This window comes from Hippichthys cyanospilos, chromosome 6, assembly GCF_059441005.1.
Source record: "Hippichthys cyanospilos isolate Australia breed blue-spotted pipefish chromosome 6, RoL_Hcya_1.0, whole genome shotgun sequence".
Lineage (NCBI taxonomy): Eukaryota > Metazoa > Chordata > Actinopteri > Syngnathiformes > Syngnathidae > Hippichthys > Hippichthys cyanospilos.
This window is the reverse complement of record NC_142374.1, coordinates 12,467,412-12,611,590: the sequence shown is the minus strand read 5'-3', so window position 1 is coordinate 12,611,590 and position 144,179 is coordinate 12,467,412. Positions and strand designations below refer to the sequence as shown.

General features: G+C 39.1%; 2 protein-coding genes and 1 long non-coding RNA gene across 15 annotated transcripts; 1 reads left to right on the top strand and 2 right to left on the bottom strand.

Annotated features, from left to right (window-relative positions):
- Positions 1 to 48,371: 48,371 nt before the first annotated feature.
- Positions 48,372 to 67,308, bottom strand: LOC148422230 (zinc finger protein aebp2-like). Of its 2 annotated transcripts, XR_015865928.1 has the most exons (10): positions 66,750 to 67,308; positions 64,831 to 65,041; positions 64,076 to 64,183; positions 63,769 to 63,955; positions 63,414 to 63,538; positions 58,404 to 58,471; positions 53,624 to 53,737; positions 52,199 to 52,228; positions 51,113 to 51,291; positions 48,372 to 50,821 (listed from the first exon to the last, which is right to left on the bottom strand). XR_015865928.1 is itself a non-coding variant. In XM_088417568.1 (9 exons), the coding sequence occupies exons 1-9, from the start codon at positions 67,280 to 67,282 to the stop codon at positions 51,285 to 51,287; spliced, it is 1,383 nt and encodes a 460-aa protein (XP_088273694.1). In that variant the 5' UTR covers positions 67,283 to 67,308; the 3' UTR covers positions 48,372 to 51,284. The 2 variants fall into 2 exon arrangements, 1 of the variants encoding a protein (XP_088273694.1); XM_088417568.1 differs by having other exon boundaries at positions 48,372 to 51,291.
- LOC148422231 (uncharacterized) lies at positions 57,938 to 60,190 on the top strand. Of its 2 annotated transcripts, XR_015865930.1 has the most exons (4): positions 57,938 to 58,294; positions 58,385 to 58,509; positions 58,703 to 58,808; positions 60,053 to 60,190. It is a non-coding gene; the product is annotated as an uncharacterized LOC148422231 (long non-coding RNA). The 2 variants fall into 2 exon arrangements; XR_015865929.1 differs by lacking the exon at positions 57,938 to 58,294 and having other exon boundaries at positions 58,313 to 58,509.
- A 1,297-nt stretch (positions 67,309 to 68,605) lies between the features above and the next one.
- LOC148422229 (pleckstrin homology domain-containing family A member 5-like) lies at positions 68,606 to 143,139 on the bottom strand. Of its 11 annotated transcripts, none has more exons than XM_088417094.1 (29): positions 142,817 to 143,139; positions 142,648 to 142,724; positions 140,685 to 140,742; positions 102,896 to 102,979; positions 98,719 to 98,757; positions 94,949 to 95,072; positions 94,727 to 94,831; positions 92,402 to 92,474; positions 90,779 to 90,879; positions 89,213 to 89,328; positions 86,249 to 86,734; positions 84,806 to 85,286; positions 83,648 to 83,731; positions 82,940 to 83,059; positions 82,217 to 82,270; positions 81,064 to 81,144; positions 79,401 to 79,457; positions 79,240 to 79,320; positions 77,909 to 78,058; positions 77,725 to 77,826; positions 77,241 to 77,384; positions 76,196 to 76,342; positions 75,611 to 75,725; positions 74,259 to 74,374; positions 72,209 to 72,421; positions 71,967 to 72,128; positions 71,731 to 71,864; positions 71,161 to 71,300; positions 68,606 to 69,819 (listed from the first exon to the last, which is right to left on the bottom strand). In XM_088417094.1, exons 1-29 carry the CDS (start codon positions 142,906 to 142,908, stop codon positions 69,728 to 69,730), a joined length of 3,828 nt encoding a protein of 1,275 aa, XP_088273220.1. In that variant the 5' UTR covers positions 142,909 to 143,139; the 3' UTR covers positions 68,606 to 69,727. The 11 variants fall into 11 exon arrangements, with proteins under 11 accessions (XP_088273220.1, XP_088273210.1, XP_088273209.1 ...); XM_088417084.1 differs by lacking the exon at positions 98,719 to 98,757 and having other exon boundaries at positions 68,606 to 69,561; positions 69,720 to 69,819; positions 142,817 to 143,138; XM_088417083.1 differs by lacking the exon at positions 98,719 to 98,757 and having other exon boundaries at positions 142,817 to 143,138.
- Between the last annotated feature and the right edge of the window lie 1,040 nt (positions 143,140 to 144,179).

Sequence of the window (144,179 nt, the reverse complement as noted above, 5' to 3'; positions counted from 1 at the left end):
TTTCAAACTTGCAGGTCTCAAGAACAGCATGCTCACACAGTGCAATGCACACATACGCATTGGAGAACACCCTCCCATAATGCATTGGTGGCATCTTGTCCACATACATTCATGGGTCACTCATGTTTTGATTAAAAAAAAGGTGTAGATACTATGGGTGCATCTTGTTTACTGCAAATTGAAAGCAGTATTGAAAGTACATTGTCAAGGATTTTTACCAGAACCCCCATGTTGTAGCAGTGTTGTTGACTTTTTTTTTCATGTCACTACTGAGGCAGATGTTCGGCAAAAGGGGAGTTTGGTTTATTCCATGTCAGTTGTGATTAGTCAGAAGCAGGGTAGAGGAAGAGATGCTAACAGGAGGTCTTGATCCTGTCCATCAACTCAATGTCACACAAACTTCTCAATGCAGTAGACAGCTGCTTGCTCCACATGCGAGCCTGTCTTCAGAACGGCGGAATCCCCCACCTATTGCTTTTTTTCCCCCCTAAAGAATAAGAGGGAGTCACAAACAATTCTTCCTACTGGTGTATTTCACAATGACTGAAACAGAAACAAAGATAAGCTTTGAAAAAAGACTTAAGTGTATGTTAATGTTTACATGGTGATGCTTGGACTCTTGCAGAGGGTGATTCATCATGAGAACCCTGACAGGTTTTTCCGTGTGTGTGTGTGTGTGTGTGTGTGGTAGTAAAGCACAAGTCAATCTACTGAGAGCAGATCTCAATTTCTTCTTATTTCAGACTTTACAATGATTGAACCCCCGCCAAGATGACAAAAGGTTTGGTTAGATATAGATTTTCTGCCTGTCTGATGGGCTTGATCTTGATCGACCGACGTTTTGAGTTTTATGCAAGATGAATGATTAATGATGTCATTGATCATTTCCGTAAATTAAATGCTGCATAAAGGTTTTGACGGTCAACATTATGCCTGTCATTTGCAGTAGTGAAACTGTTTGTTTCTAGGGTTCAAGTAATATTTGTTGAAGCATCAGTTCCTTATTTGCACTATTTACACTGTGCTGTGAAGTAATTTAACTACAGTAAGTTGTTGCATCCATTAGGTCTGTTTCATGGTGATTTTGTTTAACCTGTGTCAACTTTGACTTTGCGTCCATGGCCAGTTCTTGAATGCCTTCTAAAGGTCATTGATGTTTTCCCCTGTGTGATCGGTTAGTTTTAAATTCTCTGATTGGCTCAAAAAAATCCTGATCTTGTAAACTTGTTTAACGTCCTGTGAAATACATATAGAACTTACTTTTATGTAACGGCTCGCGCGAAAATATGTGGTACCTCTAGAGAAGTATTTGCCTACATTTATTGAGACAATAAACACATTTTATCTTGGGAAAACATCTCAGCAGACCCCAATTTAGAATATGAATGACAAGTGACTACATAATCTAAACTACATAATCTTGATCCCCCAAATACCTGTTTCAATATGTAGCCCGGTACCCCTTGGGCACCATGGCAAGAAAATTATGATATGCCACTGGTCCAACAGTATATGGGTCAAGGTGTCCAAACCCGTACTCATAAGAGTGTAAGATAAGCATTCACAATCACACATTGTACTGTTTGTAGAACTGTAAAAAGAATAATATTTTATGGCATATTGTTTGAACACTTGACCGGGGGGTATTTGCCTGATTGGAGTGCTTCCAGACCTGCGTGGCAAAGGCCCTGAGGTTTATGACGAGTACAGCATAGTTGGACTTTAATTATGACTTCAATATCAACCATGAGAGTACACAACAAATGATACAGAACAGTCCGCAGTCCAGCGGGCGACTTTGAAGATTGTGACTTGGGATGTTGTCAGGTCGTGGATGTTCACATTTAATTGTGTTCATCCACAATTCGCATAGAGCCGAAAAGGGAACTCACAGCCACCTAAATGCCCAACTGCTGCTACAATCAAAACTTGTTCAAATTGTGTTTGACACTCTTGTGCAGAGAGTGAGATGTATCCAGCATGTGTACCAGACAGAACTGGGCAGTGGGCTTGAGGCCAAGTTTCCATGCACTGAGGTGATGCGAACATCCATCCACACACAGACACACGCAAAAGCACACACATAAACACACACACGCACACAATCCATCAGCACAAAATGAACACAAATTCATTGGCAGTAGAAGCCACATGACAATTTGCTCACATGCATCTCTTCTCTTCAAGCCTGCCACAAAGAACAGGACGGACAAGCGTGACGGAATTCAACGATCACAGACAAATTAGTTAGCAGCTCAATCTGCATGTGCAGAAATTACCCCTTGCGTACGTATCAATTCTCTGCCATGGAACAACTGGAATTATTTTTGTTCTTACGGAGATAAAAACATTTTGAGGTACCATTTATGATTTCATTGAACCACAAACACCATGGCGTGATTGTCAAGAAATAAACGAAAGCCACGGCTGCTGTCGTCGTATTAAAATAAGGGGGATATTTGTGGATAATTGTGAAAACTAATTTTTTTGGCTCCAATGGCACAGGGCACCACTTTAAAAACAGCATATATTGTATACAGTGTTTATTATATATATATATATATATATATATATATATATATATATATATATATATATATATATATATATATATATATATATATATAGTCTTTCTGGGGTATTGAAACAAACACATTTATAAGAAATTACATTTTACATTTTATACATACAATAAAGTCACAAAAATGAAAAATCTACTCATGGCATCTGCAAAAATCAAGATTTCGAAGTGTCAGATTTTTTTATACAAGCTCACATTTCCACCAGCTCATAAATCTTGGGGGTTGGGGGTAAGGATATTAAATCAAAATGTGCTTGTATGCGGAGCCTCAAAACTTGATATAGGGTGTAGGTTTTTTGTTTTGTTTTTGCCTAATTGCAAATGTGAAGCACAAGCTCTAATGCTTTTTGGGGATGATCCACTTTAGCTTGTATCTGCTACTCCTTCTCCTACAACGAAATTCCCCAAATTAACGAGAAAAAAAGCACAAAAAAAAAAAAACCATGGGATTCAGATTTAATCCTCCTATGCTTGAACTGAGCTCTAGTGAGGAATGCTGACATCATGTTAATGGTTAGACCTTTTGAGCTAGTAAATACATTACAGCAAACCAAAGCAATCCACAGATAAAATGATAAAATGCCCCCTAGTGGTACTTTTCCATACTTTGTTATGGCGTTCTAAAGCAGTGGTTCTTTAAAGGGGGTACTTGAAGGAACTATGGGGGGTACTCTAGATTTTAAGTAAAACAAACAAATACACATGAACAATTCTTTTGAAATAATGATTGAGTTACTTAAATCTTTCAGATTCAAGACATTTTATTCAGTAAGTTATTCCATTTCCTTATTCTTAAAACACAAATTCTCCACCATACTATTTTTTTTTTTAAACAAGACGCTTCATTTTTAATATTTTCCTGTGGTTAAATATTTATTTATATACAGTATTGATTATTTTTTGTAGACCAATTCAAACGAAAGGGTTCTAAAGTTCAATAAATAAAACAGATGGCATTTTTCAAAGATTTTTTTTATTTTAACCCCAAAACGCTTTGCACTGGTTAAGGGTACTTGGCTGAAAACCTATTTCACAGGGGCTAAATCCCTGGAAAAGGTTGAGAACCACATCTCTAAATATATTACAGCTCAGCACATCACTCCAACAATAGCACATGAACATATTAACCTAATATATTCCTCTTTCCAACCCATTATGTCTAAGCATATGAAGGTAAAACAAAAAAGAATTTTGCGTTTTCAGAATGCAAATACGGAGAGAACATGAGCGCTGCTCCGTTCTCGTAGACTGATGGGGCAGAATATTGAAATGGAATTAGAACTTCATTCACTGGTGTGGGTGGCAGCGCTGCGGGCACACAAAGAGAGAATGTTGAAACACTCCGTCAGATGAATAATGTAATGCCGTGGTTTGTGGGAGGGAGAAAGGAGCTACTCATTTATTGCTTATATATCCAGGAGTCAAGAAAGTTGTAGAGGACTTTTAAATATTTCACATAAAAGTTTTCAAAAGAGAACACTCAGATCACCCATGAGTCAGTTGATGGAGCTCGACAACAAATATCTGCACGAGATGAACGCTAATCGTCAGGCGCGCGCATTCTACGGAGAGCGGACATACTTGCCGCCTCGCCCTGAATAATGTAAAACCAATTTGCGGCTCAGTGTTTGACACAGCAGGCAGCGCGTTCTAATGGGTCAGTGTTTGGATAAGCTCACGTGCCAGGAAAAACACCAGCGTCCGCCACGTACCCCGCTTGGCCCGCTCACAAAAGTTAGCTTTCATACGGGGCATCTGGGCCAGACGTGAATGGTCAAGAGAACCGGCGACCCACTTCTAGCTGTTTTCGACATCAGTTTACATGTTTTCGTAAACACGAGGGATGCCATTGGGAGGGGAGGCCCAGAAACATATTCTTAGGCTCCATTCACTTTCACTCAGGGAAACACAGGCTCATAGGCAAAGTGCTTCACAGCAATTTTCCAGCAAGTAAGAAAAACACACACACACACAAGGGTGTGAAGATTTTCTGTTTATTTACAAACACTTAATATGTTGTTAGTGACCACAGTGTTCCCCCACTTGAGTAGATTGCGGTGATGGTTGTGGATTTGAACGGCATTCATTTATATTTAATAGGTTTTAACACGAGACTGCTGAAGTGATGACCTGCCAAACTTGGATTCAAAATATTACTGGCAAACTCATTAGGATATTTTTTCAACTAGGGGTGCCAGATTAACAGATTCATTGTGATCAGTTAATTACAGTATTGGTTTACGTGTTATTTTCTTAAATGGCATTAATTAATGTTCTTCTTTTTATTGTCTGCTGATTAGATTGTGCTGTACTTGTTGGAGGTTGCAAAACAGAAGTCACCCACACCCAGAAGTGAACACTGATTGGCTGTCGTTGTGTGTTGGCATAGCCTGATAGGCTCGTGTTGTAGGTGGGAGGGCAATTCCAGCAGAAGGAAGACATGAAAATGGAAGAGGATGTGAATGTTGTTGGTTGGTTGTTGTTAAAACTTGGCATGCATGCATTCATCGTAAGAAATAGCTTGCTTACTTCAGCAGATTGAGTTTAGCCTACCACATAAATACAAAGCACTCAACTGGGATTGCAGCCACCGCTAATGATACCTTCAAAGACACTAACGTAACGAACCATACTAAAGATCTTTTGTCAAACTCGAGAACAACTAGCGTGCGAGCAAGTCTGGATGGACAATGTTTGAATTTGATGTTAATTTCTAATTTTTTGACAATTGACAAAAGAAAACGAGACCGTTCCTCATAATGGTCAGAACTAACGTTTGCAGGCAGGACTTGAGACTAGTCTCAAATACAGCAGTTTGCTGCGTAAGATGTCCGCTCTGCCTTTTTTTCCCCATAAAGCCACAAGGGATGTGCCTGCGAAAGTCAATGCTGTGCGGCATATGGGAACGATACCTCATAGAAATGATGTGCTGCAGATATAATAATAAATCCATAATAATTACAAATAAACTTACTTGATTCTCAAACGTATCAGTATAATGATTTGTTTGGCGTGATACGCTGGCATTAGGCCTAACAGACTTTTAAGATGAACGCACTGTGTATAGTTTGTAATGTTTAGTTTTATCTTTTGTGTTGTGTGTTAGTTTTATTGTAAACTTCAAATGGAGGTTTTAAAAATAGCTCTAGCACAGACGGACACTAAAAACTGAGTTTTAATATGTTTGAAATGTGTTTTAAAGCACGTGAGAGGAGTAAAATGAAATTAAAAAGTAAAACAATTTGGATTCTCTATATTAGTATTGTTTACCCTATTGCACGTGGGTCTCCTCCATGGATTTGTCCATGGATAAACGGGGCTTGTCTTCACTTGTCAAGAATCATACAATATCTGATCTTTGAAAACAAAGTAATCCCACCATATTCGGACGACCTAATTATAATCAATTTCTGCCTAGATATCAATAAAGATCATGTAACTCTCCATTGCTTTAACAAGTGGTATATCAAGAACACAGATATACAAAGATTTAATGCAAGCATTAAAAGTAAAACGAAAATGTCCTCCTGTGTAAATAGGGATCGGCCTGATTTATTGGTTCGCAATGATAATATTGTAGGTCGTGTCAAATTGGATTGGGATACGTTTGCATCAACTGGGAAATGTGTAGTAATGTTGGTCTTGAAGCAATAAGCATAATGAATTTCACCCGGGCCAGAGGCATAATCAATCAAATTGGCCAGATTACTTTACTGCCTAAATGGGCTGCAGTAAAAATCAAAAGTGTACTTTCTTGATATATTCATTATTCTCAGAAAGCGGGGTGGATTTACATTATAATTGTTAATGTTGGCATGCGCGTTTTCATGTGAACAGCCTTGTTTTCCTCATTTCTTTTTCATGAAACATAGCCTTTTTTTTTCGATAAATTACTGGAATCGAATGTCTTCTTGGAATAAGGATGTTATCAGGGGAAAGCCAATATTGCATCACTGAAACCATACTAGCGTCACAACCGGCAGGACGTAGGCTACTAAAAAATGACCAAACAGATGGAAAAACAACACAAAGTTCTGTTAAAGGTACAAAGAAGTTAAGTCTCAGAATATGTCCGTGCTCACCACTGTGTCATCTATTTTTCACTCGGTTCATCCAAACGGAGTTACGGCAAGGGCTCAGGTGTATTCCGGTTGCTACTCAACCACAGGGCAATTGTGAAGAGCACATTCAAGGAATTCCATCCTGTACTATCTATAAAGGGTCAAACCATGTAGACCTCTATTCAGCCATCGGTTTTCATTCACAAGGAGTATGGCTTGGTAGTTTGGTTGCCTCCCAACAAGAGGTAGTGAGTTCCATCCCCGCCCATTGTGGCCATGCGGAAGACGACGAACCCCTGATGCTATGTCATCATTACATTACATCATTCATTTACAATTGTCTAAAGTTGTCTAGGAGTAGTCCGTGTAAAGCACAGTTGAAAAAGCGCTATACAAGTGAAAGACCATTTACAGTGGGCCCCCGGGTTACGAACTTAATCCGTTCAGCGGCTACGCTCGTATCTCGAATTGCTCGTATAGCGGGCAATCCAAACCCATGTTAATTCGTGAGTGCGTGCAACGCGCGCAGAAGCCTTAGGTAAAATCATCACGCTGTATACATAAATTAATATTAAGTGACATAATCTACTGTACAGTTGCATTAAATAACAAATACAAAGGATAAATGACTTTTACCTTTGGAAAGACGTGACTTGTGCTGAGATAAGCAGAGATGAGCAGAGATGAATGCTCTAAGTCAATACGGTAAATCAGATATGCTATTGGTCTTACAGTGTCAAAGTAACTTTTTCAGTCAGGGTTTTCTCTACTTCCTTCCATCCCAACCAGCTGTGCCATCAAGCTAGATAAAGGCGTTCGGCCAATAGCATATCGGCACTTCTGTGATTGACGTGTGACACCGGCCAATAGCATCTCCGTGAGTGAGACCGGGTGACCTTAATCGACCAATAGCATATTGGCGTCTCCTTGACTGACTGATAATTATTTGCACTTTTTTTTGAAACGGTTGGAATGTATTGACATCTTATTGATTAAAACACATTTAAATCTGTGACGATTTTTTGTCCTGCAATCGGCACACTTAATTTCATGTCAACTGTTTTTCCCGACGTGAATTGAGCACGGTGGAAGCGGAGAGGTGGTTGTGTGTGTTGCATTTACTAGGCAGCACACTTATGGTTTGTTCGAGCGTCAGTTCACCTTTGGTTACAACTCACAAAATTGCAACAATGACGCTGTCCCAATGCATATTGGGAGATCGCCGACTGACCTGACATGCAATCTTGTTACGCAACCATTATATGGCGCTGTAACATCACTCGTAATAGGGTGCAGAGATTGACCTCTTGAGTTAATACGGCAACGTATATAGGCTATTGGTCTTACAGTGTTACAGTAACTCTTTCAGTCATGGTGCAAATCACGGAGATACTAAAACATCATCCTCTTATTTCTTCCTTTACCGCTGCTAGTAATTTTAGAAGCTATGTCTAACAGATAAAGTTTGCAAAGTCTTCAAAACATTCCGTTTTTCACTCATTTTGTCTACTTCCTTCCATCCTGTCCCATCAAGCTAGATAAAGGCGTTCGGCCAATAGCATATCGGCATTTCTGTGATTGACGTGTGACGCCGGCCAATAGCATCTCCGTGAGTGAGACCGGGTGACCTTAATCGACCAATAGCATATTGGCGTCTCCTTGACTGACTGATAATTATTCGCACTTTTTTTTAAACGGTTGGAATGTATTGACAATTAATTAAAAAAAAAACACACATTTAAACCAATGACAATTCTTTGTCCTGCAATCGGCACATTTAATTTCATTTCAGCTGTTTTTCCCTTTAGCTGTACAAACACTACACTTAAATGGTAATATATTTAGACACCGTGAGTGAGACAGTCAGTGTGAGATTGTAAGACCAATAGCGTTCTCGTTACCGCCATAAGTATCTATTAATGATTGTAGATGACGCAACTGCTGAATATATTGACGCAGTAAGGCGAGAACATTTCTACATACTCAATGGCTGGTTTGTCGGAATGCTCGCAAGACGAGAGGTTTGCTCGTAAGCGGAGGACAAAATTCTCCCTGATCCACGCTCGTAAGGCGGAATGTTCGCAAATCGGGATGCTCGTAAGCAGGGGGCTGACTGTACCTAGGTTCCAACCGGAGGCTCCGGAGCCGCATTCGGCTCTTTCATCCTTATGTTGTGGCTCCGTGAGGCTTGCGAAAATAAATAATGCTTGGTTCAGACCGACTAGACGGCATGACAAGCAACGCAAGTAAATTGCAGTCAATGCAATGTTTTCTGTGGAAATGGGGTCAAATTGGCTCTTCAAGTGTTAAGGTTCCCTACCTCTGACTTAGGTGGTTTTTGGTGAGAGGTGGAATAAACTCTAAAGTAGTTAGTAAATTGCAAGTAAAACAGAATATCTACTTGACGTTATTTTTCAAAGACAACAGAACTAACGGTGCTTGAAACTTGCAGTACTGTATGTATTGTAGTGTAATTATTTATTGACACTGCCAGACTCTTTGTACTTCCTACTGCAGGGGTGTAAATATGCTATTGGAGAATGTGTTTGCTGTGTAGCGAGGACTTTATAGACCAGCCAGTCGGAGGTTCATATTTTTGTTTTTTTAACATGACAGATCCAAACAATCACCAAAAAAAAAAAAAAAAAAAAACTGAACAATGTGAGCTACTATGAAGAATGAGCCAATAGAAAATTAACTTTCCTGTTTTGAGGCCAAGTCTTCCAAAACCTCAGCAGACCTTCGGGTTGTCCATCTCACAAAAGGCCAGTATCCTACATCATTTGTTAAACATGCAATGAAAATGTGAAGATTAATTGCAGCTTGTTGTCACCTTCACATGAAAAAAAAAAAACCATAAGCAAGATCACCACGTCAGAGCCAAGAAACTTCTCGCACTGAAGAGAGAATTGCAGCAGACTCAGTCGTCCCTTGAGTCCAATCAGTTAGCATCTCATACAGCAGACATTCAACTTTTCTCCTCATCCGTTTCCTTGTAAATATCATGGGGGGGGCTGAAGCTTTTAAGCTGCAATGTGTCTCCTGATGTTTGGATCACTTATCCGCATCGCCATCGCAGAGCATGGCGCCGGCACATGTCATGGCTGCAGCCGGGATAAAAAAAAAAAAAAAAGAAAAAGAAAAAGTAAAGGGATCGGTGTGTGGCCCCTTAATAAAAAAGAGCCATCCACACACAAATGACTCCTCTATCAATAGAATTTGATGGGAAACACCTAGCTGCACTGTACCACAAACACAGACCCTTTAAGGCAAAGTCTTTTCTCTTAAATTGAATCTATTGAAGCAGGAGAGGGCAACAGACTTGAAAACCCCTATTTAGTCTTTGGCAGTGCTTCTTTGACGTCATTTAATGGTGGAAAGGTTCTCTTAAATAAACAGACAAAAATGAGAAACCTCTCACACAGCTTACAGTTGTCATTTGGTTAAGCCAGAACATTGTAAACAAGGAAAAAATGTGCGCGCTCCCTGTTGTTCACAAGGCATGGCACAATGCATAAAGTGCTTCAGCTGAAGCTCTGTGCACCAGGCTGGAAAAAAAACAAAAAACGAATCAAAAAAGTTAAACTCCAGGAAAAAGAATCATATGGTTCAGATTCTATACACAATAATCTTTTTCTACATTGAATTGCTGTCAAGTGGAAACCCCATAAGTCCAAATATGAAGTATTTTTACTCACAAATCTGTATTGTGGTCCATAGCCTGGTATTTTTGCACATAAACCATTTAAAGCATTGAAATTAGCTTGAGAACAAAATTATCAACCCACAAAAGCTTCAAATATTTGAGAAGTGATGTAAAACAGAAGGCATGCAGCATTATATTATTCTAAGAGTGAAAGTCTGGATGTTTTTACAAAATAACGTGTGAAAACGACGGCTGTTGGTGAATTCTGATGTTTTAATCAAAAACAGTTTAAGAAAGTAGCAATTTTTGGTGTAATAGCATGTGATAGTGATTTAGGGGGGTGTAAACGATAAAGTAAAAATATGTAATAGGTGTGATGTATATTTATGATTGGGGTTAGGACTGGAACAAAAAAGTAGAAAAAGTCTGGTCAGTCAACTTCACAAAAATGGGCAGTCCTCGAGTTATGAATGAGTTCTGTTCCCATGCTGACAACACAACCTGAGTTTGCGTGTAAGTCGAAATTAACTTTTTTACTAACCCTAAATGCCCTCTAAATGTCTAAATAAGTTATCAAAATACCAGAGGTGGGCAATGTCCAATTTTTTTGCTGCCCCAACAGTCATCATTCATCAGAGCCCCGCCCCATTTCTGTCATTGCCGGGCCATCATTTTTTTAAACCATACGAATTTGTAATCGTCTGTCCGTCGGTCTATTTTTCCCCAACCTTCTGCCACAACTAGAGGGCGAAATGTAACTTTTTCTGGTCCGTCATTCGTCAGGCACTGGTCTACCTCTGTCAGCACTCACGCTAATTCTTTTTTCTGTTTTATTATTTACACTTAAAATTAACCTGTCTGTGCATCTACAGTTACATTGCAATTGAAACAAGTAATATAAGTGTAACACGAAAACATGGCTAAGGGCTAAGGGGTTTAACCCAAGGCTATGATACAGCGGTATGAAAAGTTTTGGGCACCCCTGATCATTTTCAAGATTTTCGTTTATAAATCATTGGTGGTTTGGATCTCGTTACATTCGGATTTTGTTAAACTAGCCTATAAATATTACTTTATGGTATGGATTCTTCTCTGAATGTGAGTTATTTATTCAGAAATAAAGGGTTGAACCGCATACTACATTATGCATGATAAAAATGTAACATAATATATGGTGCATTTTTTCCTTCTCGTAAACTAATCGTTCACCCCACAACTTTTGTGTTTAGAGCTGAGATTTGTTTTCATTTACTGTGGCGTGAGGCAGACTGTTACAGTGAACATTAGCAGTTGTGTCAGTAGTGTTTATATGAGACTGGTACATGAACAGACACTCTGTACCAGCACATTTGTGTTAGCCTTTAAAGGCAAAGCAGTACGGTGACAAATGTTCATGTTGAAATAATGATTGAAAGCAAAGAATTGGCCATGTTTAGGGAAAATCAAACCTGACATACAGCACTAACGTTTCACCTAGAAAAAATAAATCCCCATGTTCAGTTGCTATAAAATACTGTACATTACGTCTCAACCAATGAGTTTTTTTTGTAGGACTCAGAAAGTCTAAGGTGAAAAGAGGGGCATCAGGACCACCTGGACGCTCTAATCTACACTGACATGATCTCTCATCAATGGGGTTCTCTCCACTCAGAGCCCAGTTGAATAAATCGGTGGGCTTTATGTTGACGTCATCTTCTGGATTAATTTGTTCTTGCGCTGTAACATTTTTTGCTCTCTCGACCCCTGCAACTAAAGTCCGGTTTTATTTGCGTTACCTTAAAACAGTGAACAGCTACGAGTCTAAATCTACTGTATGATGTTGACACGTTCATCCAGGGCTGCATTATGCCCAAATTATTCACGCCTCACTGGCAGTATTCAATAATTAAAGGGCTAAAATGGCAACTGGTTAAAAAATTAAACACCACCCTTTTTACTGGACCTTTACGCTCTTCATCTCAGAACAATACTCATGTGTCATTTACTGTCTTAAAGAGGGTGAAACAAAATAAACAACCACCCATATTCAATATCACTCATGCGCATCGGTGTAACTGGTATGAGGAAGCCTGGTATTTGAACATCCACGATAGAAGTGGCAAGTCCACCATTTTACTGTCTGTTTGAAATCCAAACATTGAATACAACTTAAAAATACGACAATTTTAGAACAGACAGGTGAGCAATCCATTGTGTATGACAACTCTCACTACGCAGACGTGTCTGTCACCCCAGAACAGGAAAAGCAGCGCATTATATAGAACTCCTTTAAGCCATTCTAAGAACAAAAGGGCAAACCCTCATGGACTGGAAAGAGTCCATCAAGTGTCCATAATGGCGATGGGAGCTGCTGAAGTGTACCCCTGTGCTATCTGATGGTGCGTCTAATGACTTCCAAAGGCTTAGGTCATTTCCTGTCTGCACACCATGGTGTTTCAGACGGGTGTACGTTGGAGTCCGACTTTTCCTGTAGCGCCGCGCTCGGCCACACGCTCCCTAAGGAGAGAAGGGTCGCCATGCAGATCAAGTGGTAAAAGCTAGAGACTCTCAGAAGGCTCTAACACAGACCCAAACATCAGACCCAGGCCCTGATTTAATCTGTGCTGGGTAAAGAAAAGTCCACAAGGGATTGTTATTACTAGGGTGTGCTAGGAAAGCGCTCCTTCCTCCAACACATGCACTCTAATTTTGTCCTCATCAGCCTTGATAAGCCTGCAGGCTGACTGACCGCTCAGGAATCCTGAGATAAAGTATGTGAGCGTATATAACCAAGGGTGAGTGTGCATGTCAAAACCAAGGTTGCTGTTACACTGTACTGTACATAACATATATGTATATATGTGTGTGTGTGTATATATATATATATATATATATATATATATATATATATATATATATAGTTTTATGCTCCTGATATTTCTATCAGAAAGTAAAACAGCTTTTTTGCAGGGACCGCACCTCTTATCGTGCAGCTGCCTCACCCCTTCGCGATGTATAGCTCAATGTCGGCCAGCCAAAACATGCATCCATCCATCATCTTCATCATCAGTTGTCTCTTTTCAGCAGAGGTAGGGAACTCCGGTTCCTCGAGAGCCATATCCAGCCTGCTTTGATGTGTCTCACATTCAACACACCTGACTGAAATGATCAGGATTGTTATGAGGCTTCCACAGGGCTTGCTGATGAGCTGATTATTTGAACCAGGTGTGAAAGGTGAGGGAGACATTGAAAATACGCAGGTTATTGCTCTTGAGGAAACTGTGTTCCCTATCCCTGCTCTACCGCTAAACTAAAAGTAAAGGCTAAACTTTACAATCTACATTTCAATCATACAAAATAGGTAGATGATCTTAAGTCAAAATAAGCTAATTGCTCACCATAATGCCCAGTGTGCTCCCATGGCACTAGACTGCAATCATGTCCACTAAGGCTCATAAACATCAAGCAGCATGTACAGTATGTTCAATATGTGCCTGGGGACTATACTGCAATTAGCAACCACATCAACTAAAGTGCATACACACACCAATGTGATTCAGGCACACGTATTTCACTGAAGTCTTAACATAAAATTCACGTATGCATATTATGTTTCACAAGTAAAAAGCAAGGTTTTACTATACTTAATTTACTAGGCATTGCCTTCAAAAAACTCTCACTACTTCTACTACTTTTAACATGGATGTCCTGCCTAAGAGCCATTTCAGAGTGAGATGCCCATTGGTTACTGGAATGATGTCACCTCTTTGCTTGCATCTCAGAATGCTTTTCTCAACTATGTACAAGTGATTTATTCATTCCAATCAGATCTAAAGTACACAAAAACCCAGAAATCTCTTAGTACTTTAGACTTCTAAACATTGCTTTTTACTTTTAGGCCTGTACAATGAATGTATAGAGCAAGATTGTGTGCATTTCAGAGCATGAAACCATATCTCTAAATTGCAGTGCAAACATTGATATAGGCTATATCCAATTTGGTTTTCTTCATTGAGGAGAAAGTATTTGTCCATTTGCTCTCTTAATAGTAATTACTCTACTGCATACTAATATTCTAGCACTCAGCCAGTTTTACCTCTGTGCATGTGTAATGAAGTGTCAAAGTATTGGTCATGTGCAATAATATTACATTTTGTTGTATGGTTTGCGGTCAGCTGGTTTAGCCTCATTGAGTAATCCAATGTGCGATCGATTGGTTACGTTTGCTGGGCATACTATTGGCAAGTGGCTTGAAATCGCCTCTCGGTGGCCATTACGGGTGAGCTGTGCGTCCGTGTTTTGTTCGTAAACAGTTGTAGTAAAGTAGCTAAAAAAAGACTGAACAGAATTCTTTTTCAAATATTAATTAGTGACGCTAAAGTGTCTTGCATAATCGGACGTTGAACATATTATATTATGTTTATTATTCCAGACGTTATTTTTTTAAACATGGAATGTGTTACCCGAAATAATATTATTTTGTTTTGCTGTTGGATTCTGTACGTTTGAGTTTATTTGGTACCAACTATGGATAATTCGTTGATTAAAAAGAGATTCGCGCTAGGGCTGCAGGAGAAGCATCTGTGTTGGAGTATTTACTCATTTTCCTCCTATCCAGGTTGTAACCCGTATGTATGCTTGCTATCTATTTTAACTGTGTATACACCTCTATTCTCCCAAATATACGGCAGATTAAACTCTTCTTAGAAATTTGGAAGATTTAACTGGGTGAGGAGACACACTGTTTCCAACAGTGACAGGTGAGACAGGTGGTGACTACACCGATGGATTACATTGACGAGTGAATTAAAAAATAAAATATAAAATCTGTATCCATCGGCAAAACATCGACAAATCGACAATCAGCCCGTCACTACAGACGAACTGCCAACCTCTGTATGTTTCTAAGACTATGAAGGAATAAAATACAAAATGTGACATAAGGTTTTGGGCTGACACAAGCAATATATTCCTTTCTGGGAACTAAATTAAGCAACTATGATGTTTTAAATAATTCAGAATTGGCCTACTTCACTTGGCATGTATTCTTCCTTTCCACAACGAGCTGTTACTGTTCAGTTGCCTTCCAGCAAGATCTATCTCGCCATCTTTTCAGTCGATGTATTTTCTTGTCTGACATTGTATGCAGTATCAATAATTGTTCATCATATATATACAGCAGTGCTTCTCAAATAGTGGGGCGGACCCCCTAGGGGTGCGAGGTGATGCCAGGGGGGCGCGGATGACCCCAGGGAAAAGGCTCTGTTTTTGTCATGAGAAGTGTAATAGCAATAAAATAAGATTTGTCATCAGTTTTTGTTTTTGTTTTTTTGTTTCAGGTACTTTGATGCACTTTGTTATTGTTTTTCTGTTTTAGACTAAGCTGTAACCCATATAAAGGCTGTAAAAAATAACAGTTAACAGTTGTTGCTTTTTTCTTTTGTTATTGTTAAAAAGGATACAGGTTTAGGTATACTTATACAATTTTTATAGATTATCTGATTTCTACTCAGCGTGTCAAGTTGGGGGGGGTTCTCTTTCATAGGGGGGGCTTGGTAAAATATAATTGAGAAGCATAGGCTTACAGACAGTTGGGCATGACTGAATTATCTGTCGGACAATTTACTGTATTTTTTCCCTCACATTAATACATTAGAACATTTAATGACAAAGACAAAGATTCAAACAAACATAGAAAAAAAAACTTATTAAAGATTATATATATATATATATATATATATATATATATATATATATATATATATATATATATATATATATATATATATATATGTTAATTTTCTCTAATAATGTTATACAAACTATACAACATTCAACTGTTCAGCCTGTTGTAAACCCTAAGGAACCAACAACATTTTTCTTTTATTCATTGGATATTTCTTTGTTTGTTTTGTTTTTATTTTTGTTCGAATCAGCAGATTTTGATCTTCAAATCAGCTATCAGAATCCGATTTGGCAACTATTGAAATTGGCATCAGCCTTGAATAATCCATAACGGTGGAGTACAATATACATAAAACCATAAACACTAATATGTACACCACTGGACATTTTTTTTTTTTTTTTTTTTTTTTTACCAAACATATTTTTGACATGTGAGAGGAAGCTGGAATACCCCTATAAAAGCCACACGAGTACGGGAAGCTTGCAAACTTGCCACGAGCAAATTACAAAGAGGAAGTCCAGAGGTGAGATTCGAACCCCGAACTTTAGTACTGTGAAACAGACACACTAACCACTAGGCGAGTGGGTGTGAAAAAGCACTATCATGTGGAATATACCTTGCATCTGTATCCTAATATCACTGTGCTGATTGAAGTAGATTTGTTTTTGTTATTCTTTGCATTTACATCCCTGATGTTGAACGTGACATGTAAGAAAAGTGCTCATTCCTTTCAGGTTAGATTGCATGAGTCATTGTGGTTTATTGGTTCCTCGAACACATCTTCACAAAACACCACATTCTACCCTATTTTCCATCCCACATTTAGGAAATAGGATTGGGTTTAGCAATCTACTCTGAGCCTTGTTAATGGAAATAATTACAAGACTCACCGCGGCAGTAAATGATGAGGTCGGTTGGTCTTTCCTGATGGGGAGATGTCATAACCGCAATGTTTATATGCAAAAACCCCTGTTAGAAAATGAACATCTTCTATCACAGTTTTGGACAACTGGTCCATATTTAACCGGTTCCAGTAAAGAGAAGCAATTTGAATGCAGATGTTTGGCTTTCTGCTGTGTTTTAAAGGCTGTAAATTCCTAGAAACAGAACCAAATCATTTCATTCATACTTAAGTGACATAACAGCAGGCGTGCAGGTGTGCCGATAACTATCACATTTTATAACTGCTTTACTATATGAATACAGACGAATTATGAGTTTCACCAGCGGTAAGTAAAATCTCACAGCTAATATACTTTTGAGCATACATCAGTCACTACACTACACTACCTTTAGTACACAAATCAGAGTCTGAATAATATGTCTTTAGCATTGGACACTCCTTGGGCCAGAGCACAAGTCACAAGACAAACATTTTGCACAGTACTTCATATATTTACTAGAGCTCAGTAGCTACAGTAGACAGTACAAAATACATGCACAACTGATAACAATAAGAATAGTGAGCATTGATGGTAAATTTTGGTTTACACTGAAGCTTCGTATCTCAAAATTCTTTCTGGAGACCCAGTGGCAAATTTTTTACCATTAGCATCGTAAAAATTAACAAGCAATTTTCAACACTTCAGTTGCTTAGTAACCTGAGTAACTGACCAATAGTATATATAAAAAAAAAAAAAAGATAAAAGGGATTTGAGTTCCTGCATCTCATGTAACAAACAAGCAACAAACGTCACAATTCTGCTCAAGGACACAACTAAAACAACAATAGCTTATGAGGCAAAGACAGGCTGAGAGCGAGTGAGCTTCTTGCTCAGAACAAGCAAGAGAGACGTTGCTGCCATGGCTTCCTCGCTTTAAATTCACTCACACTAATTTTAACAGATTGATAATACTGTATTCTGGCTCCGTTATGACAACATATTTCAACATCAACAGGTACTTCAGAAAAATGTAAAGCCACGGCCGCTGTCCATGATGTCACAATGTCCCCAATGCGCCACGGGACCCATGGCTAACCAATTAAAGTTTGAATTAAGCACTAAAATGCACAATAAATACGATATTGTAAGAACTCACACAAGATCAAGTCTTAAGCATGTCGCCATCTTAGTGACACCGACCAATAGCAGACCAGCATCTTAGCGATGTGTTGCAGCGCAGGTAGTTTGACACGAATAAGAGCAATTCCCTGAAAACACCTGAAGAGGGAGGCAAAACAACATATACACAACCACCCCCAGTGGTCATGACAGCTATAGATGCCATAAAGTGGGAAAAATGCCGTCAAGAGGGGGCGAAAAAACATAGTATTCCACTTTGTATCATGAAAAAAGGTAAGCAAGGGACGCCGTAACCCGGGGGTCCACTGTAATTAGTTTCCTTCTCGCTCCAAAGGGGTGTGACTCTTTGTTGTGCCCTGTTTGTTTATCCTACAAAGGAGACTTATTGTTTTCAAATTAGGCTTCTCAAATAGCAATGTACCGGTGCATACATTATAAGTACTTTGGTATCGAAAAGACCCAGATTTCTCCCTTGCAGTTAGAGCATGCGCAGAACACAAAGCTCTGTCCCATTTAAAGGCGGTAACCCAGATGTGTTTACACATGACCACATATTTGGGCTCGGGAAAAGCGTAACTCGGGGGTCATACGCAGATGTTTAAAAACTCCAATATGAGCTTATTCGGGTTATTGCACACCATTACATGGCCTTTAAAACCCAAAGATTGCCAGTATTTGGGTTTTAAAAGGGTTAATAACTGCACGTGAATGCAGTCAATGTTGCAATAAGAGCATATCCAAAGGATGAGCATGTTTACATGTATGTTGGTCAATTGACAATTGGCATTCACCTTAAAATCTAAAGGATGGCATGCATTTTGATTATTTAAAAGCCAATTCGTTTTTCAATCAAGAGGTCACAGCTAATGGAGTTCTTTAAGGATTACAGAGGCTTAATTAAGAATAATAGCTGTGCTTATCCATTTGTACTTGTGGCATAAATCACAGTGACAGCACAGTATTGAGTGGAGCTACATGTCGAGTGGCAAGCACTGTGGTGTGCTGACATCCACATACAAGGCCTGTGCATGCAGGTGGTTTCAGGCTACAGGGTCTTTGACAGGCTCCATTAGCCAACACTTGACTCTGACACTGAAGAGTGAACGCAGACTCTAACTCCCAGACCCCGTGGGTCCTGTTTACCTCACCAGACCACACCAGACGATAGCCTGTGAACAAGGAAGAATGTAGGAGATACACTCATGCCAATAAAGCCACATGCACAGTTAAACTATTTAACAGGAAAGAAACATTAGGGGGAAAGAATAGCACAGGCAAAAGATCAGTAGTCATTTGAATAATTCAATATCAGTCTGCACTACTTGCAGCATGTAATTATGCATGTTGTTTTGATATTTCCTTCTAATGTTCAGACCAAAAAGATGGTAGGCTACCATCAAGTAGTCGGGCCGTTCTCCCTTGAGGGCCATAAAGACAAGAAATACTTTCCAGCTGATTTGTGTGACTTTTCAGTAATCAAGACAGGAATCTGTTTGGTTAGCGATGTACAATGAGCTGGTCTTAGCCCGGCTTTATTGCTGGAGAGAAGCCTAATGTAATTGGAGAGGATTAAGTCAAAGGATGAAATGGACTTGCCAGTTTTCCAAAGGCCATCTTAACAAATACAACCTTCATTCCCAAACAAACGGGGACACTGTGTAAAAGGAAATGTAAATACAATTTGAACGAGGTGGCTTAAATCACTGTCAACTGGCAGGATAGTCAAACGCATAAAAAACACAAATACCAGAACGCCACTCGGTGGAGTCGAGACCCGAAAGGCTGAGGATTCTCATTTGGATAGCACCAATTGTGCACTGCCGCCTAGCGACTTGGCATGCTTGTACACGAATTTGAAACCGCACCATGCGGTTACCTATAGACGCGGCTTTTTTAAAAAAACAACGACGAGTTGCAGTCTATGCAGATTTAAATTAGCGGGTTACATGTAGACAAGGCCTAAGGGAAACATATTAAATCCCTGCAAGTTAGGATTACAAGAAACAAAACTGCAATAAAATGCTGTACCTCTGACTGAACTAAAAAGTAGGGGTGCTCAATTTGTTGATTGCAGTCGACCGGCCGGCCGACGTAATGCTGGTGGACGGCATGACATTGCAGTAAATGGGGGGGGGGGGGGGGGGGGGGGGGGGGGTTGTCCAAAAGAAGCACAGTGTTTACATCACGAGCTGCGCACTGTTTAGCGATATTTCAGCAAAAGAGGCGCTGAGCTGTGCTGGCTGCCTATCATAGGCCATTATAACTGGAGCAATATACAACTAACATATATCTTGGGACAAAAAATGTTTGGGCATCTCTGGCTTAAAGTATCAATAATTGTAAATTGACCTCTTGGTCAATTTACAATTATTGATACTTTAAACTACTCAATCATTGTTTCAATAACATATAACTCTTTTTACTTATTTTGATTTGACGAAGGTCCAAGAAACTGACACAGACGACGGATTCTGTTGGTCAAATTTTCTTTCAAGTGACCCTGTTTGTCTCTTCAGATGCCATCCTTTATCAATGGTGAACTCATACACGCCCTGCATAGCACCACTCCTTACAGAAAACCTTGGGGATGTTCCTGCCTGGGGTTGTGTTAGCTTCCAATCTGGACATAGCTCAGAGCAGATGGCTTTACATCAGATGTTAGGAACGTGCCAAAAGTGTTGTAGCCCAGCTACAATATACACATTTGATTAGTGTGCAAACACCTGAACAAGCCCTCTCTGCAGTTTGTTGTCAATTAGTTCTCCTTGTAAGACTACACTGGGCATGACACACTCTTATCTCGGCGCTAGCACTACGGGGGCGGGGGGGTGGGGTGGGGTGAAGGGTGGGGGGGTGGGGGGTGGGGGGCTCGGTCTCTTTCCAAATTGCGTCAGAAGAGCCCCTGACAGAGAGGTGCAGTCTCCATAGCCTAATTAAGCGCTCCACCAGCTTCTGTCAGTAGCACCATCGTAGCTTTCAAAGCAAGGGCTCAAGCTTGTGATCCGTCTAAATATTTCTTGCCTGAAGCCCCTCTTGTCGCAGGGCGGCGATCACAAAACGGGTCAGCGGGAATGAGGACGAGATGCTGGATGTGGTGAGAGGAGGCGAGCGAAAGCGTTTGAAGCTCTTGTGCATGCCGTGCGTAGAGCCAAGAGGACTTCTCTGATGCATAAAAAATGTCCTTTCATCACTTACACTCTGCCACATGCCACCGCTTAGATGCTCCGCACTGGCTAAGAGTTGTTGCCACAGCATCGTGGATTGTTAGATGCGTGGACGAGATATAGTATGTCGAAGAGGTACAAGAGTTGATCAACAAATCCATTTTCATAGCAATTCATTGTTATTTTTAATAATCGATTATTCATCCGAACATATATTCTTGATTAAAAAATGGTCAAGTATTGAATATTTCAGGTCTCAACAGAAAATATTCTGCTAATTATTTTGTGTTGGATCAAAATCATTTAATTTGATTTGGAACACATTGGTCTTTTTTTTTACATTTTTTAAAGCTCTTTCCAACATTAGGAACAAAACCAGTCACTGAGTCACAGTTTTTTGACATGCTACTTCTTTTCATTTTCTACTGTTGTTTACTAAAATATTCTAAATTCTAATTTCTAAATTCTTAACTCCCCATTAGTTACATCATTTGCCATTCATAACAAAGGCAAATTCAACATTTAAATCCTTCCAATTTGAAGCTAAACACATTCATCCAATTCATCTTGGCCATCATTTTAAACATTAAAATTCCTCATGTTCATATCGCGCAAGCCATTTTATTTATTATTCCCATTCAGATAAATTATATTAAGTCCAACATAAAATATACATTCACCTCCACTTTCTACATGTATGACCAATTCCGACCATTCCAAATTCACTATGTTCAGCTCCTTCAACTTCATCCCATGTCATTCAATATCATCCCATCTCATTGCAAACAATTTCACACATTCCAGTATTTTTCTTGATTCAGTCTTTCTGCTTTCACATACAATTTCACTAGAAACGACACTCTCTGGTTTGAAATCATGTCCATTTTGAAAAAAGGAATGGCTTTTTTTAAATGCCAAACCTCATGATTGAGATGCAAATGTGGGTGGTGATTTATGCATAACTGAGACTAATTAAAACCAATCTAATCCTACTATCTCTGGTATTTACATTTCCCATTTGCCTCATTTGCTGTTTGACAATACACTGCATGGCAAATCAGGCATACGCAAGAAGTAGGTAACTTATTTTGATTGCAATTAGAAGAGTTTGCTCAACTGACAATTCAGCTGTTTGTAAATGTACCTGGGGTAGGAAAAAACACTGTCGCTTAGGATAGTGATTGTTCTAAGAAGTCTGTTCAATAAAGCAATCAGTTTTCCAATGAATGACATCAACATTTTCAAAACGCAGTATGATTTTTGGTGAGATTGCAATAAAACTGTGCATCATATGCTGTACCCACACATCAGATGTAATTGTGCATGATTTATGGCTTGGACTTTATGAGTTGTAATAAGTCGGTCACGATACATATCAAATTCTATCGCCAGTACCAGCAACCATAAAGCTTTATGCAGCATATAAAGTTCAATTCATTAAAATACACTGTGGAAAAAATTGTATATACGACAAAGATGAACCTGCGGTTAGTACAAAAGCGATCCAGATTTGGCAAGGAAGAATTAGCCTGCACTGCTGGAATTGAGGCTGGAAAGATGGTCGAGAGCGACTTCTCCAGACATTCTTGGAGTGTTACTGTCACCGTGAGGGGCCGGCCGTGGGTCCGCAAACTTGACAGACCGTCATCTGCATGTGGACCCCCAGGCACGCTTGTGGTTGTGTGTGTGCGTCTCTCGAGAAAGACGTCTGCAGTTGGTTAAAAGTTACGTAAGATGCGAGGTGATGTGCTGCTTAAAAGAACTGTGGCAGCGGCGGTGACGGCACGCGGCGGTTGCGGTGAGGCTGAAGCATTTGGAACACATACCAGCTCAGTAGCCGCCTACTGCAAACAAAATCATGTATGTTACATTTGCGTCAAAAAATAAAGACAACCGAGATGGAAAGAAATTGCATAACGCTTGCGTTCAAAGACACGGAGCTCACTTTAAGTGTTCCTCGTGAGCTCATGTAACGAAATAAAATATGATGACATGTGCACAAGCAGTACACAAATGGATTGTTGCCCATGGAAAAAAAAAATGCTTTGAAATCTCTTGGTGATTCATGTATGGAGAGAACATGCACATTAAGCCTCTTTTATTGGCTTTTCCTTTCTCTTCACACTGAGTGCTGCTTTATGTAACTCACTGTGTGGCCATGTTGGCCAGGCCTCCATCCTGACCACCCTGAAAAAAAGGCATAGGACACTTGCCTCAAATAAAATCTCCATAACAATAAGACGTGTAATCACACAGAGATCCAAGTCTTGCAAAAAAATAAAAAAGTGACATGTTGAAATCAATCCTCCTTGTGATGCATTTGTACTCTGCAATAATAGTCATTGATCATTTACACATTGGCTGTACGGGCACAGGACAAAGGATGTAAATGACAAAGGAATACAGTACAGCAGTTTATAACATTTACACTCCATTTCTCAGTTAAAGTAACTTAGCGAGCTACAGTTCATTGAGATTTTAGTCGCAAAAACATCTGAAAAGCAGTCATGAACAAGAGTGTTACTACTGAGTACATCAACTAAGAAGAGGAGCAGGTACGGTTGAAAAGGGTATAGTGTAAATTCTTAATATATGTACGTACAGTAAATTATTCACAACAGCAACAAAGTTATTTGTGTTCATTTACACCATAGAGTGCTGACTTCTGCTTTTGAAAGCTGCATTGTAATTCTTCTAAAAAAAAAATACTATATTTTACATTATTGTTGCCAAGAAACATATCCATGATCATGTTTACCCCGAAGTTTATATTGCAGTACATAGGGATTCAATTCATATACAATATTGATATTAATTTTGGAGATCATGTTGCTCAGCCCTAAATGGCACCACATCGCGCAAGCTTACAATCAACAATAAGCCTAAGCGTAATACAGGTGAAAGGAAGTTAGAGAAATGAATAGGAGTGAAAATAGGAGAACAGCAGACCACGGTGCCATAAAACTCTCAAGCAAGTCTACAGCACACATTTTCCCAGACTCCATATCAACATGTTATCTGCAGCCCGACTGCACACTTCCTCTTAGACAACCATAAATAAAATGGACTTTCTTAAGTCTACTTTCACAGATTATCACTTTAACCATTGTATTTTCTTTAAAGGACACACCTCCGTTTGAAGACCATTCAAAAAGTTAAAAGTAAATTAAATGTTATGCTAACATATGCTAAGTTGTTATAGGCATATGAATGTTCAAGATTCTGAAATATACTTAACATTGTCTGTAAAAATCTTACCCTAGTGATTGTCAACTTGCTTTGCGGAACCATTTTGGGTGGGTCACTCAGTCAAAAAAAAAAAAAAAAAAAATCCATGCATTCTCAATTTAGTTTTCCTGCTACCGTACAGAGGTATGTCAAGTTCCACAATGGGCAGGAAGTGTAGATGTTTTGCTCTTAAGCCATTAATTTACACGGTAAACAAGTATTTTGCAGCTCAGTCTCTGGCTAGCCGACATTATAGCAAGTGATATGCTTTTGGCGGGACATCAACTCATTATAAACAGCTTTTGAAAGTACTGCACATGCAGTGGCTGTTTTCAAAAAAGTATCTTCTTAATGTCTACAAAAATAGATCACTATGTGGCAAAGTTAAAATGTGGATCCAGGGTAACGTGGTTTTATTTTCAAATTTGAGTGTGTGCGTGCATTTGTGCAGTGCCCACGATCTATAATCCGTTACAGCAATCATAAAAACGACAGTGGTCAGGTTAGTGAAAAACCATAGGCGGTACAATAAAGCAAAGCAAAGGGTCATTATGGTATATAGGGTGAGTGCCTTTAAGAACAGAGTGTCCAGAACTGCTACATGCTTCACCAGTGTGCGAAGATGGACAAAATGGAGCCATTCTCGCAGAGAGAAAGCACGTCAGGAAGCACCAGGGATCGAGCTGTCATACGGGTACAACACGCCGCCGTCTGTGTGGCATGTTAAAAGCCGCTCATAATTGTATTACAACTCTGAGAATGAAAGATATTTCCTGTTCGTAAACTTCATAAATCAAGTGAGAAGCCACTTTTTTATGGGACCTCACACTACAGTATATGGCCTTATCTTTACCGTTTAACGGCGCAGATCTTGACGGTAAAGAAGAAAAAGCATGATAAACCCTGTGGCGCAAATGATCTATGAGTGCAGTGACCTGTTGTAGTGGCCTCTCTGTCACGAGATCTACCTGAGAGCCCATGGATATCAGAATCATAGGTACACAAATAATCCACATTTGGATGTGAAAGACTGCAGGTGAAGCATGGCAAGCAACAAAACCTCCTTAAACGACCTAGATCATGATATTTTTCAACTTTCCACTGTTAAATACATGCACGTGAATTGCATTTGGAAAATGGACGATGTACTGTAACTGTAATATGAGTTTTATGGAGCTGACATTTCTAACCAGGAAGTAAAACCTGTCGTTGGCGGGCCGTGATTCTTATCCTCAAGGTTTGCGGGGTGAAGGAAAGAGACAAAAACAGGCGTTTTACTGACATTCACATTCAAAGCAGTGTCTATAGATCGAATTCACAGACAAACACTTTTCCTATCAAATCGGTCCCCATGAGAACCGAGTATTAATAAAAACAGTTCTACCCGCGGATGACTGACATTGAATGTCCAAACACATATTTTCGCCACTTTGGCATTTTCTACAGGAACACATTGTAACTAATAAAGGAAACATTGTGGTTTACACGGCCGACTCAGTGCAAAATCTCTCCTCCTCAACTCCAGCACCAAAAAAAAACTAAAAGATGTAGATCAAGTTGGCAGGCATTCACTTTTGCGTGAGCAGTATGGAGGTGATGTCGGGGAGATACACATTTCTTCTGTTTTCATAAGTTTTTCTCAAGTCATGTGCTCAGACAGGGCCAGTGTGAGAGCGCAGATATGCAAGATATGCTAGGAAATGCATCTATCACTAAAAAAACACTTTGGGGGTGTTTAGGGAGTTAAAACAACATTCTAACATGGTTAAACACTCCGAAAAGTTGAACGACCGTGATACAGCCCTTTTAAAAAGACCATTAAAACACTGAACAAGTCATTCGATCAGAGCCATAGTGTGCAGTTTTATTCCATTGTCAATTGTCATCAATCATCTACAGATCTGTACAAGACACCGCTTGTAAAATTCCAGTCCGTTCCCTAAGTCAATTGGCTGCCACGTAGGGATGTGCAAAAAAGTGTTTTTTTTTCAGCCGGTATTTTAGTTGTCGACCTAGCGTTTTCAAATTTTCTGTTTCTTCCAAACATTATTTACATTTATTAGAGTAAACCTTCGTTCCATTGGTGAGATTTCACATGACTGTAGCACGTTTACATTTTATGTAATGAAGTAACCATCTCTATAGTGATGACCTGTTTTGATTGAACTGGCTCAGGGAATAACTCTTCTGTCCAAAGTGAGGACACGATTATCTGTCTCCCGTTTCAACTTCCCCGCTAATCTCCATGTTACATTCTCAGACGGAACATTCTTTTGATGCCGAGAAAAGGAAGACATTGTTTCCATGCTCAGGCACTGTCTGCAACTCCGGCCACACCTCCGAGGTTAGCGGCTTGGAGCTGAGGAGAAATGAGACAAACTCATTTTCCCACTTGTCGGACATGGAGCAGCCAGGAAAAAAAAGGCCCAATGGAGGGCGCAGCCTTGCCTGTATGTCCTTGCCCTCATTTGACAATGAATGACACGGCTACATTCTGCACGTGTACGACCTTGCCACCCAAATCAAGAAAATGTCATTGGTGGTCATTTTTTCTACTATGCTCTGACAGTAGAGGTCTAAAAATGCAAACCTGGAATCCATTTCTCATTCATTCAATGTTTTATGTGATTCAATCAGTCAATGGTGTGACAGCATGTGTGAATGCCTGACAGTGATTTAAATGTACATCACGCTTCACAGCCACATCATTTTTCAATAAAAGCCTTCTACGTTGCACCTAATCCAATGTGACAGCCCAATTGGATGCCATAAAGTCTTAAAATTACCATTTAGCTCCTGGGATTAGACTGGGGCACTCTCATTTCCAATCATTATTACGATTGGCACCTAATTCTGTGGAACTTCTTTAACCCATCCAGATAGAACTGTACCACATGCGTTTAGAAAACCAATGTGAATTTTTAAAACAAAGAAAGAGCCCCCATTAGACTGTGGTCCGTGAATCTATTTCAAGTGTCACTTTTATGGTTTCTACTAACTTTTTAAATAGATTACCAGAAAACGTCTTCAAATGTAATGAAAAGTGTTTGACAGAGATCTTCTAACATCTTTTGTCTCTGTTCACCCTCTTTTTTGTGATGTAAAAAAAATACACCAAGATAAACAGTCCAACCCTTTTCCCATTGTTGTGACCTGTGGGAGTCAACACACACCTGCCTTCTATTTAAGTGTCTGTGATTAACTAAATCCATTTTAGATGTTCTAATGCAGGGGTAGGGAACTCCGGTTCCTCGAGAGCCGTATCTTGCCTGTTTTTGATGTGTCTCACATTCAACACGCCTGATTGAAATGATCAGGATTGCTATCAGGCTTCCACAGGGCTAGCTGATGAGCTGGTTATTTGAAAGAGGTGTGAAAGGCCAGGGAGACATCGAAAATAGGCAGGATATTGCTCTCGAGAAAGCGCAGTTCCCTACCCCTGTTCTAATGGGTGTTTCCTGAATCTTTTGCTTTTGCCATTGAAAGCATCCTCACCAGCTGCATCACCGTGTGGGGCGGGAGCTGCACCGACTACAACAGGAAGGCTCTACAACACATCGTGAGGACAGCTTAGAGGATTATTGGTACTCTGCTCCCCTGCCTGCAAGACCTGTACACCACCCACCTCGGCCGCAAAGCCGTCACTATTGTCACCGATACAAGCCACCCTGCACACAGTCTGTTCAGCCTCCTGCCCTCCGGAAAGAGGTACAGGAGCCTCCGCTCCCGCACCACTCGACTCAGGAACAGCTTCATCCACCAGGCCGTGAGACTGCTGAACTCCCCCCCCCCCCCCCCCCCTCCCCCCTCCCACCCGTGAAACTGCTGAACTCTCTGTCTCTCTCCACTCCTCTCTCTCACATTCAGCCCCAGCCAGAAGAAACACCTAGCTGGCCCCCCACCTAAACTCAAACTTTACTCATGCACTTGCAAAATTTGCACAGACTTGCTGCTGCCATGTTTATTTATAATTATACTTCTATTGCACTAGCGATTACACTTAGAACTATAACAACTACCTCAAATGCACACAACTGGAACAACCACAGCCAGAGTTGTCCTGCTTTGTCTCGTACTGTTGGATTGTCCTGTCATACGCTGCTACCTATGTCTTGTCTTGGGGTACTCTTGCCATACCTGGTTTTTCGTATTTCATTTTTAGTTTTAGTTTTAGTTGTTAGTTTAGCAACACTAGGCAAAGTAGATCAAACATACTGCACTTTACATTACTATAGATAAGTATCTAGCTTTTAGGTTTGTCTCGTCCTGCGCACCTGCACTTTGTTATTGTACATGTAAAACGCAGAGGATAGCGAGAAACTTAATTTCGATTCCTTTGTATGTTAAGCACATGTGAAGAAATTGACAATAAACTTGACTTCGACTTTGACTAACAGAAGCCTGAAGTTTTTATGCTACCGCTGAATGCGAAATTCAACTCTTCATAATAGCCTCCATCTGGTCTAAGAAAGCCAAGCCCTGTTTCTGATGTTGCCACCAGCTTCCTACAGCGCTGGTACGGTGTTGATTTGGTGATGAGCTTTCATTTATTTGTTTATTTTGAAATACTACTGTTTTTGTGCCCCAAAATCTTTTGGAAAGCTCAGCCTTAGTTTCATCGAACCCCAGACATTTAAAATATGTTCCCATATGCGTTTGGTAGACTTTGTTAATGTCAATCACCTCAAAGAAAAATGGCGAATGCCTTTAAAAGAGAAACTGGCTGCTTGTCAAGTATTTACAGTTCTATTTAATGATTTGATTGGCTCGACCATATTTGTGCATTTACATTCCACTTTTCCTTTTAGCTGTCTGGCTTTTTTCAAACACTTACTATAGTCTCTTGTGAGAAGCTTTTGTAAAACAAACCATCTGGCTGGGTATAGTGGGCCATTTCTGTATTTAGTGTGTGTGGTTTGACGAACACGTAAATGAAAAGCTAATATTTAACAATGTTACTCGATTTTATCGTTTTTAACAGTCTAAATGCCTGACACCAAAAGATTGTGTTGTGCTATGAAATATTACTCCTGATAAATGCACATAATCCTGATGCCACTGCCATTATGAAAAGTTAATTATAATGGTGAATGTGTTGAAAGAGAGCGATCTGAAGAGACCTTTGCAAACCACAAGCAATACAAGGAAAACATTTCACACTGAGAATAATAGACACTCAAGAACATGATTATTTAATCAACTTAATCTTAGTGTTAAAATTATGGCCTATATGAATATTTGCTTTCATGACCAGGTGAGAGAATCTGCATGCCAAATAATTAATGAAGCTGAAACCTCATGCATTTGCTTTACTTGGCAGAGGATGAGCCCAGCACAATATTCTTTACAATACCTTGTTATGTCAGTAAAGCATAACATAGCAATAAGAAAATAATATCACAGCATATAGTATACAGTACATGTAAAATGATTCTGTAATTCAGTAGCGGCTGCTGGTTATTCTTTTTTTTCCCCCCAACCTACTGTACATAATAGATGTGCTTGTTATACAGCCCTTCCAGTGCCAGCGTATGAAAATATTTTCATTAATCCGTACCCTCAGTTTATTACATCCGAACCCTCAGTTTTGTAAACTGTATCCTTAGTCTAGTAAACTCTACCCTTGTGTTAAATAAACGCATAAAAGAAGGACAGATAAAGACACATCAAGATGATCGGATGAATTTTGAGCTCAATGCAGTGTGCAGGCAGGCCATCCAAGAGAGGGTGGAACTACTGCTTCCAGATGCTGAGCAGCCAATAGCAGTAACTAAGGCACTGATTTCAAATGCGTCCAGGACAACACGGGAATTTTTTTAAGATACAATACCCTTAATACAGTGGACCCCAGTGTCACAGCGTCCCTGGCTTACATTTTTTTCATGTTGCGCAGTGGAATACTGAGTTTTTTCGTCACCTCTTTACGGTATTTTTCCGGCTTTGCGACAAAATCAACTGTCATGACCCCAGGGGCTTGGTTGTATTTGAGTTGTTTTGCCTCGATCTTCTAGCGTTTTTAGGTACTTGCACTTATTTACTATTGCTGTCAAATTGTTGCCATGCAACGTGTCCCTCCAGTGCTGGAATGCTATTGGTCGGCGACTCCTCACGGAGATGCTGGTCTTCTATTGATCGGCCTCACTCGTTTCAAAATGGCGGAACGGTAAAGCTTTGCTCGATTGTGAGTGGTTAGAAAACCATATTTATAGAGCATTTTACAGCTTGATTCGAAGTTGAATGGGTTAGCCATGGGTCACAAGATTGCTAGTGATGTTAAAGAGAGAAGTAAGAAAATGATTTAAATGGAAGCTGGAGATAATCAAGAAATACGAAGCTAGCATAGCCTAGGCTACCCTTAACAGAGAATATGGGCATAAAAAGCAGCACTCAAAGGGAAATAAATCCTTTCTATATTTTTTATTTATGATGTTTTCTGATTGTATACAAGTATGTTATGTATACGTAGCACTTACTATACTTTTTTGGTATCAATTTTTAATATGTAAGTTCAAGTTTGATGTTTTTACCTGGGGTTCTAAACACATTAGCTATTTAACATAGGTTTGGATGGCCCGCCATACGGTGAATTCGTAACATAGTTAGATTCAGCATGAAAATATGGTTGTAGTTTATTTGTGTCCTTCCTCACCAACCATTGAAGCAATACCTCATCTTTAACACAAACAGAAACTTGTGGAATCCATTTGAATGGTAACTTGCAATGTTTTTGACTTTCGTCCACACACACACACATTGTTTTGTCTCTGTTTTTAGAATAATCTCCAAATTAACTCAGTGTCCCTATCGAAAAAGAATATCGTGGGCCCAACACGCTTGCAAATGTCACATCATACCCTCACAAAGAGTTGATGCTCACATGTGTTCTGCTGCACCATTGTAATTTATGGAGGCCATGTTGCATCATGACTGGCTGATGCAAGCTGAGCAGCACAAAAAGGAAAAGGTTCCATCCATTTCAACTCAGTGCAGCACTGGCCTCTTGGCTAGTGTCATCACTTTGCTCGCTTGCTCTCTCTGTCCCTGGACACATTCAACTGGCTTAAATGTGATTGGACCATTCGGTTGTCGACAGAGATGGGAATTTCCGGTTCAGAAAGTGAAAACCCTGCCTGGCTTTAGCAACAGGTGCTTCCACTTTACTGGCAGGTTAATGAGTTCATTTGACTGCAGGTTGAATAGAAGTACGAGTGGCGACAGCCAAATTGTGGCAGGTTTTTTACTTTCTGGACCTGCTTTTTCCATGTCTGGTTATCAACATACCTCCCAAGGCACACAGAGTAATTGCAGAGGAATTAAAACAATGTTGACATTCAAACAAACGTTTTAAAGATATATCAATCCTGAGTAACTCCTTGAGTATATCCATAAATCAAAAGAAGAAGCGGCGGGATGAAACGTGGTGGGTGGTGATGTTCCTTAGCTTGGATAAGCTGTTGGATTGGGAAATCTGCCTCTGCTGCTGCCACTGTCAGCCACGCCAGATTCTGGGATACATCTAAGAGCTGGCGCCGTGTCTTGATCTGAATTCGGTGTAATGGAAAAATTGGGACATCTAATTCATGTGATTTTCAACCAACCTCACTTTAATTCATTGCCAGATTTCCCACATCCAAAAATTACCAACTCCATCTTTTTTTTTTTTTCTGGATTCGCATCATGTGTTAGTCACAATCAATTTGGTCTTAGAGGATGTTTGTTCTCTCACTCTCCCTCTAGCTTCCTGGGAGTACTCTGTAGAGTTGGTGTACTTTTGACAGCCCCTTAGAGAGAGAAGATATCACATAAACTACTAACATAAGCGCTGTCCGTAGTATTAAATGAGGCATGTTAAACAGGATTCAAAATGGACAGAACGTGAGGGATTGCATGTCAAACTTGAACTATTTATGCGTTAGTAATTTATGAAAGACAAATGATGAACATTCATGTGTTTGACAAACAGCTGCGCAAGGGTTTGTTTCTGACAGACTGTATATACTCGACTGTCTTCTTTTCTTTGAACATACGACTGATTTTCCAATATTGCTTTTAAATTGCCAGTTTTAAAGCATTAGTCTCAAATGCATTTTATGCAACGTTTTAACAAGTTGATATTTGCAAATGGTCGTGACCAAAATACGATACTATTGCTTTAATCTGGTGGCTGAACGACTTTTTAGTCGCAGCTAAACTTCTCGCTCATGTTTTTGTTTTCAAGTTGTGCAAACTCCATTCACATTTTGATGCTTACTTCCTCATCACTTGTTCAAATGATTCAACACAGTTGTAGTCTTGACTTGTTCTTAGAGAACTTTCCTTGCACAAGGGCTTCATTTTCTCCATGCCACTATGTCATCTTCGGAATTTGTTGCCAACTCATCGCTGGCCATCAGTTGCACGTTTAGCTATGCATCCATTCATTGTTACTACTGTATTATGTTCTGTTTACATCAACTTGCAAACCAAAATTAGAAGGAAAAGCCGCACTCTGACTGCAGCCACGGACATTTACGCCGCGTCTGAGTAAATATGATGACAGCTCTCAGCCAGTCATGTAATATCATGATTCTCAATCATATAATCAGATATCCCTATTATAATTGCCCCCTAGACGGTAATGGTGGGGAATTGGAATTCATGTTGAGCACGTTTTTTTTGTTTTTAACATTAATTTTTCATTCATTCATTTAGACGGCCTCTCACAGACTGGTCTCAAATAGTCCACGGCCCAGTGTTTGGAGACCAGGGTTGTTAATAATTGGTGGAGGGCCGGTGAAACAGAAGTCCGTATAGCTGTAGTTCAACTTCACAAAGTGATATACTTGTCAGAGTGGTTCATCTTTAGACAGCAGGATAAATTTGTTAAGGCACTGCTGAAGCTCTTCAACTCATTCTTTGCTATTCATGAGTTAACTTTTTTTTTTTTTCAATAATCCAGCTGTTAAGCACCATCCATGAGATAACTCCAATAACATTTTGTAATGCATTGGTCGCAGAAGAAAGTCGAAGACAAGTACTATGCCTGAAAAGGATTACAATGAGGGGTAATTGTCAGCAGATGTCTACAGTGCCTTTAATAAGAGCGGAGCATGAGTTTTTGGAAATGTTAAAACAACCCACAATAGCAAGATTAGTGTCATGATTGGGCATGGTGGAGTGCAGGGGTGAAGCAAGATGCAGGGAAGCTGAGAGCAAGGTGAACTCAAAAAATAGTGTGTACTATAAAAAGAGGACCAAAGTCAGGTTAGCAAACAGTAATGCAAAGTAAAAATCAAAAGAAATCAATTAGTAACACAGACAGATAGGGGCAGGCTCGAAGGGGCAATGCGGGACTGAGGCAAATGGAGACCAAAAGAAATTAACTTAGCACAATAGGTAGGGGAAGCTGATTGGTTGACACACGGGGGCAGGTAAAGGCAGACAGGTGGAGACAATATACTAACGAGGACAAACGCAAAGGACGCAAAACAGGAACGTAGAATAAGAACCCCAGGGCAAAAATGAACAGGAACACAGCAACACAACATGACAAGTACTTGTAGTGTGTTCTCCTCAGGTGTACAAGCAGCATATGCCTTTTCACAAAATCTTCAATTTACGTTATTTTTCGTTTTTATATTAAGTTAAACCTGTGTGGGTTACTTACTGTAGAACAAAAACAATGACAAAAAAAAAAAGCAATCTTTTTTCCCGATCGGAGAGGAAAGTCAAATTTTTCAATTTTTGCTGGTGAGGACTATTCATTAGTTTGAGGTTTTGGGTGAGTGCACATACGACTCACCCCGTAAAGGTTGAAGCAGCGCGCAAATAGGTGCGTGCGAGGTAGGTCTGCATTCTGCAGAGAGACGGGTCGCAGATAACCGGGTGACGTCACAGGCTGAGTCAGGTTCGCTATCGCTCCCTGACAGCATGGCCGTGCATCACTTCTTACATGCTGAGAGCTGGCGAGCGAGAGAGCAGGGGCTCAGGGAGGGAATCGGGATAGCGCGGGAGTTGGAGCTCCCGCAGGATACCGTGGATTATTTAGTGGAGGCAAGTGGGACCTGCGCCAGGGTGACTCTAAAGTGGGGGAGGGGATTAAATAAGAAAAGGCAGGAAAAGCCACGGAGGAGAATGAGATACAGCGCGGGGTCAACTTTCCTCTCGAGAAAGGAAAAGCGAATTTGGCAAAGCCAATGGGGATGCAAATGAATGCATGTGAAGAAGACCAAATAGAGATGAGTGCGGGAAGAGGTGAGTTCACAGTTCACTGCATAATGAAGCAAAGAAATGTGATTCAAAGAATTTGGGGCAAGGCTCATCACTATACTCCAGCGCACCTCCTCTAATTATAGGCATTGTTGTGTGATAATTACATTCAGGCACGTCTCTTTTGAAGAACACATTTCGTCCCAAAGGACTTCTTCCCCTCCATGTTGCTCCAAATCAGCAGACAACCGCAAACATGCTTTTCATTACCGAGGGGAAAGCGGGCTGTGAGAGAGTGGTGAAGGCGAACGGGAGAAAATATGTGAAATAGGAGTCCTGTGAAAGAAAAGCGGGCAATTACTCATCATATCGGTGACATATCATTTCCGCAGAAATCTCGGTGTTTGCGCAACTGAAATATGTGTGATGTCATAGCGGGATCAGGGTGAAACCACTGCACAAACTTGACCTAAAAAAATTAAAAAAAGAGAGAACTGAATGTGTTTGATTGAGTAAAACATGCTCTTATGCGAAATATAATGCAGATAGATGGCAGGAGCTCTGCTGATGCTATTGGATGTGTGAACTGCCGAGCGAGCACCATAATTATTAAGTGTTGAAGCAGCAATCCTATAAGCAAACCACAGTCATTTCTACAAGAGATGCAAGTTAAAGACTGACACTTGATGGAATGAACGTTGCACACTGAAAATATGTATGCAAAACATACACAGTGTAAGACAGTCTTTTTTTTTTTGGGGGGGGGTGCAAAAGGCATTGAAGAGTTTCAGCATACCATCTCACTTAAGTCTTTAGTTTAAGAAAGAGAGGATACAAAAAGACCTGTATTGTTCACCAATGGACAATAAATGATCTGCACTGAAAGAAATGAAAAAGAAAACTGAAAATATACGGGGTAAAAACATGATCGCTTGGAGCAGCACGGATGCAGAACGGCAGAGGACAAACGGAGAGAATTGGAAAACTTACATGTCCATCTAAGGACTTAGGAAGGCTGAAGGAAAGAGCAAGAGCTTACCATAGTTTAAGGGGGGGCGTACAAATGTATCAATGGTGATATGGTCACAAACTTAATAAGTCAATCCAACATCAGTATTCAAAAGCTGTCCGTCATGGATGAGTTGGTTAGTTCCTCGTCGCCACGGGTGAGGTATAGGATAGAGATAGTGCCTGTTCTTTTCATCTCTGTTTCCATAACCATTTTTGATTTAAGTTGATTGGGCGGTGGTCCAATGCGCGGGGGCCAGGTTTCTGCAAACCGGAGGCCTGAGAGGCCTACCGTGGGCTCCACCTGGAAGCTTATAGCACCTGAGTGTATAGAAGTATATACAAGCTTCAAATTCTTTTCTCAAGGTGTTGCAGTTTTCTCCCAGTTTCCAAAACACATGCATGGTAGGTATACACATATATACAAATTGCTCTGTGAGTTTGTGAGTACAAATGTCTGATTTTCTCAGTGTGATCCGTGATTGAATGGCAAACAGTTCAGGGTATACTCTGCCTACGACTCGAAAACAGTTGGCTTGGCACACTTGTAAATGAGGATAAGCGGCGAAGAAAATAGATGGATGGATGAGCTTCAAATCATAATAACAGAGGAAGAGGCACTAAATATTAGACTATGGAGTCAGCAAAGAGGCACCAGAGAGAAAGATTTTACAAGACTTCAATGAAAGCAAATTTGGTAAGGGAATGTCTGAAGTCTGAAGACATTCAGTTATTAAAAACAAACCTCATTCTTTAATGTCAGCAAGAAAAACACACTTAAAATCGTGTAAAAGTAAATGAAAACAAAGCTCATTCTTTAACCCTTTACTGGGTTGTTGCTTTGTCTTTACCAGTTCAAAGAGTTGGATAATGGATGCAGTGGCTGAATGACGAAATTGTGTACACATTACCAATCTGCTATCTTGCACATCATCCGCAGATGCTAGTCTGGAGCTCCTCAGATCAAAGTCAGACGAACAAGATTGCCGCTAAGGAGGCCGCCGCCATTTGTTGCCTTTTTGAGTCAGCGAGCTTGCACTGGGCTGTGCGTCATCACAACAGCTCAGCGTGTTTACAGTCAACCTGAGCATGAGTGAATACGCATGTGAAACCTGCATAGAGAAAAATCCTGGTCGCACAGTTTGCAGGGACTGCCTGCGAAAATATGCCACTGCAGCGTTTTAGAATATCATTAAAGTTTACATTCACAAACCCTGAATCAATGAACCACTATTGCCATCTGTCAGCAAACAGAAAATCTATATTGCAAGTCTATGAAAGAAACAGAGATGAGATGTACAGTATTTAGGTCATTAAGTGAAGCAGAAAGGCCGAATTTGCAACTCGGTTTTCAGACACGTTGACTGTGATATTTCAACAATTTAAAAAAGGTGGAGGTTATCTCCCTCGGAGATGTCGGTAATTGTGAGGTGAGGGACACGTCATTAACTTTAGAGCATGCTAGAGCCTGGCCATCTTTTAGCATTAGGAAATTACTGATTGCTATTTTAGTGCCCCATTAGGGATCCATCTTTGAAATGATGCACATTAAGGCCCTCCAAAGCTATGAACACATAAAATTCTAAATACACAAAAAGAGCAATAAAAAGGGCACTGCAATTTAACAAGCCAATGCAGCCCAGTGAACTGGCTGCATGTGATTGACTTACGATTATAGATTATTAATCGAAAAGTGTTACCATCTGAACAGAAGATTATGGATCATTGAAAAAAAGTGTGTATGCCTTTAAGGAGCTGTACAGCAGTGCATGTTGAATGGATCCTGACACTCCATTAAGGCCATTTTCATTCAGAGAAGTTGGGGGGGGGGGTTCCTCCCCATTCCCATAAAATATTCATCTCCGTATCTCTTTCTTTGCATTTTCTTACACACTAATTCATGCATGAGGGCCGCGGCGGCTATTTTTACACCTGGAAAGGGTGTTTTAGCACTTCTGCACAATGGGTAAAACTACTGCATACTGTGTAGCAAAGGTGCAGTGAAGCACAATATAATGACATCAATGTTGTATGGGTAGCTTATTTGTTGCTCGAGACTATTGGCCTGCGTGATATCTAACACAGCTGAAGAATCATATCCCAAACAGATGACAAGAGATGAAGAGCAAAAAAAAAAAAAAAAAGACAGAGACACTACAGAAGGAAGAGCCATAAAGGAAAGAGGAGCATGTGTGAAAAATGTCTGTTTATTAAAGGTCGGGTGATTACCAAAAGACAAGGTGAAGTGGACATTGTGAGGAAGGGGAAATTTGAGGAGCTCCAGAAAAGGGGTAGAGGAAAGCGTATGTGTGTCTGCTTTTAAAAACATCTGGGAGCCATCAAGGGGAAAAAGCTGGACTCAGCTGAAAGCTCTCCTGGCTGTTGAGCTCGCCTGCTGCATGTCCACCTCACACCTTCCCCCCCAAAGACAGAGGACGGTTGCAGCTCCTTTTACACACACACACACACACGCACATGCACACATCAGACCACTGCTTTGTGGAAACTACAAAGGGTCCAAACAGTCACTAGCCACCACTACACAGTATACGGTACGTACGTCCATCAACTTGAGGCGGGAGGGACAAATTGACATTTATTTATTTTACTTCAGCACGATGTCTTTTGGGCGATAGCTACGCAATGCATTGAGCACCCCTGCACTCGATAATATTGAAACAAAGTTTATTGAAACAAATTGTCATGCCCCCCCGCCTTACTGTCCGTTTTTTTTTTCGGTTATTAGCAGTTGCTGTGAGCTTCAGTTATAAGGGGGACGAGCCATCGGTCACGCACCTGAGTTCTATTTGTCATCATGGGCGACTGGAACAGGAGAACGACGCTGGATTATTCCACGTCACTGGCTGTGTCTTTCCTTTGTGTATTACCTTCCGGGTTTGCTGCTTATACAAAGCCGGGTTTTGTCCTTGTTTGTACTTTTTCCAATTTGAGTGTTTTTCGAGTATGTTTGAGTTGGTACTTTGCATCGTTCTCCTGTTTTGCTCCGCTCCCTTCTTCTAGCTTAGATAACATTTTACCTATGCCACTTGTTAATGTACTTTGAATTTTTATTTTATGGTTGTTGGTTCCACGTGGTGCGTGCATTTTTTTTTTTTCTTAATAAACCTTTTTGGAACTTTGAGCTTCTGGTCTACTTGGGGGTCCATTATCCCGCGGTTTCGAGTTACGAGACATAACACACATCTTATATTGCACATTTTGGTGCCAAGGAACATTTTGAAGTGAGTTGAGGAGGTTTATCTAGTTCTCAAAAGGGCGAAAGAGTATCCCTGGGGGTAGATGAAGGCGCATTAAATTTGAACAGGGTTTTTGCATGCATACGAAAATCTAATTTAAAGCTTTTTAACCTATGAGGAAACTTAATGTGGTGAAAGTTAATGACCTAAAGGACAATAAAAGCAACTTTTAATATAGAGATTTTTTTTTTAACTTTCAACTTTCTTCCATAAGAAAGATCCACTGCGGCTGTGCAGTGATCAAATTTGGTATGGCGATAAGTAGGCGCTAACAACCCGCCAGAAAGGCATTAAGGCTTAATAAAAACAAAATAGGGGAGCTTAAAGGGTTGGTGAATAAAAGCAGAGTAGATTTGCAGTTTACGAATAATGGATTATTCCTTATTCAATTTTATTGGTAGCTTACACATGTCTCTGGTATGATGTCATTATTTATGTAGTGTAACTATGGCCCATCTGAGCAAGTCGCAGTGGAAAGGCGAAGCGCTGCGGTCTGTGTTGGACAGTCTGATGCTCACCATCAATTACAATTTAGCAGTAGCAAAACTCATATGAAGCTACAAAACCAATGTCCTGGATGAACTGGCACCAGCAACAAGCGGCACAGAAGAATAATTTCGGGAGGCCGTGAACCTCCATAGATGGTCATGCACGAATCCTCCACCTCTACAGGCTTTCAGTGGAAAACACAAACAGACGTGCAGTTTCCTGTGCGGTCGCAGTGGTGGGAGCACACAGTGGCAGTCGTCCATGTCTTCACGAAAATGGCACGGCTCATGTGATGGCATTAGCGGAAATGTCAGTCACCGAGTCCCAGTGGTTGTGTAAAGGGCAGAGTTTCTTTCTCAATGGGAACACTAACCGCTATCCAGAGCTCATGAGTTCCCATAACTTGTCTCTATTTTATTGTAAAATGGCCAGATGGACACACATGGGTGAACTTTATGCGTTTAGGCCAGAGAAATATCTTTGTAGTCTGATTTAAAACAGCTTTATGATGTTTACTTGTGAAGGCTTAGCTTTTTTGAGGCAAGTCTAAGATCAAAAGGTTCAAGGATAGTTAAAAAAAATGACATAATTACAAAAGACAATGAAGTATGTATTGTAGTTGGGAGTGGAGTGTAAGTTTGAAAAGTTATAAAAACACATGCTTTTGAAATTCACACACACACACACACACAAATATATATATATATATATATATATATATATATATATATATATATATATATATATATATATATATATATATATATATATAAAAGCCAGAACGTGATATGCTATGTTTCCTTTCCAGGAATATTTCAATGTTCATGTACATGTAAGATATTAGTTACAAATTGTGCTCAATTTAAATCACATGTCTAACATAACAAGCACTGGCCTGACCCTGGAGCAGCTCAGTGGCACGTTTACAACCGGCCTGACATCAGTATTCATGTCAGGGGCAGAAAATGTTATTTCTTCACGGGTCATTTGTAGAACGCCACTTTCCATCAAATGTGTAACATGTCCAATTTCCGTTGGTAATCCGTCTCTTAGGAAACACATTGATAGGCAAATTGTTGTTTCGCAGCGCATGGCTATTAAAAAGCAAACCCAGAAAACGAGTCCAAAACGAAACTAGTAAAATATTAATAGCGTTCTGTGCTAACATTTCTAATAAAACAAGTGGCCTGATTTGAAGTCTACAAGTCATTCCCAAGGCTTATTCTGTCATTTAACGGCGACCACTTCAATCACACTGTAACACAGACAGCGGTCAAAATGTTGTGAACTGGTGAAAATACACATGTATATTTCTTTTAAAAATGTAACAAATGGAGCTGACCCTTTGGTGAGAATGTAGGGCAAATAGTGAAGAACATTTAAGTGCGGGATCCACACACATTTACAGAAACTGTGCTGTAAACAATTCAAAATAGAATATGTATCATATTTTCAACATTCCATTTGCACAGCCACATAAATTATGTAAACATAGCCCACATTTGAGCTCTTTTCCCAACGCAATGGAGACCACTCCTCTCTATACAGCATTATTGCAAGCGTTCACGTTTTTAACGCGCATCTTCACATACATTTCAGAACTAGTAGGCATTCAAGCACAATAAGTGTCGCGACTACCATGGAATGACTATCAGTACAGTCAGAAACCCCATATCTGTGCTTCTGAAGTCACATGAAACTTTGTAGTGTAAAGAGCTGACATGCTAAAGATACAAGCCCAAGCAAAGTGCCCAAGGAGCAAAGCAGAGTGGTGTGGATTTTGCTTGGTTTTTGGCTTGTTCGAGACTTTTTGCCATGAGATCAATGTTAAGGGGATGATTAATAGCACTCAATTAGGTTCATTAGAGGTGTAACAAAAACAGGTTTGAACCAGAATTGTATTTCTTATTTTTTGTAATTGAATTGATACAACTGTATCAAATCGAACCGAATCGTTCCACTTGGAAAAATAACATGTATTTATCAAAGAGTGGTGGACATACTCAGAAAAACACATTTATTCATTAATACTTTCAATAAAAGTAATCGCCCTGGTCTTCTTTTTTTAAAATAAACTATTGCTTTTGTGCAACTATGTGCAAGTTTGAAAATGTATGCCTGCCACATGTTTCAAACAAAATTGGGACGGGGCAACAAAAAAAATCAAGGAAAGTTGAATTCTCAAAGAACGCCATATTACTTATTTCGCATTCGATTTCATGTTATTCAAACACAAATTTGTGGAAAAAAATTGAACTTTTTGAGTTGCGGTCATAGGACTATCCCACTTACACGGGTGTTGAAAATGAGGAAAAACAACTCGATTTATATACCGTGAATGTTGGCAAGAGTTTAACCCCGGGATTGCGTATTTTCACGACGGGAAAGTACATTAGGAAGTTCCCCCGTCAGATTGTGTCTGACTAGAATTTTTCCATGTCATTCCAAGCTGAAGGATCTGCGCTTCGACCAAAGTGCTGACCCCGTCTCTCATCACAAGCATCCATTAGCCAGCCCCCCGTCGCCATGTTGAAGAGGTGGGGCAGTGACGATAGTGTCAATGAGAAGTACAGGGAAGAAACACGGACCTCATCCTCATCACTGTCATCATCAGCCAGATGAGGAGAGCCAAACTTGAGCCGCGTCTGTCCCCATCAGGCTGGCTGACAGTCACAAATGCATCTCTTATTCAGTCTACTCATCAATTATATACAGGCCAAAGGAGCCCTGAGAGGCAAGAGGCTACAAAAGGGCCCTCTGCACGCGCCCCCGCCCCGACCGACTGCGGCACAAAGACACATCGCGGCACTCTGCGCTCAGCCCTCATCATCAGTGTTCTCCTGCGCTCCCTTCAGAGAGCAGGAGGCAGCTTGTCATCCTGCCTTGAGCCAAAGCCGATATGTGCACAACATTTCATGGTGAGGTGACGGTTACATAACCTGGCCAGTAATGACACAATTTGGGAAGAGCCATAGTCAGGGCATGCCACCTTTTACGTACCCTGAACGGAAGCCGCGACCTCATTGGTTGCTTACACCTGAAACAAATTGGACTTTGACACTTGAGCAATGTGAATCACGTGTAGCTAACAATACAACGGCATGATACGCGGACGGGGACGCTCGCTGCCATTCGCGATAAGGACAGCTACGACGCTGTTTCATGACACATTAAGACGCGAACCCCGACAAGCACAGCTGCTGCCCATCCGTTCATGACTGGTCTGGTCCACAAGTCTTTTCCATATGTGGAAACGCAGCTGGCTTTGGAAGAGCCCGTTCAAAGACATGGATGAAGGAGAAAGCATCCATGCCGGAGTTAGCGTGACATGTCAGTGTGTGCGACATATTCATGTGGGTGAGCCTGTGCGTGTGCTAAAAGCTGGACGGAAAACAACCGCTACCTTAGGTAATCTGACCTGAGCAGGCGGCCAAACACAAACCTGGTGAGTCAGCTGGATCCAACGAGCTCAGGCCAACAGCTTCATTCGCACGACATTTGACTGGGACAAACAGTCTGACAATATTAGATCTTGTCTGCTGTTCATCTCATTTATTTCAGTGATTTCATGTTTGTGCAGTACTGGGCATTTGGATTGGTTTAGGTCAGCGAGACCAACGAGCATTTCATCAGTGACTTCCAGACACGGGGAAACACACTGGCTATATATCGGGTATGCTGTCCGTGCAGCAATTCCCAGTTCAATCAAAGACTGGGTATTGATTTCACAATATATTTATTAACAATTTAAATTGTGATTCTGTAACGTCAGCGTGACTTTTGTGAAAAACACAGCACTTGTATTGATGCCAATAGCTTATGCAAGATGAAATGAGAGTGCTTGTGAATTATGAACATCAAAACGACACTGTCCGTGACGTAAACACATTGCTGTAACAACAATGCACACAAGAGCCGATTACACGCTTAAAGATCAAACAATTCCCCTCTGCAGTGATGGACACCAGTATTATATGCCGCTTATTGTGAATGGCATTGGCGAAACAATGCGTTCCAATCCAATGACATTCCAAGACAATATTGACAAGAGAATGGGAGGAGAAAATGTCACAGAGAAGAGAGAACATGAAGTCATTCTTACAAATCGGTGAAGTGGAGCAAAAAAAAAAAAAAAACGTGGGGGGGGGGGGTCATGAGCAAGGCCAATCGCTTTTCAAGGACAAGTGTATTTAATCACCTGAAAAAGGAGGAGGAGAGGGGAGGGGGGAGGTTCACTGAAGATACCAGATAGACCGCCTCAGTTGCGCTGCGGATACCTTAGTGATGTGGACCTTATGCTGAGCAATCAAATTCAACAAGTCGATGCTCAGCGTTGTCTTTTTAGACCCGCTGCACACTGAGTGACACAACCCAAACCAATATTTGCCCCTTGCGTGGAGTTCTGCAGCCAGTGGATTTGTTGCGATTCAAAATTTGAATGACCCAGTCATGTGGCCAGCTGGACCAACAGAGTATACACAGCACATACAGTGGATTTGTGTTTAACAATACATTTTAAATTTTCACGTATACCTGTGAGTAGAAAGCAAAATTGCAAACAAAATCTGCCACTAAAATACAAGAATAGCTTTTAAAAATATTAGGGATGACTGTATCCCAATTTTTCATATCTAATATAGTACTTATATCAATATTGCAGCCTTAAAGATGAGGCGATACCGGTCGTTTACCAATGCAAAGTTTTTTTTTAGTAATACTAAAAGTTGTTCATATGTTAATGCGCTTCGCTTAGTATTAGCATCTAAAAACAGAAGATTCACAACTGGTCTTTTCATTCCCAACCAAGACTACTTGTACACCTCATTGTAAGTTAGGACATTGTACATGGAAAAATAAAACAATAATTTATTATGAAAACATAAAATAACATGCTTTTGGTGTGTCAAACAAATGATAAAATGTTTTCAGGCACTCCCTGCTGTCAAGTGCTGATGTAGAAGTCATTCCTCTTCGGTGCACTGGATGAGTGTTTCTAAAGATGTGTGAGATGTCCTACTGTGTGAATAGTCACTGAACACAACACACCTGGAGTCTCCTTTCAAAATCGAGTATAGCACTGTACTGGCTTTCTATCTTTTTTTCAAAACCTTGCTTATAAAACCGAAAGTCAAAGTCTCCAAATGAAAACAGGCAAGTCATGTCGCCTGTGCCACTTTCACACAGTATGTGCACGCTCCAAAGCTACATGGATACAAATACTTTCTGGAGTAACTAAGTACTGTACATTGGCGCAAAATCGAACATGAAAAATCAACTAGGGCATCTTGCTTGCTTTTATTTGCTGTGTAACTACACAGGTGTTGCCTCAAGTGGAGCAGAGGAGATGATCGTCCAAGAGACAAAAAAAAAAAAAAAGTATTAGGTTACACGCGAGTGAATCTGTTGACTGATTTCTAAGCTATTTTTGATGACAGTTCAAAAGTCATTCAACGCACTCACCACTATTCAATCTTTGTTGCTCAGGCTTGGCAGCTATTGGAAGCTGGATGTGTAATTTGCCTGGCACCGGTCCAACATTGTGAACATTAAGGCTCATCTTGTGTTGGTCTGCCCAAAGCCATTGGCTAGTAGGACTACATTTCCCATGATTCTTAGACTTGGAAGCAGGAAAGAGAATTAGTTCTAATTTGACGACCACAACGCTTGCTAGCATGTCGCGTAAAGTTAAGTGAGGAAAGGTTCGGATTGGTTCCAAATATGAAACAATCCGATACGTGAATTCTGTGGATTGAATGGGACCATCCCTGAAATATATCCACAAAGGTCTTTGTGAATATATTACCCACTGATACCTTGACAATTGCCCAATGTTTTTTGCTGGGTCATGCATTTGCTATTTGTCAATGTCATTTTTCTATATTTATCACCTTTTTCATACAAGGTCCTGTTATGACTGGTTTGTTTCTAGATGTATCAGTTGCCATGCAGTTGCTGTGATCCTTTAGTTTGCATTATGTCATATAGTATTGATATAGGGCAGTATTTAACCTCTAGGTCCAGGGTGTCAAACTCGTTTAAGCTTGCGCCGTATGGAGGAAAATCTATCCCAAGTGGGCCGGACCAATGAAATCATGGGATATATTTAAAACTCCAAAATAGAAGAAAATTCAGCTAATATTTCCACCTGTACTTTGCATTACAAAATCATTTTGAGGGCTGGATTAAACCCATTTGTGGGCAAGAACTAGGAAATGCAAGGCATTATGTTAATGGTATGTTCTCAAAATGGAAAAAAACAAAAAAAACCAAAAAAAAACCTGTGTGCCCTTGGTTTTTGCTACAAGGTGGGGACGAAGACTCGGGTTTTACTTTCTTTCTGGAAACCTCTTGCCTGTGTGGAGACCATTTTGGTAGACCTCGAAAATTCAGGCTTTGGTGTTTTAAGTTATAATTATTGTTCAGTCATAATTAGCATTTTGCAGGCCGGATTTTGCTCCTGGACCTTGTGTTTGACACCGGCGCTCTAGGCCATTGTGCTAATTCCATAGAAATTGTGGAAATGTCCCTTTTATTTTGCAGATAAACTGTAATGGATACGTGGCGAGTGACGAGTCATAAACAGCGAGCTCTGAATATTGCTTTGATAACATTGGATTTTTGTCTATGAAGACTTTCTTTTTCCACTTTTGTGTCGTGTCTGCTTCTGGGTTGAAATTCTGCTCCTCACGAGACTTATGTATGCGAGGTATGTAGAACCTCAAAACCCGATACGGGTTTGCGGTTTGTTGTTGCAGCACGCCTGTAGATGCGTGGTGTTCAATCGCTTGGTGTGTTTCAGAGAAATTTTTCCTCAGTGGTTCTCTTTTGGGTCACTCAACGTGTGACAGACCTTACAGTATGTGTTGAACATTACCGTCGTAACCGCATTCAAGTAGATTTCAGTTTCTCCGAGGCTGCTGAAGTGTCTAAACTTACCCCCCCTCCCCCTTTGGTAACCTCAATCCTTCAGAGAAGGGCACAATGCACTACACTATATCTACACTATTTCATGGAAGGTAGGAGAGAAGCTGATGCTAATACCCCTTCACTAATTGGTGCTCCCGAGGGCCTGAGTTCAGAACATACAGAGAAAGAAAAAAAAAAAAAACAGTTCGGGCTAAGCATTTCTGCATCTGTCATCACTGGACAGTAAGTTGCAGTGAGTCGCTACCCTTGACCCTCGGGTATCCCGTACCCGTTGCCATAATGAACAAGAAACATGCATATAAGTGTTTGGATTTGATGATCACCAGAGCTGTACAGTGAAGTCGACTCTGCGGAGTCTAAATCAAATGAATAATCTCTTATTACCACAAAAACGAGAGAACAAATGTGGTCACAAGCATTTTAATGTTGCTCTTGTACTTTTTCTTCGACACAGTGCTGACGACACAATGTAGAGATGATTAAATCATTCCATTTCAGTTTCTTATTTGTTGAAAGAAAAAAACAAAACAAACTTCAAATGTTTGGCTAAAGGAAGGTCCAGAAATCATTGGTACCAAATGCATTAAGTATTCATTTAAAAATCTCAGTAATTGATTACTGAACTACTATTTAAAATTGATTACATGAAGCAAGTGCTAAAGTAATCAATCAATGTATGTACGAGAGCACTTGAGCACTTGACTTATTTTAACACTCTAAGAGTTAATGTAACTAATTACTATAGTACCAAAATTACTTAAAATAATTAAGGACTTAAAGTAAGCAATTATTTAACTATAAGTAACCAAAGTACCTAGGTAATCATTACATTAGTAATTACCTAAATGTATCAATTGCTTTTGTACTTTTACCTAATCACTTTAGGGCTTAATTACTTACAAAAGTAATCAATTACTTTGGAAAGCTGTATTGTCCATGTCAATTCATTCAGGAGTTTTATTGTAATATGCAGAGTAACACTACACAATGAAATTCTTATTCTGTTTACTTCCCCAAGCAGACTTCCATTCCACACAATCGAGCAAACAATAAAGTAGGCAACAAAAAAATGAATCATGTTAAGTAACCAACAAGTTTAGCACTTGAATGCCTAAATCTATTAGTCATGTTCATATAAACCTAATGTAATTACCTTATTACCTAAAGCATAGGACTCAAACTGTCGCAAACCTGCATGTTTTCAATGCTGCTCTATTAAACACACGTGATTCAAATGATTAGGATAATTTTGAAGGTCCTCCAGAGCTTGCTGAAGAGCTAATAATTTGAATCAGGTGTGTTTATGACAGAAGCATCGAAAACATGCAGGATTGTGGCCCTCGAGGAATGGCGTTTGAGAGCTATGACCTGAAGTAATTGATTATTTAAGAAGCTAATTCATTTGGAACCGACATTTTTCGATTCTCCTTCATCAAAACACTTGATTTTTTTTTTTTTATATATATATAGAAATAGCACCTGAGATTTAATGGACATTAAAAAATGTAAACATGAGTCTGTGGGATTCCATCCATTCATTATCTTCCACTTATCCAGGGTCGGGTCACGAGGGGAGCAGCCTCAGCAGAGAAGTCCAGACTCTGACATTGGTGGTCTTTGGATCGAATGTCTTAAATCTTGTCAGTAAATAAAAGACGCGCCAATTGTTCAACGACACAGTTTGATGGAGAAGCAGCGAAGGAGAAAGTATGTTGGGTAAATGGCCAAAGGGGCCATCTAGCCGAGTGGCAAAGAATCTGCCCGGTTAAATGAGTCTTGGACAAACACAATGGCCAAGCTTGACATGAATTCATGAAGAGGCCATCCCATTGCTTGCAGCTCAGCTGTGATGACAATTTATATAATCTCAAAGCATGAGTCAACGCGGAGTCGATCAGAAAGATTGTACTGAAAAAGCATCTTACTGTTTATAAAAGGCTAAGTACGAACCCATAAGAAAACTGAGCACAATTTACAGGTACCTGTGCAGTCATGCAACACTACTGTTGTGTTTTATATATAAAAAAGTATCAAAGATGACATACAATATTTATCCACGAGAAGCAAAATAAATTGACGATAAAATCATGACTAACATTTTTTTAATGTTTTTACAGACACCAAAAAAGCCCATGCGTTAGCATTGTTTATTGTAAATGATTCAGCACTGCATTGCAATATATGAAAACCCACAAAAAGCCTCAACAAGTGTTGCACAAAAAGACAAACGATTCTGCAGCAAATGTGAGTGAAGCTGCGGATGGATTCCAAGTTATAATAGTTGAATAGCAGAAGAAATGGATCCCTAATTTCCTTGCATCCCATTCATCCTTTGATCTTGTGGTTGCCCAATGTATCCTCTGCAAGATTATTCTTTGAGAGGTAGTCCTCAATGTGAAAGCGTTCCCCAATCAGGCTGAGCCAGCAAGTGTTTCCCATTCAAGGAGCGCACCTGCCAATCTGGTGATCATTCTGTTGACTCCAGCTCAAGAGTAAAAAAAAAAACCCTAGAAACACATGCTTTTGTAATCTACTGCAAATAATTTTGCGGATCTTGATAAATAAATAAAACGCAATATAATGTGCGGAACGGTTCAAAGTTATAGTCATACCACGTAAAATATTAGGAATGATATAATGGAATTGTCTGTAGTATGACTAGGCAATAGGCTGAGTGCCCAGATCCTTTGAAAAATTATGATGATAAATGTGTTTGCCGGTTCATAGCAAGTCGGAGTAATTTCAACTCCAAAAGAGAGTCATTTTGTTGACTAAAGTAATGTCTGCTTCGTACACATGGAAAATTCAACCTTTTAAGGCTTGCTGAGAAAAGATGCATAAGAACACTTCATAATGGGTAGAGCACTAAAGAAGGAGACTATTAACAGGTACTAATATGGATGATAATGAGCAAGTAACCCCCCAAGACCCAGAGTATTTATTAGTGCACACACACACACACACATACATATACATGAATTGAACGTCTAATTGAGTACTATCGGTAATAAAGAGCGTGAGCGCTGAAATCTGATTTGATTCATTTGTGAAATGAAAAAAACAAACAATAAAATACTGTAAACATACTTTAAAGGGAGTATGTGTAATTTTTTTTGCATGTGCCTGTGGGAGCTTTAGGAGCATTACGGTAAAAGCTGCAATACACACCATCCTCCGGCTGTCCATAGCTATAACCTCCTTAGGAGTGCCACCCCGCATGTAATATCATTTAGCGATTAGGTTAGGGCTGCTCAGTCAGTTGAACATTTCACTCCATGCTAGGCAAGTAATCTATTTTGTATTTTAGTAATTGTGCAGCACTTTTAGGTTGTTAAATGTGTTTTATAAATAAACTTGACTTGATAACTAGAACTACGGTTATATTTAAAACATACTGTTGGTTGTTAAGAACACATTTATTTGTACGTTTTTTTTTTAATTTATAGTAATTTATTCATTTTGATTGAAAAAAGGTTTAAATCTTACATATTGTCTCTTGAAGGAAATTCTGTTAAAAATAATATAAACATAATTCGAGCAATCTTAGGGGACTTATGGTCAGGGATTCGGAGTTGACTTGGATTTGTGATCAGGGACTCAAGACTTGACTTGGACTTGAAACTTAAAGACTTGAGACATGACTTGGACTTTGATGACTTTGCCCATATGGATCTAAACTTATGCCTGAGGCAAAGGCCTAAAAAGTCATTCATATTTTACTCAAGTGTTTATTGTAATTTGTGAAAATGTAAATGCAAATTTGCTTTAGTTCATATTTGTTTTAAATAAATATTGATATATGAACATACGACATAGGAGCTTTTACTTCCCCCACCTTGTTTATGGTAAATTCCACCTTGTTGAACACCTCACTGTGTCATTTGACCCACATCATCAGTGCTAAAGTTGAATGACGTCTAGATGTGGAAACAAGCCACTACAAGAGCAACACAACAGCCCTCCGCCCGAACTCAGTTTTCAGCTGAGTCCGACGAGGGTTCTGCCATGAGCTCGTCCACATCAAGCTCCCAAAACCTTTTGGCTGGAGGATGCCAAATAAGGCAGGCAATAGCTGCTATGTGAAAACAGCAAGCTCATATTAGCTCATCATATTGCTTCTTTCTGGCATTTCCGTATCCCGTACCCGCATCAGTGCAAACAACCTCTCATTTGTCGTTTCTGGCCAAAGCTCTTTTCTTTTCTTTTTATTAGAAACACAGTACTCAATTGAAACAGAACAACAGACAATAGAAAACACAACGAGTTTAAAAGGAATTCAGAGTGCTTCAATAGCTGATTTGTAAGATGCATACGATATACACTGTACATATTTTTGGGACTTTAAGTCACACATTTTCTTCATAATTTGTCTGCTTCCGCCACTTATACCGTATTAGGTGACACTTGAATATATATCAAAATTGGAGCTCGCAGTGGAAACCAACATATGTAGAAATATGAAAAACACAGTATTGGAAAAGGAGGAAGTGAAAGAAGTGAGGCGCAGGTTGGTGTGTCGGTGCTTGTCAAGTCTTTTTGATAAAGTTATCATCAGCAATTATTGCTTCTGTAACACACATTCACTTCAACACAGGTTAATATAGCCAGTCAAAAATCACTGCAGTTTTGACATTTCAATCATAATACTGCTTAAGACAATATGAACGCTCCATACGTCTTGACTACTGACCGTTAAGAGCTCATCACAGTAAATGCGGTTCCATAGGTCACACAAATTCACAACCATAACCATTTTGGTTTTTGTTATAAAAATAAATTATAAATTTGCATACATATTTTACACAAAACACTGAAAAGGTTTGTTCCACTAAACAGTTGATACAACACTGCGTACAAGGAGATAAGGTACTTACAGATTTTACTTTTCGGGAGTGGAAAAAAATGTTTTCTTCTGGAGTTGTACATGAAAACAAATTGTTCCCAGTTTTTCCATGTCCCATTGCAGAGAAGGGTGATAAGTGTCCCATCCTAATTAGAAAAAACTTCGAAGACCATGCGATAACAATTCCGTCCAGATATGACTCCTTACAGGCTGAGCAAGGTGTAAGAGAAAGTTTTTTTAAAATGAGAAATTAGTGATTAAAAAGATAAAAGCTGTATTATTTCATTGTTATACCAATTGTAATGTGTCTATTGATACTCGTTATTTACAGTGCATTTATGCATTTGGTGCTCTAACATTTTGTCAATATAAATTACATTATTATTTACATTTTACAGAAAGGGTTTCAAAGAGAAAATGGTAGGCATATCATGTCCTCGACAACTAATGGCCACTAATGTTCAAATAAGTCAATCAAAACTTTGGTCACACAAGTCAACAGGATAATGTCGCTTAAAAAATTATTAGGCTAACAATTTGTCAGTTTGTGATACTTAGACAAATTCCTCCTCCGTTGTATAATTCTGGCAAACATTTTCTTTCTATTTCTTTTTTAAATGAGATAGTGGAAGTGGGTTTCTTGTTTAACGCAGAGCAGGGGTGTCAAACTCATTTTAGGCGGGCAACATTGCAACATTGCAGTTATAGTTTCTGTCGGAGGGCCGCTATGACTGTGGAGTCAAATATATTTTAAGTCTGATCATCAGACATTTAGAAATCCGATGCTGCTAAAAACTGTTCAAAACTGGTATTGGTAACAAAACGTGTAGAAATTGAAGTCAACTTGTAGTCAAAAATAGCATTTGGCGGGCCACATAAAATTATGTGGCCGGCCATATCTGGCCCATGGGCCTTGAGTTTTTCAACTGTGATATAGACCAATGTGATGGTAGTAAATGTAAGGTCACATTGATTTTTTTTTGTGTGCAGTTTTTAAAATATATTTTATCAACTCATGTTGTATCATAAATAGTTTGAACATTTTATGAATAATAATAATAACGCTTGGATGATTAGATGACGGGAACATACTAATATTGAAGTAGATTGAACTTACCTCTGTTTTAGTCTTTTTTGTGGAAGTGCTCTGAAAAGAAATGGAAAGGTCTTCCTTTATTTTTATTTATTTAAGGAGAAGGCACATAAGGGAATTGGGATCCTGTAATAAACACCTATATAGATTTGGGGTTTTAAGAAATGATTAGCATTCTTCCTGGCTAAACATTAACCAAGGATATAAGTGGAAAAACAAGTGTTGGAATAATAATTAAGAATAAGAATGATTCAAAACTTGGCTACCATTACAAATGCTACCCTAACAAATAGGATACTGTCATCATCAAGTCTTACAAGTGGGATGTTTACGTATGTATAAGTGACCAACTCACAAACCTTTATCAGCAGACATGTAGACAAAGATTTGCGTAAATGACAAAAATGAATTGTGTGGACAAAAAGATTGATGTTGACATTCTTTCATCTTAAAATCTCTTATTTATAGTTCTTACCAGCCAAAAGGTTAAACCAGAAGTCAAAGTGTCTGAAATTAAGGGATTAGTAGACATGCACATTGTTGCAAACGTTTTTATCCAACTAGTCAGCTAGCATGTCCCAGTAAAACTGCCCTCAAATAAGCTGGAGATTCTCGCTATAAAATACCATAGCAACCAATAAAGGTCGAAAATACACCATCTTACCCTCCAGCACAAAATCTAACAGAGGACTGACTTACGTACGACTGTTGTTTACAATGCTGTTGTCAGAATCTGGACTGCGGCAAATGTAATCCATCACCCAAACCGCTTAGTTATTTGTCAATTCTGGGACCTCTTTTTTTGAACAAGTCTATGTCTATTTTGAATATAAATCTATTCAAGTAACGTCACAAATACAAGGTTGATGTTCCTTCACGTGTTTATGCCTCAGGAGAATAAATGTAAATAAATGACCTACAAAGTTGTTTTGATGGTTAGGCCCATTCACCGTTTCAAACACTTCCTGAAAGTATTTTTCCCCTAAGGTATTGGTTGCTACAGAACATTGAAAAATGTATGTGCCAAAACTTTAAATGCATTTTTCTCAAGAGGCAACATTCAACTTACTGTAACTTTCAACAATTCATTATGTACCTTCATGTATTCCGTAAAATTTTAAAGGAAATATCATATAGAGTTAAAAATCTTCATTTTTTGCTCAAGCTCGACATTTTAAAAACTAACCGTTTCAATTCACACTTATATACAATTGGACTTGTTTTGGCAGCCCTCACAAAGTTATTTCTATGGGAAACCTCTGCCCAAGTACAGTATGTGTCGCAAATAGGCACCAGTGCCCCCTGGCGGCACTCATAGCCTACAGAATGTTAAGCCACTCGTGATGAAGTCCTGTCCTCTCAAGGATGTGTGTTGGCTGGCTATTGATAAGCACTTGTCTTGCTTGTGAAGTATGCGCATCTTAATTGAAACCAAGTGCAGATTCTCACCTGTATATGTTTGGGTCCAGTAACATGGCAGTTTCCTGCGGCAACTGGGATAAGTGTACCACTTTTGTCTTCAGCTGAGATCGCTCCGTTTCATTCACCCACACGTCAGGCAGGCTATAAGGAAACACAGCCAGAGACGTCAGGAAGAGGAGATTTAAAAAAAAAAAAAAAAAGGATGGTGAGGCAGTCTTGATGACTGGGCCAGCGTGAGTGAAATGGACAAAGAGGCCCTTTTAGTTCGGAACGTTAACACCTTCCTTTGCTTGAGAGTACGTAGCTTGAACCGGACACGCAGGTAAACACGGGAGCCCGTACGAGAAGCAGAAACGACAAACATCCTACCAATTTAATTCTGTGTGACTTATGTGCACAGGAAACTATCCAAAGTACGTAGCACTAAGATTTGGAAGCGTGGCAAACTCTTCCATATACAGACGGAGATAAAGGAGGTAGACAAGCTCACACACTTGATGTGTTGCAGTGCTCAGCTGCACCTAACTGTATCCACGTCAGCACGGCCCCCCCTTGAAAGCAAGGAGTGTGCCAGCTTTGGCGTGGCATGTACGCTTGCAGAAGACGGAAACAAAGAGCTTAGCGAGTCGACTGTGCCTCCCCCGCCTCCTTTCTGGCCCACCCCCGTCTCCACCCCCAGCATTCCCCTCGTCACTATGTGCGTCATCACTGGAGCCCCCTGAGACAGACAGACGGACACACACACACGCACACACACAAAGCAAAGCGGCGGCTACCCTACCAAATTGCTTATTCAAATCTTTAATCAGTCTGGTGAAATGGCGTGAAGGTAAGGTTCACATGTAGGGCATTCAGGACGTGGAAGAAAAAGTGTTTAAAAAGTGCAAAAGTCAAATATTGAATAACAATTGCCATAACATTTATTGAAGCAGAATGTCTTTGATAATGTGGTCTGAATAATTCAGTAGTTTTTAAAAGGTGAAAAAGTAGAGCTCAATCCTTAAAGCAGACCGCTAGCATGAAAAACATTTGATGGTACTGTCATGCTGGCTGCGTTAACGCTGTAATTAATTCATGAGGCAAGGCTCGGTAAAACAATCAAATAAACATTTTATTTTAAAAGCAAAATACTGTTTTCTGTGCGCATTTCCACCCAGATAGCGAAAAAAAAAAATCAAAGCTGTGCACTGTATACATGTACTGTATTACTGTACTTTATGTACAATGGGGTCAAGGAGTATTGAGATGAGAAGAGTTTGAATGGTTCCGTCTTAAGAAATAACCACAACAGATTTGAATTGAATAAAGATGATCAAAGTGCAGACTTTCATCTGTAATTTAGAAAAGGAAGGGTTTTCAAAATATATATATATATACATGTATATATACTGTATGTATATTTTTTGGATGAACATTAATTTGATCCCAATGACTAGCTAAAGTTGACAGACTAATGGTTGTCATCAAATTCAATTTGTTCATCCCAAGTATTAAAAAAGTATGGTTCTGCATTAGGGTTGCTAAATTGCTCGCTCAGGATTGTGGCACAAATATATAACCATAACACTCACACAGTCTGCTGCACACATACATTATGCTTACGCAAACGTGCTGGGAGACTTGAGTCATTCAGTCAGCCAAACCAAATTAAAACAAATGGATGCGTTTTGTTTTCCTGAACAGAATGTTATTTGTCTTGATTATTGAGGAGGCAGAAAAGTGTATTTTGAATTTGCGAGCGCAGGTCTCTTTTGGGGGGTTTGCCTGCTCGAGAGAAGCCCGCTCAATGAAAATTGATGGCTGTTGCCAAATCTAGATGGTGGCCGAGATGACAGGAGCAATAAGTTCAACACAAAGCAGCAGCATATATTAAATTGCTAGCATATTAAAAGACTATTTGGGACTCAGCACAATGACCGCAGGATTCAAATGTCATTTAAAAAGACATCGCTGTGCAAAATGAAGGGAGGGAGGACACAGCAGAGGTATAGAGGCACTTGAGTGGCTGCCAAACAAAAGTAATGATATTTTTCCAATGCGCAATTATGTATTACTAACAGCTGGACTAGATAAGAGTTGCAGATATCTGCAATTTAGCTTTTCCAAGTCACAACAACATTCAACAATTTTCATTTGCAAAAACCTGCGACGTTGATTGCGGAAAGTAAGCCCGTGCGCATGAAAGGCAAAAGTAAGTGTTGTCAGGGAGTCAAAATTAGCTTTTAAATGTTAAATCTATTTTCCATTATAACCGACATGATTATTAGCTCGCTTAAAGTAAATGTTAAGTTTAGGAGACTTTGGTTCGATGTGTTGTCGTGGCAACCAAAAAGTCAGATTGCCCAGGCTGTTGACTGGTACGTCACAATATGCTATTTATTCCAAAGAGTAGATCAAAACGGATCTGGTAAAAATAAACAAAACAAAAAACAGGAAGATTTTTTTTAATTTTTGGCCTTTAACTAAAATATCTGCTTGCAATTAAACAACTGCTGCACAACTTTTCAAAGGTGGCTTGCATTATATATATGGATATTATCCAGAGTCAACACATGCAGCCAAAGCAAACAATGTGCTGCTGAATGCAAAGAAATTGGATATTCTTCACTGGCATGCACTAAAATCTTGGCAAAACATCTCAAGGCCGGGCAGTCATTGACTGCTAAGAACTTTAGAGTCAATTTAAAAACTCATTAAAAACAGAACGAAAGAAACTTTGTAAAACTTTCTCATACTTCTGTGAGGTTAACCATATGGTAAACTTTTAAAATGCGTGTTTACTGGAATTATATTTGAGTCCATATGGGGAGTGGTTTTCCCTTCTCCGTAAGATGCATTGGTGTTAAAACAATGACAGACACACAGGTTTTCTTTATTTCGTTCGAATTGGGTAAAATTTGTGCTAGTACTCAGAATGCAGTTACTGTGCCTGTCACAATATGAAGTGGCCAAGCGCCAAGATTAATAATGTGACTTCCCATAATCCTATGGTTCAAATGTCTTTCAGTACCTAAAAAGGCATATTCACTATCAAGACATTTTGACAAGTCTGTGAAATATTGTCACTTGTTCTACTCAAATTTACAAATGCTGACTCAGTTCGGTATTACTTTTCCTGATGATTCCCTTCAGTTGATGTAGCACTGACATTTTAACTCAGGAAGCCTGGGCTTTGACGATATTTAAAACAAAGAAACCTTAATCATTAGTAGAATGTGAAAATGAATTCAGTTAGCTCTGATTTTCATCTTGCATGTACTTCCACTACCTTACTACCTTACTTCTGGGTCTTGTATTTTTGTCTTCCTAACACAAACATCTGTAGCTGAGATTCAACAGAGACGTTCCTAAATGACCTGAACTCATCATTTTGTTCCCCCTCTATTTCTGTCTGTAAAATAGCTAAGGAGAATGAATGGATGAAGAATCAAAACAGGTTTGGCAGCAGAATGTTAAGCGGAAGCTCTCAAATTTTTAGATGCATCAACCAGTCTCCTTGGCTCCTTGTCATCTTTGTCCTTCTTCCTGCAGTAACCCCCCCCACACACACACACACACACCCACACACACAATCCCCTCTTTCTACCTTTCTAGCCTTCTGTTCATCATCTCCCTTTACAACTTTTCTGCTTGATTCCGCATTTTTCCTCCAGCCCATGTCCTTTTACTCTATGATCATTTTCAGACGCTGTGCAGTCAGAGCCTTTAATGGGAGTGCAGTAGCAGGCTCTTCCCTCAAGCAACAACATAAATAGACTTCGCAGTATTCTGTGAAACTCACCCACAAAGAGATGAGCCCCTTTCATAAACGCGGCTATGACCCCGGATGGCCTATCCAATGGGTCAATGAGCTAACACTAAAGTTTCCCTCCACTGAGCTATGATTGTGTGATAAAATGCTGGTGTCTCACACACGCACACACAGATGGGATCAGATGTATACGCGTTCTTGTACTTAATAGGTTATTCAAAATCATAAGTGCCATATTTAACTGATTCTCATTACATACGCATGTGAAGTACAGGCATTTTTAGAAAGACACTCTGTTTCACCATGAAAGAAATACATAGAAATGTGTCCTCTTCAGGAAATGACTGCAGCAGAAAACAGTGAGAATATTTATGTTTAAAAAACAAACAAAATCTTAATTATCTCTTAATTATTTGGAAAAATCAGCTGTTTACGTTCTCCAATTGTCATTTAGCTCTTAGTGGTGTTAGTGTCAGCCAAGGTTATTACCTTCTTGCTTTCAAAACTAGCAGATTGACCCCACGTTTGAGTCCATCCGTGTTCACACGCTGGGGCATTAAGATTACATTTATTTTGTGTTAGGAATTCTTCAAGCGCATTCGTTTTTATTGTTCTGTTATATCTTACTCTGAAAATGTTTACTTTTAATCTGGAAGGCCACACTATACTTTTGTTTCCTGTTTTTACCTTCCGAAAGTGATTGGCTGGGGTGGTTCTGCAAGTTTTGAGTTTAATCTCAGCAGTACAACATGAGTAAATGCCACTTTCAATTTATAACTAAGAACATGCAGCAGAGGACAAACAAGAATTAACACTCCCGTTCACATCCATGGACAAGTTTCACTTCAATCATTACGTCCATGTTTTTCGAATTATGGAAGAAAACCCAAGTACCAAAATTAAACGGATATAATATCAAGAAGAACATGAAACCTCCACAAAGGAAGGTCAGTGCCAGTACACCGGGCTATACCTTTATTAGTTTACATATTTATTCGAAGAATAATTTGTTTTCCAATGTTCCCATTATCACACAGAGGAAGAAGTTTAACTCACATGTCTTCGGGGGTCCAGTGTAAGAGAACTTTGACTTTTCCTGAGCCCTCCTTCCTTTTGGCTAGGACCTACACAAGGACAAAGTGGAAAAAAAAAGTTATTCCCAGTAAGTTATTTGTTTTTTATAATTAATTGTAAAGTCGGCCTTTACATCATCATTGTTTATCTTATTCCATTAATGAAAACAAACAAACAAATAAAAGCATTCATAGACGAACCAAGAGATTACAGTTGGTGTAAAAATTCTAAGACAACTGTGATCCAGCAACTATGATGGAACCCTTCTCCCTTGTGCGCAGGGAAGCAGCTTCAAAGACATGCCCCTCTCCAAGGAATAACGAGGCTTCATATTTCAAACACCTCACCCAATGATACAGACGCTGATCATTAACTGCAAGCAGCAATGTAAGATCTCTTCATATTGCATGTTGGAGTGAATATATTTTTAAAAATAAAAAAAGGTCCTCTGTCGGTCTTCAACAGGGAAGGGGTAGGCGTTTAAACATATTCTCCTGATCGTAAAAATAGAGTAGGCCAACAATTATCGATTGTCATGTTTTGTTGTTATATTTCAACATGGCAATCAAAGAACACACGCCTTGTTTAAGTCTAATTAATTGTGTTCAACACCAGAACAGCAAGGGGGCTCTAAAATACTGCAAAAGGCCTTCGGACCTAAATGTAACTTCAACTATTATAACGATCAATATTTGTAGTTAACTAAACCGTTTTCATAGTCAGAGAGAGTGAATACACTTTTGTTTGATGAGTGCAAGTCATGCAATGTGTACAGACAGGACGTTCAGTCACTTTACCAGCTTTAACTGTGCCCCCAAACCAATCGCAGCATGATTGTCCACAATTACCAACTTTCCATTTGTGAAAACACAGTTGGGGGGGGGTTCAGCCTCATTGGCCTTTACTTTGCATAACATTCCGCCTATCATGCTGTGTCAGTTTACAGTAAAACTGGCTTGGAATTCACACAAATATTGCCCGTAGGAAAAGAGAGAGCTGGAAAAATAACCAGCAGTGGCAAAAATAGCCACAGATATAACTCCTTGCGTCAAACGGCTCTTTTAAGTTAGGAATGTCTATTTTTAGGATGGTGAATGAACTCGCGTAGAAAAAGTTCTCTTACGCACACGGCTATCTGAAAAAGTAGCAAGGGATGGAAACTAGTTTAAAGAGAGAATGGAGGACACTGCACCAACAAAAAACACAGACCAAGACTTGCCACCCAAAATATATTATTTTGTTTTGTAATCTATTTTGTCATGGTACTTTTCACATGCACTGTTGCAGTGCCAACGTGTACATTACAGACAAATATTTATCTGGGAAAAAAAAAAAAAAAATCGACACACAAGAATTTAATTTGGGTTTATAAACGTTGAAAAAGATTGGCAGGTTGAAAAAAATATTAAATTGACTATGAGAGTTGCACTGATTAATAGACAGCTAATCAATTATTTAAAAAAAAAAGAGTATTTTTGATCAACGAATGATTTGACGTTGACCACATACGTAGTTGGCGGCTAGGGTAAACGTCGGAGACTTGTGCTGTATTAAACAATGACAGCAAAATTGACTAGCGGTTTCTTGGCATCTTTAATCAGTGATGACATATGATTTTTGTTTTTTTCCAGGCCGGGGAATTGATGTGGCTCTTTGATACAATGCCAAGAAAAATGGAGTCGAGAAAAGAGTCACTCTAGCAAGCTCTGCCGCCACCGCTGTGAAGACCAACTCAAAAATAAAAGCTTACTATGGCTAGTGCATTGATATCCATTTAGTGAGTTTATTTTGAAGTTGGCCTTTACAAAATGTCTTTGGCATGTGATGTGATGCTGTTGTGCCTTCCTAGACACGACATTTTTCATGGTGTGAGTCAACAAATAAGTACAGTATGTGAATGTTGTAAATGTCCCGTTTATGAACGGACAAAAGAAATAGTACTGACATCATAGGAATGGATTAGGTTTTCGGCAGCACACGCTGTAAAGTCTGCTGTGTTTGCAGGTGAATCGGTCAGTGTCGAGCCTTGAAAGAAGAAATTTGAAGGAGTGGCGGCTAGGATTCACAAGCCCGCTGCTCCAAAATGAGTGTGGAGGAAACAGCATCATTTTTTTTGTGTTTGTATATTTTCTAAACTGTCAATTTTCATTTGGTAATTATTTATCTTAGAATATGACCCTTGGATGGTTCCAGTATTTCTTTCCTCATTAAATACTGTCACTAAGAATATTGTTCCTCAGCTATCGTAGAAAATATCTTTTTGTTCCAGTCAAGTCAAATTTATTTGTAAAGCCCTTAATCACCACAGGGTCTCAAAGGGCTTCTCAAGTGAAACAAAAATCACAGAGAACATCGCAAATTCCCAACAGTATTCCCCGAACAAACATCTTGAGAAAAAAAATTCCTTAGAAATAAAATATGCACACGAGATTAGACATTTCCAAGGTCGAACAAGGGGCCTGCTAAATTGGGTGCAACAGCTGCTTTCATTCATTTAAGAAAATCAAAAGTCGGTTAATGATCGCAGATTCAAGATTTAATGCCAAGGTACGTTAAGGCTAAAGATAAATACGTTGGTCCGAGTTGGAGATTCAGTGATTTGTGAGGTGCCTACTTTAATGATAGCACTTAAGTCAAGCAAAACACTCAGATAGGGAGGAGGTCAAGAAAAGGGGAGCATGAATGGTGAAAAGTGAGCATCAGAGCCGCTCCAAAACAGGCAGTGAAAAATAGAGAACTGAAGGCAGGGGAGGGCAGGCCTGTTTTAACTGGGCTCCTGTCTCATGTCAGCGGGTCAAGCGCTGGATGACGCAGATGGGCGCAATAACAAAAATATCCCATCATAAACATGGCTGACTTACTCTGGCGTGTCAGCAGGCTCGCTGGCCAAACTCTACAAAAGCCCCCACAGCTCTTCTCCATCTCTGGCCTGCAGGAGTCCACTGGGGCCTGTGGTCTGATGCAGCACTGCAGTCCTCCTCGCCACAAATCTCCAGGGTTGGCGCAATGCAGATCATACACTCATCTGGCCTGATCTCCTTGATCTCCGCTTCCATGACCCGGACGTTCACCTAAACCCCTTTCCTCGTCTTCTTTCTAAATGCTTACATCACTCTCCCACCGCACATGTTTCCTCCTTCCAACCTTCCGGCCAAAAAAATGCTCGGACTTCTCTGAAGCACTTCCCAAGGTCGAGCTCCACATTTTCCTTTGCATTTTTCAATTCTGAGCTTAAAGTCAGTACTCAGAGTAATGCAAGAACACAGAAAAACACTAACAGGAAACAGCACAGCGAATCAGCCAACCATACATCCGTGTACATGAATGTTTGATCATTTGAACTACTCTGTAGCTTACAGAGCAATCAGCAGAATATCTGACCTATGAAAGGCAAGTGACTATATAGTTGTACTGTATTTAGCACAAATTTGCATATGAAACCCACCAATGTTCTCTTAAGATAATAATCTCATGCATAATCAGGTAAAAATGGATGCTTAATGCATGTGAATTGGCTACATGTGACTAACAAATGAAAGGAGAAAAGAAACAGACTCATCTCTTACAGCAGTTTTTCCTATTTCATTCGAGCACAATAAAGATGCATTAGTAGAATGCGAGATCAAAAGCACCTCGGGAGATTCTTGCCACTGTTCCCTTGGAGGGTAAACATGCCTTATACATCTCATGAACACACTAATTATTTTTGCAAAACTAGTCACTTGTGGCATGCTATAGGAGCAGAGCACAATTAAAATGCACTCTACAGTGATGCCAGCCCAGAGCATGCATTTGAAAATGGATCTTGTCGTTTATAGCCGTCAATAGTGGTGAGTGATTTAACTTACATCAACGGCATTCGTTCAGGGCTACTTTGAAAACTACCCTGAATGACTTTACTTACAAAAATAATTACACTTTTGTATGAGAAGTACAAGAAGGCCTATATATTTGGTATAGACTTTCTAGGTTTATTTAGAATAGACTTATTACTGGAGCATAATTCTGCGTGTGTTTAACATGCTCAACCAATACAAAGGAATGTGACGAAATGTTTATGAAATGCGGTGCATGAATGTTACCACACGCCACAAAACGTTTTTGATTTCAAACACCTGAAGCAGCAAACGATGGGGTGTACTCTAGCGGAACTACAAAGCAAAAGCTGCCAGTTAAAACTCAGCATCAAAAAATTGAATTTGTATAAAATATTGCCCATTTGTAAAAGCTTTTGAATGAACTCGAGATGAAAAATGTGTTTTCTATAAATGCACTAAAACTGGATGATTCATATTATCTCACACTTACGTTAAGAATGGCACTAGCACCATATACAGAGACGCAATTCAATTGTGTTTCCTGCGAAGTCTGATTCAAAGAAAAACAACATCAAGCCTTGAGGCAAAAAAAGAGGTTCACTTAAAGTGCACAGAGAGGGGGGGAAGCTTACTGTACGTTGCTGCTCCAATTGTGAAACTACCACGCCCCCTTCTGACCAAAAATAAAAGTGACAGACTTGCGGACACAAATTGTTACATACTGATTTAATTTCTTAACATTATAATGTTAAAATGTTTAAGGAGTTACCCAACTGTCTAGTCTATTTTTTAATCAATTGATTTATCAACAAGCGCCCAGGGACCTGGCTCAGTAAATGGATAGGGACAAACATTTACCGTATTTGAGCCATTGACAAAAGGAATTTGAGGCAGCATTTGTGATATCAACGGCTCAAATAGATGTAACTATTTCAGTTGATTAGTCCAACCAATCAGAACGGGTATGATCTGTCCACAATCTAACAATTCATGGTTTATTTTGCGAAATAACCCTCTATTTTTAACAAGTGGTATCTTGTTTGCAGAGTAGCATAGGGATACACACAGTATGTGGAAACAGGGGAAAAGCACGAATGTTCAAATACGCTTCAATTATTCTTATAAATTGACGCTGAAGGTTGTCAAAATAATAGTAAGTAAAAGCGAGACTCACTGTGCTGCTAAAGACCACACTGTGGCCGTTGCCAACACTTTCAATATGAGTAGAGAGGTTGAGACAGATGGCTCGATGACGGATGGCATCCATGGTTTGAGCATCAAAGAAGTCATGGGGCCTCGCTGTGGAGACAGAAAACAACTGATTAACATGGTCAAAAGATGGTCTTCTACAATGTTGCTAAACAGAAGGAGCTCACTCCTTTAAAGCAATGTCCCACTTCGAACGCATATTGGTTTGGACTACAATCTTTTGGATTGACATGAGGCAAGTGATCGATTTACGATAAAAGCGAATTGAACACAGATGTGTGTGTGCAGTGTGGCGTTAGAGTGCCATTTGGATTACGTACGTAGGGAGCACCTGCGTTTGTTCTTGAGTTTCTTCCTCTTGTTGAGGCCTGCCTTGGAAGGCGACTCCTCCTTGAGTTTAGCCTGGCTGGACATTTTAGAAGAGCTTTGCTGGCTGAAATGGCTGGGGACGTGGCGAGCCAGCCCTCCCTGGGAAGCGAAACTCGCCGTGCAGCCACCAACAACACACTGGAGCCAAGAGCGGGACAAGAGAACTAAAACGCTGAATGCAATCTAGATCTTATCAATTGTGAGATTATGTATTCAAAACAGTCATTCATTCTATTCAATGATGCTGACAGGAGTGACCTTAAAGGGCTTATCGCCACTGTGTGTCAGCATGTGTCTCTGGAGCCAACTCTGACTGGTGGATGGAGTGTTGTACACCTTGCAACCTTTCCACAGACACACAAACACCTGGAACAGCAAGATGGAGAAAAGGATTGTAAAGAACAACTGTTTTCATATACGCCATTGTAGATTGTCATGCACACTATGCGAGAATAATTTTTCATAAAATAACAAGGGCCAACAAAACATTCACTCGCTGACACACACACGTGCCACACCAGGCCAGGCTCCACCTTTGGAAGCCACATACATTCAAGGACTCAGGTAGTCTGTAGATTGTGAGTATAGAGAACCGAACAGGACAAATTAGAACCTGTAAATAGTGTTTAATAGAGTTTCTGTAGGTATCAGCAAATTTAATTTATAGCTTTTTAATAAAGTGGCAGAATAGTGCAATTTTCAAATTAAGAGCAGATTAATTGAAACAGGAATCAATTGATTGTGAAATTGTTTTATAAAGACTATTTTGCGAAAATATTCCTTTATTTTGTTAAAGGGCCCCTATCATGGAAATGACACTTTTGGAGCTTTTAATCATGTTACGGTATTAATTTGTCATCCTAAACACTCCCAAATTCTTATTGTCCTTCTTTGGTGCATTTTGCTAATTTGCATTTGCTAATTCTGTGATAATACCACCACAAGCATGCCTGTGGTGTCAATTTTTTGATGAATATACAGAACGAATATTGTTAGTATTCTAATGTACTAACCCCTCCTCTCTGTCCATCCACATGGACACTCCGGATATGTTCAGCAAGATCAGGGCTAGAGTTGAAGTACTGAAGACAAAGGTCCCAGCAACAGGAGTAGGCCACGGTCTTCACAGCAGAAGAGCTGGAGCTGCTTTGTCCGTTCATCATAGCCGGGGTGGAGCGCCCACTGGACACCGTGCTCTCCATCTCCATTAGGGTGCTGCTTATGCTGAGGAGAACGCAGATATGTGATTCAGCAAAATAAAGAAATGAAATAAATACGTGACTCTACCTGCAGTTATTCGCTGAAAGCAATAGCACCTCTTAACATTCAGAAGCCAAGAAACAGAATTTTTGTGACGTGAGATTAGAAGCTGGAGAAACAGTTAAAAACCATACAAAATCTTTTTGGGTGGGGTCAATTAGTCGAGGACATGTGATGTGGCTATACCCGTACCCCTCCCCCCCTCGGCAACAAATATGAACAGGTGTCTACTGTGTAGTGGTTGTCACATTTGTCTAACACGTGAAAGGTCCAAAGTTCAAAACTGGGTGGAAAGTGTCTTGATTGCATTTCTTAAAATGTATTAAACGTGTAATGCCAATTAAGTTTAATCTGATCTAATGTACTTAAGGAGACATGAATAATAAATTAATAAATTGGTTGGGAAAAGCAACAGGGAACAGCAAAAATGTTACATTTAAGTGACAATCAATATAAATGCATTGGAGAAAAAAAATCAACTTAAAAAAATCTTGACAAATAAACTTTTGGTCAAGGGTGTTACAAAACAAATTTGAATGGGCTTTCCCCCCAAAATTTTATGTATACAGGGCAATTGTAAAGTAACTAATTAAAACAATTGAGAATTTATTCATGTTGTCATATTTAATTTTTCCAAATGTATGTATTTTTCATGATGTATTGCATCATTACAATAAATCTGTGTACCGGTAATTGTTTTCTTTTCAATCGTCTTTTTGAAACCCTGCTAATGTGGGTGGACATTATGACACTAGAGCAGTGCTTCTCAATTATTATTTGCCAAGCTCCCCCTCTGAAAGAGACCCCCCAGCACACACACCTAAACCTGAATGCTTTTTAACATTTAAAAAAAAAAAATCAGCTTTCAACAACGGTTAATTATTTTTACAGCGTTTGGGTTACAGCTTAGTCTATAACAGAAAAGTGCACACACCAACACACACACACACACACACACACACACACACACACACACACACACACACACACACACACGCACACACATGTGCGCAAAGTGCCTGAAATTTATAAAAAAAGAAAAAAAGATGGAAATTCTCATTTTATTGCGATTACACTTCACATGACAAAAACCAAGCCTTTCCCTTGGGGTCATCCACGCCACCTTGCATCCCCTCAGGGCTGGCCCGCCCCACTATTTGAGAAGCACTGCACTACAGGAACATACACACCTAGCTGCACATTATGAAGTATGGAGATCCCCGATCAAGTGCAAAGATGTTGGAGGGCCACACTAAAATGACCAAGAATTGCCATGCAAAAGTCATTGCTACAGGATCTCTGACTAGTACTCAAAGAAGTTGGGTATGTTCCATTAGGGTCAGGCATCCAGAAACTGTTGCAGGCTTTACATTTCAAACAAAATAACCCATTTCAAAATAGATGATAAAGGAAAAAAAGCACATCGTACATTTATTGCAATAAATCATGGAATATACACAATGTTGAAAAATAATAAAATAAATTAGTATTATAAATCAGGGAGTTAATTTTCGATAGATAGATAGATAGATAGATAGATAGATAGATAGATAGATAGATAGATAGATAGATAGATAGATAGATAGATATTTCCATGTGGTGGCGCATCTGCGAGTAGGCGAATCTGCGGATGCTAAATCAATAGTATGGGGGGGGGGGGGGACTTTCTTACCTGTCTTCGGAGTCCATGCGGCTGAGCGGTTCGCCATCCGAGGAGGACATCTCCACACTCGGCCGCCTCTTGTCACCCAGCGCCGCGTCTCCGCCGCTCAGCTTGTCGCCGTCCTCACAAGGGGGTTTCATGTCGTTCTCGTCCATACCCGAACACCGGCTCTCTTCCCCTGGCTCGTCTTTAGCGTCTTTTTCCGTGTCGCCATTGTCATCCGCAAAATTGTGCAGCGGCTCCGGCGGCACCTCGTCGGAAGGTAGCTCCGCATCTTGAGAAGCGGGTATAGCCTCCTGGTCGACCGCTTCTGGAACGTCAATCGGCGGCGCCTCACTCGCGGCCTGCTCCGCCGCCTCGCCGGCCTCTGCCTTCACCTCAATCATTTTGGGCTCCCCGCAGCAACCGGTTGGCTCCTCTGTTTCCGCTTCGGCTTTGCTGTCGTCCTCGGTACGCGGTTCATCCTGAACGGGGGCGCCATCGTCGGCAGACACCGAAGGAGTCGCCTCGGAGGAAGGGGAAGCCATTTCCGTGGCAGCCATAACGCGCGGAGGACTTCGGTTGTCAATGGAAGGGGCGGGGCCTAAGACAGCTTGCCTTGTGATTGGACAGAGTAGCCACATTTGTTTGGCATTTAAATGCGCCATGTGTTACTGTCAGTCTTCAAACTAAACAATAGTAGCGGTTTTGTTCATCTGGAGCAATGCACAAGTACTGTCATGATCTAAATTGCAACCATTTGTCCCATGACTATACTATACTATGACGTCCTTTTCAGCTTCATTTTTGTTATTTTCCTTCTTTCTTAGAATTTCTTGCTTATGCTACCACAAGCGTACCCGTGTTGGCAATTGGGACACAATAGAGCCGCGTATCCTCACAAGGGTCACAGGCTTGCTGGTGCCTATCCTAGCTGTCTTCGGGCAGTAGGCGGGTGACACCGGTAAACTGGTTGCCAGCCAATTAATTGCAGGGCACACAGAGTCGAACCATTCACGCACCCAATCAAACCTAAGGACAAGCAATATAGTATGTCCAATACACCCGCCATGCATGTTTTTTTTTGGAGTGGTGAGGAAGCCCCGAGAGAACCCACATGGGTTTGGGGAGAACATGCGAACTCCACACGATTGCCGGAGCGAGGTGGACTTGAACTCGGGTCCCTGAAATGTAGGCGGACGTGCTAACCACCGCAATGGTGAATGAATAAAATTTCGCGGCTAACTAATATTCCAAAAATGCACCATTAATCTGAATGTTCTGTTCAGACTACTGGGAGCACATAGAACATATTGACTCACGTTAAATTCTAAGCTCGGTTATACTGAGTCTTTAAATTGTTTACTGTATTTTTGGAAGTTTGATGTTTAAAAACAGATCTCGAATTGGTTTTAAATTATTGCTTGAGTATATTTTTTTTCCACCCTACGGCTGGTGTGGGCTAATCGTATAAATAAATCTTGGGATTTACAGCATGTTTTTCTTTAAACAAAGGATTTCGATGTACAGTACTGCTTCGTCACGTTCTGCGCGTTGTGAGCCACTTTGTTGGTAGTGAATCTGACCACACGAGGGCAGTATTGCATTATTTTTAAAATGCTTCTGGCAACAGGATATACATATTCCATAGTGCCACTGTATACAGTGTATACAGTGGCACTATGGAATCAGTGACTTAAGTTTGTTCAGCAGTTTAATTAAACGTTAACCCTGCATAATTGCATGGATTTTTGCAAGCATCCTCTCCCACTTTCCCAGCATGTCAGGTTGATTGAAGAATAAATTGTTCATACATGTAAATGTGTGAATGTCTGTTTGCCTAACGCCGTAATATTGACTGGCGATCAATCAAGGGCATAGGAAAATGGGTGAACATAGGGCTATTTATTTTCTATGTCAGAAATTCCTGTACAGTATTACAGATAACACTGACTCAGCACCTAAAGCTCAAAGTGGATCTCATCGGGTGGGAAGGGAACAAGCAACAGCAAACAAAAAATATGTCTTTTTTTTTTTATTATTAAGAACAGAAACATTGAATATGCTATAAAACAGATGGGATATAGACATTTTGTAAATTAAATCTAGTAACCAGGGGTTGGATACATGCTTCCATTCTGCTGTAGCAAGAACAATATATACATAGTAAGCCTCTTAATTACAATTTGTACAACTGAGAAATATGCAACCCGCATTCATAAACATTTGAGTTAATTATTGCATCTTTACAGTTCTGTGCCTGAAAAAACCTACATGTCATAAAATAGAACAGTCCCCCCCCATCTCTCTTTAAATATACCTCAGCAATTACAAGGAAACAATAAAAGTCTAGCGAGACTTAGATCAGAACATTCGCACAATGGTTGTCAGTTTTTAACACAGGCTGCAAGGTGTCATTTTAAATAATTACAACTTAAAAGAAAAAAAATATCATATTAGTCTGCAGTACCAATATGGGGCTTCCCTTCATTATGTTTTTCTACTAAACATAGCAAGCGAGAATGTGTCCACAGTAAACGGTTAAATATGAATGCTTAAATAACAAATCAAACAACAGATTGAAGCAAACCTGTAAAACTCCATGAATAATTTAAAACAGAGTAAAAATTTCCCAAGGTTAGGAACAAAATAAAAGCAGTGTGGGAGTCCGGAAGCGATGAAATGTTATCGGTGATAGCGGCAGCAACTTGGCAAGTGCTTTGGATGTCACAGTGATCACACACACAAGTCAGATTAAGATTCTGGAGACGCTCTTAGCTGTGGGTATTTGTCCGCTGTTATTTCCTTCATGTGTATGTTTTGACTGAAGCCAGAGCTTGCGCTGAAGAGAGAAAGAAAAGTTGAAATCAGACATCATGTGGTTGCACAATTTCTAAATGTCAGCTTCCCCGTGCCTCCAAACTAATGCTAAAAACAACACTGAGGAGACTGGAGTGTAAAAAATGTAGACAAAAGACAACAGGTGATGAAAGGCCTTACTGGTGCTACTACACACACATGAAGTGAGAGCCATCAGCGAGCTGAGGCGGAGTGTTAGGAGATGGCGAGTGGGTTGGGGAAGATGACGACGGACTTTTCACTGCAAAACAACACAGCAATATGTTCAACACCACAGCACACACCCCCCCAAAAAGGGCACAGCATGCAAGAAATCTATTGATACTTCACATGTGGAAGTGATCAAATATTCCTTCTGGACTAAAAGGACAAAAGCACTAAGACACATGTTAATCATTAATCAAGCAGAGGTTGGGCTGCATACCTAAAGTTGTTGATCTGGTCTCATTTGAGCAGTTTTCCTCTCTTCTCATCAGTCAGCAAAGCCCAGTTGACCATAATCGATGAGTGGAATCACAAATGGTAACAACGCCCAATGGCGCGCACTAAAATCTCAAAAGCCTCCAATTTAATATATTCTTCTATTTTCACTTTTATTATCGGTCAGTCCCATGTGTCCTAATGCTTTTGTCTAAAACATGAAGTAGGTGATGGGAGCCAACGTAAAGCTCAGAGTGGCTACTTTTCCATGAACACTCCAGCCACACTCAATGGGCTTATTTTACCAGTTAGAGTGATGTGTCCCCTTTATTTACCATCTACTTCTTTCAGCACCAATCACTGCCATGGATCTGACCACGGCTTTGAAAAAAATCGGTAACGAGATGCCACTTTCAGTCATTGATGCACAGACACTTTCAAGTGGGCAGCTGTGATGTCATGGAGCAAGAAGACGCAGTCGTGGTGGGCTGAAGTGCTCATTCAAGTCAAGCCAGCATATACACTGACATGGAAAAGTACATTCCATGCAGAAACATCCAAAACTATCATTAGTTAGCCTACCGAGCAATATCTCCACACTTCTGGACCAACGTTTAACTTTTTCAGTGTCAAGCGTTATTGGAAAACGAAACCTTAGAGGGTCAGCATATTTAGCATTTTCACTCACCTTTCAAGGCCAACAGAATATTGTATGCTATGTCTATGTAAATATGGGTACTGTAAACACCCCTTCATTGAAAGTTTGTATTTCACATTACCCACAAAATAATTGAAATCCTCAATAGAGAATACCACTTTGGCATGTTTTGATAGCATTTACAACACTTGTTTCACTGTAACTGAGTGGTAACAATTTTCTTTTACTCTCAAATTTAGCATTAAAAATATACTGTACAGTATTTTTGATCCAGTAGCCAACAGTGGAACTACATCCAAATTTGACAAAATTGAAACTGGGCAATTTAAAAAAAAAAAAAAATCTGCAAAATAGCGAAAGTGAACACAGAAACGTAATGGGCTGAGGTCTACAGTAGTTTTTCAACATATGAAAAACATGAGGTCCGAGGAGGTAATGAGACAACTATTCTCCAGTCATGACTCAACACCTTCCTCCTCATGTCTACTTTTGTTTGCGGCCTACCTGCAACCAGCTTGCTACGTTTGGAAGCCTCTGCTGCTAGCTCGTAAGAGATATTAATCATCTTCTCTTTCTCTTGGATGGAAATCTCCTCTTCAGTCTCCACTGGGCTTAATGCAACAGCAGGCATCACATTCTGCATACTATGGGACAAGTACAGTATGCGTCAAATGTACAATAGCACAAAAGGAGGATCTAAAGCGGTGTTTTTCCAACAACTGTGCTGCAACAAAGTAGTGTTTTGCGAAATATATTCAGGTGTGCTGTGGTAAATTATGCAATTTCACTTTATTTTTTTGGGTTTGGGGTAATGTGCCGGTGCTTTGTCAGTGACAGTGATGGGAAAGTTTGATAATGTTAAAATAGGGTGCAGAGTTTAATATTTTGGGTGGGTGATGAGCCTCGAGCCCCCGGCCCCCCCTCAAAAAAATGTGCCTTGGCCCACCAAAGGATGAAAAACACCAATCTAAAGGGTATGGAAGGGTAACCTATGTCACAAAATTGTATGTATTTTCAAAGTAAACAAACAAAAAAAAAAGCAGAATTCTCAACAGTGCAAAATGTTGCGTTTACCTGTTTTTAGCAATGAGAGCTTTGATGCGGTCAACCTTCCTCTGCTTGTCAGCCTCCTGCTCTGGGCTAAGTGCCTCCTCCGGGTCAGACTCGACATAGCGTTCAGGTATCAGCACTTTGTCGGGCACAGACAGCTGAAGCAACCGGCGAGAAAGAGAAATGCATGCCATGTCTTTCAATAATTTCCAAGCAGCTTTCGGTAAAGGTTAAAAAGTACAAGAGTGATTCAGCCTTACTTCCCGAACCACATTAAAGCGGTCTGAGTTGGAGGCTTCCTTGAGACGTGCGATTTCCTCGGCGGGCGTCTCCTGCTCCCTCACCACCTCCTGCTGGCGGAGTGAGGCCTCTAGCGCCAGAATGTCTGTGCTCATCACCTCCTCTCTACGCCTCATTTGAGACTGCAAAATATTCCGAAAAGAACAGACTTATGAAACAGTCCAGTGCCGATCCGCTGTTCGAATAGCATCCGTTTGTGTACCTGCGCATTGCGAGAACGGTTGTCTTTTGTTAACGAATTGCTGCGGGACAGCACATTTTCCTCGCTGCTACCCCGAATGCGGGCGCCCTTTTTCTTCTCCCTGAGGGCACCTTGCTGGTGGCGCCGAATCCTCTCCAGCTGCTCCTCCACGCTCATCCTGGGACGACCGCTCTCTGCACATGTCTGATGCTCCATTGCGCTGTGTGGACGCTCCTTTTGGCAGCAAAATACAAATCATTAGCATGAATGCATATTATTGAGAGCCTTGAAAACTGTTTATATTTATCAAACCATAAAAGTCATTATCAAAATAGCAGAACTCCGCATCACAAAACAATTTACAAGCCGGAACTGTATAAATGTATTTTATCTCATATACAGTAAACCTCATGTGATTATTATATGATTATTACATGCAAGGGATTTTGCAACCTTTCCACGAAATCTAAAAATACACTGCCAATCTGCAGTGGGAGGTTCCCTACTAGCATATATTCACAACAAAGGAGCGTCACCCTCATACAGTATATGACATAGCTCATACACATACTGTACTAGATTTAACAGTAGAAATACACTCTTTACAAAAACAGATCCAGGAAGTGAGGATAAACTCTTTGGATGATAGATTACATTCGTTGGTGTCTGGATTTCATATCTGCAACATTGTTAACCGTACGCAAGTCTGTAATTTTCTTTTTTTTTTTTTCATGCTGGACAACAACATTTATGATGTATTTTCAATTTTTCGTACTTGCTATGTGCATTTTATGTAAAAGCATTTATGAAATTTCTTTGGAAGCGAGGTTCTCTGGCTTATTATGGAGACACGCCAGCGAGCTTGTTTGATAAAAACGAAATTCATCAACTACAAATTCCTTATTGTCATGTACTTCAAATATAATATCAACCTTTTGGCTGCTGTGAAAGTACAGTAACATAAAGACCTTAAGGAGAGTATTTTTGGAGGAATCTCAAAATCAGTGTTTGTCCACAAATGATCTAAATGTGTCATTTCCGAAAAAAACTTTATCTGCCAACATGCAAGTGTCACAATTGTGAAAAAGTTGAAAGGTTATGAATACTCGGTAAAAACGTGACACAGTTAACCGAGGTGTGTCTCAATACTTTTGTCCTCATAATCCATTTCTTAGCATGTATTCCAGGTTGGAAAAAAAAAAAAACCACACAGTAGTGGTGTTTAATGGATCTTCAGTATCCACTCATGCAAAAGGGAATGAGTGCTTTGGAAGCAACCTGAATGAATGGCTGCTATGCACTGGCACGCTTCTACTGGCAAAAGCGTGTGCACTCACAGCGACTGGAGGGCCATTTAATGCCCGGGCATGAGAGGCTGACAATGTGAAGTTGTTCACTCGGCACCATGCTAGAGGGAGCTGCTAAATCTGGATTCCATCCAGCGCTTCAGGATGCTGCAGCTACAGTCCAAGCGGCTGCCACCCAAAGGCCCCAGTTGAACTTGTAAGCAACTCTACTACTACTGCAGGCTGTATAGTTAACTAGAACAAAGCCAAGATGGGAGGCAGCAGACAACTTACAAAGATGATCTATTTATTATATTAAAAGCCCATTTTCATTTTTTCCCTAAACAGATAGGTAGAAAAAAAAACTGGGCAAAAAAAGAAGACACGCCCTGCCATGTGGCACACTAAATAACACAGTTGGTATATTTGATAGTGTGTCTGGGTGGAAACCATATAAACTAAGCTTCTCATTCATTTTACAAGAGGCTGTTTTGGAGTGGGCTGGTCACACCCAGGCTATTTGGTGAGTGGCCTACTTGCCACGCACAAGCTTTAAACCTTCAGCTTGATGACTACAACAGGCAGTTAGGAGGCCATTATAAATCATCACTTGGTATAGAGGCCCACAAATGGGAAAAAAAATAAAAACAAACTAATCCGTAGAGCCAAAATTATTCAGTTATATTTCCTTTTGCTTGTTTTTGTGGGTGTAAAATATGTGTAGGAAATAGCCAGTTACACAGTAACTCCTAAATATTTGTCAGTGGATTTATTTTAAATCTTACCATTCTGGAGTCAGGTTTTCTACTCTTCCTTAGGGTAACATATGAGGCAATGGAGGATGATTCAGGCACCGGGGATTTGGTTCTCGGTGGAACAATGCCTACTGGGTAGGACAGCCCTGTGGAGGAAGAGAGGACTCATGTAAAGCAAAAGTACAAATATCCAAGTTTTGCTAATGTTTGATAAACATACACAAATTGTCTATAATAATACTATGTAGTACAAATACTAATAATATAATACTATGAATACTATATAATGTTCCTGTACCAGTGCTCATTTGGAAACTGTTGGGTCCCTGGGACTTGCAATACTAAAAAACTATGAGTCCCAAAAAAAGCGCAGTAACAAGGACAAAGTAAATCTAAGGTTCAAACTGCATTTACAAGAAATGAGCAAAAACCAACAACAGATATTAACAAACGTCACAGTAAAATTTATTGAAATAATAGAATTAACTTACATGTAGCATCCATCATCATCTTCATATTGCAAACACTAATATAACTTATTCCATTTTGGTACAAATAACCTGCTTTTTACTTTGAGTGTCCCTTTGTTTAGCTTCAACATGTCTGTTTTGTTCCTCTTATTGATCTTCCAAAGCGTTTCATTTTCACTTTTTTACTTTCTGTCTTATTGTTACCTGATTATGTATTGCTTGACTTGTCAGTCACTGATACAAAAAAAAAAAAGCCAAGTGGATTGAGATAAAGATAAGGACACCAATTTTAAAGCTTTTTTCCCCATAATGAGATCTTGCAGATAAATCTCACCACAACGAGATCTCAGGCAAAAACGAGACAATGTGACCTGCAAGATCAAAACAAACATAGCGGACAAAAACGTTCAAGATTTGTTGAAAAAAAAAAAGTAATATTTTAATGAAAAAAAAAAAAAAACGGGATGGGAATCTTTGACTCAAGATTCAATTGCAATTTTGGGCTAAACAATTCAATTCATAATCCATTTTCGAGTCAAAACAATTTTCGATTGACTCGAAAAATGATTTCTGCTTAAACCAAAAGATGTGCAAAGAATCGTTGTACAACTTCAGTCTGTTTTGCAAGACAGAATAACAAAGGAAGAAAAAAAAGTTTGGGTCCGGTGGATGCACGTTGATGTGAAAGTATGCTTCCCTGGCAAAAATTATGCTTCGAGGACACAGGCAAATGAGAGCACTGTATCCTGTAAGTCCAATGTATAAAATCACGTTAACCTTGGTAGCACATCTTAATTGTTGCTGAGCCAGCATGTGATTGGAAGGCCTGATCTCTATTTATCCTCAGTGTCAAGTGCTGCTTGTATGAAAGCAATAACCCAAAAAAGTTGCTGCCCTTATACAATACTGCACCTTTGTTCACAGGATGGTCAGACGGGTGTTCAGTCCGGTCCTCTCCGTTGCTCTCATCTACTTCAGCTACTGTGGTGAGCTCTGGTTCACTCTTGTATAGTCGGTAGTCTGGCCCCTGTCGATGAATTATAAAAGGCTTCTTGAACACATTGAGAATTCAAAGGCCTTTTCAAAATCACTGAAACTTTTCAAAGCAAAAGTGCTTCTTTTTTTTTCTTCCATGGAATGGCTTCCAAGACAGGGGCCAACTGAAATCCTTGATGTTCTGGCTTTAGAAAGTCATTTGAACAGTCAGGAAACAATTCCATGATGCATTTAATGGACACATTCAACCCAGGATGACTTGCAACCAAGGGCACAAAAGCTGTCAATGTTATTCAAAAGCAAAAGTTGAAGCACAGTGAAAAAGCATGTTTCTGTAAACACAAATCCAACAAAAAAATCTGGGATCATGAAATAAAAAGGGACGGTATCCAACAAAAACCTACTTCAAAAATATAAATTCAAAATAAAAGTGAAAAATAAAAATCTACACAGCAGGCAGTGACACAGCTGCAGGCAAAGTCAGCAGGTCAACAAGCTTACGCTGTGTGTGCCATTCTTCTGATTGGCCTTCCTGTCCTCCATTCGGTGGAGTGATGCTGAGCGAACTCCGGCATGAGGGGGAATTGCGGGGGGGTTGGGCTGATATGACTGAGGCAAAGGTGGCCGTGGGGGTACCGAATCCTCCTCCTGAGGGATTATACAAGGCATGACAGGAGGCAAGGTGGCACAGGACGCAGCCACGCACGATCCCGCTTGACCTCCATCAAGTCCATTAACTGACGAGAACTCCAGACTTTGTTGCGTGAACAATGTGGTCATAAATACTTGGGTGCTTTATTTGTACACACGTCATTTTTAGATGAAACAAGTCCTTGAATAATAAAAGGAATAATAAAATTGGATTTTGAAATATTAATTCCTAATTACAATACAAATAAAATGTAAGATCCCCTGCATCTCAATTGTTGTCAATTCACACAGACCTTCGCTCTTTGCAGTCTGGCCGGTCCGTATCCACCATAACATTTTCTTTACAGTAGTGCTAAGACAGTAGTAAAAGTCAAAATTATAATAATTTGTATTAAAACACTTTTTGGCCATACATCTAAAAAACAACTAAATTAAATGTGCATACCTTCACTCCGCTACGAGCTTGGGTTAAAGAAAATAGCCAAATTATGGGTCCAAAAAATGATCAATCATTTCTTTAAATCAGTTTGAACTCCTTTTTAGGTTGTTTTACACAAAAGAATCCAGTTTTTGAGGTTGTCATGTACAAAAGGAAGCATTTTCTGGTTGTTTTGTACAACAAAAAACACAGAAGATCGGGTCAAACAGACCCAAATATTGGACCGCTCATTTTCTTAAACCCATAATTGGGTTACTTTTGACCCAACTGTTTTTAGAATGCACTTGAACGGCATAATAAGATCTCAAATGTCATGTTAGGATCATCACAAAATAAAGTTACATTCAACTCAAACAGTTTCATTCAATTCAAATACTTGTAACAATCATTTGAATGCATAAAAAAATATCTATTGAGCACTGTTTACTTTAGTGTGTTATTTTTATAGTGGTTCACCTCTGTTTTCGACATGCTGAAGTTAGGCCCGTACAAGCCATCAGCGTTTCTCTGGTCTTTATGTTTATTAAGGACCTCCATCACATCTTGGATCCGCCACAGCTCTTTCTGGATGCGCACGTGCTGCTGGCTGGGAGGTTCAGTCTGTGATAACAGTCATGATATATAAGGCCAGAATTAGACCCAGCAGGTGAATGGAATGGCAGCAAGGTTATCTATTGAATAAAAAGTGCAATGTAGTTTAGTTTTACAGCCTGTCAGCACGACGGATTGCGTGACACATCGCTTGATAAGGAGATATTGAAGCTCCCTCTTGGCCCTCAACTCCTAATTAGCAAATGAACTGAGTCAGGTTGAACCAAGAATAAACGTGATGAGGGAAAAGACAAAAGACCGGATCATCACACCGCTCATCAACTTTAGCTCTCCGAGTTGATGGAAGAGATAATAATTTTGGAGAATAAAGGAGTCATAAGAATCCTACCTGGGGACTTCCCAGTGCTTCGAGCTGCTCCAGCAGATTGCTTTTTGCCATTATTACTGCTCCTTCTAGGTGGTCATACTCACGCCATGACCGCTCCAACTCCTGATTTGGAAAAAAACACATTTTTTTTTCTCTCCCTCAGAAAGCACATTGGCAAGGATTAGGATGGCATGAATGGTCTTACAGTTGTGACCCGAGAGAGCTCTCTGCAGGTGCTAAGCAAGCCGCTCTGCAGTAAGTCTCTCTGCTGGATGACGCTCTGCATGGCAGCCGGGTTGTCTGAGCCCAACTCTATCTCCTGGCTGGCTGACAGCAGCGCTGTCTCCAGAGTATGCTGACAGGAAGATACAATTCATCAATTTCATGCACTGCTTTGTTGATGAGCTATATTTGGGAAAGTTGGACTTCAACAGAAATTATTATCATTATTGTATATTTAAATGTACAGTGCAATATAAAAAAAGTATGTTGACGGATTTAGTTCAGCACAGATTTAGAACACTCACTATTTTTTCCTCAACAAGGAGGCACTGCTTCCATGCACATTTCATTGTGATGAAATAGCAACATTTTGAAATACTGTATCTTTTAGACGTCATACTTAAAAAAAATCACTGAAACAAGCAAATCAAAAAAGTAGGGTGAGGCTACAGCTTGTCAATCTATGGCTCATACATTCATAGGATGTCACTAAAGAAAGTCAATGACTAAAAGTAAGGAAGGTGGAGTACCAAAACTCTGCCTTATTTCAAGGTATCGTACCCATGAGGGTGTCCGATACTGCTATCAGTCAGACTGTGGCCAATTTACAATCAGAAACTCAAGCATACATGTTTGAAAGAAGCCCCCCAAGATGCAATTTGTATAAGTATATACAAAAAATGTGATACACTAAATTATGTATTTTCCTATATTCTCCGTACAGTATGGAATTTTGACTAAGTAATAACATCTCAAAGTATTCAACTCAACTGATTTGTTGTTCTATATATTTAGCTCAATTAATAATCCTTAAAGTGTTTTTCTGTAATTTAAATCAGGACAGAATTTGTGTTTTATATTTATTTCTCCAAAACCCAATACCATGTCGTTTATGGAAGTAAAAGTAAGCTAATAAATAATATACAACACTTAGTTATTCAAAGGCCATAACTTTAAACTATTTGCATGTTCTTGACTGATCACATTCTCATGAGATGCTAATGAGGGGTTTATTGACAGTAATTCTGAGTTTGATGTAAACATGAAAACTGCATTTGACCTTAGATTTCATCTCTCTTCTAACACAGACCAAATAAAACATACAAAGCGTCAGGGTTTCTCATAAATTGATGATTGGAATTTTCCATTTCCCTATTTTGTTCAAATAAAAGCATTACACTGAAATAATTCTACTGCACTCTCTTTGCCTTGACGCGATATCTTTAATATTGGACAAAAAGGCTAACAGAACCTTTTCTTTCAACAGCAAAAAAAAAAAAAAAAACAATATTGAGTCATTCAGTGGTGAGTCACCTTCTCTCTGTACAGCTGCTGAAGTTTGTCCTCGTGCGTCCTCACCACTTTATCCTGCTCGCACAATCGGCTAAGTTTGGTCTGAGGAGAAAACAGTACCAAGGTTTAGAGCCTCAGTGCAGCTGAACATGACATACCATTCGAGAGCAAATGGAGCATACGTCAATGTCCCCTGCTTCTGCCATGTAGGTGTGTTCTCTGGAGTCTTCTGGATTTAGCTGTGAAGCAAAACAGAACATCAATCACAGAGTCTTATCATGCACTGCGCATAATCATTTCAAACTCCAAGGCAGGATTATTAGTAGTCTCATTGAGGCATATATTTCTACTGGTATGAAGTCATATTTTGGTGAATCACACATTACCTATTGAAGAAGGAAGAACAAAAGTTGTAATTGGACAATTCTTAATGGCGTACTACTGACAGATATTTGTCTCACTCACTGTACAGTCACGGACAGTACAGTGGCTTATTAGAACCACACCGTGACGGCATGTTGACAATCCTGCTTTCAAAACTGCAAATACAATGCTGACCCAAGGCATACGCTAAATTTGTGTTCTTTGTCTAGTGCTTATATGGACTTTTAAAGTGTTATCTCTACAAACAGGTGTGGCATCGGGTTAATCAACAATGGCATGGCATGGAATATATATTTACTCAGAAGCCTGTAATAGATACTCGACTAAAAGTTTGGAATTACTCATATATAATAATCACTTTTCAGTTTCAAACACTTGTAATAGTTTGCTTTGATCCTTTTAAACAAGTATTTTCCTGTAAAATTAACCTGTTGAACAAGACTATCAAATCTGATTCATCATTCAAGGCTTCTTTTTTTTAACTGCCTTCTCATAGAAACAATTCTCTATACTTCTCAATTAAAGGCTTTAGCTTTGCCCATCAGTACCACATTCCAGCAGCATTTGCGAGGCCTTGTTTAGGTAACTTAAGCAGGATTTTCTTCTCTGCTTCGGAATATGTGCGAAGCTTTTATTTTACCAATGAGTCATCAAGCAACGTTTTACAACTAAAACCACATAACCTCCATCTTAAACTGTCTTTATGTCGATGACTCTCTTCTCAATTTGGTTGCAAAGTTAGCAGAGTTCAGCTGCTAAGTTAATTTTTTGTGCGAATTCCAATTAATCCACTGTGATGGCTGAGTGAGTTCTCATACACCCCCCCCCCCCCCCCCCTCAAAAAAAAAAAAGAAGATATGTCAACATTTCAAATAGATTCCACACTAATAGTTACACTAGATAGCAAATCACAGTTTTTACTTGGTTGGATCACATGGCAGATAAAATCAGGATGTGAGAGTATTCCCCACAGAACATGCAGACTGTCACATGAAGTGGCGGGGTGCAGTGTGGCGAGTGACAAACGGCTAGCAGCTGAACAGGTGACAATGCAGCTGTTGGCTAGGCTAGAATGCTAATGAAAGCAGACCGGGTGAGAGACAGGGGGTTGGGGCACTATTCAGCAACGGTGAACAGCCCTCGGAATCTCTCCGGACACGCCCACTTACTGAGACTGATGAACAGCGGCTTGTAAATTCAACTGTAATCAGCCCATAGATGATCCTGAGTATGAGGAAGACCACATTACACTTCTCTTTTCCAAGTCATGTTCTTATTGTCATGACTTCTCAATATGACAACAGTCAAAGCAATGAATGGCACTGGCAGTACAACATAATACAGGGGGGGGCAGTCTTCACATCATGAGAAGTTGGACACTGAAGGCGGAGTGTTGCATAAAAACATTAAGAAACAGCCAACATGAGGATGAGGCGAAGCAAAGCCTTAAGTTGGCCTTACTTGCTTGTAAAGCTGAGGCCTCGAGGCCGAGTTCTCAATCAAAGTGTGAGTCATGGTGATTAAAGGGTCATTTTCCTTCATCTAGTTCAGCGTGAAGAGGAGCAGAGTCAGTTTACAGTGGTGCTGTACTTCAAACACAACACTTGATTATTTTGTACTACTACATCAATTTATAGTATATTTGGCATGAAAGACTCACATAGGCATGTTTCTCCAAAGAGAACAGGGATGGATACAGCACTACAAAGTCAAGCTTACCACCAGGAAGTCATTCTTCCATTGCGGGAGTAAAGCAGACAATGAGGGATAGTAAAACGCTACACATGTCGACGACAGTTATTATTATTATTATTATTAGCTTTTGTATATAATATATAATACAAATTATAGATAGTCAAATCGATAGAGAAATATTTTTGACAACTGATTCATCGATTAGAGACCTAAAATTGTCCAAATCCTCAGAATTTTACCCTCCCGACAGTATATTTGAGGATTTTCTTAGTTTCCTATGAAAGCAGATTATAACTGTGTTAAATCAAAATAAGATATTTAAAAATGTCTGTTTTTATTGTGCAAAGCAATTGGTATTTAGTCTATTTTCTGATGTTATGAATCAAACCAGTAGTCAAATAATAGGAAAAAAATACATAAATATATAAAAAGTTGTTATTTTCAGAATTGTCACTTTGCTAAAATGGCTTATTTTTGAATGAGTGGATGGCAATCAAAACATTTTTTTCTTAACGATGAACTCATTCACTAGCTTACTAGTTAAAATTTAATTTGGACTTGTGTAGCTGTCAATGGCACTGAATGAATTAACTTCATTGGCAGCCCAGAAAAAAAAGAATCTTTGATGTCTACAGAACAGTCATAAATGGCAGTAATTGAGTTAGTCGTCAAAATAATCAACAGCTAAATTTATTATTAAAATGCAGTAATCATTAGTTGCAGTCATAGATGATTTAATGCATCATTTAAATGGTTCTGTGTAGCATTGCTGTTTGGAAATTGTTCACTTGACAGGATTTTGACTTTTTGTTCCTTTAGATGACCAAACTCTATTATAGACTTGACAGTATTTGTTTATAAGAATGATGACAACATGTTAAAAAAAAAGCAAGGGCCATGCAACCATGCAGTACCCCACCTGATTGTCCAAATACATTAGAGTCCTTTGGAGTTGATGGGACAGAGCTTCGTTCTAGTGTCAGCATCAAGAAGAACAAGAAGAAGAAGATGGACACCAAATGAGGGGCATACCATATTTCTTTTTTCCTTTAACGATTTCAAGTAAGTCATGCAAACATAAGAGATGGCCAAATATAAGAGGAAAGGGACAGATAAGGAGAAGAAAGTCAAGACAGGGTATGCTCTACAAAATAAATTGACTTCAGTGACGTTGACATACGACAGCTGGGCTTAGCCTGTGTTTAAATTGGCTGGAACAATTAGTCTGAAGCGATGGCAGATCCTCATCCTGCACTCTGCTGACCTAAAACATCTGAATCTCCAATTTCACATCTTAGAGGGGACAAAAAGAAAAAAAAAAGGGGGGGGTTCTTGATTTAACTGCAAAGCGTGGCAGTTGCCCAAACCACTTAAAGCTTTAAGTTTCGTTCACTGCTAACATCTGTCTGGAATCTTGAGAGGAGTAAAATAACTTAATCAGCGACTGCTTGCCCACTAAAAATAATCTAATGGATGATTAGATTTTAAAGCAGAGTAGCTGATGTCCCCTATCAGCAAACCGGGCCTTGTTAAACATCAGGAGGGAGAGCTGAGGTGGGAGATGGATGGCACACACACCACACCATAGAGTAACCAGCATGCCGCCAGATAAATATCTTTGGGCCGGAGTTTGGGGGCTGACCTTAGGGTTGTCGCCATCCATGTTAAGTTGCGTAAGTTGTGCTAGTGTGTGCTCCCGGACACTGTTTAGCTCTGCCTGCTGCCGCCGCAGCTTTATCAGAAGCAAAGTCAGTTCCTGAGACTGCAAAGGAGGTGAGGTTGTGGGAAGCGTACAGCCGTTATCAAGTGGGGATGTCGTGGTGGGAGGAGGAAAAAGGAGAAAACACACCAGGATAGGAGATGCATCAGTGCTCCCGGGTCATGAGTTTTCATGCAGATCAAAACAATGAGATTAGCCAAGGTGTTGGCAGCATGCAAATTCCCAATTTGCACCCGAGACAGAGGTGCCGTTTAGCACTGATAACGGGAAGCAGTTTGCACACTCGAAGCAGTGACTTTGACATACATTCCTGAGCTGGCTTAGAGAGCTGAGACTGACAGCGTTTTTAAATCTCTGCTGGCGCGAAGCGACTGGAGAGCGACTAAAGTCGGCATAGACTTAATCCGATCACTTGCAGAAAGACGAACTCTGTCTGATTTTGAATCCATCTTGGGATTTTGTCACAAGGTCATCTTGGACAGAAGTCACACACAATCAGTCAAGGAAGGGTATGATTGTTTTGAGAAAAAGTGAAAACAACCCAGAGCTAACAGAACATAGTGATGCATTTTGATAACTTACTCGCACTAGACAATATTGTACACAAATTAAGACCATTGTAAGACTTACACTTTTGCCTTGGAGAGACTGGGCAGAGATAGTCTGGACCGGAATTCCTACAGGCATTGACCTCCTATCATGCTGATAGGCATACTGAAAGAGACAGGTAAAAATAATTTACTCAATAATTTTCCTTTTCATGCAGAGTTGCATCTACTTAAATGATATAATAGCGACAGTGTAGACATTTGCCACTGAGTCAACATTGAGAACAATTCACCAAGTTTTTTTTTTTTTTATTTAGAACTTTCTTTTTTTAAACTGCCTGGTTACAGAAACATCATGCCTTCAACACAGACTGAACATGCCCGCAGGTTTAGAAATTAGAGCAACATCAACATATTTTACACATAACACTGATACACTTGGAATGTTAGAATACCGCGCCAACACAACTATAACACGCTGGATTCATTTTACTTCTTTAGAGTGCCTCCTGGTGGAGAGTAAAATGTCTGTTCAAACTAAATAAATACTGCATTAATGTCTATATTTAATACATATAACTAATATAGAAATACATTTATTCTGTGCCTTCAGATTAGTCTCATTTGAGAACCAAAAAATATTTGCAAAATATTTGCAAAATTTAAGCTTCTCAACGACTTAAACCAGTATCAGAATAATAATTAATTTATGTTTTCTGTTCTGGTTTTTGAAGGAGAGAATTTTTTAAAAATCCTTTTAATAGTAAAAATAATCATGAAATTGATGATTGAAATAATAGTTAGTTGCAGCTCTACAGAACTGCATGATTACTTTGCATATTTTTTTTAAAGAGAACCATAGCTTTCAAAATATAGTGATTACTGCTGTCAGACTGCCCCAGGGCACCACTGGTGACTGCATGAATAATGTGTCCATTGTAAAGCGTCTTTGTGTCCAGAAAAGCTCTATATAAAAATGATGATGATTATTATTATTATTACTACTACTACTATTACTAGAAATGATGCCACTTTCTGTGATATCAAATATAGAATGCATGATGCACTTGCTTGGAAGAATTTCTTTTAAAAAACAGGGTATATAAATTAGTATTGTATCTGAGACTGTTGCGCTCAAACAATCAACTTACGCTGATGACGTAATGATAGTGGAGAAAGTTAAATGGTCATTGAAAAGTTTTGCTGCACAGGTGAACACCTCAATGAGTACTTGACTAACCTTAGGGGTTTGCTGCCTCTGGCGCCTGTCCATACTCATGTCTCTTTGGTAGGTAGGAGAAGCGATCTCGGACCGGGCGCTGCTCATGCCGTACGATTGCGGCTGAGAGTAGCCGCCATACATGGAGAGGGAACCATGGGAGGGCGAGGGTGGGATGGAGTAAGTGGGCGCAGCATGCTCTGAAAGGTTGATCATGGTTTTGGGGCTGGCCATGTGGCCATAAACGCTCGGCGGTCTGGTGTAGGCCTGTCGTTGCTGCCACTCGTAGAGCTGCCACATGGTGTCAGCGCGCACAGAGCGGCGCTTGTCAGCCATCGAGGGACCCAAAGCTTGGTCGTACAATGACGGAGACATGCTGCAGATGCTGTCCCTCTGCGCCATGCTATTTCTGGGCATGCTCCGGTAACCGTCGCCATAATGAGGCACATGGGGCATCCGATGGTTTGGCATGTTTCTAGGGAGTGTCTGGTATGATGAGATGCTGTGGAAGAAAAATCATTTTTTTAGTCATAGCAATCAACCAAAACGAACGCAGCTTTTTTTTGAAGATATATAAATAATTATACATAAAGAATCAGGATCTTAAAGTAGTCAAACACATCACTTAGTGGGCCACACTAAAAACAAAAACATTTGTGGTCTCTTAGAACAGAAAGAAAACTATACTCATTCGTGCAAAATAGCCTCTCAGAATATTACAGGTGTAAATAAAATGTTATGAATCAGGTGTGTCTCAGTAGCCGTGAGATAAACTAGGGACATATAATAATTGGATTAAATTTCTTTAGATAAAAACATAAACACACACATAAACAAACAAACAAATACATAAATAAATAACCACACAGACAAGCAGACAAGTGTGCTTTTTCTCTTTCGCCATCTGATGTCTATCACTTCTGTATAAGGAACTGAGAGCTTTTTGGATGCTAGCTATCAACAATATTCAATAACAATTATTCATCTTGTTCAGAGGCCTATTGTTAAAAAAAAAATTAAAAGTCAAACTGTAGATGACTGGGAGTCTATCTTTCTTTTGGACAATATCATCTCCAATCAATGAAATTTGGCTGCAGTAAGCGCTAAAGCTTTGTGTTCTCGTTTTTATAGTCAGGAAACAAAAACCCAAAAGAACACCAATGGGCTAACTACTCTCCAGAGACAAGAAATCATTGCTTCACATGGGTTCACAGTCAGTACAGCTGGCAATGGGAAAGTTTCCACTCAAACTTCCTGTCAGAACTTGGCATTAGTACAATGCTTAGTGAGATTGAAGTAGGTATGGGCAGCTTAGACAATATTTAATGTTTCAGGTGATATGCCGTTTAAAGTCAAATAAGGTAAAATGCACTGCCAAGCAGAAAGTTCCTCCCTCTGTCCTTCTGTGAAAAATTCCAATTACATAAACTCGGCATCATATTAATGCAGCAAAGCAGAACAAACCTTCTGGTGTCATCGTCCGGGGTGCGTCCTCTTTGTGTGCGAACCCACTGCTCCAGTTGCTGCATCGAGCTCGTCCGACTCAGAGTCCTCTCGGGCTCATAGTTTGGACTTGGCTGAGGGGGAACTCCAGTGTTGTCAGCTGGACCGGATTCACCAGCTCCATTGACTTGCGGGCTGTGGTGTGAGCCATCAATCTCTGCCGGGGTCCGGGGTGTCGCCAGCTTGACCGTGACTGCTGCTGCTTGGGCCGGCTGCATTTTGACACTGTTGATCTTGGTGAGGGGGCGATCGGGGTCGGCGCCATCTTTCTGGAAGCCATAGCGCTCGGCATCTCGCTGCTTTCTGTCCTCCTCCGACATATGTTCGCGGTCCGCCTCCCGGTTGCGCTCGTTGTTCTCAATTTCGGGCTGCGTCAATGGTGGCTTCTGATTGGTCACGTGATTAACCTCCTGAGGGCCACACTGTTCCACTTTTAGCTTGTCCAACCTGATAATGGTAAAGGAACAAAAGAAAATGAGCTCATTTGCGCTAAGACATAATGAGGACAGCAAAAACAAACCAAATTACTTTTTAACATTTGTGAGTGTGAATGGTTGCGTGTCCCGCGACTAGCGCAAGTCTCCAGCTTTAACACTACCCGGTGCATTCGAATGTAAACAAGGACAGAGGAAAAACTCCATCTATGCATTAAATGTTAATAACTGCTGATATCTAAACAATAAGGCGTTTCTATAAAAGTTGACATATCAAAAAGAATGGTGGGAATAAAATTATTTTTATGTATTATACAATTACTATGAATTGTCTATCAAGTCACTTATGTTTACAATACCTAATGAAATAACAAGGTTTCCAGCTTCCATTCCAGTAGATGAATGAATCAAAATGAAGAACAGAGAAGCAGTTGTGGTCCACAAATTGCTTTGTGTAAAAATGGCACTTTCCTTACAATTAAAAATGTAATAAATGTAAAAAATGAATAAATCCAATCATTTTGAATTCAAAATTGTTTTGAATCAAAAATAGATCCTGAGTCGAATTTTAGACAATAAAATAAAAAATGAACTAATTTGTCAGAGCGATTTCTAACCTTAATCTTTATACCGGTGTTTCCCAACTTTTAGTGAGCCATGTCATCCATTTTACATTTGAAAAAATGTACAGTATACAACTAAAGAAAAATGCTTAAAAAAAAGATGAATAATAATTTTAAAAAGGGTTTCTGTACTAATTAACTCATAAATGCACATCTGAGAGATCTGGGTTTGGTAAAACGAACACAGAGCTAATTTAATCACAAGAAATCAAGACTTAATCTGCGTTGTTAATAATACTGCCTGTCACTATACATCAATAGGTAAGATGGCTAAACAAAGATATATTTTATAACCAATAATGTATACCATTTCACTTAATTTCAGCCAGGTTATTGATGATATTTAAGAGCACATTAATGTGCCACAGCACCTTGGTTGAGCCTTACTATTTATTTATTTATTTATTTTTTTTCAAATGTAAAATTGCCATTATACCTCAGCTGTAATGTACTGTCATCTTGGCAAACTGCTATTGCTTTGAAACAAAGAGAAAGTATGAAGAGGCGCTCCATAACATTTCTCCAAGCTGCCAGAGGGGATCAGGTTTGTAAAATGGAACGCAATATCTCCAGTTAAAAAAAAAATGCCTCTGCCAGGGCATGTCTGAAAGCTGGTGCTCAGCAGCTAGAAATCCATTTGTAGCTCCCTACAAATCTTTGCTTCTTTGGGAGGTCTGTGGAGGTAATTGACACCGCTGCTCCTTGGCCTTTGATGGACTCAGGGTCATCGCTTCAAAGATGAGCAAATTCCTCTTATCAGACAGCTTTACTAACTCGGCAACAAGGGAGCATTCCTTCAGTTATTGCGCTTGAACCCATTTAAACAGCTACAACAGTCACATCATGTCTTGGAAAAATTATATTGCAAAAAAAAAAACAATCCTAACTGCAGCCCTGTATTTACTACAAAGTAGAGTCATAATACTCGATTGCCTTTTAGCAGCATCACACGTTTCACTGTGCCATTCAGTGGATTTTAGGCTCCCCAGCACATTTCAGCTACACAGCACTTCATCATTAGTCCTCTGCTCCCCCATGCTTAAAGGGCGTTACAGAGGCAGGCTGCTAAATAAGATTTACACTAAATGGGAAAGACTATGAGCTCTACTGATGAGTTAGCAAAGCTGTGCCCAGCATTATATAGTCCACACATGGTGTTGACATGCCTAAAGCATGCAATTGTTTGTGTGCTGCATCCCAACTTGAATTTCACCATAGAGTTAAGTAAAACTTCAATAAGGTCAAGGTTTGTTCAAACAAACACAGGAAATAGAAAAGTCAAAAGTTTGCATTGTCAACCACCTTAAACTAAGATTATGGCAACGGAACATAACAGTAATATGTTACTATATATGTTTTGCATGTATTGCGAAATGAGTCATAAAATAAAAAAAAATAAAAAAAAAACTATCCCACTGAGAGGTGAACATTGGCGATAGAGATGGTAGCGGGTCACCTGGACTGTTCAAACAGCTTCTACCCACTATCCATCCGGATTCTCAACAAATCCGTCACGCACTAATCTGCCTTACTGCATGCAAAAATAATTTGCACTACATGATATTTTGCACTGTTTGTTGTTTAATTGCTATTTTTTTTATTGCTATTTATTTACTTGCTCGATTATAGAATGAAGTCTGCTGCTCGGGAGGTGAACAGAATAAGAGTTTCATTGTGTGGTATAATAATACTATACATATAACAATAAAACTCTTGAATCTTGAATCTACTGTACATGACAAGGAAATTTTAGACAGGCTACCGTCCGGCCAACGTTTGCACCCTTGAACAAACTCTGACAAGATCAAAAGAGCCACTACCTTTGCCGATGTTCATCCCTCACAGGGATAGTGGCTTAAGTTACAAACCTTGTGACAGGGTCAGAATGCACAAGTGCAGCATCTGTCATCACTTTCATCCAGGACTCCATCTCTTTGGCTGTGTCGGTGCAGAAGTAGTACGTCCGCATGTTGGGGTGTGTTGCCTGCATGACAAAGCTTCTGCAAGAGAACACCATAAATTTGCAATGACCAACTAAACAATGTCTTGGCAAGTTGGTAATCAGGACAGACGGATGGCAATGATCACAAATCAGCACAATCAATCCGACAATATTAGAGCAGTAGATCTGCCACGGAGAAATGATGCTTACCAGGTCATGAATCTTATGGTAGACACGTTGCTGCATGGGTCACATGATGCCTCCCAGCCAGGACAGAAAAAAAAAATGTTATTGGACAACCACAATTCTCTGTTAACCACACTCTGATGAAAAAAAAACAAAACCAAAAACAACAAAAAAAAAACAACATTTGCCCAAAACATGATGCAGAAAATTTAGAGCGAAAAAAACGGCAGCTGGATATGTCCTGCTCTTGCGCTTCGCTCATGACCTCAATGGTCTCTCTTAAAGCATGTGACAAGGTTGGAAAAGAAGTAGATTTTGTGGTTTGACTCTGACTCCTTGGTGTCTGTGTTTAGTAGTGCTTGGCAAGAGAAATTGTAGACTTTCAGGGTTTAGGAAGGACCCCAAATCCGAATTGTACAACTGTGAATCCTATTTAATGTGACCACTACCCTGTTGCATAGCTAAATAATGTTTCAACTTGGATACGACATTGCATTAATGCACTCCTTCTGAAATAGTGGGGCAGGGCCCCTTGAAGGGCGCGAAGCGATGCCGAATAAACGCTGTAAAAAGTAGTTGAAGTAGTAAGTAGTAGGCCTAAAAGTAGTAGGCCTGGGAAAAAAAGGCGACCAAGTCGGGTCCAACAATTTTAAAAATAGGTTGACTAAAAATATCTGCCTTGAAGCTCTGGCGGAAACACGTTTGCGCCCCCACTAGGGCTGGTTTATGCAAGAACAAAACATTTCCCTGCAGTGCATAGGATATATAATGGCTTGGTTTTAGTCAAAATTCGAGAGGGCAATCAAGCACAAAATGTGGCTAGTCTGCCCGTCAAGAAGAAGACGATAAAGAAGACTAACAGGAAGTTATTGACCTAGTTGTAAAACGCAACTCCTCCTTTAGGTTCACTCATGAATAATGTTGAACAATCATCATTAAGTGACCATGAAGACATTATTACATGTGCAATGTACATATAGCATTAAGTGGGTGTGGTTCTTGGTAAATATAATAGTAATTGATTTTTTTTTTAAATTAACATCAGGGCGCATCACGCCTACTGCCCAAAGGCAGCTGGGATAAGGCACTGGCACATCATGGATGGATAGATGGCCTGGATAGATGGGGGGGGGGATCATTCAATGGGATAATCAATAGGAAAATTGGTTTTAAAATGATTCAACAGATGACAGCCCTACTTTAATCACATTGAAATATATTTTGGAGGGTCTTTGTTCCTCGTTTCCCTTCAGAAACATTGCTTTCCTCAAGCACTGATTAATTGATTGATTGTAAATGCACTGACCTTGAAGGCATACTTTCTGGTGATGTGATCATCAACTGACAACATGGATACATGGAAGCTTGGTAGAAGGATGCTGCCAAGTATTCCTTCTTCTTTTTCATCTGCAAGGCAAAAATGTCCCCGTTAAACATTTTGACAGAGTGGCGCTTTTGATTTTGGGTATACAATGTGCATATTCCTGTTACATTCTGCAGTTTGAGGAAATGATAAGAATTGATTCAAAGTGGCAAATAGCTCTCATGCTCTAAGTTTGCAGACATGGCTCCATATTGACAATAGTGTTCTCCACAGGGGGATTACACTGAGCTGTGCATTTTAAGCAAAAACCTGCCCCGCCCATCTTGATACTTGCAATACCTCTGCACACAGCAGAAAGTGTGCAGGAAAACATTACATACACATCAGCACTTTTTAGTTGCTATTTACTTCAACTGTTTCATAAATCACCTTAAGTGTCCTTGGAAAAGATCTGTTTTTAGGTAAATCACATGTAAAGATAATAACAACCACCCTAAACTGTTAATACAATTTTTGAAAAAAAAAAATTCTCATAAACATTCAGAACTATTTGACAACATTGGGCAATCAAATGTTCCTAAATATAAGCAGATAGTGTCCAAGATCCAGAGTAAATGATTAATTGGCTGATAAGCACAAAAGAGCGCAGTTGCTTTTCGGGTGTGTTGATAGGAGAGATCATGACCACATTCACTACCCACACTTTGCTGATGGATACAATTTCTCAACATGCCCATCTGTGTAAATCCTTTGGGGCCGGTGCTTCTGCCCATGGCTTTTGTCAGTCAGTGGGCGGAAAGAAGGCAATGGCACTGCCAGACAGCAGAAACAACACAGACTTGATGTCATTCCGATTAGCAGAATGACCGGGTCTGCATTAATTGAGCAAGCTGCATATCAAATATTTATTAGAGGCATTGACAATTGAAATATTGCTGCTATTGAGATATTACTACACTAGAATGTTCATTTTAGCTTCAACCATGTATCGTAGCAGTGATCCTTCAAGTGAACAACTGATTCCAACGGTGTCAAGACATTCCCATCCGGTCTAATGGTGACTTAATATCAGCATCAAGAGCAATCTTACTGACAGTTTATTATCTGAAATAGCTGCGACGAGAATCTGTCAGGATCTGCACCCATTGGTTTAATCCTGCTAATAAAAAAAAAAAAAAAAAAAAGTGTGATCAAAACCTAATCTTGGCAGAGATGGGGCACACACCGTTTTAGTAAATTGTTGAATCACTTGGGTGCCTGTAGATGTTATCAAGACAAATTGTGGATTTATGAGCGGGGGAACCACAGAGTGAGAGGAGCCAGCCTGATTCCTGGAAACTCGTTTACCAACTCTAAATCAGTGTGAAACCCATTTTCCATCTTAGCTTCTTTTGTGAAAACCATCTTTGGAAGGCGTAATCCATGATCCTCATATACCTATTCCAACAATCTATTTGGGTCTTGTGCAACCGCAGGAATTGAGTCCATCTTAACGGAAGTTGCCAAGGGCATGCCTTTAGGTTAGACGGCATTGTTGAGAGTCTTGCAAACAGCACTGTTATTGCAAATAGCAATGAAAAGATGCTTTTAGTTGTCATGACTCACCTCTGTAATAAAAGAGACACAAGTCTGACAGCACAAACCACCTCTTTTTCCACAGCTTCATTCCCGTGCTGTCCTGCAAAGACACCAGAAAAAAATGATAAGTCATTAGTTATCCCTTATAAAAAGAATTGGATTTCATTAAAATTTTTCCATTAAACAAAGGGGGATTTTACTCAGCATTTGAATACACTTTCTAGACTGATCATGTGCAAAAATAATGACATTTTGCAAAAATAATGACATGTTTTGAAAATACATTTTAAAGGGAGGATTGGACATTAAATGGTCTGAAATCCTGTTTCAATGCTAGAAATTAAGGGTGGAAATTTGTCTCACAATTTGATTTGATTCTCATTTTGGGGTCTCCGTTTCGATTCAGAATCAATTTTCGATTCTAGATGATTTGATTGATGACAATTTCTTCTTTAATCTATACATCTTTCTGATCTACTCCAGTCTCCTTTGACAGAATGACAAATGAAGACAATAAAGTGTTATTTTTATTTACGTGTATTAAGTTTGAATTGTTAGGGAAGTGTCTTTTTTTATAAAACTACTCTATTCTCTAGTTTTATTAATTGACATACCAACCACTAGAATGGAAGATGGAAACCTTGTTATTTGATCAGATAATGTCAACTTAAGTGACTTGACTTATTTAATTGCGTAATATATCTAACCGATTTCACCCCATCATTCTTTATATATATATATATATTATATATATATATATATATATATATATATATATATATATATATATATGTCAGCTTTTGTTAACTGATGTTGTTGTATCTCCCTTGTCATTGGACGTTCGGCATAGCTATAGTATGAGGAAGGTGACAGGAAGCACTTTTTTTAATTCTATTATTTTACTTGTAAAATTAATTTTGGGATGTTTTATATCAATTCTGAATCGTATTAAATGACAATCTTACTTCTTTCATGAATACAATCTACTTATGATGAGTTAAAAATACTGCCTGGAGGGTTGTCATATCAGTGGTCGGTGTTAACCTTTCTTTAAATTCAAGATAACTTCTTTGACAGAGTCTTCAAAAAAATAAAAATCAAGTTTTCGTTAAACTTGTTCTTAGAATGTTCCAGCCTAAGCTTGAGACATTGGTCAGACATCCCTTTAATTAGACTGAATTCAAAAACAACTATTTCACTGCCCCCACACAGGGGCATTTATATGCCCCCAATAGATCTGTTGAAGGGTTTTACTGTTTCCTTAAGCAGGGACTTCTATAGCGTCTAAGTTTCAAAGAGGCGGGAAAATAAGTGAAAATCCAGCTTTTATTCGGGTGAGCCCAATTGTGAGTCCGTGGTTGATCGCCATCACCCTGATTGAGCTTCTACAGAAACCGCATCTGGCAGCTGAACCAAAGGAAGCCTTCGTGCATTGAAAGGACAGTGCCGGGAGGCTGCAATCAAAACTAAATGAGGCTGCCACTTAGGACGCCTGAGAGTCCTGTCAGGCAAAGGAGGGCTTCAAGCCTCCCCCTTTCACCCTGCTGCAGCAAGCAGGAGCCTTGATGAAGGACTGCTATTGAAAAAGTGCTTGTGCTGCCCATAAGTAGCAAAGGCGGACAAAGAAATCAGGTCTTCTATGGCATCAAATACGCATTTTATTCGAATTAATAAACGGTGGCTGTAAAAAAAAAAAAAAGGAAAAAAAAAGTCTACACATTTTCGTAAAACTTCCAGGATTTTGTACAAGAGAAATATGCATCGATAAAATAAGAATTATTTGTTAATTATTACTAATGTGACCTAACCTGCCTAGCCTAATTGGGGGAAAACAAATAAAATCATTGAGAAGTATGAACACATTATTACTTATGTAACTAGGTGTATGGCTATGTGCAGAACGATCCAATCACATTCAGAATCATGTTAAATGGGAGTCAGCACACACCCGCCACCATATCCACTTGTTGGTACCTCTCTGATATAGAAGAAAAACCCCACAATGGTCAATGAAATACTGTGAATCCTACATAAGTATTAAAAATTATTACTTAAACATTCAAAATCAAACATATCTTGAGGGTTCTCTTTGAACAGAATTATTGTTAGAAAATGAAACAGTGGTCCTTTTTAATGTCAAATAATATGGGCATTTAAACTGAGATGTGATTGTAAATCTGAAATGCTGAATTTTTTATGACTACAATTTTCTAACACTTATCTACTGAGCAGTAAACAGAAGGCCCCAAGGCCATTATGGTACATATTTTGCATCTTATCATGAAAATATTACTTCTAAATGAACACCAATGCACAGAAAATAACAAGCATAATCAAAAGGGCTTTGTTTACCTGCTTATAGAGCCAGTTCCTCTTGATAACTGGAGCACTGGGATTCCTCCTGATAGAGTTTGATCTCTTTCCAAAATTATGAAGTTTTTTCGGGGGTCTTGATGCCTTGTAGATATCAGGAAAATGTATATTCATGACAAACATTTTTTTCTACAAGTAAAAAGACTATCAAAAGACGTTTATGTTCAAAACTGCAACAATAATTCCATGCATGTTACTCACCCGTGCTGCTGCATTGGATTGGTTCGCGGCACAGTCTGAGCCGCCACTCGTGTTGTTGGAAGCCTCACTCATGGTGCTTCTTGGCTGTTCCTTCTTTTCATTCACTGGCACTTTGGCGGCAGATCTAAACATGCACACAAGCCAAGCAAGAGCACATAAAGTCCAACTTTGCAAACCCAGTAAAAGGTAGAGAATAGAAGCAGGCAGTCTCTAATGTCTAATGACCTAGCATTCAACTTCAGTTCAAACTTCTGTCATAGTATCTCAGCTTGGAACAAAAGAGTCAAACCTATTACACCCACAATCCCTCTAACATTTCCAGTTGTCAGAGAATGCTGACATACTAAACCACCGTTAAGGCAAACCACACCAAAATGCCTCTTAGATGAATCTCTTTGCACATTCACAAAACCTGTCATCAGGTTGAGCACCATGCAAATCATGTTGCGTCTGGCCCATGGAGATGTCCTACATTCTTTCGGCAGGGAACAATGTTGTAATCTAGTGGAAACATGACACCACAGTGCAGCAAAAGCACTGCAGCCGTGAAGAACTGTGTTTTGGGTCAAGAACTGAATGCGCTGCAAACTCAATTTCACTCAACAAACTTGCCCATCTGATGTCGGTGACCCAAAAAATCTTCATATTACATGGTGCCATGCATGAACAGGAAACTATGAGTACTTTTCCATTCATTGCATCTGTCGTGTTCTATTATCACAGAAGACACTCAGATTCCATGCTGTCATTGTCAAGGTGCACATACATGAGAGACTTAACAAGGAATGACATTTTCTCACTTTAAAAAAATGCAGGCACCACTCACACGATGCTGAATCTCATGCAGCACAGCAACATGTCAAACACAGACAGTTACCAATTCAAAACAATCAGGTGATATTTGCTTAGCTGTATGTTGAATAGGTTAGGTAGTTTGGCTTTGTTAGTCATGAAATGCAGCAAGATTTTTTCTCATTAAGATTATATAACCCTTAATGACCACCCATGAGGATTATTCTTTCATTAATAAAAGAACGCTGTGTCAGGGGACTGAATAATTAATTTGAGTTCCATTCTGAGTTGGAAGTCCTGTGATGGACAAGCAGCTGACTAATGCTCCTTTGAATCGCCGTGGACGCAATTTCTCACCCTAAAATAGTTTCCTGTGAAAAGTGATGAGTGGCTACACAGATTGGCCTCTTAAGGTTAATGAGCACGGAAGATTTGCTGCAATTGCATTGAAAAGTGAAATCTCAAGTGAACCACAATCAATGTGTCAATTGACCATAAAAACACAGTGTAACGGCCATCAATGTCACTCTTCATTAACACGTTGAGAATTGTATTTTATTGATGTTTAAAAAAGAACTAAAAGGAGGATGAGTTGTGTAGATATGTTTAATACTTTCAAATTGTTACGGTCTTTAGATTATTACTATCTATTTTTTAAATTTTCCATCTTTGATGCTTTGATTTCCTATCCACTTCTGAGATTCTGTGTGTTTTATTTTGTGGATAATTGCTATTGCCATTTTAACCAATCACCATGCAGTTGATTGAAAATTAAGTATAACCAGTAGAAGGAGTAGAAGAAAAAGCGTGTTGACATCCCTCAAAGAAGGTACTGTATGGAATGTTATTATAATAGGACCGGGCGTAACTGAAGGCTTTAAAGTAGTGAAGGACTTCCAAAGCTAAACATGCATTTGGAATCTGATTTTATATCTGAAGTCACCATTTAAAGGTACCACGGAATGGAAATTTTAGAAACTAGAAAAACAGACTGCCAAACAGAGCATTAGTGAGCTTCTTCGCGTCTGCCACTGCCGCCATCAAAGTTAGGTTTTACGACCAGACGGCACTTAACCTCCACTTATATTGGTTCGCAAGTCAAGAATGATAACAAGCTACTTACAAGATTGTCACACTGTTGTTCAACTAGCATCACAGTGTGGCTTTTTTTTTTTTTTTTAACCTTGAGGTTGCACTCTAAAGGAAAACACTAAACATTAGCTACATTGTATTTTGGTTGTCATGTTCATACACAAAGTTGTTTTTGATGCATTTTTCCTCAACCAGCAAATGACATAAAACGTGGATATGCGGGATTTGTGAGCAAACGGTTTCAGTTAGAAGAATTTGGGATTTGTCCCATGCCAAAGTCAAAAGCCATATACTGTATACAAACGTGTTATTCTGACTGCCCGTCAACTTTAAATGCTATTTTGAGGGTTTAGGTTGGAGATCCTCTCTCCCCGATTCAATTCCAAAGTGGTTATGATTATGACTTTTGAAGACAGCAATAGTCTGTGCAAAATAAGAGAACTACACAACAGCAATGTTTGGGTACCGCAACGTCATTCACGATCCCAAGCATTTCCTCCAGCTCAAACATGAAGTATGTTGCAGTCAGGCTGTGTTGTATGCAGAGGTCTTTTTTCAGTTATCATTTAATTCACACATGCATGCCCATCATAAAGAAAATTGAAGAAAAAAAAAAACATGCCTGATTGCTGCACAGGTCACTTTCGAGTTATGGAGTAATTCATATATATAATAATTGGTCCGAAGGGATGAAACCATTTCATTGGCTAAGCTTTCTGCTCTCTTTTTCAGAAAACCTACATACCTTAGTAGGTTATGTAAAGTCAAGAGCAACTTTGCATCATTTTCAAAATCAATCAGATTTTGTAGTCTCAACCTGTAAAACAATATGTGGTTTGTTATTTGTCATAAATGTATCATAAGTACAATACTCTGGCTTTAAATGTGGCTTCCAACTGCTGAAGCAAGAACGCCATATCAAAATATGATGAAAAGCAGATTGCTCTATTGAAACGGCAGAGCTTATACTGCTATACCGCTGTGTGGCCTGTCATTAACAAGGCAAACTATCACTTATACACATTGAGCTTGTTTTTTTAGATCACTGGCCACAGTGTGTGTGTGTGTGTGTGTGTGTGTGTGTGCGTGTGTGTGTGTTTGTGTGTGCCTAATAGGGTCAGGAAAGAAAGCAGTGCCAATAAGGCTTGGCGCCCTGCATACAGTGATGTGTGTGTGGTGGTTGGGAGTAACTAAACTGAGACCGGCTGAGGGTGCATTTTAAAATGACCACACAGCATTTCTAAAGAGAGAACTAACACCTTTGTTTGGTAATGGATCAGACCTTTTTTGGGGGGGAACAAAAGACCTAGGATCAGAATACACTGTGGGACTAAGCAGTGTACAGTACCTACTATTTACAGATATTTACAAAGCTCAAGAAGCCTTATCGCATGAATGTGTCTCTGTCCTGACCAAGTAAGCAACAAGGTGAGCTCCAGCTTATAGCAACATGTTTCTTCAGCAGGACCACAATATGTAATCCAACTGGCATGTTATCAGGCAACATTTTCGGAGTCAGTGGAGGAGTAGATTTGGTGTTCCTGTGTAAATCAGCGCGCGGTCATCACTGTGGCATGTCGGATGGTGATACAAGAGATTTATCCACCAGCTCGTTTTTTTTTTTTTTTGTAACGATGATAAAGCTTCACCCTTGACTCAAAGCTTTTTGTATCAGCTTCTTGCATTATATTAGCTGTTTGATTTGGATTAACACAACAGACCGGACTTTGGAATGTAAACGCATAACAGGTTATCAAGCAAGGCAGCATTCAAATCACCCACAGTGTGTTAGTGTGCATCAACAAGCCTTTTCATCACATTGACAGGCTCAAGCGCTTTACATAGACACAAATGTTCATGGTATGTTTGTAGCCAACAATTTTTACCTGCTACATGCTGGATGAAACAATTTTCCACAATACACACGACAAAACAGAAGAAAAAACCGTGTTGAGTCTCTGTACTTTATATCAGGTGTTGGAACTTGTGACAAACGGGTATTTTTTTTTTGTATTTCCAAACCAACAGTGTACTGTGAAACCTCTATGACTCAGATACTAGAATAAAGTGTCCCTGGTAAAAATGAGCTAATCTCTGCCATAAGATGTTGCACAGTGTAAAGACTCTTCCTTTTAAGCAGTCTAAATTCAACCACTATTGGACATAAATTGATGCTGGCCTTTCTTTGCCATACATGTCAGACAAGCCTCAAAATCCTCAGAATGAGTAAATCATTTGATCTGCGCTTTCCTGACCTTAAGCGACATCATTAAGACAATGGTTTAAAGTCTGGAGTCTTGTGAGGCTTTAGAAACATATGAAATAAAATAATACTCATCAAACATTTTAAAATCTTGTTGAATTCCTAATTGACTGAACTCTACGATGCAGCAAAATGAAAATGTTTGGCTGAAACCACACACCAAATATAAGAAACACTTGGCTGAAAACCAAAACACAGGAAAAAAAAAAAAAATCAAATATTTTGACCTTGTGGAAGCCAATCGACTTTGGTCAGACTGCAAAGTCACAAGCAGCGTCTTGCATGGGTCTACAGTATAAATGACTGATGAAAATGAAAGACATACTGCATACTATGGCTCTGAATAATATCAATATTCAGTACAAAAACTCAATATTTTAATGCCTGTTTAAAGGGGACAAAATTAAATGTGATACATTTACGTTTTTATTGTAAACATGATCACATTTTTACATAAAAAAATAATTTAAAAAAAGCATGGTTATTCTTTATTTTGCTTTCTAGACATAACCACTAGAATGGAAGACAGAAGCCAAGTTATTTGATTGGATTTTGTAAACATAAGTGACTAGATGGAGCGTTTATTGTATGAAAGTAATTTCCCCCATCACTCTTGTTATGTCAGCATTTATAGATTGATATGAAGCCAACATTATTTAGACATTTGCAGTTATTAATGTTTAATGCATTGACAGACTATTTTTCTTTGAAATGACCAACTCCATTTGAATGCACCACACCAACAGGTAATTAGCTGCTTATGCTAACGCTGAAGATTTGTGCAGTATCATACAACAATGTAATTGATTAGCAGTTTTTTGGCATGTTTTTTTTTTAAGTTTTTTTTTTTTTTTTTTTTTTTTTTTTTTAGTCGGATCTAAACCCAAGAAAGAAGCGGAAGCAGTGCTCTTTTCAAGATCCACGGAAATGCTTTACGGTACTTGCCTCCTAAGTGATGCCCCTGTCCTTCTCCCGTGTGCTCATGTGAAATTCAGACAGACGCTTGCTGGCAGTGGTTTTTGCGTCATCCTCGTTTTTCTGACGTATTGTTTTGGTTTTAACTGTCTTTCGGAAGATGGAAAATCAATTTGAACATTAACTGGAATGAACGCAGATGTGTTTGACTTTTGAGGTTCCATTCTAACAATGGGTGCCAATTTGGAAAGTTAACCTGACCTCGAAAATATTTGTCTATAAAAATAAATAAATAGACTTGAATAAACAGTCGATGTTCCAAACTGCAGAGATGTTTCTTTTCATACTGGTTTCATGTACATTTGGTGAAGGTCACATTTTGTAACCATGTCTTGTGTGAGCTGTCCAAATATTTGCTGTCAGTAATAATGTGGATGACTAAAAATAGCCTGAAAAATGTACAGCAACATGTTTCTTTGCAGTGGGTCAGGCATGTTGGAACTGAGCAGTAAAGAAGGAAGCTCAAATAAGAAGTGAAAGATGTCTACAGCATAACGCTGTCTTCAGGCCTCAGAGGAAAGAACGGGAACAGAGAGTGGCATCGCACCAAAAGCTGAAACACAAGTCATATCAGCAATTGCAGTTACGAGGAAGTTTATCATGAGAACGGTCAGCCCTGTACACATTGAGAAACTTTGAGAAAAACAAATGATTTGTGATGTTATGTCTCTCGTGATACTGGGTCTCGTTTTCACTTCATCAAAACTTTTTCTGAGGGCCTGTGAGTTGGATTTGTTTTCAGTTTTCGTTTTCATTTCTCATACAATACAAAAGTTTGGACATCCACCATCCAATTTGGTGTTTTTTTTCCCCCTCATTCAAAAATTCCCTGATTTTTGTCATTTAGATTCTACAAAGTTATTAAATGAAGTGTATGTGAAGTGTTATATGAAGTGTAATTGCAATAAAATAAGATTTCATTTTTTTCCAATAGTTTCAGGCACTTTGGTGCACCTGTTTTTTTTCTGTATGTATACTCTATTAATACAATTTTTATAGATAATAATCTCATTGTAGTGTTCTCTTTCCTAGAGGGGGACTTGGCAAAATAGAATTGAGATGCACTGTGGTAAATTAAAAGTTGTTCATGTTATTTGTTGGTTAGTTGTTGCTAGACATTATATTGCCAAATTTGTGTGCTGTCAGCAATTTTCCACATGGCCGCTTTATCCGTGAAGCAGATAAAATCTCTCTTTCTGCTTGTTTAGGACTAATATTCCTTTTTACAACTTTCCCTGAAAAACAGCCAAATGCTGGATTGTTTTGCCTTTGTGAGACTAATTCAAATCCAAGGTTTGTAATTTTTTTCATTTTCAATTTAGGTGCTATATTGCACTAGCATGCTGTGCCTATTAATGTGAAAAGCAACAGGGAAGTGAGAGTAACGCAAAGAGTGGAGGAATGTGTCAATGGAGTGCAGTGTGACGCTTCTCACACGACAAGAAGCCACATGGATTCAGTTCATTTCTGCGAAACTCACCAAGTGCTGGTAATTTGGTGACAAATACAGTAAATTACTGAAAAACAATACTATAGACTTACTAGATGTTCTATGTTATTAGCTGCACACATTGTACAGTGTATTTTTTTTATTTGAAAAATTGAGGTGTAGTTTCCCTTTATGATACTATTAGTGTATTCTAAGAAAAAAAGTTTGGTAAAAATAAATAAATAAATAAAACAACTCCAAATTCTGAACTGATCTGCAAAATTAAAGCTCACAAATTGGATTGTTTTGTAAAAAACAAGCCAGAAAGTTGGGTCAATATGACCCAAATATTAGGATGTTGGGGTTTTTTTGTCCAATAATTGCAATTTTTTTTGAGAGTGTGTATAGCTTATCCTTTCATTACACAATGCAAAATTCTGTTTTGATTTTATTTATTTATCTATTTACCTTCCCAAATAAGTTCCATCAATATTTCTTGATAATGTTGATCCCTTAAGTTTTAATTTACAAAGCAGGATTTTTGACTTACCGATATTTTTTTTACAGTCAGAGTGTTTCCAAACTAAAGAATGTAAACGGTTAAGTATGTATTTCGTTCGTCTCCACTTTGTTGTTGCAGTTCATATTTTTGCAATTTCTCCTGTTTCACTCTCAGTGCTAATAAAATGTGTTCCTTTTGCATGGCGGCAGCAACAAGTAGTGAATAACAAGATCCTTGTTCTCTTCCATTGTTGTTTTTGTAGTGGTTTTCGTCCTGATTGACGTGCCCGGTGCAGATGGCCTTTCATAACAAGAATACCATCAAGTAAAGCTGAACGGACCCGGTAGATTGAAGTGGAAAGCTCTATATTGTTGCTAGACTCCAATTGCCCTAATGGCTCAGATTTAAATAGAGAGATCTTGGAAGAAGCCCCAAATGTTAGATTACATCATAGTGTTAACAGCCCAATGTGTAAGGAAGAGCTCCTTATAAAATTACTGGGTGGTAGTTTAGTAGGGAGCTCCACCCTGTCAGTAGCTTCACAAGCCAGCTGTTTTGCTGAACTCGGGAGATGACGCTGGAATGGGACATTTAACTATGATTGAGCAAAGGTCACAAACTTGTCTGGGGTCGGGAGGAACTGGATGTGAATCATCACATTCTAAGTTGGCTGATGTATACTTGATACAAAGGCTTTTTTTCAGACGAATCCAAATAATTCCAAATAATTGGCAAGTGCACTGAGAGCTGGCAACAAGAACCTTTGACTGATGGGGGCAGAGCTGCAATTAGAGTCAGGGTGGAAAGGCATCAGAAGTTTCAGCAGCACGTTGTGGTGATGGAAATGCAACCCAGTGACATTCTGAAGAAAGAAAAAAAGAACAAAAGACTTACTGTTCGTTGATGACAAAGATGCAGTTGTCTTGAGAGGGCAAGCCTGAGACGGGATGCTTGCAAGTCACCTTTCGCTCATTATGGCTAAGAAAGAGAGTGGAAATGGGGGAGAAAAGTGAGAAAGTGCCATACACTGTAAACTGTATTAGACAATACATTGCAGTAGACTTTCTTTTGTATGTGATTGTAACAGCAAGTCCTTTACTGTGGGAGATTTGCAGGTAGAGATTAACTTCAAGGAAAACACATTTTAGCAGATTTAAGTTAGGTTGTTTCTCCATGAGAGTGGTATGCTTATCGGTCGGGCCGATTATCAGGGCCGATATCTGCCATATTGGTGCATATCAGCATTGGCCTTTTTCATTAATCATACAGCCGATTCACTCCGTCAGGCCTCTGATCATAAACTTCTTTTACTGTGTCTGTAATGGAGCATCTCTCCAGCAATGTCCCACCCATAACAGCATCTGATTGGTTAGCCATGCAAGAGCCAGAGCCAATCAGTAGTGAAAGCCATATATGGCGAAGTGGTCTCAAACACGCCAGATCCGGCCTGCGTGCCGTAAGTTTGACACCCCTGATGTACAGCTCAGCTCCGGCAGTTTGTATAACAAGACTGGAATACAAATTTAAAAGGTCAAAACAGCTCCAAAAAGTCTGAATGAAAAATAAACATTTATTCATGAAATAGAAAACGCTCCGAATTCTAACTAAAAAGATGTACTACGGCTTGTTGTTTAAAGAAGTGTGTGTGAGATAAAGACATGTTTTTGCTATCTCAAGGGCATTGCGGAATGATTTAGATGTAAAGTTTAGCACTGAAAAATCATTCCATTCCTATAATAATAAGTAAAATCACCACAAGCTACAGTATAGACCGAGGCACTGTTTTGCCAATCCATGTGCTTTCCCACACCCATACTATAGCATAACAACAGCAGCAAAGTTATTTCTATCACAACATGATTAGAATTCCAAGATACTAGCCACATGTTGTCACTAGTTGGTCGCAGCTTTCCAGTAAAGTCAGGGTTGTGTGCAATGTGGATGGTCCAGGAGGACTAACTGGCATCACAATGCTTCACTGTCACTTATAAATCATGTGCACAACAGTCGGGGTTTAGAACTGTCATAGGAATGCATAATTGATTCAATACCAAGCCTCAGCTCATGATGCTTCACGCATAGCATTATATTGTCAGCACATTGCATTGTGTTATTAGTAGTTAGGAACTTGAGAAAGATGTCAATACAAAATAAAGACAGACGTGAGTGAGTGCAGGAGCAATTAAAGAAGAATTTACATCACATAAGTGAAGAGAAGCAATGTCAACAACAGTCTTTGGGGTTGCGGCCTTCTCCATGTGCTTTTACATTTCAACTCACTCGTGCTGCACCATCAACAGAAGGGAGTCAAACTGCAGCCCAAAAATAACACAGCCTTTAAACACACGCTTCTCGTGTGCTGAAAAGAGCAAATACCAAGAGTGAAATAGGGGGTTTGGTTTCAGTTTAGCGTGGAGAGTAATAGTCTCCACAGTTCGGGTCCATAATTACAGGAGGCAATGTTGGCTGCAGAGCTTTATGTGCAGTCTGGGGATGGACAAATGGCAGCATTATTCACTGGTGCCACTTCACACGTACTGTATGCCTCGTTAGTTGGTTGGTTGTTCACAGAATACGTATATATTGATTTGCTAAAAGAACAAAAGCAAACGTTTAAATTGGTTGGTTCTAATACAGCAAATTGAAACACCATGAATGAATGCATTGAGAAAACAAATAATATGGGATCAGTCAATTACTGCCAAACTAGATACTGACCACAAGGGATCGGACAAGATCTCATACGATGATATCTCACGAGATAAGAACACCGCAAGAGTTCTTGTCCGAGCACAGCACGAGACCTATTTTCGTTTGGCTGTTGTTTTTGATATGCAGTACATGAGTGAATGTGCTTGGCTGTTGTAATTTTTACTAAATAAATGGTAGAAACCTCTTGGGGGGGCGGGGGGTGGGGGTTGACCCGGTTAGTTATAAGGTGTGCATTTTGCAAATTTTATTTTCTAAACTTCAGTATAGTTGAAAAGTAACAAATATCCTTGTTGTCAATACGTTGCTAAATAAAAAGGGCACTTATGTTTGGTTTAAGCAATTGTTTTTTCTCCCGGAAACATTTGCAATGGGGGTTCTTGGAAAATTTGCTTTAAAAGGGGTCCCTGACTCCAAAAAGTTTGAGAACCCCTGGTTTAAAAGGCTTTATAGGTTAGACCTAATCACCACACATTAAAGTGAGTACATAAGATACTTGTCCTTAACCCATGAAAAAAAAAAACAAGATTGAAAGAAAAAACAACATGTTTTTTAGAAAAGTGCAAAATGCAGCAAAATGAAATCTACAAAGAGCAGATTCTTTCTCCACTCCAAGCCCGAAACGCATGACCACAATGCTCTGTCTCTATAGTTACGACAAATACTTGAACTTGATATAGCAATGTGGTATTGGCCGAAAATTGCAATGACCTTGTTATATATGAGCTTGCCAAGTCTGTGGGTTTCTGATTGCCAGAATGTGCACTTTCGAGAACACTGGAACATTTTATGTCTATTTGTCGAGTTTGATCACACTCCCTCTATGAGTAATGTTGAATCCCAACCAAAACTGTGTATTTCACCCTCTGCCCTCTTACCTTAATGCAGTGTTTCTCAAATAAAGGGGCGCCTTTATGGCATAATAAAGGGGGGGGATGCGAATGACCCCAGGGAAAAGGATTTGTTTTTGCCATGTGAAGTGTAACTGTGATAAAATAAGGATTGGCATCTTTTTTTCCACTTTGATGCACTTGTTTTTTTTTTCTGCTGAGATCAGGTGTGTCAAACTCATTTTAGTTTGGGGGCCTTATGGAGAAAAATACTGTATATTCCCAAGTGAGCCAGACCAATAAAACCATGATAATATATTTATATAAAATGAAAACAGCAACTTCAAATGTATTAGTATTTTTTATTACTGTCCAAGATAGTAAAAGCAAAGCATCACTATTAATCATAAAACATTAACATTACTAAAAATCATAAAACATTTCAAGTTCATTACTTTAAAAATTCAACTCATTTTTATACTTTACAAAACTATTTCGCAGGCCGGATTAAATCTATTTGCGGGCCAGAACCGTCCCAAGGGCCGTATGTTTGACAACCCTGGCTTAGACAAACTTTAAACCTATAAATGCTTAAAAAAAAAAAGCGGTTAACACTCGAAAGATTTTTTTTTTTATAATTTGTCCTTGTGTCAACATTAAAAACGATACTATTTTATGTATACTTATAAAACTTTTATAGATTGTAATCTTATTTATGGTCGGTGTGGAAGGGGGCGAGAGGGGCAAAATGTTTTCTCTTTCGTAGGGGGGACGTTGCGAAAAAAAAGTGAGAAGCACTGCCTTAATGTGTAAATAAGGCTTTTATCTAGTAGTTGGTATGTCAGTTAATTAAAGAATATCATGGCATTTGTGGTCTACACGTTGCTGTTGTGGAAAAAGGCACTTTACTTATAATTCAAAACCTAAGATTAAAAAAATAACACTAATGTCCATTTGTTATTCGGTCTTGCAAAGCATCTATAGAGTGAAGCGGTAATGATTGTCAATCATGACAAAAAGCTATAGAAATTATGTCTTGATGCAGAATATGCTCTAATAAAGTATTATTTTTTTCCCAAAACACATCAAGTGACTAAACATAGCAACAACGTCATTTGAAATGGTCGCACATGTTATAAGGCATGTGGTCTGTGGTCTCCACAGTCAGCATGAGTTTAGGAGTTACTTTGCGCAGATCTCACAGAAGGCAACATATGGTAACATTTTAGTACTTCACAAGGGGAAAAAATATGACAGCGTCTTCACTTTTAGTTATTTATCGTTGTTTTCAAGAGGAAGAAGTTGGTTAAAGAGTTGAATCAGGCCGAAGAACACCTCTTGGCATTAGATGTAAAGAGGTGGAGGACTTGACCAAGCATGATGAGCTAACCGCCTCCCAGTGGAAAGGGCGGGGCAGCCTCCCGGGGTTTCCGGACCGTCCTGTCCATAATAATGAGCAGTGAACTGCAGTAATGGGGAGCTTAAGGTCTCGGGGTCGGCAATTCAAAGGCTTAGCTTTATTGTTCTGGGTGGGTCTGTGAACCTTTGCTCCTCTTCTTCTACTGGGTCAAACACTAACAACTAAAAGCTTGCCACATTGGACGTGTCCTAAGAGCAAAACATGTTATTCTAACAACATTGGTTGGGGGCCCTTCTGACAGCTTCTTTGTGGAATTATTTTATTTGAAAATCAAAACTGAAACCATTGCTTATTACTTTTATATTTATTTTTCAAGCAGCCAGGGGGAATTCCTAAACCTTGAGCTAAAACAAAAATCAAGACCACCAAACCACTTGGACATTTTTAACTGATTATCAAATTCCATTTGAAGTGGTAAAGTCAAATTAAATTCAAGAAAACACCTGTGTAAAATTGCATATCTGGCCATGAATGCTACATATCTTAGGATAACATGCAATGACAGATAATACATAGAATGGTTGCTTTAATCAGCACTCCTCAAAGTGGGATGTACTGCCCAGGAGGATCACATCCTTCCTCTGGCAGAGCTGCGCTGATCAAATTTTATGACCCTATTAAATAAGTCCACAAGATAGACAATCCAGGCTCCTCACACCATAACCTTGTTTCCTATCAGAACAAGCCACACTCAGCTCCCCATTCACACCTCGATTGGAAGACATTTATCACCGAATCAGACTGCTTGTGTGGATACATAACCTAAACGAAAGTGCCACATTATCATTCTAAGTGTTGTGGGTATTTAAAGTTTGAACACAATATATGGTACAAGCCAAATGTTTGGACGCACCATTTCATTCAATTTTGTAAAATAACGATGGCAACTCAGTTGATTTTAGTTAGTTACCCAATAGGTTCTTGTTGGACGTGAATTTTAACTGTTGTCCAATAGGGCTGTCAGTTGTGTATTAACTTGACCTCTGCACAACACTGATCGTCCCAACCCGATTTATAAAGAAAGAAATGGTAACGATTTATCGCTCGGTCAAATCTTGCAAATTTCTGAGAAATGCTTAAAGTGCTATATACTTGGGAGCATGTGAGTTTAAACACAGTCTAAACTGGCAGCAAGCATACATACATACGTGTTCCCAGGAATAACTAGCTGAAGATATAATGGATATACAAATTCATTCCAAGGCCAAACTGTTCATTGCAACCTGTATAGAACGGAGAGAGCTTAAGGAAATAACATGTGATTGCAATGAATAGAGTTAGGTACCTTTCAGCATATGTTCTATATTCTCTAATGTTTCTTCTCTTCTTTTGGGACTGACTTCAAATTATTGTAAATTGTTTGATGCTTGGGCATTCAAGGGCCCCCTGAGGTTTTGTGAAGTAAATTCATGATATTTTGACATCTCGTGTTATTATGCATGACAGAAGTGTAAGACTGGTCGGAAAAAGCTTCATGAGCATTAAACTTTAGAAGTTCCATCAGACACATTAACTGACAAGTCGACAGGTGGAAGGTCTCAGTTCATCGTCTTTCATTGCTCACACATTTACTTGTAAAAGCCCATAAATCTGGTCCTATTAAAACTGGGGGGAGATGAGGTAGCAACTCACACACGCACATCAGGTGACTGCCCTCAAATTCAATTGAAAAGAGTTGAACTGCAAGGGAGCTTGTCAATAGCACATGGACATTGACAAGCGGTGTGAATAGCCTGACTCACAAAAGCTGGGCCGAATAAGCAGAATAGGCAGTTTGGATGAGGGCATGTGGGGGGCAACAGAAGAAAAGGCCAAAAAGACAAAACAGCTTTGCAGCCCCCAGAGAGGCCACCTCAAATGCAGCAAGTGCTACTGCGAAACTGTACACTGCAATATACTGTATTACTAAATATTGCAAGATGTGGGAAAGCCCACCTGCATGCTGCAAACAGGCATTCAAGCGCTGACTTTCACCTTTCAACCTTTCCACTTCACCATACAGAACAGCTGCCCATTCAGGTTACAAATCTGATTTTTTTGTCCAAATAATTTAATTAAACAACCCCCAATGCAGTAGTGACTGTGTTAAAACGATGTCAAGGTGACACAGCTGAACAGGCGGTTTGAGTGCCATGGTGACAAGTCTTATGAAAGAAAATATTTATTCGTGGGCACAATATGCAAAAAACAGCAGTACAGCAAAACAAAACTGAGCAACACATTATTTTATACGGTACTTTATGGAAACATAAAGCCAGTCCCATGACAAAAGTAAAATGTGTAGTGAGACACCCAAAATAGTCTTCAGAAATATCTAATCAAGGTAATCTCCTTAAAGACATAGATGAAGATGGGATACCACACTCATTATAGACGTGCATGGCAGAAAGATTAGACAATAGAAAATAAGTCAACATACTTGAGTCAAAGTGCAACTTTACTGGAGAAGTGTGGTAAATAAGGTCATAGGAGGCCTTCAACTTGACATAGAGATGATCGGACGAAATTGAGCTGTCACTGTTTATCCTCCCATGACTCAAAGCCTAAAATCAAATCAGACATTCTCCCCCGCTGCGATTGATGTGTTTGGTCCAGAGAGCTGGCCAAGCAATTAGCAGTGCAACCCGAGTGTACATCTGCAAGGCTGCTAATCTGTTGGTTAATGAGGCCGCAGTTGCAAATTTAATTCAGTTGAGTTTTCCATCAACACAGCTCAATTTCAACGGAGACATTGATGATGTTACGGCCGTCTGCAATGACAAAGTGCCCCGCCCCCAAGCTCCACACAGACCACCATCAATGTTCAAAACATTGACAAGCACACTGAACTCAAATGACGTTTTGTTTGTAAACCTTTAGGTCATTTATTAGCCAGCATTCTGCTTTTAAATGTATTTGAATCAGTTGACAATCCATAAAAGCCAGTAAAACCGACAAGAGGGACAAGAAAAACATCTGCTTTGACATGCAAACACAACACATCCGATGAAGCGTTGAGTCGCATTAAATCTCTTGTACACAAGTTTACATGACGCAAAAATAGCCGATACTACTACGTTTGCAAACATCGACATGAGGAAAAACCAGTTCAATTGTTTTTTTTTTAAAGAAATTCATGCATAAATGTTAACTCTATCCACAAAAGCAAACACTGTGCAATGTCTCACTGGCAACTCTAGATATAACATGATGATGCCGTGTAGATGTGGTTGGGTGGCATGTAGAGAGCAAACTGTTTAATCATAGTGTAAAACAAGCCGTAATTAGCCCATAAAAGCTCCAACGGACCAGTATACCACAAGAAATAACTACCACAATCACATGCAAGTGTCCTGCGTGGAAATTATGGCTTGGGAGTTAAAAGAAGAAACAAAAAACAGGACGTACAGGAGGACATAATTAGCATGGCAAGCTCATATTTTGTAGGAAAATGCATGAAAGTCCATCCATCCATTCATACATCACATTTATCCTCCTTGAGATTATAGGTAAACTAGAGCGTATTGTCACTTCAGAAGCGCTGCCTTTCAACTTCAAAGAGTTCAAAGAGGACTGTTACAATCGTATCGATTGGGGGGGCGGGTTAACAATAACCACCACCACATGCAGTGAATCCTGCTCTTTACAACACAATCCTCATCGCGAACATTTTCTTGTTTCTAATACACTTATATAGTACTTATTTACTTACAGTGCAGTAGCCTCCGTAACGTCCAGTCAGTTACCAGGATGATTAAAAAAAACACTACATATGTAAAGTCGAAAAACAAGGATCCCTTTTATCCGGTAGGAGGAAAAAAAACAAGATAGTTTCTCGTTGTTAATTCGCAAAGTAGACGTGGTGGTGCTTGATCGTCCCGCAACTGTCCTCTCTAGACGTCCTCCTCGTGCTGACTGAAGAACAGTGAGCGCCAGGACTGCTGGCTCATAAACACGCACGCGCGTACGCACGAGCACGCCCCCTCCCCCTAAAAAAAAAAAAAAAACACAGTAGTGAAATCCGAGAGGCATGACGTCACAGCCCGGATGTGAAGCAAGGTGCACAGCTCTAGCGTTATAGACAAGGTAAGCGTGGGCTCCGACAGGAAACAAACACAACATGACATGCATGGAAACTAAAATGTCACTTAAAACGGTCATATTTGTTATTCTTTTTTTTGGCAAGATGCACAGTTTTATTTATTTATTTTTTTTATCAATGTCTCATTAATGTCATATGTCATAGTCCACAACTGTTCATTGAAGTACATTGGAACCAATTGTTCTGAATGTACAATGGATTTTTTTTCAATTTTTCACATTTTCCTTCACTCTTGTTTAAGACATCCATTATAAAAATGATCATAAAAATCTGCTACAAAAATGTATTGAATTATTAGGGGTAAAACACAGAACAAATTACTGTAGGTAAGGAACAAGGAACATTTAAACTGCCTTTCGAGGCAGCTACACATTTAGTCCAAAACCAAATACAATAGAGTGCAGCTCAGTTTCTAGCTAACGGATGTCATGGCTCGTGACATGCACTTGGCAGAACGTCAAACTTGTTTGCTCATTTGAAAATCCATCATGCAAATGCTATGCAATGAATGCAACTTTTGCTAGTACTGTATTTAAAAAGCCTCTCCTGGACTCCTCAGATGGAGTCAAAGCAAATACTAAAACACATGCCATAGTTTCTGTTTTCATATCAACATTTGCACAGCTAAAACGAAAGTTACAGTAAATGTTGACAGGAAATGGGCCAGGATTGTTTTGGTTTTTTATCTCTCCCAGTAACTGATACAAAATGGGGCTGAGAATTTATATATAAATGGGGCTTTTTTTTCATGCCCCAGACATCCGCTTATTAGTGTACTCGTGAGAAAAAAATGTCAAATTAAATGCAGAAACAATTGTTAAGGCTACTCTGTTGTTCTGAGATCATGTTCAACAGACAATTTGATGTGCTAAAAGACAACTTATTTGTGATGACAATGACAATGAGATTGACATACGTCACCTGTTGCCACCTGTTGCCAGTGTTTACCGGTGTCTTGGGAAAAAGTGAAAATTAATATGCTGCTAAGCGATTTAAATTCAAGAATGAACAACTGTTGATCATCAAAAATGTATAAAAGTTGGTCATTCCCAATTTAGTGGAAATGTGTTATTTGGTCTTCCGTGTTTATGTCTTCTGTGTATTTTGTTTTTCTCAAAACCAAAAAATGTGTTTTTTTTTTCTTTTGATCCATATACACAATATTCAATTCCAATTTGCTGTGGGATATCCAAACAAAATTATCACTTGATAGTTGCAGCCCTAGTTTAAATTGTTATCGACCATGCCAACCATTTAAAAAAAAACGTAGCAAGTATTCATAAATGTTGATGAAAATGGCAAAAACTCCTGTTTTGTTGGTCTATTGCAGTATATTATATTACAGTATACAACTTTCTTTCCAAAGTAGAATGTGTTTTTTCTGGCATTTAGTATCAAGAGCATAGCAGCACCTCCGTTGGCTCATTCTTCGGCAAGCCCTGACAAAGGTGGCCTGTTGAGAAAACAAATATGACCGCACTGGGTTGTTAATGGCTCATCCCAAAAGTATTTGACTCCCCTCTGATAAAGTGGTTGTAAATGCCCTGCACAAAGTTCAAGAAACTGTGTAGATGGAATATCCAAGAGGAAGCTAGGAAAATGTAATATTAAATTCTAATGGACCAACAAATCTGCTTTTGTCAAGCTATTTATATGTGTGTGTGTGTGTGTATATATATATATATATATATATATATATATATATATATATATATATATATATATATATATATATATATATATATATATTCCCCTGTATTTCACATTTCATTGTATAAACAAGTAAAGGGGGGTTAGAACTGGGGGAAAAAAGTCAAATAAGTTCATAAAAGAAGCCCGCAGCACTTTAAGAGACGAAAGGCCCGACAATGACCTCGTCCCCTGCCTTGTAGTCAAACAGCTCTTCCACTCATCATCCTGCTATTTGCTCTAAATGGAGCACAAAGACATCTCCAACCATCCAATGCACTTTTTGAGGCTTCTTTTCTCCCACACTAACCTGCGCTCACCCTGTCAGTATTTAAACATAAAAATCTATACATTAACATGTATATGCCACTGTTAATGCCATCAGGATTAAGTGAACCACGCTAACCGGCTTTGCTACATCAATAATGTACCATATACCAATTACAAAATCGGTCCTTCAGCTATCATTGCTTCTCCAGGGAGAAGTCGTCCTTGGAGATATGGGATTGGCTACCACTTGGGACGCAGAATGGACACATTATCTGCAGGATATACTGTATAATATTTAGTGGCTAGATCCATCAAAGAAGAATCTGATGCTTGTGTTCTGATGCACACAGAAAAGGTGTCAGAGGGGAAAGTCAAAGCAAGCTGTTCAGCCATCTGTGTAAGTACTTGTCTTGCCTCGAGAGAGAATATCTTTCCATCCAGGATGGCAGAATCCTTGTTTGCTATCATTGCTCAAATCAAACTGCAGTTTTTTTCCTATTCTCAAGCCCTTGTGTTGCTCACAAAATCTTATCAAGGATGTTGCAGGAAACAGGTTGGCAAATATCACCAGTCCATTCATGCGCTAAACATTTATGGTTTATGAGTAATTATTCATAATAATTGATATAGTAGTATGGGAATGGGGATTTGAGAACAAGTTAGTTTCAGACACACTTCACAATGCCACCAAAAGATCTGTTTCAATAAGCACTATAATAAGATTCACATGGGGAAAAAAATACTACATTATAGAACTTAGAAATAAAATGCCAACCAAGAATCGTATCTTACTTAAATATGGTAACTTAACATGATATGTCTCAAAATGCAACGTTCCCTCGCTACTTCACGCTTCATCTTTCGCGGCCTCGAGTTTTGCGTTTTTTTAATGGAAAAAACACCTATATTGTGGAGAGAGATGCCGTGAAGGTTCTCTGCTGATTGACGGATTCCCTTGCCAGTCAGTTGAAACAGTACACTGTCATCCCTTTACTCTCCGACTGAATATCACACACAATCGCGGCTGAAAGAGATCGGCATGGAGGAAAGAAAGCTTTGGGATCCTGTTACCTTTTGTAATAAATTGGAGTTTCAAGTGTAAACTCTGCTTGTTATCATGTTTGGTCAGCTACGGGCTTCACTACACCCCACCCCCACACACACACACACACACACACACACACACACACATGGACACACTGACTACTGCCAAGGCAGTTACTGTATACGGTTTAGTAATTTAAGATTTAAGTAAATATGTGTCCTGCAGTAATCTTTCTACGGCATCTTTCTACTTTGTACTGGATAAATACATTTTACATTTCAAAAAATTCTGGAATACACATCCACATGTATGAAAACAAATCTGGAACTTGAAATGACTGTTATAAAACACATCAAAAATAAAATATATGAAAATAATCAAAAAGAATGTGTCTGAATTGCCACTTGCGTGTCACTATAGTAGTAGTTTAAGGAAATGATCTTACTTACAAATGAAAATGAGATATATTTTGAAACCCTTTGGGAATTTCTGCATGTTGTAAGTGCTCTTATACTCCCAAGCTCACCAGCAGAAGTTGAATGCTCCTTGTAGACAGGACACGCTAACCAATCAGTTCTGGTTAAGAAAAAGCATTGCACCCATCTCCCCTGAGTCCCAGTTTTCTCAGCTGCTCACAAACGCTAGGGGCTAAGCTAACGTGCTTTAATGTGCTTGATATCAGTCAAAAAAAATCACAATTCAATCTTTTCCTAAAATTGTTCAGCCCTATCGGGTAGGACAGTTGCAATCTTTTTCAACATGCCTGGGCTTGTGCACTTTTCCTACTGGGAATGAGTGTGCACCACACCAAAAATGTATGATCATTAAATTCTGAGGCTAGCTGTAGGTCAGGGAGCATTGAAATATCCTGACAATGGAGAATGTCAAAAATATTTAAAAAAAAAAAAAAGTTTACCTGTTACAAACTCTGTCTTTCCCATACCAAGCAAGTTAAGTACTCCCGTATTTAGTTGGTCATTCCCAACCACACACCACTGGGTTTTATGATACTCAGGCCAGGTGATGCTATCAGTGCAAAGTGGTTTGGCTCCAAGCCGCCAGCTGGCTCAAGATAATGCTTGCCAAGAGGGAAACTGTGTAAAGACAGGTATAATAGCAGCACATAGGCTATATAGTTCAGTCTAAAGCAAACTTTTTTTTTTTAACATATCAAGCACACCAAAATCAGTGTGAAAATCATGTGACAAGTGCAGCCGAAGTCCATCTCTGCATTCGCAACCAAAACAGGAGCTCTATTAAAGCAAATGCTTTGGGATCATTCATGTGATATCCTCACAATTTGGACATCTGGTTATAAAGTAGGGTTTTAAACTAGGGTAAGGGTTTAAGAGTAAGGGTTTAAGAGTAAGGTATTAAATTACATTTGGATTTGAAAGCAGGGTTTGAAACTCGGGTTTTAGTTAGAAGTAGGGGTTCAAGCTTGTGCTAGAGTTTCTGTGGTCTTTTAAACATAGGCTAGGGTTTCAAATAAGGATTGTAAGCAAGGTTTGGAGATTCAAAGTAAGATTTAGGGATGTGGTTTGAAATTAAGGTTGTCAACTTAGGTTAAGGTTTCAAATCAGAGGTTTCACAGGGGAGTTTGGTTTGCACACAGTATTTAGATTTCTAACAGTGCTTAACATTTGAGTAAAAAAAACAACAACAACAATCTGATCTGAGAATGTCAGTGTTATGAAAAGAAATGTTGTAAATTCTTTATTTACATCTTTGCATTTTTTACAAAAGCTCTACAGTATCTTAAAAATATTAGAAAAAAAAAATTGGTAGTACAGTAGAATAGTAGTAGTAGTAATAGTGGTTCAGTCTATGCCGCAGGCCGCTTGATAATGGATGGCAGGCCACACATGACCCCAAGGCCCTAGTTTGGACACCACTCACCTAAAACACTGAGTATCAGTGAAAACCTTGTTGTTTGTTCCTAGAAATAGCCAGAAATGGAATGATTAACTATACGTGTCTTTTGACCACAGGGTATGTAGGTGACTTAACTGCATCAGTTACATAAATGGTGTAATATAACATCTGCAACAGTGAAACCTATGAATTCAGGAAAGAAGAGGAGCACATTTAACAATTACAACAATGGACACCATCCACTATTCTGTCTCCTTGTAACATGACTATGTGCGACAAGAAGATGAGGTTTGTATTTACATAAGAGCACAATGGTGTTCTTTCCATTCAAAATGGCATTTGAATCTGACATAATCTTGACATACACATGGACTGCAGTTTTCCTCGTGTCATAAGACAGAATGGATAACCTTTTTTCAACGACAAAACCACATAAAACAAACAAGTACCATAAATGTAGTCATTTTTGATAAATGGTGTGTCATCACTTGTAAAACTAACACAGTCTGTTGTGATTTCCTTTTATGTCATTTTTCAGAATCAAGACTGAGCTGATATTTATTGAAAGGCTTCAGAAAACACGACTCAAAAACAAGAAACATCAACGTACATTTTTATTTTCACAGGCAACACCGCAGCTGTACGGTATGTAACTTTAAGTTTTGAAGTTTCAACCAACTTGTCTAAGATGCCAAAGTCAAAAAGAAGATATTCATTAGACACATGTAATAATACCTTTTGTCAAACAGATAGTTAGGAGCTATTTTACACCAAGCTTGGAATGACTGGCCGCGAGCTCATTAAGCCAACTGATTTAGAATATACATATACTGTATATATATATATATATATATATATATATATATATATATATATATATATATATATATATATATATATATATATACAGTACATATATATATATATATATATATATATATATATATATATATATATATAGTAAACTCAACAAGCATTTGTCTAAGAAGGCTTGATCTATATTGAAAAAGTTATTGCTGAAATGGTTTATAATGCAAAATGCTCAGACAAAATTTTCAGATCGTCTTTTAATGTGAACTTATTCATAGCTTTTGCAAAAAATAGCTATTCGTGGATTGTGCATACCTTGCTTAAATACCATATATAAGTCGTCACTAACTAATGTATACTATTGTGCAAATATCGCTATATAATTTATATTCATATTGTTGATGTATTACTTGAATTACCTTATTTTTCATACAATAAACCACTCTGAATTAATAGCCGCACCCACAAAAATGTAACAGAAAATTTATTTTCGTAGCAGTAACTCAACTAATTGAGTTTTTTTTTTCTTGTTATTGGTTAAAATACAATTCTAGTAAAGAAAAATTACTACGACTGAAAAAGGAAAAGTTGCCAAGAAACTATGTTGACGTGAGGGGAAAAAGCTTCCTTTAAAGCAGTGGTTCTCAAAATGGGGTCCTCCGTGGCCTGACTGGAGGGGGCCCGTGAAATAATTTGTGTTATTAATAAAAAAATATATATTTGGACGCAGTTGTCACGGGGCAATTTTCCACACTTCTAAGCATTATGGAAAATGCATACAGTGCATTAGGCAGAAGAAGAACTGGCCTCTGCTCCGAGGCAATTATCAATGAGCAATAGCATGTTGCCTTTCAGCTGCATTAGAGGCTCTATCCGGTTATCAGTGACAGATGCACCGGAGACGCTTTCAGACTCATTAACTACCCACACACAGTCAGGATAAGGGACTGGCTAAGACTAAGTGTTCTCATGTTTATCTCCTCTCAGAGGATCTTTTCTACCTACTCGCTTGTTCTGGAGGCCTGCTCTTACCTCGTCCACCTACACTCCCACGCGCTCTTCTATGGAAGTGAAGAGAGGGTTGTTAACGGCTGGTGTTGGGAAAAACAGCCGCAGAAGCGTCATCATGAAGCTGACAGCATGAATTAATCGGAATTAGCAATGGCCGGCACTCTGCAGGGGCCTCTGTTTCTAAGGAGTGATGGCTAAAGAATACAGACTGGAAGAATTATTCCTCTCTTATTGCTTGTCTTCAGGAAGCCAGTGACAAGATGAAATTACATGACCACCCTCTGGGTATGTTGGTGCAAGGAAAAAAATGCTCCTGTAATTATAGATGTGAGGTGTCATTTGTCACATCCGGAGGGAAGAAATGCTTAAAGTCACATCAAAACATAATTTAAGATATTGCCTTCATAATAAAATCAAGAGGGTTTCCTCAAAGCATACAATTTCAAACCAATCGTAACATGACTTTGTTATTATTATTCATCATTTTTGAGAAAAACCTTTCATGAAGTTGTTTCATATACCTTCAGCAGATATAGCTAATTCTCACATGCAAAAATTGTAGAGATGAAAACGTGCACCTCTGACTTTAAACCGGAGAGAAAGTAACATTGGACGAGTTCTGATGTTGTTATATTACAGAAATGAAAGGCATTGGTGTTTTTTCGTTGTTGAGCAGTAGAGTGCTCATCTGCTAATCGGAAGGTTGTGGGTTTGAGACCTCGCCCTGGCAACCATATCAAAGTATTCTTGAGCAAGATACTCAACCCCCAGTTGTTCCTGGTGATGTGTCATCAGTAGATGAATAGTCAACTGTAAAACCCTTTGAGGGCGTGGAACAGTGGAAAAATGTGAGGTACTATTTATTACTATTTTGAACACACAATGCATGCAATCTGAATCAAATGTGTCTTCACTGGGTCAGAAGTCACTTCCTCTATATGGGGGGAGAGTAGCCAATTTCGGTTCAAATGTAAAAACAACTAAATAAATAAACAAAAGTTGGTCATTCGATATGTAATGTAAGTGTGTCATTTGGTTTTTCAGTGTTTATAATTGTTTTTCATGAATAGAGGCAGCCCGACAGGAGAAATAAAGGATGCACTTATTAATTTCAAACCTGTGGTGATATTTTGGTTTTCCAGTTGAAAAAATATATGGTAAAATATTGTCATATGAAAAGATGAAGATGGTTTGCACACTGTGTGCATTGTGTTAAACTCGCTCAGCTGCAGCTGAAAATCAGCATGTAACAAGTGACGCTCCTCTGTCAATTTTCTTGCAGTCTTCTCAACAAAAAGAAAATACTGAAAAAAAAAGGTAAAATCGCATCTCATTCTCATGGACTCAACATCTTGTCTCAAGGTTTGTGTCTTGTCCCACCTCTAATATTCACACTTAGATCCGTCAGAAAAAAACCAACACACTTTAAATTTCCATAAACACATGAGTAGCTACATTCTACTTCACAGCTGTCAGCCTATAAAGTTGCCAAATAGCCAGCCGGAACAACTGCACTTTCCATTTTTGTTGTAGTGCCTCTAATGTGGAAAGCTCACACAGCATAAACACCATCACCGTAGCATCCATCTGTTTTTTGAGAAGACATAATGATAGGAAAATATGTCTGCTGACAAGCTAATTACAAGATGAAAAAGGAATGTAGCTAATTTTGCAACAGCCAGCTAAATGGACCAATCAATGAGGAAGTCAGACTCTACCTTGCCCCTGGCTGCTAGGACCTTTGAGCTAGCTCAACACCCCGCTGACAATAATTACATGCTCTGGCTAAAAATCCCTGTGCTAATGACTCATTGAAAATCAATGGCCTGTATCTAGGGTTTGAACCATACTTGGGCACGATGCAAGAGCAGAAAAGCCAACTGGAAGCACAGGAAACGTGCTAGTTAAAGGTATTGTTTTCCCAATAAAGGAAAAGGTATGGCGGGACAAGGGCAGCAGATTACTGATCATTGAGTTGTTTTCAAGCAAACTGGTCTAAGTGAGTGACATCACCAAAAGCCTTTCCCCTCGAAGCCCCCTGCAAAACATGATCATTCATCTTAGGCAAACCCTGACTGTGCACTGATCAGGTTTGCTTCCATCTTTTCTCATTCACGGGCTCCAAACCAAACATACTCAAGAAATACTGTATAGTATTAAGACTTTTTAAAAAAGAACTGGAAACATGAGGCTGTCCATGCAATATTTACATGTGTGAGGCATTTGATAAAGATTTCAACATTTGGTAATCTACAAATGTATTTTAAGAAAGCATGTCTAATAGATCCTTTTTTCGAAACTGACACCAACAGTAGTAGTAGTAGTCACCAATAGTAAACCACAAATTAAACACACCCTTAGCATGCAACTCAAATTAACATGCATTATAAAACCTTTTTTTCTGGTACCCGTTGTGATTCCATAAAAAGTAGCCCGGTGGCAAATATCTGATGTAAATACTTTGGAAACCATTGACTGATTCAAGCGAGATTTGAATATGCGGCACAGAAAACTAGAAGGAAAAAACAGCCACCATTAACAACAAACAACGAATAGGGGAAAAAGAATGAAAACACTTTTGCTTCCACAACCTTCCTTTGATGGACTTGAAGTCAATACCACCTTATGGTTGATGCAATATTCCAAAACAGCCACAATCCAAGCACCAGGTACAATAGTCTTCATTTCCAGTCATTAGCAAGTGGCAAAATGGCCGACCTCTGAGCTGGTTGAAAACATGTAGATTTTGCATTTTACTTCATATTCCTCAACCACAATATTAATCTGAATGTTGTGAATGGACTAGTAGTGCTGAAAAGATTTTCAGATTTTTTTTAATTAACTTTCTCTTTAAACTGGAGTCATCATGTATAAGATTTTTTTAAAGTAATTTTTTTTTTCAGAAATACAAAGTGGTGCATATAACTTTAATCATTATTTGTTCGTCGTGTGGCCTCAGGTGTTGTTTAAATGTCACCAGAGATATTTAAACCAGGATAATTCCCCCCCTTCAAAAAAAAAAATGTTGCTACACGAATCCGTGTGTGCTTTTATTCATTTACAAACATTTGTTTTTTCTGTACCATGTATCCAACTTAAGGTCAATGCACCACGTTGCTTGGCAAAGCTATCATGTTATCATATTTTCCTTCAAGGTTTTAGACTGCATTCAACATTGCAAGGAAGTTACAAACATCCTACTTAGCAGTTTTAAGGCCGACCTCTCAAAGTGGTCCAGTGAAACGTAAACAAAAAAAGTATACAGCTGACAACTGTGATAAGATAGTGTTTGCTCTGTTAGTGATAGACCATTTATGAGCAGTTCCAACAAACATAATCTTTTTGGCAGCCTTCATTATTTATGAAAATATGTTTTCCCAAATAGGGCTAAGGGTTCAAATCTCAGCCAAAAAATGTTGTTTACAGTGTGCTTGATTCTCTACAGGCACTCCAGTTTCCTCCCACATTGCAGAAAAATGCACAGTAGCATCTCAGGTTTCATAAAATATAGTTTCATATGATTCGCATTTGATTACTTTTTGGTTAACATTTTGTCCAGTCTATACATCTGTTTGGTGTTCATACACATGATGAGACCATTCATTTTCCAGAATCGACCATTCAACTTTAGTATTTTATATTTGCTCTGAGGCAGCTGACCTCTGCCAAGTTTGCAACAGAAAAAAAATGAGTCACCAGCACAAATATAAACAAAGATAGGTGTTAAAATATTTACAATTAAAAAAAGCCAAACTGAAGACAACATATCAGCTGGCACACAACAATCAAATTTTGTAATTTTGTTCAAGCGATGTAGTATTTTACAACAGTCAAAACCTGTATTCAAAGATTTTACATTAATTGCAAGATTTTACTCACACCAACTTTGTGACTTTTGTCACACCAACAAATCGGTTACAAGTTTGGTAGAAATAGAAACATGTGATTAATCACATTATGGAAAAGTTTGCGATTAAATTTAAAAAAATGTAAACGCTTGCATTAATTATTTAACTAAGTACAGTACTTGTATAGTTACTCTTTCCTGGAAAAATGTAAACTATTGTAATTACAGAAAATGATGGGAATCCACTCTGTGGTTATTTTGAGTTTTAACTGTCACATCAATATTGAGTTTTCTTTTTTTTTTTTACTACCTATGTGGGGAATTGCTCATTCAGATGACCTATTATCTGAACTTTCACATCCACCTACATATACTGTAGCTCCACTTCCTCTTCTTGAGGTGTGTTCCAAGGCAGATCTTAGTCATTTTCAGACTCGAGAGATGACACATGATCTTGGGGCCCAATGACACATCAACTCTTGTTTTCACCTGTATTGAGGATCTTGTAAGCGATGTGACTGATGTGATAAGGGAAAACCCTTCCATAAACCCTGCAAGGCGCAGCTACAAAAGTGATGATTGCAAGCAGCAATGAAAAAGCATAACGATGATGAAACTTCTTACCATTTTTTTCCTAAATTCAGTCTGATTATGAAATGCAGAGTCCACTTCTGGCAATGTCTTTCGACTGAAGAGAAGTTCAACTTTCTTCTCTGATAACATTGAACAGTTCAGCAAAATCCTTAAGGATTTCCTTTCTACAAACTCCTTCACCCTTACAATACAGCTTCCTCAATTACCAAGTTTCTCAAATGTGTTCAATTTTACCCGGTCTAACATTTCAAACATGTTAGAAAATCGATCTTGTTCCAATCCATACGAATGAGAACAAAGATCTGGAAGTGCAACCTAAAGAATGTCAGACAGTCAAAATGAGCAGAACTCAGGAATGGCTTGAGCAGGTGCACATATTTGGTTAAGTGTGACCCGTGTAACTGAGGTCAGAGGAGAGGAGAGGTGGAGAATCGGTGGCATTTTTTTAGGATGTTTGTGCATGTGCAAGAGTGAGAAAGCTGAGACGGTGAGCATAAAGAAAATATTGCAGCTATTAGGTGGGATTGAAATTTCTTCATTTAAAGTCCAAACAACAAAGCAATAGAGGAAACTGAAAAGCACAGGAACTAAAAGCTGTGACGATCATGATTTTAACAACAATACAGAAAATAGACTTTGACATTGAGAGGTTTCCTTGGGTTAAGTTGCAGAACACACTGACTCTCACCATTTGTTAAAGAAATAAGAGTTAAGCCAAACACAATGACAGCCAATCAGTGGCTTCTGGGTATGATTGACCTTTGCAAATCAACCGTCAACAACTCAAGCAACAAATGCTTTAAGTATAAAAGTTGATTCAATCAGCATACAGAAAAGCATACAGAAAAGTCTGTGATTAAAAATCAGAGAGTGAGAGAAAAAAAATCACACTGTGACTGCCACTATTTGGTTGCAAAAAATCTGCAAATTGTTATTCGGATACTCTTTATAATAAAGCATTACACTGTATGGTGGATCCATAGAAAATAAACAAAATATGAGTGGCTACAAGATCCTCTTTAAGTACATTTTCTCACACTTGTATCATACTCATTAACTGTGAGATAAAGTGGGCCATTAAACCTTATGCTGCTCCGAGTAAAAACACATCTAAAAAACATCAGGACTACTTAAATTCCATCTTTATCACATCTTGTGATTCACATGTTCGTCGGTCATTATGTGGTATCAGAAAAAATGTCTTCAAAACCACTTTGCCGAATGAACAACAACAAATCCAGTGCTGACACTGGACAATCCAGTCAGCATCAAATGTGGTTTGTGTAAAAAAAATAAATAAATAAATAAAATAAAATAAAAAAAAAAATATATATATATATATATATATTATATATATATATATATATATATATATATATTTTTTTTTTTTTAAACCTCTGCAATATACTATTTACTTGCAACACATTTTATGAACAAAGCATTTTATCCTTAACGTGACAATATGTAATATTTAGACTGTTATTCATTTCGAAAACCCTCTATAAATTTCAATAAGGTGTAAATGACAAAGACATCACGATACAAAAAAAAATTACCTTAGCCTGTAGATTCCCTCTATGCCTTGGGCTGTTGAAACCAATGGCTGATTGTATTTTTTATTAGCTTACTCTCTCGCTCGCGTGGCGCATGCTTCCAAAGTATGGTCCCTCTGAGATGCCGTTGTGTGTGTGCTGCATTCACGAAACACCAGGAAACGGCAACTTTAAACAATTCATAGTGTCACTTTAAGGAAAAGACACCTTTAATCATATAATTTCAAAAAAATGTTGCTTTAGCGACTCTGTACAATATAAAGTGAGTGAATTTTAGATCCACTGCTTGCCTTTGGCAGTGATGATTGTGCTCAGTTGACCTCTCAGTAGACCCTGGTCCTGCTTCGGCCTACTTCTCAGAAACACATAATGTCATGGAAAGTGTCTTTATAGTGAACGCGTGTGCGCCAGTGATGGCGTGAAAGGCTTGTGTGGCCTCAATGGAGACGCACGCCACAATTCCATCAACCACAGCTTTAAACAAATACAGTACATATTTCCCTGGGTAACTGGGGCTATTGATCCATCTATTAGCTGTATTTTGTACCAGCTTTATGCACAGGGTGGTTAATGAAAGCGCAAAACAAACGGTGCTGTAAAGAAAGAAGGAAACTGCAATAAGAAAGCAATACTGGATCTGTTAAGCTCTAGTTCCTCAAGACCCCAGGCCTTGTTGGTGAGCGTCATTACAGGCCTGTGTTGCACACATTGACTCCACTGAGAAAAAGATGACCCACAGAAATGGGTCAACCATGAGTGGGACACGCCGAGTTAGGCAGGGCTAACAGAGAAGCCACTGAAGCATGTGACAATGAGAGTAAATTACATCAGAAAACCATCAGAAGACGTATAACCGGTTTGACAACCATTTTCAGCCTCTTAGACCATTGCAACGCTGAATCTATTAAATCAACAACTAATTGATCATCAAATTAAAAACTAACCATTTTTGATGTATTGTTTTGAAACCAGGTGGCTCAGTGGCACACTGGTTAACACGTACGCCTCACAGTTAGGGGACCCGAGTCTTCGGCCTTCCTGTGTGGAGTTTGCATGTTCTCCCCAAGCCTACGTGGGTTCTCTCCGGGCACTCCGGCTTCCTCCCACACTCCAAAAGCATGCATGGCAGGTGTATTAGACATATTAAATTGTCATTAGTGGGATTGAGTGCATGAATGGTTGTTTGTTTCTGTGTGCCCTGCGATTGGCTGGCAACCAGTTCGGGGTGTCCTATGTCTAGTGCCCGACGCCAGTCCAACACTCGTAAGAAAAAGCGGCTATAGATAATGGATGGCTGTTTTGAAACCTTGTTTAATATAAAAAGGCCTAAATTCTTGGGATTTCAGTGTCATGCCAGTAAAGGTTTTTCGATTTCTGTAGTTTAACAACAAGGTTAGGCACCGAGAATTGGGAATTGAGTGGAACCGAGACTGCAAATTCAGTTCTCCTGGAATCGATCAGATTTTAAAATGTCAACGATAAGCTTCCATTTCTAGTTAGCCATTCAGAAGCGGCACGGACAAATTATTGTATATTCTTGTGCTTTTCAAAAAGCTTTTTTGATAATATTATGATGGATGGTTAGAATTAGGCTTTTGAGCAACTCAAAGCAAAGTTCAGTCGCAAAATGTTCATGGCTTGCTCCCTCTTGCATAATTATTAATTTTAAAGAATTGGAACCCAGAATTGTTTGGAACCGGAAACTAATGGAACTGGAATAGTCCACCCCCCCCAAAAAAAGCCTAATCCCACTTGCAGCCCTAGTTGAGTTAATCATCAGTAGAACTTTAGTGGCATCAGGCATTAAAATGAAAGCAAAATGAAAGTGAAGAGAATATTGTAAAAAACAGTTGTTTAATGTATTTTTTTCACCAAATGCAACGTGCTTCAGGGTTTCAAAACATGTGTTTGTGAAACATCATGGGTCATATAGCTATTCAGCAACATCAGATATGCCATTCAAACTTTTATTTCTCACACATATTGTTGAACCAATAACGACAGACCCACTCAACAATAATGTATTTGTCGTTGGATTCAATGAAATAATGGTTTGTGAACACAGCAAACCTTCACATTTTAAAACAATCCCAAATTCACATTTCGCCGGAAGTGCAATGACAGTTTTGCACATGATGATTTTTATACTGCTGCAAAATCCTGTTAATCCATATTTGAAACGGGGGCAATCAATGCCACGCTACAACAAGCGCTGAGCACTGATAGAGGAATGCACAGCTGACAAATTGAGGGCAGCTTTCCGAGCTGGCCAGTGAGTAACTCAATCCAGGACCGGAGCCACAGAGGGAGCGTGGCACATTCTTCTATCTTTTGCTGTGACATCTGCCTCTGCAGTATATTCCGCATTTATGTCAAGTTTGAAAAGTCTCAGTTCTTCTTGCTCGGCTAGCCAAAATTAGGCTCTCTATTTTCATGCTTCATTGAAGCGCAAAGCCACATTAGGTTAGTTTTCCAGGGAGTGTCTGCTCTTAGTTCGCCCACTGCTGTTTTTGTAGGTGCAGCTACATTGCTTCTGTCCGCTGAGAAAAAGAAAAACAGGCTTTTTGCTGCGATCAACTCATTTTCACTTGCAGCGTAACACGCCTACTCTCAGGCCAGCAGTCAAATCCATCTTTTTCATGATAAAGATGAGATGCTACTTCCCCATGTAAACAAGTTGTGTGTTCTTTTATGAATTTCAAGGTTATTGCCCTTTGATAAATTGCAGCAAGTATCAGATGCTGAGACAAACATAAACAAGGTTTGGGGAGGGGTCATAAAAGCAATACAACACTGTAAACATCATCCTACAAAGTCCGAAATCAAATCTAGCACGCCGTTTTGCATTTGATAACATTTCAGACAAGAAATGTATCCATCCATTTTCTATACTAGTTGTTCTTATTGCAATTAAACATGTTTGAACTTGTGCAAACTGCAGGCTACACCCTGAATCCGGTGATCCATTTACACTCACATTGACCTAAAATGCATGTTTTTGGAATGTGGGAGGAAGACAGGGATCATACAAACCCCTCACAGGGTTTCCATAGCAGTTATTTGACACAGTTACATGTTTAAGTTCCTTAAGAACATGTTTATTAATTAGAGGGTCAGACCTGGGAGGAAAAAAAAAGTTTATTAATGTCAGTAAATCAAAAAACATACGGATTTACTGAAAATAGACATAAAAAAATTAATAAAAAAAAGAAATCAAGTACTTTGGCAAAGATTTTGCCAGAACTTCTTTAGTAGTACAAAACGGCTCAAAAACTAAGTGTACAGGATGTATAGAAAGGAAGATGTCCTGTTTGTTGGACACCCACACCACCATGTACATATCAAGGAGAAATCCGCTTCTCCATCCCCCCACTGCTGAGACATATGGTTTTTGATCCTTCTGATATAAAATGCATAGAAGTGTGCAGACCTTATTTTGGAACAATAATGGAACATACAAAAGAGCGGGTGAAGCAGGGAGAGTGATTAAGGTGAAAAAAGACATTAGAGAGATATGAGATAGCCCATGAACTCAATAATGCATTTTAAAGCATATCGGGCTTTTTTTTAATGGCTCTCGCATGCTGTTAGCCATGGAAATGTTTAAAAGAGCTACAATACTGCCACCCTACGGCAGTTTTGAGGTACTACAAATACAATTTCCATGAAAAATGAAGATGGACAAATCACTTAAACTCAGACGTCTTAGCAGCAATTTCAATACAGCCTGTTAATCGAAAAATAAAAAATGATAACTTGAAACAATGAGACAAGTGTTTGTGCATTGGCATCGTGTGAATATTTTGCACAGTTCTATTAAACCAACAGACACATGAAACTAATAATGATAGAATAAGGAAAACTGATTTAGGGTGTGGTAGATTGTGTGTTTTTCAATATTGAATTCCCTCCCTCTTATTTGGTGATCTTCGATATATGCATGGAGCATATAATAAACGTTAACATACAAAGAGAAGTACACTGTCTCATTATACCGTAGAATGTTATTGTTTGAACAGGTCAAAAGTGATTAAATGATGATTAATTAACGGGTAAGTCTTGTTAGGAAATGCATTGACCCTGCATTCATATCTGACTTTAATAGGACTGCTGCACTGTTGACTTTAGTTGCCTATTGTTACCAGAACATGACAGAATATCTGGTTTAACAAAATCATAACAACATGCTATCTATAGAACTAAAACTACCATACAAGTTTTTTCCCTTCACCATGCACGTTTACATTGAGATACTACTTCACATTTTCCCAATTCAATCAGGGCATAAAATTTTAAAAATTTTAAAAACGTGTACAAAATCACTGAAGGTCATGATGGAAGAGCTGAGGAGGATGGTAAAGTGTGTTAGACAGATGGGTGGATTTACTTTAAACCAAAGCGGAAAACTTGTAGTGTGTAGTTTCGATTCAAAATATATAGTCTGGGTAAGGAGTGCTAGAACACTGCTGACACTACGGGATAACATGATAAATCAGGTAGAATCCTTTTTGATTTTTATTCAAGTATGTTATCACACAGTAATACTCTGAGGTTAAATCACAGTGATATTATTAGAGAGAGTTATAGCAAGAGAGAGAGAGAGAAAAAAGAAAGTGAGCAACAGAGAGAGCAAGAGACAGACTGACAGAAAGCAAAAGAATAAGTGAAAAACAGAATGAGTGAGAGAGAGAAAGAGAGAGAGAGAGAGAGAGAGAGAGAGAGAGAGAGAGAAGAGGAGACAAGCACAGAGACACTAGAACATGAGGCTTTTTGAACATACAAGACAAGAAGCTTTAATGTCCATTAAATATAAACAAGGACTATGTTGCTTAATGACTTGAATACTGTTTTGAGGTTCTATCAGTTAACATTTAATCTGTATCAGAAGCAAAACCGTTTTTTTTGGGGAACAAATTACCACAAAAAAGTGGGGGGATTTTCACATGTATAACACTTTGAGTGCCTCTTTGGTCGTGGAATAAAACTACCAGTGAAGAAAATGTTCTTCATTATGTCATTTTAACCGCAGGTGTTTACAGTATGAGTATACAACACTGAACAAAAGACTTGACCTGCTAAATGATAGGTTGAAGGAATATTTGACCGAGCGGGAAGAGCTCTTAGACATTTTTCTTTTCTAAGCGAGGACTAAGTTACATCCATTCAAAGTTTGTCAATGTACAACCTTCTTCTTGGCAAAGAGCAAACATCTTGAGTACATATTAGCATTGGTTCTGTGACTGACTAATGAGCCTCGCTCCTCCATAAATAAACAATAAAAACACACATACTTCTACCGACTTCTGCCGTGTTGTCGTTTTCTGAATGAACTGAATAATGAGGAAATGATGATGATGAATGATGAAAATTTCCTTTGAAACAATATCACAGCTTCAACGATGGCTAGACAGCAGACATTGAATAAAATTACTCTAATGTCAGGTTGGGTGTGGAGCTTCGCACTTGACACACATCATCTTCTAGCAAGAAGGCTGTATTATCCGAGAATATAACCTGTCGCTACAAATACTGTAGAGTAGTGGCTTGATTTTAGGTGTTTCTAACCAACAACTGTGAGAAGGTTGCTGCGACAAGTTTGGCCAAGCTCAAATCGCAGACAGATGTCTCTTAACTTGTGATTAAAAATATCATGCAAATGTTGTGCCATAGATGTACTAATCTTCCACCTACACATGCAGACACATAGATGAACAAATACACTGAGTTCCGGCCATGCTTCTTCCCCCAACTGTAATTTTGCCCTTTTAGGGCTGGAACCTTCATGTAACCTTGGGACCTCTGAAACAAATAAATAGAGAGGGTTCGGAGAGACTGTTTCAGAACGTGGCAGAATTATATTTGTGCAGTCCTTCTCCATTCTCCTCATGCATGAGCAGAAATAAATGCATTTATAAAATGCCACTTCTTTGATTATAGTTTTTCACAAATGTCTAACAGGTGACCCTGACATAATGCTATTTGTTGTTGCACCAGTTAGCAAAGGCTTTTTTTTTTAATTCATCGAACATTTACTTACTTATTATGTACTCTCAGTCCGAGCAGATAATCACGATCGCTTCTACTTAGGACCTCACAAGTAGGAGGCACGTCCTCGTAGTGCCTGTACACCACCCCTGTAACACCCGTGCAAGAGTAAATACATGTGCATCTTAGCCAAGGAGATATTCAGGGGTTTTTTTTCAATTTGGTTTCATTCCGCGGTTGGGGAGGTGAATTTTGCACCGAGTCGGTCAAGTAAAAAGCAACATTTTATTTACTTTATTAGTTTCAAGGTTTTACTGTAGAAAATGTGTGTAATTAGAGCATACAGCCGCACAAGCAATGCTGTCGTACAACTGTCGTACAGTTGTTATAAGATAGATGATTTGATAGGGGGAACGGGTGTTACGATGGTTGGTCTCTTGACATGTCTTTTAATTTTGTTGGCCATTCCAGTTCATTCCCATGTCAGTTAAAATTTCAGCTTCTCCATTCATTCCTCCTCTGACTCCCATTACTGATCGCTATACATTCGCTTTTTTAGTTTGTTTTGTTGTGGCAGTCTACTTTAGGCTGGGTCATGAAGGGGGCGCGGCAGCCATACAGTGGGAGGCGAGGCTTCAGTGAACATGTTGTTTCACTTCCTAGTGAAAAATCCAGCCACCAAATAAATAAATAAATCATAAGAAATGTAATTTCCAATGCACCATAGGTAAGAATAAATCATTTAAATGCATACATTTAACTTTTGAAAGCTTAAAACACCATGACATAGGAAATTTAAGAAACGACATGTGTCAGGCCAACACATACAAATAAATGGAGAGCCAGGTAGTGAAGCTATCCAGGCAAGATGTCCATACAGGATGTAATCATGTGTTTTTCATTCAATGAAGCACACGGCAGCAACAGCAATCATCACGTCAAAGTTGAGGGTGCTTTTATTAGAAGCACCAGCAGGGATCTTAGAGTGTGAGTACCTTCTTTTTTCACATGAGAGGAGGAGGGACATTCTGCCTGTACACGCTGATTTGTGAAGAGCAGCACAGTGGTGAGAAGGCTTCTTTTATTCTTGCAGAGGCCCTTCTAATCATCAGCCTCTTGATATCTAGGGAGGTTGTCCTTACTACCAGCTGATTGCTAAGAGCAGCTAAGAAAGGCTTCAGTTATGAAGCATCTTGTTTGCTCATGCCACACGAATGCACAAACGCGTGTGTGCGCACACACACACGCACGCACACACACTCTCTGGCCTGCTTAAAGAGCACATTGATGTCAATTCATGTTTTTTTAATGAAGCATATTCTGACTTTAAACTTTACAGTGATAAGCTGGAGGACTCTGGTGTACTGGTGAGACTTTGGAGGACTATTTGTTAGACTACGGACTTGCAATACTGTGCAATGCTTCAAATAGCCCGAAAGGCTATGACTGCATGCAATCACAAAATCCTGGTACAAAATTCCTTCTTGATACAGCAAACAAAACTGATTGCAAGAATTTCCATGAAGACGAGGGACAATTTGATCAAATAACTGGCCGAAATTTACAGTAAGTATCGGAACATGTTATATGGAATTTTAGACATCTTATGATGGTGATGGCCTTTTTTTTTCTTTTTTTTTTCTTTTGCTTTGACTGTAACCAAAAATGTGAGATACAAGCGTAGTATGGTGGCAGCACCACACACTTCACTTTCCAACAAGCAGCAGTATGACATACAGAGTAATTCCTCAATGGTAAGCTGTCTTACGACCAGGTCATAATGTCAAACTGAAAAAAAACAAACACACATTTCTTGCTATGTATTAGAAGCAACCACATAGCTTTATCTGAGAAATGGTACTTAAGCATTAGGGTTAATTGCACACTAACAATGCAATATGTCATATAGTACACAGGTTAACGGATAGCATCGAAGTTGTGACATTACAACTGTTTGAGAAGCGAACATCTGAATACAAATTATGGAGTATCACATGTAGACAGATAATATAACAATGCCCAAAGGTAGGGCTGGACAATATATCGTGTGGATCGAAATTTGGGGGATTTCAAAAGCTATGTTTAGTCTCATTGGAGAGTTGGATAAGGCATAAGGCAGCAGGTCATACCTGGAAAGTAAAGCACAACGACATGTAATCATGAGTGGAGACAGCGTATTTTAAACATTTGTTCTATTTGCACTGTATCTTGATCCCTAACCCCATGAATAGCAAGGGTTGACTGCATCTTGTTAAGGGGTGACACCACTAAAACAAAGGAGCCGATAAAAAAGGCAGTGTACACCTTCAGGGACCGGACTCATTCTGGACAAAGCCAGTTTCAAATATTACCTTATGGCAGATGGTTCCTTTTTTTCAGTTTTCATAAAATAGCTTTAATTGCAAGGAACACTGCCAAAATGTCATAACCTACTTTATGTTTACAAGGCATTTCACAGACTTTTTTTTTCCTGTTTCTTACAGCAACCAGCTACACTATTTCCTAACAGGATTGTATTTACTTTACTTTTTAGTTTGTATGCCATATTTTCATACTGTTTAGAAGAATTTAGGAGAGCCCTTTAAATTGTGTTAATCCCTATCTCTGACAAGATAGACATATAATTTTTAATTATATTTTTCTCATGTGTTTTTTTTTTCTCTTCAAAATCCAATCCAAAACATTGACCAACATTCATCCTTTCATTCTGAACACAGAAAAACACACTGAATACCAAATCGGAATGTTATAAGAAAGTAATAGCATAATGTTCAAAGCAGTGGCAGAATGCGCTTTGTTGCTCTGTAAAATATCCAAAATCAAAACAACTTGCAACAACTTGAAGAGTAATCAAGTAATCAAATAAAGCAATCAAATAATTTAACCAACTAGAGTCAGATAGGACTGAAAAGACAAGGAGATGAAGAAGTAGGAGGGGGACTAACGGACAGTAACTTCCATGTAACGTGTATTCTACCACATCACAAATGATGAGTGCATTTCTTTTTTTTTCGCTCCCATTCATGTACTTATAGCATTGATTCTGGGACCAATTCCATGTTAACACATACTTCTAGTAACTGTTGGTGATGTCACAGTGAGAAACAAAAGTACAAAATCAATCACAGGCCATATACATCATTAAGTAACACGAACACGCACAGTTCAAATATTTGTTTAGCCAGGGACATCCAAAGCTGAGGACAGAGCGTGGGAGAAGACTCTCATAGAAGAGCAGCCCACAGCTGGGCAATAAATGTAATAAAATGTCATTCAAAATGCCTCCCTGTTGCCCATAACTACAATTAAATCACTCACCATGTCACTATGCCTCCATGGACTGTGTTTCCAATGTCACTGATTTATTTTTTATTCATAGACTTTAGTATGACAAAGGAATTATTTCTATACAATAGATCCACACTTACGGCTGAGGAAGGATCTGTATCTATGTTAATGCCAGGCTTCAATACTGTCAGAATGTTCTGTTGCGGATCAAGAAAAATATCATGTAAATAGCTGATCTTGTAACAATTTGTTTCAGGAGACTGTTCCAAATCGCTATGTGCACATTTCACTACAGTGTTCCAAGAGTTCACAGCTGTAGAGTGTTTGGGCAGAGTGACGGCTTCCAAAAGCTGCCTAATCAACACAGACCATCTGGAAAACAACTAGGCTGTGCATGCACTGTCCACTGGACGGAGGCAAACATGGAAGAGAAACCTGGAAGGAATGAAAGAGGAAGCAAAAACATGCGTGGTTCTCAAGGCAAAAAAGGACAGGTGTTCCAAAGATGAGAAGCAATCGCTACTCGGACGACAAGGCTCAAATTGGGAGCTTAAAAAAAAAACACGAAGCCAAGTCGATCACATTTTTTAAGAATAGAAATAAAATTGTGGGGAATTGCCAGTCAAGCCACAGCCAGAGCCCCATGACAGAAAATGTCCCTCAGTTCAACCTGGCACTACATCAGCAAATGGCAGCTCATTGCAGATTACTAGGGGGATTACTCAATGCTCTCTCAGCATTAAATACAAGATAGCGCAAATCTGAGAGGCTTTTGGACCAAAGAATTATCATAGGCCAAACGCTTCCCTTCTAAATCTTGATCGGTGGGCCTTACTTCGATTGACATATTTGTAGTAAAGAGTATATGTATGCTCATGTTCAGTCATAATGAACAAATAAGTGACAAATAAGACACATACAGTACAGACGGAAAGTATTCTCAGCGCGTCACTTTTCCACATTCAAGTCATGTTACGGCCTCATTCCAAGATCAATTATGCTATATGAAAATTAAAAGTCACAGACATGAATGGCCATCCGTCCTTCTATTCTCTCACCGTTTATTGAGTTCAGCATATTTTATTATTTGAAGTTGTCTAAAAAGGGAATGCTTTCAACTCTTGTTGGTGACTTTATATTATATTATGAATACATTAAGCAATTTGCTTAATCAACACTGTAAAAATACAGTAATCTTTCCATTATTTCACCATAGGTTTACTGTAAATATTCGTAACTGCAGTTGTAATCGTGTTGTCGGAAGACAGGAGGCTCTTTAACTCTTTTTCATTCATAATTTCCTTTCTTGCAATTGAATAAGTAACATTTTTGATTAGACCTCAGAAGAGGTCAATATAGATCCCATCAGAGAAATGTGACTTCTGCTCTTGAAGTTTTTGTTGAGACTTTTGACAGTGGATTTGTGTTACTGGGAAAAGTCTTCCATGAGTGACTAAGAGATGTTTTCAATTTTACTGATACCAGTTAACAATTAAATAGTCCATTACGTTTTAAAAGTGTGGCAGTCATTCTTGTCTTTCATAAGATGTTTCATTTTAATGATGCCTTCAAATGTCAGTGAAGTGTAGGCAGGACTGGATTAATGATGAGAACAAATGGAATGAAAATATGTCATGGCAAAGAAACTAATTTTCTTTATCTTGTCCAGGTTATTCAACCCATAATTACCCCACCAAGACAAAAACTATGAAAAAAATATCAACCATATGATTGAGCGGAGAGTTGAAGGGTTAAATTGACAATGTTGCTCCTTCCTGTTTATTGTTCATGGCTTTTTTTTTTTTTAAAAAATGTATTGTATTACTTATTCTGCCATTGAGGTGTTATGTGATTTATTTTGAATTGAAACTGCGACTGGTAGAAAGTAGTATCTACCAAAAAGAAAAGATTAGTGTAATTACACAGTTTTTCCAGCCTAAATGACCTTCAATGCACGACTCACCAAAAAACTTTTTTTTTTTTAAACTGGCAATAGTTGAATTTGACTAACTCCTCTCCCTCAAATTCTGTTTGATGAATAATACAACAGAACAAGCCTCATGAACGCACTGACTGCAGAGTACAGAAGAACAATATTTCAGATTTTATGTTGCGTTTCATGTTGATGCGGCAGCAAATTGCCCACAAAGGACACTGACAAAAATATCGTTGAATGAGACATAAAAAATGAAATATAATTCTATTAGACTGGCCTAAAGCTTTGTTGGGATCTGCAGTTTTAGTTTTTAGTTTATTTATTAAAGCAGCCAACACAATTTGCTTCATTTCTACACTTAAAAAGACATCGTTAGTGACCAAAGACAGAGTATGTCTGTCTTTTTGTAAAACCGACTGCTGTAAACATCACCACCAACTGTTTAATTTACTCCCTAAAAAGAGAGAATACGTTGAAATAAAATTTATGGATGGAGCAGCTGGAGGCAACCAAGCAGGTGTTAAAGTGACTCAATTATGATGCACAAAGATGAAATGGAAAACATTGTTGTTCAAAATTCTTTTCAGGCATCACTGACTAAAATTATGTGGCATAAAAAAAGGATGTGAAGTAGAAATGGTGAGAAAAAACAATTCAGTCCAGTGTGTCATAATATTATAATGCACTAATCTTAAGCAGCAAGTAGCTGCAGACGTTTTGGCAAGTCCAATTCATGAGCAACAGTTCTGTCCACAAAGAAAAGTAATGCTTGCTTTGTGCTACCAACTGTATGGTTTCGCACTTCTCTACTGGCAAAAAATCGAATGAAAAAAGGATCACAAAATTCTTGCATACAGTGGTAATGATAAGAACATAACCTCAAAAAGGAAGTCTATTTTGCTTAGGAAACCTCATAAACACAGACAAAGTTTAGGCCGTAAAAACCGCTGAATGTAAAAAGTAACTTCTTTCGTAACCTTTCTGTTCTAATGAGTGAAGTGTTCCAACTGTAGACGTGCCAAACCCTCTAAATACCTGAATGGATTTCTGGTTTCTGATTTATCACAATGAAAGCAGAGCCAGAAGCCACTGAACTTAAAAACTTGAATACATTAGTGCTAATGGGTTTGGGTGCTATTGACCCATTCCTCTCTACTCAATGAGCTATAGCAAATTGAAAAATAAAGAGAGAAGATGGTACTACAAATTTGGCACTGTGCCTTTCTAAAGTGACATGTATTGTGTAGGCCACTTTAACAATCATTAAGTTTAAATAACAGAGTAAATCATTTTGGCTCAGTCGTTTCATGAATTAAGGCCATGTTCTGTAATGAAGACATTTTACCACAGGTTTGTAAGAATTTGCTGTGAAAAAGCATTTCACAAACATTTTGCAAAAAAAAAAAAAATCATCACACATCATCACAATTACTGGCTGGACAGAAAACAGGAGCACTGTTAACAGTAAAATATTGTTACTACTTATTCGATTGGAAGGTGGGTACGTAAACATGTAATGCAGCTCATGTTCTTATGAACAAAAAAAATAAAAAGTAAACCACCCTCAAGTTGTTAGATGCTTAATGCTGAATATTGTGAGGCATGCGCAAGTCAGGTTTTGTGGGGATTGCCGTTTTACCTTCCTCATGATCTCAAAGGGCAGCGAATTCCACAAACCACCCCAATTATACTAGGCCAGATGCCAACGGCCTGTTAACCAAGAAGATTCATTACAACCTCACAGTGGAAAATAAATATCAGAATATAATCCAATATGAAGTCCACACTGTCACACACTGTGACGCCCTGCACCCGTCTCCACTTCAGAAGACAGCTGACGTCAGCACAATCTGCTCCTCGATGCTAACACTGTGTAACCTGATGATGACAGCTAAGACACGCGCCCTACATCCGACTGGCTCAGATCATTTTACAGCATCAAAAAAGCATTAGGTCAAAAAGATAAATTAATAATGCACTACATTTTAGGGTATAAAAAAAAAATATAAAAAAGGTGGGTCTTTGATCCACCTATAGCAGGGCCATAGTTAACCAAGTGGACTGCAAGCCTGATAACGATGGCAGGTCTTTGTCCGCCAGTGTGCAATACCCACACTAACAATCACAAAATCAGAAACGTCAACATGGACTCAAGTGTCAATATTCTCAACAGGCTACAGAAGAGCTTAAAGCCCACACACCCCCAAAAAAGGAAGAGGAAGATAAAGTGCTTCTTGTGTTGAAGAGCAGCTGTGAGTTGTCACATTTTAAAGACACTTTGGATCATTTCTAGCAAAGTTGGCATCACTATTACATAGCAGAATGTTGTCTGCAAGTCAGAAAATGTGTCAACTGAATTAGCTGTGACTGAGTTTTATGACAATTTTAATTGCATCCGACTTCAGCATTCACCTGTGTCTCTTGAGGATCGGTGCACAGACACACAACTAAAGGGCTTTGAATGAGTGCATATAAATTGTGCAACTCATCAATAACCATCCTCTTACAGTAATAAATGATACAACACAATTCAAAATCAATCACTAATTTAATGGAGATAAGCTTTCAACTATTCATAATAACGCTCTGTGAAATATACACATACACACATTTTTTTTTCAACTAAGATATGTAGTCTGGAGGTCTGTGTTACACCGAGTGATAAAAGTGATAAAACACTGGGCTGTAAAGTGAGTGACTTTCAACTTGACTGCTTGACAGCCTGCCACATGGAGCTGCTCAAATTCATGACAAAGTCAAATTGGGAGAGTGAATTCATGGTGGCACAAGACTCTTCCATTTTTTTCCCTGGCCTACATTGATTTTGCAAAGGTACCCCGAAAAATTGTGTATAAACACACACGCACATCCACAAATGCACCTACGCATATATACCACGAGCTTCATTCAAATGCAGTCGAACATTTCAAGGTCGGACAGAAAAAAGGTCAATCTATGCATTATTCGTTAACAACGGCAAATATCAAAATAATGTGGGCTTCTATTCATCTGTAAAAGCTGACATATATCAAGAAGAATGACAGGTGTAAAATTCCCTTGAAATTTTACCTAATTACAGTAAATGGTCCTTCCTGTCTGCAACTGGATGACAACCAGTTCAGGTGTCCCCCGCCTACTGCCTGAAGCCAGCTGAGATGCTCAACAGCAAGCCTGCGACCCCAGTGAGGATAAGCAGCTCTAGAAAATGGATGGATGGATGGTCTTTCCTGTGTGGAGTTTGCATGTTCAGCCCATGCAGGCTTTGATTTTCTCTGGGCAATCTGGTTAGCTCCCACATTCCAAAAACATGCATGACAGGTATATTGGACACTCTAAATTGTCCTTAGGTGTGATTGGGTGCATGAATGGTTGTTTGTCTTTGTGTGTCCTGCAATTGGATGCCAACCAGTCCAGGATGTTCCCCGCCTACTACCCAAAGACAGCTGGATTAGGCACCAGCAAGCCACCAACCCCAGTGAGGATGTGCGACTATAAGCGACACAGAACAAGGATGGGGAATAAATGGTGCATCAGGTCACTTATGTTTACAAGGCCTAATCAAATAACAAGGCTTCTGTCATCCATTCCTGTGGTTGGTATGTCAATAAATCGAAATAAACAACAGAGTAGCGGTTGCGGACCTCACACTGATTGAGTTGATAAAGGCAAAGCTTGTAAATGTAAATAAAATGACCTTAGTCTCCATTTGTCCTTCCATTTTGCAAAGCAGTTGAAGAGATCATGATGATTCTTTGTATGTACATGAAAGCCGAAATCAGTGTGAAGAAAACAATTTTGGAAAAAAAAAGGTTCTGAATCAAATTGCAGAGCCAAAGTGTGTATCAAATCCTGAGACAGTCAGATTTCCTGCCCCATGAATGAATGAATGAACGAATGAAGATGGATGGATAGATAGATAGATAGATAGATAGATAGATAGATAGATAGATAGATAGATAGATAGATAGATAGATAGATAGATAGATAGATAGATAGATAGATAGATAGATAGATAGATAGATAGATAGATAGATAGATAGATAGATAGATAGATAGATAGATAGATAGATAGATAGATAGATAGATAGATAGATAGATAGATAGATAGATAGATAGATCGATAGATCGATTGACTATTAAAGCCATACTGACTATGCAGCAACGTGTAAGGTATTGTTTACGATAGTTAAAGTTATTTGAACCAAAATATGTTTTAAAATTTAGATTCTTCAAAGTAGTCACGTCTTATCTAGAAGACAGCTATGCACCTCTTTGTATTTATACTCGGTCACCTTTAAGATGTGGAGTATGCTTTTTGACCTGGAATAACTTTGAGTTCACAGCTGTGCCTTTTAAAGAGTCAAATGCTGGAATTTATTTGACCTTTTTGATGTGAATTTGAAGGTGTGTCAAAACGTTTGACTGGTACTGTACCTCAAAAGTAATGCCTTGTGTGACCTCAAACTCAATTTTCAAAGACAAATGAGAGAACAAAAATGCATGAAACACCTGTATATTTGCATTGTGTTATGCAGATTTTCTAAAAATGGGTTTAAGATTAGTGAACCATTTGGATGGAAACCTGACGAGAGCCAGCAAGTGAAATAATTTATGTATATCCAAGTCTTGGAGCCGAGCGAACAGAACATGAAGCTCTTCAAATTGCTGTAATGCTGAAGGTTGGCACAGACCTAAGAAATGGTTTTATCTGTTTAAGACAAGTGGTATTCCCAAGTGTGAGCAGATCATGTACACTCAAATAAAAGAGCGAAAACAGGGATGATTCCATAGCTCAAACACTTTAAGGGGGCTCAAGGTAAGATAAAATCAATAAAAACTGCTCATAAAGACAACAAGCACACTTTGCCCATGTCTGCCATGTACTTGCACAACGGCCCTATGTGTAATCATTAACTTTTGACAGGCCACTCTTATACAGGTATGGAGAGCAGTAGTTTCAAAGAACCATTTCCAAGCAAATCAAAAACACATGATCAAGCTTGCTTGATTTTGGCTCACAAATAGTTGAAATTGTGATAAGAGCTAGGCAATATGGACAACATGTCACATCTCCATATTTATGCCCGATATCTTGATAATGACACTCTCTCTGGTTTCAATGGAAATCAGGCTTTTCTAAGAAAAAGCCAAGTATGATTGCAAAAGGATGTGGAAGTGTCATTTTTTTAATTACATCAGAACATACTGATAGTCATTAACATGACATTGTTGAATGAATGAAAAATAATTCAAATCGCATTGAACTACAACTCTGCTTTAATGATAATTAGATGCTATTGCAGAAGTGTTTCGTGTGTGTGTGTTGCTCTGTACCAATTTGTTTCCCACAATAAGAAGCTTTAATGCTAAGGCCCACTGCATAGGGCCACACAATTATATAAACTGCTGCATAAGAAATGAAAAACATGGTTGTAAAACAGAATATACAAATGTACTGTATTTCTGAGAGTTGGCGGCTGCGTCTTCCTTGCTTATAACCCAGAAATGGATTCCTCCTGTGCATGTTATGCGTCTGTGTTTGTGTCCATGTCTCTCTCCCTCCCTACCTGTGGTTGGTAGGCCTTATAGGCCTGTAAATGCAGCACATGAGTGCAAAGTCCACAGTCGACTGATACAGTCTTCGACATTTTCAATATTAATATTTCGATTGTTCATATCTAGATATCAATACAAGTGATACGTCGGCCATTTCTAACTGTGACTAGATTAGGTCACTCACTTGATGAAGCATCTTGCACCCTCAAACGTATATCCTTCTTCCCAACCAGTGGGTAAATCTGTGAAAAAGCGGCAAGACATTGTGAGATAAGTTTGTTGTCATTGATTCAGTACAACAATTCAGTTCTCTTCAAGCCATTCTTGAAGAAAAAAAGGGAAGAAACGGAAAACAAACCATAACAGCTAATTTGGTGTAACATAAATAAATATGTATTCTGAAGGTACAACTTATGTTTTTCAGAAGCAATGAAAACAATAATACAAGGAAAATCAAGAATATTAATTCACTCTCTATTGCGCTTGCACTGTTTAGGGTCACGGATGGGCGTCGCAAATGAGATGAAGCCTATTCCAATCCATCCCAGTAAGTAAGTTGCCATCTGATGATTTAGACTAAAGTCTATGAAGCTATCATTAATGCTTTTGGAATGTATTACATAGAAATTTGTCCGAAAAGAGTTTCGTTTTAATACATTTGCCAAATCGGTTTCCGCACTTGTTGCAACCAAGTTGTCTTAAATAATTGGTTGTTTTCATATTTTATCACTGAATTAATTGGTTTGGAAGGATAAAAACACAAATACAATAATAAACAGTCTGAAAAAGCTCAACTGTTTTAAAGTTTCACTTCATTTTTTGTTTAAATGAATATTTTCAGACAGTGGTTATTGACTTTTTTTACACCTTAAAAAAAAAATCAAACCATTTTGACCAACACTAAAATACAATAGCATAAAAGACTTACAGTAAGTGTTAAAAGCAAGCCAAAACAAGTCACATTTTTAAAACACAATTTTACTCACAGGAGCAGTAATAAACATATTTGACAATTTTATGTCAGTAATATTTCTGCACTGTCACTTTCAACCCTGTTCTGTTGTTTTTTGTTTTATAAAGGGGTGGACACTAAAGAACTTCTTTTCCATTCTGCTTTACAAAAAAATATTACTGATTTCTGGATAATTGAAATAATCAGTTGTATTAAAAAAATATCCACCCATCCATTATCTGTACAACTTATCCTCACTAAGATTCAAGGCAACTTAATTTTACTTCAAAGAAATATAACTTAACTACACTTATAATACTGACTATATTTGAAACAATGTTTGTCACAGTAACATATTAAAGTTTGAATTTGAGTTTGACATTCATTTCCCACATGACAACTTATTTTTTCTTATTTTCTGCTGTCCAGATCAATAACTAATGCAGAAGTTTAACTCGTCAGTGTTATTTTTCACCTGTAACCACTGCAGTGACTATTCATGTTATCGTAGGTTCACAAGGAATAATGTTTGCAAGCTAAATGAATGCATATTTATAGAAACAAATAATAGGTGTGTGTTTGTGCGGGTCTACCAAATTATGGGTTTTAACGTCTTTGTGGGGACCTCTTGCACTTGTAGGGATCGTTTTGATGGATCCCACAGGCTCAGACCTCTTTCTGAGGGTCAGGGCTTGCTTTTAAAGTGCAGATTTAAATTGGATTTTTGTTGAGGTTACAGTAAGGGTTAGAGTTAGGCAATCTGCTGTGATGGTTATGGTTAGGAGTTAGGATATGCAGGAGTACATTTAAAACATACTCTGACTCCGAGTGACTGATGGAGAATATTTCTGATTATATAGAGTAACTCTAATCGGAAACATTCTTCACCGATCACAGTAATAGAAAAGCAACAATGCATTAGTTAGCAGGTGCTTTGGGAGAAGCGTGTTTCGATTGCCGGTTAACATCAGGATTTAAAGCGATATTCGGATTATGGCCACAGCGAAGTGAGTATCGTATGCCACCCGGGAGGAAGTGGCACGACCCGGGTGAAGGCGGGCATATGGCAGCTCCCACTTTGTCACAGCCCATTAAACAGACACACAGCGCGATGCCACCGCCGCTGTGGGCAAGAACGAGCCATGACGACATGTGCAATACAAGCAGAGTCCAGGGGAGCAAAGTGACGCCTCACCTGGAGTTTTCCTGTGTCCGGTTATGACCGCTTGGCCACTCAGGGGATGCAGCCAGGTTGTACTCTTGGCTTCTTCGCTGAAGCGAGGGAGCGGAGACGCATGACGTTAGCACGCCCTCGCCTGCAGGTCGCTCATTTGCTCCTTTGCTCATTCTTTGCTGGCACTTACTTGACAAAGAAGACGCGTCCGTCGCGAGTGAGCCCATAACTCCAGGAAGACGGCAGACCGCAAATCCACTCGGGCTGGAGGTCCGCCGCCATGTCTGCCAATGGAGAGTGGCGCACGCGCGCGCGCTCGCGCGTGCGCGCAGGCGGGCAGAGCGTACGCGGAAACCTTGGCAACGGCGGATGGTTGCCGCCAGGTACGCCTCAAGAGTTGCCCACTCACTTCCGTGTGATGTTTGAAAGTTGTACGGAATCACTTCATCGCGATTCTCTTCAAAGTGTCTTCCCTTCTCTGCCGATGTTAGCGTTTTCACAGCCGGGCGGGCGGCCAGCCCAGTGCGTGAACGATCGAAGGGGCAGGGCCGGCTGATCCAAACGTGACGCCTAGGGGCAGTGTCGATCGGACGTAGGGGGAGTGACAGTCAGACCTGTCAAATGGTAAAGCAACGGTCACCGAACGCACTAGTGATGGCTCCTTTCAAGAGCTAATACGTCGTGTTCCTTAGTTTGCATCCGCTGGGGGAAATTGTGACATCCAGACACGGTGCTTTCTATGAATTATCTTCCTGGGTATCTGGATATCTGTGATGCTTCTGCCATTTTCACACAGATGCAGTTAGACGCCTTAATACGCTGGCGCAAGACAGCTTAAATGCATATTTTAAAAAATGAAAATGGCAACTCAAGGAAGCAAACCTGGCCAAGAAGTAAGTGATTGTCATACATCTAGTCACGGAGTCCTGAAATGAACTGTACACAAAAACTAAATGTGTCCAATACATTCAGAACTCAAGCGGGCATTAGCTATTGTAAAGACTTAAGTAAAGTTGGCAAGATATTGGCAGATTCGGACTTTCGCGATCAATACCTCTCAGATAAAACGTCGTCGAAACACCAAAGTCGCCTTTATGCCTCCTTCGTAACACGGACTACCAGCTACAATGTCAAAAAAAGACATTTGTAAAATATTTAAACCGTTTCTTTCGGTGAAAAGACGCAATTGATCTCTATGAGCAGCAGAGGCTGGGTGAGCGCGCAAGGGACCGTCTGCAAATTACTAGATGAGGAGGGGGAAAAAACAATAACGCCACAATTTGTGATTATGAATTCAACGAACACATCAAAGACATTAACATAATCATATTGGGACAGTGCTTTTGGATTAAAAAAAGCGTTTGTTTAATTTTAGACAATGTTTGTACCTAAAAATCATTAATAAACTGAATATTCATCTATAACAATATTATGATCAATAGCTCTGCTGTTAGTTGTATTAGGGACTCCAAAATCACCACACACATCAGTGGCATCCCTCCCCTTAGGCTACATTTACTGATTTTGAAATAAGGCCCTCTTCCTATTTTTAA

Bases quoted from the DNA above. Each gene is read 5' to 3' on its own strand.
- LOC148422230 (XM_088417568.1), bottom strand. From the start codon at position 67,282: ATGGCTGCCACGGAAATGGCTTCCCCTTCCTCCGAGGCGACTCCTTCG. The intron at 65,042-66,749 runs GTAAGAAAGTCC...CGTTCTCCTCAG, and splicing joins CGCATGGACTCCGAAGACAG to CATAAGCAGCACCCTAATGG. The intron at 52,229-53,623 runs GTGAGAATCTGC...ATTTCTTTTCAG, and splicing joins CTGGACCCAAACATATACAG to AGCACTTCCACAAAAAAGAC.
- LOC148422229 (XM_088417094.1), bottom strand. From the start codon at position 142,908: ATGGCGGCGGACCTCCAGCCCGAGTGGATTTGCGGTCTGCCGTCTTCC. The intron at 85,287-86,248 runs GTTTGTTCTGCT...TTTCTTCCACAG, and splicing joins CCGGACGATGACACCAGAAG to CATCTCATCATACCAGACAC. The intron at 75,726-76,195 runs GTAAGCTTGTTG...ATTCATCGACAG, and splicing joins AGAAGAATGGCACACACAGC to GGGCCAGACTACCGACTATA.